This window comes from Xiphias gladius, chromosome 21, assembly GCF_016859285.1.
Source record: "Xiphias gladius isolate SHS-SW01 ecotype Sanya breed wild chromosome 21, ASM1685928v1, whole genome shotgun sequence".
Taxonomy (NCBI): Eukaryota; Metazoa; Chordata; class Actinopteri; order Istiophoriformes; family Xiphiidae; genus Xiphias; species Xiphias gladius.
Genome location: NC_053420.1, coordinates 16,542,993 through 16,681,553, shown reverse-complemented (window position 1 = coordinate 16,681,553; position 138,561 = coordinate 16,542,993). Strand labels below are relative to the sequence as shown.

Genomic DNA, 138,561 nt, shown 5'->3' with positions numbered 1-138,561 from the left:
AAACTAGTGCGCTCATAGTGCTGTACAGTGCTTTGAATTGAACTGAATATTACTGGTGAACAGGTTCTTAAGTCAACCAATAAGAAGAATAAACTTTAATAACCAGAAGAGGAAAGTCGGCAGCATCATGTTTACAGAAACATTTTTCTACTTACCCAAACCCTGTTGAATCATTGTTTTTTACCATGTTCTTACCATCTGATAATATGACACCAGAGAGAGCACATTCTCATAGTGGTTGGCCTTGCACATCCTCTTACACACCTCTGGATCTGCATCAGTCTTAGGAAAAAAAAAAACCAACCCTGTTTTTAGTTGTAACAGCAGCGGTATAATAACATCTGAGCTATGTAACAACATAATCTGTTTGAGAGTCGCGGTTCCTGGACACACCAGAGGATTATCATCTGAACATCCCGACCCTGATCTGAGTTTTGTTCGGGACAAACTGCCAACAAAGAATATTTGGCAGCCTGGAGGGTTTACAGAGTCAGTCTTTAACCACACTGTTGGATTTGTAGAGTCGTCTGAGCCACTCTGATCCTATCAAACATGTCTGGTGTTTACAGCACGACATCTGGAAGGGTCCTGTGGTCACATCAGATTCATCCCAACAAAAAACGTTTTCGAAATATAATGATGAGGACACAGCAGCTAAATCAACCCGGAAACTCTTGTCCTACCTATAATATATGTTGAATTAGTGGTCTAGTATTTTTCTATCTCTCTGCTGGCACAGCTTTATCTGAATCTTCTTTTTGTAGGTCCAGTGCATTTAAATACGCCACATTACTGTGCACATTGAGCCATAACAACTCATGTTGCGTTCAATGCTTTTATTGTGAGGCACTTTGCAACTTTTGTTTTGAAAAGTGCTATATGAATAAATCTTTACTTGGTTATGACTGACATACCAAACCATCTGTGAAATCCATCTTTACATGTGCAAACACAGTTAGTCGGGATGTTTCGCACCCGCTGACTGTTGGAAACACGAATTGTTACAGGAGAAAGAGGACGACGGCTCCCTGCGACATACCAGAATCTTCAGCAGCTCCTCCAGGTAGCAGGCGATGAGAGCGTGGTCTTCGTGAAGCGCCCAGCTACGCTGCTGTGAATCGTCCCGGTGACGGGCGAGGTCGCTGAAGATCACCTCCAGCCGCTGTTCGTCATGACACACCTGGCCCTGTGGCAGCGCTGCACTTGAATCCTACAGAGACATAAAACATCAGGACACACACACGCACTTTTGTTATGACTTGAAATACCAGTACAAAGGAACTTTGACTTTACTTATGCTGCAGAAAGAATAGACAATATTTTATAATATTTTTAAAAAATCTTCTGAGCTGCAACCGTTGGGTTAAACTCTTTTCTTTATCAATATTTTGTTAAGCCCAAGTTGAGGGTTTCATATCTAAAAGCAAACTGAAGAGGCCTCTATTAGATCACACAGTGTTTCAGGCTTTACAGCGGGATGAGGAGGAGAATACAGGATGGAGGCAAAAGCTTTCGCCAATTGCTGTTTGGCGTTACATTACACAGTGGCCACTATAACCACCTAAAACCAAGAGGAAGAAACAGAAATGCCTGCCAGCAAAACAATCAGCAGTTCTTTCACGCTCGATTTGACACTGCGAAGCGTGCATTTTAAAACGGGAAATGAGTGAAAGGTACTGTCCTGCATGTTTCGAAAAAGAGTCTGACAAATGTCAGCTAAATGCAGACTGAGCTGTAACTTTAAATGTCTCCTTTCAGTTGGCAAGGCTCCAGGATGCAGAGTCCACATGAGGTAAGCTAAAAAAAAACAAATCTGACCTTGCTCTCCACCAGCGACAGGAGAACTTGCTCCAAGTCGGAGGAGGCTTGAGGTAAAGCGGTCTGCAGGCGGCCGACCACCACGCCGACGGCGACCCGCGACAGCTCGTAACTCAAGCCCGTGTTCCTCCGTACCAGCTCGATCAGTTCAGCCCCAATAGTCATGGGAACCGGCTCGGAGGTAGTGGGGCTGCCAGGAGGGCTTTCAGCAACTGACGGGGGGGCAAGGGGCCATTCACTCTCTGGCTGGTTCTCCACAGCCGGCTGTAAAGGGGGGGTGGGCTGGGGAGGCTGTGGCGCCTGGCTTTTCTTTGCAGGAGCTGGCTGAGGAGGAGAGTCAGAGGAAAAAATGTCCAGAGGCGGCAGAGAGGGCTTGACACGGGATGGCACAGGAGGGGGGGGGGTGCTGGAAACACTTGGCAAACTGACATCAGAGGAGACCAGAGAGTGGGAGGAGCCTGACTCCAAAGAGGGGGTGCTGATTGAGAGGGAGGGAGCAGGGGACGGAGGAAGAGAGGACACTCTGGAGGGGACCTCCGGCTCTGCTGACAGAGAGAGAGAGCAAGAGCGAGAGCGAGAGAGAGAGAGAGAGAGAGCTCCAGTTACAGAGAGTACAGAGTGAACAAGATTGACCTGACTAAGAATAGAGCATGTTTGTGAAGTAGCGAGCTGAAGCAGGTAACATCAGCTTAAAGCAGCAGCAAAGACACTGCTGTAACGTCTAACACTGCAATGTGTTTGTAAGTAATGAGCGGAGGAGTTGAACCCCACGTCGCCGCTGCTGCTCACTAACCTGGACGGCGGCTGTTTCTCTGTTTCTCAGGGGGAGGAGGGGTGATCGGAGCCGCACGTCGAGGCTGAGGAGGCACCTGCGGGAGGGGACAAAAAGGCAAGGCTGGATTACCAACTGGGCAGAGCGGGCAACTGACACAGGGGCCCAGACCCCTAGGGGCCCCAGGAGATCCAGTTCCATTGTTGTGTCCCTTGAGTTTTGTTGATTTGACTTATTGCAAATTAGTAACTGAATCTGCACCACAGAAAGACGATATAAGCTTAGACCAGTCCAGCATTATTACTGTACAGAACTGCAACTAGCGATCATTCTCGTTATCAGTTCATTAAGATTAAATTGATTAATTGTTTTGTCTATAAAATGACAGAAAATACTGAAAAATGTCCATCACGTTTTCCCAGAGTCCTAGGTGACGTACAGAAATGCCTTTTTTTGCCCAATCAACAGTCCAAAAACCAAATACTGCATATTCAGTTTACAAGGATATGAAACAGAGAAAAGTGGCAAATCCTCACATCGGAGAAGCTGGAAACATGGAACGTTTGTCATTACTTACACGATTAATTAATCTTCAAAAAAGAGCTGCCTGTTATTTTTCTGGGAATCAAATAATTGAGGAATCCACTCGACATTACTACTTAAAACAAGACTAATCTTAAGAGTGCTAGTCTTTATAGAGCACACACGGTGTATATTCTTACATACAATTGTGGAGGTTTTTAATAATTTTTGGAGAGAGATGACAGGAAACAAGGGGGAAAGATGCAAAAAAAAAAAGAAAAAAAAAGAATGATCCTCGAGCAGATTCGAACTGCTATGCCATGGTGGTGCCTCATAAAAGTGTTTTTAATCAAAATTTCCACAAACTAACTGAGACACAGAACACCTGGGGCGGGGTAGTACTATTACAGCATAGGAGTACTTGTAGGTTTCTGGGAGTCTCTTTAAATAGTGAAGCTGTCATGAACAGATACGATTCCCAACCAAAGATATACATGGAAATATTGCGGGAGTAGAAAAAAACATAAGCTATGGTTTTGTAAACCCACATATTTGTGGTTTTTAGGAGGAAAATAAGTGGGATTGCAACTTGTTGTGAGGCTGATCTTGAATATGTTTATTAACAGATTCATCTGGCCATGAAGGCATGAGTTGCAAATAGGAAATTAAACACATTTAGGGCAGTTTGACTGCATATTGTGTGCTGTGTATGAGTGCACTACCTGGTAAAAGCCCTGTTCTGCTTGCATATTGTCCATGCTTCCTGATAACGGCACGCTTCCCTGTCGTCCGTAGTCTCGGTTAAGGCCATTGGGTGGAGGGGGAGTTTGACTGAGAGATATTTCACTGCTGGAAGAAGGGAGGCCTTGTTTATGACCGGAGGAGGAGGAACTTCGCCGTGCAAGGGTCTCCTTTCTGTGATGGATCAACTTTCTGTGACAGAGGAGAATAATGACTCATCTGCAGGACAAAAACAGGATGATATCATACTATTTGACATTTTTTTCATGTGCGTTTTCGACTCACTGCAGAACATCTCGCTGTTCCAGGTTGTATTTGCCTCCATTTTTTAAGGCCACGTTGTGTATGCCTTCGATTGCTCTGTCAATAGACTGCAACACGTCATCCTGCTCTGGAGCCTGGCAGATAAAAAGAGAAAATATGGAGGGAGTAGACCAACAAATGAAATATTCATTAACATGGCAGCAGGCGTAACTATTAAACTTTAAACAAAGCAGAACAAAGTTGTGGCTCGGGGACATGTGTGACTCCAGGCAAAAACAAAACTAGGGCAGTTATCTAACAAAAACAGCATTTTAAGCAGCGTCACACGTGCTCAGTGAGGCCTCACATTCAGGCTCATTAAACCTCCACAGCCAATGTGAGTAACAACAGGAGAGAGCATTCCTGTCCTGCCAGTGTGTGAGCCCATGATTTGACAAAGTACATGCTCTGACTAGTTCACTGTGAGCTGGTTACCGTGGAGCACATCAGGGTGTGACTGAGAGAAAACCAAAGGCCATGTGGAAGGAAGTAGCTACTTATTAGACCATGAGAAGGTCGGCTGAGAGTGATTCTTGATAATAAATTGCAGACAGGGTCACAGGATGAGATGATTTTAATTTGAGCAGTAACAATGGCTTTCTGTTTTGGTGGCCTTGCCGGTCCTGTCCTTGGAGCTGTCCTGGACTGTGTCATTCTGTCCTGTCGTAGCCCATCCTTTCCGGACTCATACCCTGTGTCTCCTCTGCGTCGCAGTCAGCGGCTGCGGAGCAGAGGGCCATGTCTCTACACAATGCAACCCCTTCCAATTATTTATGGGTTCTTGGGCGAACGTGCAAGAATCAGCAGTCAGCTCCAACATGGCCTGCACTGCAGCACACGCGCGCGCACACACACACGCGCGCGCACACACACACACACACACACACACACACACACACACACACACCGCACTGCGCGGTTACATTGGGTCTCTCTCTGTCGATGCCATCAACCCTTAGCGCTCGCTGGATTCGTCTCCACCTCAGGATGCGACTTTGTCACGTCTCACAGATAAAAAAAACAACCAGCGACAACCAGCAGCTCTGACAGTGTTGTTTACCTGTATTTTTTCGATGTATGAGGCGGGGATGTAGCCGGTTTCCCCCGAGCTGCAGCGGGACCCCAGCCACCAGTGTTTGTTGCTCCTCTCCAGAATTAGGAAGCTTTCCCCGGCCGCGAAGTGCAGCGAGTTGGGCTCCGCGGATCGGAAGGCGTACAGAGACCGGTACATACTTTTACCGACGGCTCAACGCGCCGAAATGACCCGGGGAAGCTGGAGGAGCGGTGTCGCAAGATAACGGGCGAGCGAGCGGCAGGATCTGCTCTGGCGGAGGGGATTTAAAGCGTCTGCGAAGGCATGGCCACGGCGGATCGCTGCTGTCTATTTACAACGTAGCTCGATCATCTGACCTGTGCTCGTTGCCAGTGAACACCGCAGGGGGGCGCTGCCACGCCCTGGACACGCCCCCCAGGCATTTTAATCAAAGGCAGAGCAAAGTGCCTGGTTAATGAGCCCTCTCCTTAAAAACGTAATTTTTGAAAGGCACCCTTGATTTACATGTTGTGACAATTATTTTCTTTATATAGTTATTACGATTTAATTAACAATCCCTCAGACATCTATTGTATTCATATCTCAGCCGCTGTATACACTCAATTCATATTTGATCATATTCAGTATTGCACCCATCCGATGTACGTAAGCCATTATAATGACATAAGATTATATAATAAAAACCAAATGCAGCTTTATTAGACTGTATATATGCAGTGCGTGAGGCGAACGCATTACAAAAAGGTTTATGCATATTCCGTTCCACACGTTTAAGATTTTTAAAGTACAATAAAAATTCATTTGAATGTGTAATTATAGACGGTGAACATTCAAGGAAACTATACAATCCTGAATGTCTTTCAATGTTATATTGTATTAAATAGAAACGTTTTAGTATGAGTTCACTGCAAGGATCCAGACTCTTAAAATGCCCTTTTTTGAGTTTGATCAGGGAAATAAAAGACTTAAGACTGTATAACTTCTTCTTCTTTGACTCAATATGTGGAGGGTCACAGTTTTCCTCTCATTTCAGTCACAGGAATAGGATGACGCATTTTATTATGTGTATTGTATTAGTTAGCGCAGCGGTTACTTTAGTAGCATTAAACTGGTGTCATCAGATACAATTTTAAAAAATAATAATATTTTTCTTTGCTTTAACGAAAACCACCTGCTGTTCAAATGTGAGCTTTTTGTTTAACACGAGACAACACAAACGTCTGTTAGAAATACAAATGTAATCATTTCTAACATAGTGCCGTGATAGTTTCAGATAAACCGCCCGGTTTGAAAACATCTGTTAGACTTGAAATGAAAATTGTTCGATTTTGCGTTATACAACACCGGAAACGGCCGGCTGGTGTCACACAGAACTCTGTCCCCCTTGTGTGTCACCGGGTGGTTTGGCTCCTTCAACATGTCTGGTGCGGTGTCCGGCAGAGTCCTCCTTCAGAGAGCGAGTCAGGGGTTTCTCTTCTCCTCCAGGGCTGTACCCGCCTTCTCAAGGTATGGTGGCGTTTTATTCAGGGCCTGTGATTATTTTAGGCTCAGGAGAAAAAAAACAAAACAAAGCTCAGAGTGGTCGGTTAAATAACTGTCCCATAATTGGACTTCCCTCCTCTCACACTGTCCTCCTGGGAGACGAGGACATTAAAAAGGCATGTTTTCGGTATCAGAGGTACTATTGTTTTTTTGTTTTTTTTTTAAGACATATTATTTGTTGCAATATTCCCATAATAAACACACTATCACAAAAACTCACAGTCATGTTGTGTGTGGGTTTTAGACTGTGGGTTCAGTTAGAACTGCGTGAGGACTAATGCTGCAACCAACCATCATTTTCACGAACACCTATAACTCGATTATTGTTTTTTTTCATTAACTGACCAGTCATCAGGGCTAGAAGATGTCAGAGCACAGTGAAGCCGTTGGCTGTAGCCCAGGTATCTTCAGACTACACTAGAGGAATCACAGCTGTCAACAACTGGAATGTAAAACTGTATGATAACAGACAACTAAATAAAAAATATGTAAAAGTTTGTTATTTTCTCTTTGGGGTTCTCTCTGGCAGTTTATCATATTGTTTTCCATTTATAAAGTTGATGCCTGTCAGGGATGATAACTGAACTGTGTTCTGAAGACACATATCTGGTTGCCTTAGACTACAGCCAGTGGCTCCTCAGGTTGGTCACCCGTTGCAGATTGTATATACATATCATTTTGAGATATGTACATGTAACGCGATGTTCGTTGGTGCTCTTTTGTGCCTGATGAATATTTGATTGATCGACACGTTGCTCAGCAACAGTGAATAAAGAAACAGTGTGGTAGAAAAGAACAGTCCTCGCCTGGTCCAGCACCCGTTGAAGAGCGCTTTTGTTATTTTTTTGATTGTGCACACTGGTTTTTCCTCCATTACAATTCCAAGATTCCCATTAGGAACAAGCCCTAATCCTGACTGCCCATCAGACAGACTCCATCTGCTGGAGTCAGTCATGACATTCACACTTTCTTCGGGCCAGGCCACCTCTTGAGCCCTGTGCTGTGCTGCTTTAAAAACCTAGAAAATGCAGTGCGTCACATCTCAGAAACAAAGGATTGCTGAAATTGCTCAAGGAAAGCGTCATAGAGAAAGACTGTGAGAACAGGATAACATTTTCTGCAGTTCCTTAGACTAGCAGAAATGTTTGTTTCTTGGCTGCATCTTTTCTGCAGAAGCAGGCCTAAAGCTTTTGGTTGGCAGCCCTGTCAGTAGGTGGGCATTAGATTCCTGGCTGTGAAACCGGGCCATATGGCAGCAGTTCTGCAGTGCAGCCTTTTTTGTGAAATTTAAAGTGATGGAGAATACAGAGATAAGTCCTGTGCAATAATACATAATTACTTAGACTGTTTCATGCCTACAGTTTTTTGGGCCACAAACAGTCTTCGTAGTAATAGTACTGACAATAAATAATATAAAAATCAGACTTGTGCACTTAATATGTTATTGGCTCTAACTGGGTTTCCCTGTCTTTTTTTTCCAGCCCGTTTCTGTCTCGTGCTCACAGATTGGGACCCAGCGATGATGAGATGTACCAGCGTACCACAGTGTCCGTCATGCAGAAGGAGCCCGGCAGTGGGGTCATGATCCAGAGCTACAGTCCCAGAGGATTCAACATCGATGGCAATAAGGTGTTTGGACCCTGCGCTGTGCTGCCTCCTGCCATCCTGCAGTGGAATGTGAGAGAAAAATCCAAACTGGCCTGGCACAATATAGTTTGTTGCGTCTTTGTATTTAATTTCAACAAATGTTTATGGTTTTAAATCTTTCTTTCTGCAGGTTGGCAGTTGTAAAGACATCACAGAGGAAAGTGTCTCGCTCTTCCACATGCTTGAACCAAGAATAGGTAAAAAAAATAAAAATAAAAGCACACCAACCTATGATGGTGGTGGGGAGCACTGTTTAAAATCTGGGTGTGTAACTGGGTTGAGAACTAGTGATTGGAGAGGCCTTAGAACAAGTTTTACATCATTTTCATACTCATCAAACCATTTAGTGAGCCCTCATGTCCTGTATGGAAGCATCTCCAAGCAGTTATTCAAGTCTTTCCTTGATTTGGTCAAACATCTAAGTTCATATAGGGTGTATATAACTGGAAAAAAAACTTGAATTTTCCTGTTGTTTGTGCAGAGATTCTTGTGCTGGGCACAGGTGCACGGCTTGAACGAATTAACCCCTCAGTCCTCGCTCTACTCAAGACTAAAGGCATCGCTGTGGAGGTGCAAGACACGGTAAAGTACACTCAGTAAACAAGAAGTAGACGGGAAGACTATCTGACTGTCCCACCAGCAACACCTCAAACATTAATTGAGCTGCCCTATTTTTCCTCATTCTTTCATCTCTGATATTTTTCAGCCAAATGCATGTGCAACCTTCAACTTCCTGACCAGTGAGCGAAGAATGGCAGCTGCTGGTCTGATCCCTCCACCCGTCAGCACAGCCCTGGAAGTCACACAGGAATAAGTGCTGTGATGCACCGTAAGATGGTGCAGGGCTGTAAGATGGTTATTTTTCTTATGCACAAAGCTCCCAAAGGAACAAAAACAGTGATCTCCATCTTCCATATTTGGTTGCAACAGTTATGTTATAGATTAATATGTTAAGAGCAGCCGTTGTCATCCATTGATCTGGGGCAGGCTGGACATTGCGCTGACAACGATATGAGATTTTTCTCAAAAGTACAAACAAAAGTTTGATAATAGTTTCATGTACTGATTTGTACAAACAGTTGTACTGCTTGTAGATCTAATTGTAGACGTGTGTGTGTGTGTGTGTGTGTGTGTGTGTGTGTGTGTGTGTGTGTGTGTGTGTGCGTGTGCGCGCGCATGCAAGTTTTCAGGTGAATGTAGTCAAGTGAGGACACCAATGACGGAGAATTAAACCATATTAAAGTGCAGCTGTATTCTTTCATAAAAATACTGTGTGTATAAAATATATATTTAAATGCTTTACATGTTACAAACAATAATTCACGTATCGTGCATTTACTGTGTTTTCATGCATAGCATAAATGTATAATAAGACCAACCAAGTAAACTGTATTTTTTTATTTTAAAAAGACACAGTGAAGATAAAAGGGATCTGTATGCAAAAAAAGTAACGCATTATATGTGTGAATATGTCCCAGCCCTCTGCCCAAGGTGTTGGTGGCGACCGTCCTTCATCAGGATAAGCCTCTTATGCCTGTGCGTCTGTGCGTCTTCTGCCTCCAGCAGCGCTGCCACCGATAAGCTGCCTGTGTGCAGCAAACGACATAATTCAGTGGCTTTGTCCTTCTCTCACATAAGCTCCATAGATAAGAGAATCCACAAATCCTCTACACATCACTGTGATTCATCTCTAATCATCTGCCTCAGTGCCACATGCCCAGTGCCAGTCTGAACGCCTAACTCTCTGTAGTTCACACGCAGGGTGCTGCTTGATTCAATCATCTGCTGCCGCTGAAAAAATAGTCGCACTGATTGGGGCTCAAAGGATTAAAAAAAAGATATTTCCAGTTAAACTAATGCCTGTTAGGTCACCTTGGTCCATATGAAGAAATAATGTGTTCTGCGTAATTAAGAGTTATACCCTTTCAGGACCCGTGTTGGGGGTCAGTTAAACATATTGTCAAGTAAATACTCAAAATGGAAATATGTGAGGGACTATTTTTTATTTAAGGGGAATTTTGACTGTCACAAAAGCCACTGTGCTCAGGATTTTACTTTGGTGTTGTAAACAAGAAAACCTAAGAACTGTGTAGCAAAAAAGTTGCATTGACGGTTACTGAGTATTACCTTAACCAAACAAATACCAAAACAATGCAAATGCAGAAGAATGGAGCTTAAAAGCATTGACAAAAGAAAACAAATGTCTTCCAAACTGTTGCTCAACATTTTATAGAAGTTCACACAAGGGAGAAATCATACCAAACAAATTAGAGTGAAAAAAAGACGTCCAACATTTACATAGTACACTCATAATCCAGTCTACATGCTACCTAACACCCTCAGTCCTGTTATTTGGTCCTGATGTTGAAAGTCTTTGTCAGTCGTCATCAGAGTTGTTGGAGTGGTGTCTCTGTGATCCTCCGAAGCAGAGCTCTGCTCCTGTGATCCGGTGGTACAGGTCTTTGATGTCCTCACATTCAGTCACAAAGTGGTTTGTTGCATCACATGAGCGGGACACAAATATCTTGTGAAGAAAGAGGACAGAGAAGAAATTTGTTACCAACACTGCTCCCGCCACACTCCATCCTATTCTAAAAAAAATCTTGTATTCATCTCTTTTCTTTTGGAGGAATCCCATCATTACCTGACTCTTTTTTCCATCGTCGTTAGGAACTAGCAGGTTGCTGACCGAAACAAATCTAGATTCAAGGTGGTGACAGAAAATATCATCAATTAAATATTTTTTAAAATGTAATTTAACTGACACAACCAAAAAAAAAAAAAAAAACTGTAAAATGAAAAGCTTAAAAATGTCACAAACTTTTGCACGATAGGCTCGAGAAGCTCCAGCCCAGGCTGCACCTCCTTCTCAGGGTTGTTGGTTTCTGCCGTTGTGCTCACTGTGGCGATGTACATCCCATCTGAGGCCACGTTGTGGGCGTAGGACACTACGGATATGTAAATGTCTGAATGGGAAAACAGTGTAGGAATAGTCCATGCGTTATAAGTCAGCATGATCGTCTTTTCAAAGATTAAATTCAACCAAAATCCTTTATTTACAAAGATTCCAAGAAGTGGTTGACAGCAAACACACATTTCTAATGACATGTCAAAGTAAAATGACAGGAAGACAAAAAACCTTCACTTAATTTTCTGGCTTTAACAGACACAACACCTGATTTCCTGTTGAGTTGAGCCTGAGGGATGATGATTTGGCAGGAGTTGGTCTCGTGGGTGTTTTTAACTGGATGATTTAATAAACAGATGACCCTTATGACACGCCCCACTTTCCTCACACGACTGGGAACATAGCTGGGATCGCAGATTAGCTGTTTACAGTGGAACAGCTGTGACAGAGGGACAAAAGACAGAATCACTGAGTGCACAATTGTGCCCCTGGATATTTTATTCAGTGCATCCACCGCTTTTTTTTTTGCCTCTAACTTACCTTCCCCTCAGATTTCACAGCTTTTACTTTGCCGTTGTCCATCACAATCTCATCCACTACTCTGTTCAGCAGGAAAGTTCCTCCGTACTCTGCACTCAGTCTGAAACACACAGAGGCAGGATAGGTAACGTAAAGGAAACACACTGACCGCATTTTTGGTAGCCAGTGTGAATCCCTGAATGTTTCCATAAACGTTTGTGATCATGAACATCTAGAAGGCCATCTTCTGAAAAACAGCGTCACTGTCAGGTTGCTAGTAGCTGCACCGAATGTAATGAGGAGTCAGACTGGAACCGTTTTTCAAGAAAATATTCAAGGAGAACTCTTGAGTAGTTGCTTTGCTCTGAAAAAAAAAAATCTTCAAAAAGAACTAGTGTGAATGTAACCTGGCAAATCCCTGCGGTAGTTCTCCCAGCCCGTACACAGGGTAGATGTATGGACTGGTGTTGTGGCGGGACAAAGACTCAGAGTACAGCCGGATCCGTCTGATGGTTTCCACACAGGGCTTGTCCAGGTAGCTGAAGGGACACAAGGTGACAGTAAATGAGATCAGGCATTTTTTTTTTTTTTTACATAAAGGATCATCTTTCAGCATCTAGTTTTAAAAGCTTCTGTGACTGACCTCTCACTGCTGTGTAAGGCTATGGCGTGACCTGTGAACTCCATAACATCTAATCCCAGGTCGAATTGGCGGAAGAGGTCACGCGTGGTCGTTTTGTTAGGATCCACATCCTGGTAGGTCCGAGGGTTTCTCGCGTCAAAGTTCAGGACGAAGAGCAGCAGCTTCCTGAACCGTCTCTTGTCAAACATGCCCATCAGATCTGAAACGATACGTTTTTAAAAAAAAAACATTATTTGGAACAAAAATTTGCATGGGAAATAATCTAAAAACAGGGCAACAAAAGAGCGACACCTGAAGCATGGGCATCTTCCTCTGTGGCGGGGACTTTGTGCACCTTTCCTGCTTTGTATACGTAGCTCCCCTCAACGGCTTTGAAGTCCAGATACCGAGTAACATCAGTGTGCACTAAGATTCTCACCAGCTCACCTAATGCAAACAGACACCACTCATGTACACTCATTTATACTAAAGTGATGCAAACAGAATGCACTGCACAAGTCACACTACAGAGGAAGTAACACTGAGCTCTCACCACCGGCAAGAAAAAATTTGGGGATGAGGTCGATGTTCCACTCTTTCCCACGGCCCACAGATTTAGAACGACCTGGAACCTTAAACTTCTTGTACAGCTGTAAATGTAGACACATACTGGGTAATGAACACCAAAAAATCAGCAATGTAGCACACCTTCTGAAAAGGAGGGGGCACGCATGCCTGCTTATATGTTGCTGTTTGTGTGAACACACCTCCTCAAGGGGGGAAATGGATGCGCTCTCTCCTCCATAGTAGGGATTTCTGTCAATGTGGAGAACCTTTTTTCCACTTTGGGACATTAAACCAGAGAGGATGCATTCCTGAGAGAGACAGGGGAGCAGTTAGTGAGTGGGTCAAATGCTGTCAGAATCATGTAAAGTGCAGGAAAGCAGTTGGCAGTGTGCATCCACAGATCAGGACGAGCACAATCATGTTAATTATTTGCTATAAATCCCTTTGACAGTAAACAGGCGCTTAGAGGGTCTGCATGTGGATAAGCAGTAAAACTGTGAAAAATGTGACAAGATTTTATAGACAAACATTACTATCGCTCATACTATCAAGAGTAAATACAGTTACGGGGAGAAATTAAGAACTGTCAATTCAGTATATTTTTAAGCACCAAGTACAAAATGTAAATGCGTGTCTCTGCGTCTGAGCTTGAAGAACAGTTTGATGACGGTAATGGAAATGAGATCAATTATTGTGAGGGATAATCACTTTTTTTTTTTTTTTTTTAGCAAATTCCAATAAAAGATAAGTCTGCCTCAAGGCACCACTTGACCCTGCAGAAAAATTGAATTTCCATTATACTTTTTTGCATTTGAAAGTAAGACTAAATATACCCTAAATATAACTACCCTTCATACTTTATTCATACACTAAAGACTAGACAACAAAAGACTAATGAACTAAATAGCAGCCGGTTACTGTGCTGTTAAGAGGGTACGTGAGTGGATATACGGTGTTCTCCCCGAGAACTGACAGACGCTTGTTTTCCCCTCATGTGACTCATACAGTAAGATACGTATGTTACTTTAAATGCAAGCTTTCTTACCTTAAGTCCAGTTCCAAGCACTATAATATCATATTCCTGCATCCTAACACTCTCTCCACCTGTTTCTCACTGCCTCTCTGAGTCCAAATGCTTTTCCTCAGTCTGTTGCAGTGTTTGCGTGTGTGTGTGTGTGTGTGTGCCTGTGCATGTATACAGAGAGAGACACAGGAATGATGATGATAGGTACTTTGTGTTCCCCTTCGCAATAATCCTCTTAAGACTGGCACATCTATACATCTATACAATTCTCTGTGTGTGCGCGTACGTGTGTGTGTGTGTGTGTGTGTGTGTGAGAGAGAGAGGGAGAGAAAGAGAGAGATTGGCTATAAGAGGTGTGGTTTCCCAGTCACTGCAGATTGAGGTATTAGATGAAGATCATGCCATCAGTGGTGAAAGTAGTATTCAGATCCCTGACTAGTGAAAGTATTAATACAACAATCTAAAATTACTCTGTTACGAGTAAAACTCTTTCATTCAAAATCTTCCTTAGGTAAAAGTGAAGAAGTATTGGCAGCAAAATGTACTAAAGCATCAAGTACTAATTATGTCATATGGCTCATTCAGAGTGCTATGTTTAACATGTTATTGGAATATTGCTGTTTCAGTGAAGTGTGTACATGCATATCTTATAAAATGATCACGTGTTTTATGTATAAAACCTTGAACTGAAGACTGACTGCTGCCAGACAAATGTAATAAAATAACAATGTGTAAACTACAATAAAATGTTACAGTATTTGAGTAAATGTACTAGGTTACATCCCAACACTGGATACCTTAATTCTCAACAACGAAAAAACAAAACAAAACAAAACAAAACAGCATAATTTCAACATTACATAGCATCAAACTACAGTCAGTAACAACCCCCCGTTCTGACTGACCTGCTACAAAACGCCATTCCCCATAATACCTTGAGCAGACGACGTTGCGCTCCTTATTGACACCGGAACATTCGAGCGGCGTAGGTAGCATGCAAACTTGCGCCGTCTAGCGCCGACTCCGCCTACCCGGGCCGGTTCCGGCATACGCCGCGCCGAAACGAGGACGGACCTTTGTGTCAAGTAGCCGTTGGCGTTAAAGCTTCCAGTCGCTGGCATCCCCGTCCTCTCCAACTCGACTGTGGAGCCGAGCAAGTCGGAGAAATGTCCTCCGCACAGACGGTAAGTGGTTCAGTTAAACTGCTTTGCTCTGAATTCATAACCAGTCACTCCGCCGCGGATGTCGTTGTGCAGTAAACGTTACCCGTTAGCATCTTAACTACCGCCTTTTTCAGCTTCAGTTTACAGTATAACGTATAGCTACTAATATCCTTACGGCGACGTAACTAGTAACCCCGTTTGTTGAGTTCCTTGTTACATGTTTCATGTTAACTTTTCATGATAACTTTTTATCCGTTGAAACATTGAAATGAGGCGAGGAAGTAACAAAAGAGGCGTGTCACGTCTCAGTGTGGGACTCGTTGCAGAGTTGTTGACTAACCTTAGATTAACATGGTACTTTCACTTGCCTAGCTACTTGTAATAAATCTATCAACTATCTGATGAAATGAGTCTTTCTCAAATGCGTATAAACAAAGAAGTCGACCTCACTCATTGCAAATCTGTCTGGGGATTTTAAAATCTTTATTTGTGGGTAAAATAGCGTGAATATATGAACAAAACAAACACTATCAGAAAAGGTTTAATTAGGCGCATTTAGTTTGGTTTCACCATACACAGTGACTGAGTTATTCATTGTTTTAGGTCAGAAAAGCTGTTCTCTGACAGTTTGTGTTTGGTTAATAGTCAGTGAACTCAGTTACCTGGAAATGTATCTTGGCATTTCTCAAATATTATGAATTGCTGTCTTAGTGAATCATATAATAATGAAGCAGTTATTCAAATTCATCATGACACATGACACTGGGTTATCGCTGGAGAAAGGTTTCACTTGTTCCTTTGATGGAGTCAAATCTGAATCCTCGATCCAGAATAAACAGAAGTTTTCATTTATTAGAGATGAACATATCCTAATTCACTGAGTCTTTGGGTTAATGTCACACAAGTCATTCATGTTTGATTTTGATGTGGAGCTGTGATTATTGCTGACATTCGGCATCGATTGTTTATGCATGTTTGTCTCAGTTTTCAGGTAAAGACCGAACAAACCAACACAAGCGTGTGTCTGTTAAGTCTAACCCTGGATTCCTAGAGCGATTAAGTGAAACTGCAGGTGGAACAGTTGTTGGTGTCGGACTGTTTTTCCTCTCAATTTATGTTCTCTTTACCAATGAGGTAAGAACCACTGATTCTGTCAAATACAGTTGAAGTTAAGTGCATCACATCAGAATGCACGCTATCATACTCAGGGTTAAATTGTTGTGTTATGTTGCATGTTAATGTCACATCAGGCTAAAACAGTGCAAGTTCTCTGTGACTGTTTCTCTCTTCAGGGACGAGCTCTGAAAACAGCATCTTCCCTGGATGAAGGTCTCTCTCAGGTTGTGTCATTGGGGCCTTACTTCAGCCTTGAGCTGCAGAACAACAACCGTTTAGTTCACCTGTCTGCACAGCTGCACACTTCACAGGTAGGTTGTGCTTGACTATTCGCTGCAGTTTTAATTTTCAGTTGTGTCAAACTGCTCCCCCCATTTACACATCGATCATAATAAATTTACAAAGGGAATAACTGGGATTAGATTTAACAAAAGTTTATTATTTAACTACATATTATCCTCCCACAATTTCATGTCTATTTAACGCTATATCCTCCTTCAATCCAAGTCTTAGTTTCTGTTTTGTTTTGTTTTTATATTAAAGCTAACATTTGTATGTATTTCTTAAAATATAGCAATTCTATGTCTTTTGCTTGGTGGAGTGTTGTTATTCAATAAGACTGTCTGCCTTTGGAATGAGACGACCAGTCAGACCCCACATGTATGGGGATTTAATAAATCTTTATATGGACCCAAGTATCTGTGGACACGAGATCATGCGATACATACAAACAAAACAGCAGAGGGAATGGGAAAGGGATCCTGTGTAAATGCAAAATTGGTGTTGACAGACTCTCTTATGGACATATAAAATATATTACAAGTATTTCAGTTAATATTATTACTGAAATACTGAACTAAAAGCCGGTATATGTTGAAACTTAAAAAAAGAAAAAGAATGTGTTCACAAATTAACTGAAGCTCCTTTTTCTTTTATTTGGAGGTCATATCAGACCCTAGTTGGTCTTTGGGATTCACAGTGTAAATGAACACAATTTAAAGAAAATCAGCCAATATACTGCAAACAAATTATTTAAACTCTCAATTATCGATATCCATATTAGCCTAAAAATCCAGTATTCGTCATGGTAGATTATGTATTTTTTCCACTCATATAAGCTGATACTGAAGTACTTCTTTGTAAGACGCTTAGTCCGGGTTGGGGTGTAAGCAGGTTGTCATTTTCAGACATCTGAAGATGATGTTCTTGATGATGTTTGTTTTATCCTGTTGCTGATTTAACAGCTGCATTAAGTGACATGATACAACAACAACAATAAAAAAAGTTCCAAAACCACCTAAGTTTGAGCCGTAAGCGATACTCGTGTGATGACTTAAGGTGATTAATCCTCTGCTTGTGTTTCTGTAGCCCCTGCATGACCCAAACTACAGAGTGGTGGTGCAGACAGTGAAGCTGAAGAGGCAGGTGGAGATGTATCAGTGGGTGGAGTACCAGGAGAGCAAGTGAGTCTGTGGTCTGCATGTCAACACTAAAGGCGCGGTCAGGTGTAAAAATGTTGGCTGGAATACAGAATATTATACAATTGATTTCAGGGACTACCAAGAGGATGGTGAAACCAAAACTGAGACGACGTACAGCTACAGTGAGTTTTTTTTTCTCTCTCTCTTCTTTTTTCTTTTTATCAAGGCTGTAACCTGGTGGTCTTTTGTAACAACATGGCCTGCTTGGCTGTGGTTGAAACTGTAAATGTTTTGATGTCTGACGTGAAGCACTGTTATTCTTTTTCTTCAGACACTGAGTGGAAATCAGAGTTAGTCAACAGTCGTAATTTTGATAAGGAAATTGGTCACCAGAACCCAAGGTACTCCAGGACTAGTAAGATTATTCTTTTGTGTTCTGTGGCATCCGAAATAATTTTCTGTGCTTTTGTGTACACTTCGTCTTTAATTTAATCTTTATTACAGTGCCATGGCGGTTGAGAGTGTGACAGTAGTGGCTCCTGAAGTCAGAGTTGGGCCTTTCGTTCTGTCTAAAGGTATCTGCAGTATCTGAACATCTGACGTAAACACACTACATGCAGAAATTATACAGCTATTGTTTGTCAAACTGTTGAGATTCACCACTTGGTCATCCTCAGGCCTGGTGGAGCAGATAAATAACTTCCAGACACTGAGTTTGAAGGATTTTTCTGCTTTTGACTTGGACCCTTTTCTCACCATTGATGATGATTATTTCTATCATACTCAAAACCCGCGGAGGCCGGAGGTGAGTATCAAGATGTGAACTTCTCCCAGATACATAAAGTGCAGGCCTCTTTTGTGTTATGTATTCCGTATTGGCGCTCTCACCGAGCTGTTGTCATTTGTTTGGTTTTATTCTCAAGGTTGGGGATGTGCGTGTGAGATTCTCCTACGCTGGACTGAGCAGTGATATGTCTCGACTCGGCCCGGCTCAAACTGTGAGTACTGCAGATGACCTTGTCAATATTCATCTCCATTAGTATGAAGTATCAGTGAATATTTCACTATTTGCATTTTCTACATGCATTTCGACTGTGTCCTTACCCATATAATACTTGTATGTTGGTATTTAAAACTCGACAATTAAATATTTTGATCCTTCATAAGATGCAACAAAATCTATCCATGACAAATGAACTGAACTGTTTAAACTAGTGCTGGAACAATTAGTTTGATTGACTACTTGATCAACAGATAGTTAAACAAGAACCGTTTGGATCATCAGTTAATTGTTGTCATTTCACAGACATTCACAAGTTCCAGCCACTCAAACGAGAGGATTTGTTGCATTTAGCTGTTTTACATCATTGTAAACTGAGTGTCTTTGTGTTTTGGCCTGCTGACTGGATAAGACTTTTTGAGACCTGTAAAAGTCATTTTCCAAATTTATTAGAGTAAATGATCATTAGTTGCTGCCCTTTGCCCGAGTTTTAATAAAAGTAGTACTATTTTTTTTGGGGGGGGTATTGAAACTAGGACTGCAACTAATGACTATTTTAATTATTGATTAATCAGCTATTTATTATCACAAGTAACTGTTTTGGTCTATAAAATGTCAAGACAGTAAAACAGTGTATGATAACGATTATTGGTATATAGTATATATACATTTAGTATGTAGCATAAATTGAATTGGGTAAGATCTCATAAAATAGTGGAAAATCACAGTTTCCTTCCTCCCAGTGAAAAACTTTGAAATGTCATGTCCAGTTGACAGTACCAAGCCCGAAATGTTCACTTCACTATCACATAAGATCAAGAAAAGCAGTAAGTTCTCTCATTTGAAAGGCTGGGACCGGCAAATGTTTGGAATTTTACCAGGAAAATTACTTTAAAAATGAATCAATGATTAAAATATTTGGTTTGTCTGATGATTGAGTGATTGACTAATCGGCTAATTGCTCCTAGACGAAATGATTGGTTTCTACATTGCACATAAAGTTTTTGCCTAAACTGTGGTCTTCTTCAGTCACTTGAGAAACAATAACTGTTTTTCAGGCCAGTATTGTGGCCATGCAGAGAGGGGAGCAGCTGATGCCTTTTAAAACCAAGTCAGGAGACACTCTGGAGATCCTGTACCTGGAGGAGCTCTCTGCAGAGGTCACTCTGAATTTCATTTCTCTTTTGGGAAGCTGTTGTTCTGGGAAAAGTGAAATATGTTATTGTTTCCATACAGGTGAACTGTGTGGTTCATGTTTTCTGTGGGGTCTGTGTCCTGGTTTTTGATGCAGTTGTATTGTTGTCTGTAGGAAGTTTTTGCTAGGGAACACCAGCACAACAGTATGAAGACATGGGGACTGAGAGCTGTGGGATGGGCCCTCATGTTCCTTAGTATTCAGCTGACCATGCGCATCATCTATACACTGGGTAAACACTCACTCACTGCCAAACCATCCATGGATTTCATTCATCCTTGCCTCTGTCATCCATATTCCCTGTCTATTTTGTGCCTGCAGTGGACTGGGTTCCTATTCTCAGAGAGCTGGTGTCCGTGGGGCTGAGGATCTTCGCCTTGTGCGTCTCCTGCTCTCTGTCTCTTCTCATCATCGGAGTAGGTTGGCTTTTTTACCGACCATTAGTGGCGGTGGCTTTGGGTGCACTAGCTCTGCTTCCGGTTCTTCTCGCCCGCTCAGGGCTTCCAGCAAAGAAGAACGAGTGACTATTGAACTGATGATTATCACAACAGTATGTAATGCCTGGCTGTAGCCATCCATCAAAGGTGTGAGACAGTATTGTGCAGCTGGTTGTTCCACAACATGGTTGCAAACTGCATAGGACTTGCTTTTTTGGGTTAAACAGACATTCTAGGATATTAAATGTGTTTTGCTGTAATAAGTACAATAATGGGTTTAATCCATCAGTTTTTAAATGTATTTGGACATTTGAAAAATATTTTACAGTGCTCACCAATGTTTCACTCTGATAATATATTTAAGTACAAAAAGAAATCACCTCAACCACACTGCTGATGTCCTGTCAGATGCAAGTGGAAGCTGTTTGTTTTTGCCTTAAGATCTGCTGTTATCAGGTGTGGCCTTTCAAAACTTCACCTACCCATGCAAATCCTCACTGTGTTTTCACTTGATATACTGCTGCTCAGTGAGCAACATAAAATCAATGTTGTGGCGTTCTTACTGTAAATATAACTCACCATAGACTTGTTGCTCCCTCTACAAAACTGAGACACAGTTGTCAGTTTATTGGGAACACCTATCTAAAACTAACGCTTACCTACAGAAAAGCCCTGCAATAAGTCCTACCTCCATGAAGGTTATAGTGTTCAGGTTTGGACACTATAACCTGAACATTATACATTTCATTTAGGTAGGATTTGTTGCAGGGCTGTTGTGGTAGACTGCATTTATTTTATCCAGGTGTACCTAATAAACAGCCTAGCTAAGTTCCTTATGTAAAATATGTCAAAATAAAACATTGTGTATCATCTGGGAATTGTTTTGAACTTGAAAAACTAATGATTTGAGGTAAATTATGAATAAAAGTCACATACTTCACATACAGAGAAAAGATGAATGTCAGTGCTTTTTCAAACCAAACTGTGTTGACCAAAAAAAAAAAAATCCACCTTGGTCAGTTCCAAAGTGGGGATTTGCAATTTTTTCTATTGTTTTTAACAGTGTATGTTAAATAAAGCACTTTTTGTGTCTGTCAACTTCAGACCTAAACGACTTTTGGCTCATTTTTTCAGTCCTGGTGCAAATCAAGTTTGTTTGGAAGTAGAGAGGCCAACAAGTTGAGCCTGAACAATACTAACTTATCACAGAAATGTCAGTAGCGGCATACATACCAGCCAATACCTAAAAGCTGAAGTATAGAAATGTCAAAGACTACAGTAATTTAGAAACCGTCTACAGCTTGTCCACCAGAGAGCACTGACAAGTTTATTTTTTTACTTTAAAATGTCTCACTCAATACATATCCTGGTCTTAATTTTTTATTAACCAATTTAAGGGATCTTATTAAAAACGGCTCTGGACAACAGGTCGATCAAATATTTTAACTTTCAAATACGATATGAGATCAGCCTCAAAAATCCTGGGTGAGATAACCAAAGATTGGCTTGTATTTATCTACAATGCCCGGCCTATTTACTAGGTGCCCTTGAACCTGCTCTGTGGCTCACTCAGGACCCTGACCCCAACTCTGAAAGAGAGAAGAAGTTTTATTCCTTGTGAATTTTTTGCCTGAACCTTGCTTAAAATCTTTATTCTGTTTCTAAACTGGACTATAATTCACTGGGTTAAGGGACACTCAGTGATTGACAATCAAGTGATGCAAATTATCAAGATTCTTACAAAGTAATTTATTACACAAAACACTAAGTTTCCATTTGCGTTTTAACAAAATGAATTTCCAGTCTCATATTGTGCATGTGATCATAATGCACATAGGATTTGTATATGAAGCGCACAAACAAATTTTCGACTTCATGTGTGCATCAGTTTGTTGAAATAATTAAAGGACTACGGGTCACAGTGTACAGGTACTTCACCCTAGTTGGCTGTGGAAACATTCCTCAGATCAGCAGGCAGGGCTTAAGCACTTAACTGTAGTTGGCAGGTACGACACAACAGGTCCCCTGGCTGACCTCTTAGATTACATGTTGATAAAGGAGGTATCATTATGGCAAATTTACTCATGTTATAGTACAAAAATGTATTTTTCCATAACCTCAAAATTGAATACTGACAGAACCTGACTACTTTTGCTTAAGACAAAAAAAAGTAAAAGCATTACACCTTTAGTAAAAACTGGGGAGAACAGTCTTTTGTGTGGGTGCGTTTGGGGGTAGGTTTGACCTAATGCTCCTTCTTCTTTCCCCCTGTAGGGAGCAGTCCCCGTGCCCCCATTTACAGTAGGACACATTTATTGCTCTTCTTTCCCCGTCTGGCCTGTAGTGCAGCCCTGGTGGCCATCTCGAAGACTTCCCTCACACCATCCTTTGTTTTTGCAGAGCACTCCATGTATCCAAAGGCACCGATCCTGTTAGCCATGTCCCGTCCATCCTCTGGTTTCACAGGTTCCTAAAGAAAAAGGTCGAGGAGTTTTAGGAAACATACATTCATCAGCAGGAGAATGTAAATGTGTTTATGTATATTCTAAATTTTTACCTGCTTCATTTTGGCAAGCTCCCTCCGGGTGTGCTCATCGTTGCGCAGGTCCTTTTTATTTCCCACCAGTATAATGGGAACATTAGGGCAGAAGTGTTTCACCTCAGGGGTCCACTTCTCAGGGATGTTCTCTGAATGTGGGGACGAAACAAACCACCAGTCAGAGCAGAGACGACTGTAAGAGGGCTGCAACTAATGGTTTTGATGATCAATTAATCTGTGGATTATTTTCTCAATGAATCTATTAATTTAGTTTGTAAAACTTCAGAAAAGAGTGAAAAATATCTATTTCAATTTCTTCCAGGCGAAAGTCATATCATCAAATGTCTTCTTTTTTAGACCTAAAGCAAAAAATCCAAAGAGTATCATTTTATCAGGAGTTAAGACAGTGCAAATTAGAAAACTCCTACAGTTGAGAGTCTGGAACCATCAAATCTTTAGCATTTTTGTTTGAAATAAAAAAAAAAAAAAAAACGAGTTAAACAATAAAGCAATTATCAAAGTAGTTGCAGATTAATTTTCTGTCCATTGACTAATTGATTAATCTATGCAGATCTAGACCGTTCATTACATGAAATTATTAGTCAGAGCCACTTGAAACCTCCAACTGGTCTTGTCTGTTGGAGAGATACCAGTTAATTGAAAAAACAGTGTCGCTAGGCTTCCTAGTTTTTTTTTTTCTCATAAATCCCTGGATGGCGTTTAGATGGAATTTACATGAAGAAAAGAATAATGTACCATTATCATTAACATAAATATCAGAGCTCTCTGTTATCACTCACCAAGACTGTCAGGACTGTCGATGGAGAAGCACATGAGAATGACATCAGTGTCTGGATAAGAGAGTGGACGCAGCCTGTCATAGTCCTCTTGACCTGCTGTATCCCAGAGTGCTAACTCGACCTGCACAAGAGTTAGCAAGTTATCAACCACACAAAGCCAAACGATGTTCAGGATGCTTTCTGTCTATAGGTTTGTTATTATGCGGACCTAATGAGTGCATCCACACTACTATCCTGTATTCTGAAATATTCATGGGGCACATAAAAACGACATCCCATTTGCAGTAACTCTGATAAAACATCACCTTATGATAGATAAAATTACTTTAGCCAAGACCCCACAGTCTCTTGGTGCTGCACTTAGCTGTCAATGCCTGCCAAACCTTTTTTTTTTAAATTTTAATTAAAAGGCGGGGATACATACATCTGGTTGAACAGTTTCATAGATGAAATTGATATTGTGGTAAAATCCAAGCAAAATTATCAATTTGAATGTTGTTCTGGATTGATGTTAAATGATAATACTAGCATTGAGAGAAATATAATATACTTCATGTATAATATCTACTCAAAAGTATACTGTACAGCGACCAGTAAATTGAGATTTTGGATATTTTAGCCATAAAACGTTATCATCTCTGACAGGTGTAGTGTTGCAGAACTATAATTTTTCCCATCTATATAATTCAATTCATTGCATTCTGGGATTGTTAACGGAAAGTAATGCACATGCCATGGATGCTACTTTTCTGTTCCATTGTGGGCATTTTAAGGGCACTCTAAAAGACACTCAGAATCCAGACACATGAATAAAATGCACTTTATTATAAGTATGGAGTGAAATTGTACACAGTCAGATTCAAACTTATTTTGATTATCGTGAAACACGAGGAACCATATTAAATAATTTATCAAAAGTAAAACTAACTTGAGTGTTATTAAGACTAATATGTGTTTTGTTAAATATCCATCCTCCACAAGCCTTTCAACAATCCAAACCCTCAAGATGAGTAATCTTTATTCATATTAATCAACACATCAAATCACATATATTTGTACCACTGTGGGTGAGAGGTAGGGAAAAGTTTACAGCCAGCACTCAGCTGTTGTTTTAATCATAATAAGGTGCCAAGTTACATAATTCTGATTCTGGTCTGGAATATGAGAAGAGAAAAATAATTCATACCTGTTTACTATCAACTTCAATGTCAGCAACATAGTTCTCGAAGACTGTGGGCACATAGACCTCTGGAAACTGGTCCTTACTGAACACAATGAGCAGACAGGTCTTCCCACATGCTCCATCTCCCACTATGACCAGCTTTTTCCTGATTGCTGCCATAGCTGCAGACAAGACACAGAAAACAGCAAAGGTTACGACGTGAGCACACCTTATCTCTAACAACAGGTAGGGCCGTTTTATTGCATTCATGCAATGTGCAGCCATTACCACCACTGCCACAGTAAAAACGATGAGCAGCAGTAACCTTCAGCTGTGTTGACACAACGCCAGACCCATCTGAAACCAACACCAGAGGCTAACTATTTAGCCTCCAACACCCGGGCTGTTTATGCTCAGCCAATCAGCTATACAGTAGGTTGTATACAAGAAAGGACACATGAATAGCATAAAAAGGCAGAGAGCCCACATTTTTTTTGGTTGACTTTAAATGTTAAGCGACAGTAGGAACCTTCTTCCACGATGATACATTTCCGCTCCTCTGTTTCTGACCCACCCCGGCATCAAACTCGACTAATTTTCCCGTTGAACGTTAGAGCCGCATTACCATTACTGCAGTGACCAAACTAACCTGAAAGATAACATGTTGACAGCTGGTACCGACATAAAAATGTGAATCACTGCAGTGCTGGCTGATGTTCTGTTTACAAAGACTTGACGCTAGCTAGTGTCGCTAACCAGCTAGCGTTAGCCGGATATGCGGCTAGTGCGCTAAGTTTACATCTTTATGATTTTATTCAAAGGTGTTGTAGGATACATATAGGATAATTATGATACGCTTCACCCAATTAAGTGTTTTCAGCTCATTTCGAACCACTCAGCCAAACCTTGCTTTTTCCTTTGACTCACAAACCGGTACGGTTAGCTAACCGGACTTAGCTTAGCATAACGGAAGTCAGTGCGACTTTATCGGTTCGTTCGCTAGCTGGCTAGCGTAGGCACAATATCGGAAGAAAATATAGGTTTATTAAATATATTTAACGATATTAATGCCAGTAGAACAAATTGACAAGGAACTGAAACTCCACTCTTCGTGTTAATATTATATTCGTACCTACTTATTGGTTTAAAATGTGTCCAAATAGTCTCCAAGTAGCGCTTTGTTGGCCTCCGTCGCTGCTCCCCGACTGCGCCGCTGCTGCTGGAGGATTAACAGGAGGGAAGTGACCGTGGGGCGGGGACAGGATAACAATACCCCGCTGTACAAACATTATAAGTTATACTTTTTGCATATAATGTATTATTTTTATTATTATTGTTATTAGTAGCTTTGGTTCATATGTTGCATATGTTAACATTCTTACTTCTAAATATGAATGTGTGTGTATTTTGTATCACAGGATAATATAACGTGTATACTGTAGGACCCGCCGTAAATTAGATTGTCCCATGTGCAGTAGTGGAGGAAGTATTCAGGTAAAAGTACAAATACCACAGTGTAAAAATACTCTGTTACAACTAAAACTTATGCATTTAAGTGTATTCAATGTAAGTGTATTTATTGTTTATTAATTTGCTGATTTTATTCCCGATTAATCGATTGATTGTATGGTTTGTAAAACGTCGGAAAACAGTGAGAAATGCACATCACAGTTACCCAGAGCCGTGACACATTCACAATGCTTGTTTTTTCCCACCCAAATATCCAAACTTCAAAATTATATATAAAAAAAAAAAAAAGGAAACACGGAAAAAAACATAAAACATTTTTTGCATGAAAAATGTTTAAAATAGTTGCCACTAAATATTTTACTGACAACTTAGATTAACCACCTAATCATTTCAGCTCTACTCAAATATACTGTTGGGTAGTTTAATCTATAACAAATCACATCATATAAACATATTTTATAAGCACATCATATGTTTTCCATGGAAAAATCTTAATTTGTAAAGTAACTAGTAACTAAATCTGTCAAATAATTGTAGTGTAGTACAGTATTGAGTAAATTCGGAATGTACATTTACTCAAGTACTGTACTTAAGTAAAATTTTGAGAGACCATGGCTGATGTTTACCTGTTTGGTGGCCTCTCAGCTCCAGGACAAAAATGAGCAGCTGGGCCCCTATTAATCCCCTGTTACTCCCCCTCTTTGTGCTCTGTGTATATTATTTCTAGAATGATACACGGGCTCAGATTTGCTGTTTGGTATTCGATCACTGATTGGTAATTTGATGAATGTTTCATCAGCACGAATGATAGATAAAACATAAAATGAAACTGAATCAGTTAAATGGAATTCAGTCATCATTAATTTTATTATTCACACCTGTGCTTCCCCTGCTTTGATATATCAAAATGTTGGCTCTGAAAGAGGCTTATATAAGCTAAATTAACAAAAGTCTTGACACAGGGCCTCATCTAGGCAGGACCAACCTTATCAAATCAGCGGATATTGGGCTTTAGTAGTGTGTGCTCTCACACTTCAAAGACAGGACCCTCCTTGTTCAATATTGTATTTTAATTTGTAGCTAATGACCACAAACCAGTTTACATGCAGTGAACCTGGGGCTTTTATAAGTGAACCACTTTGTCACTTTGTCACTTGAATATTTCCATTTTATGGTTATTCTTTATGGTATACTTTTACTCCAAAACATTTCAGAGGGAAATTGTAAGTTTTACTCCACTACATTTACTTGAGTGCTTTAATTACTAGTTACTTCGCAGACTATGATTTCACAAAAAATATGACCAGTAAATAATATATGATGCATTGTTACAGATGAAACTACACAGCAGCATATACTGTAGATATATATAGCTTCACCTCAACCAGCTACATTAAAATGCTTCCTACACATTAATGAGTCCAGATTTACAATCAAATAATATGTATAATAATATAGCACCCTGAAAAGAGCTATTCTTCAGTATACATTCACATTTGATACTTCAGTAGCAATTTGCAAATAAAAACTGTACTTTTGCTGAAATAGAATTTTGAATTACAGACTTGTAATGGAGTATTTATACACTTTGACATTGCTACTTTTACTCTGATCTGACTAAATGTCATACATAGTACTGGTAAACATCAGCTACAGAGTCTTATCTTCTGTCAGTGCTGTTCAGTTAAATGTGGTACAAAGATGTTGCTGATTACAGATTGAAACATTTAGTATTTTACAATTGAGAAAGTTGTTGTAACGAGAAGTGTTTTGATGATGTTGATCATTTAATTGTTGACTGAGAAATTATTTAAATGTTTCAGACTAATAGGTTTAAGTAGAGACAGACAGAGAGAGACAATCTGTTCTCAGTTGGTGCTGCAGTGTATTAATAACTACAGCTCTTACTCAATTCCAGATAAGAGGCTTTCTCAGCCCTGCTCAGTTCCATCTCGCAGAAACCAACTCAGGCGTGTTTCCATGAAAGCAATAACACTAATACCTCACATTCATTTGTATGTTCAAGTGGCCAGTCATTCAACGGTAAAAAGAAAAAACACTTTGGGAAAAAAGAGAAAACATTCCTGAGGCTTATTTTTCCACAGGTATGTATGATTCTCTTCTGAGATTAAAACCAGTTTGTAAACAGGTGACATTTAATAGTTAACAACAGTTTTCTACGATCAGACTTTGATCTACATTCTGGTAATGATTTTGTAAGAGTGTGTTTTACTTCTTCAAATGGATAATATCTGTCATGACTGGTGGTAGGCGCACAGGCAGGGAGGACCCAAGTGAAGACACACAGGCAGGCTGGTGCAGCAAAGGAACTTAATAGATTAAGTGATAAGGACCAGGCTTACAGGCAGGCAGGCATGCAGGCAGGTACAGACAACAGGTAACTACACACGTGACAAATTAAGAAAGGAAAATCCTGAAAAATGAGTGGAGAGAACAGCATGACAGTGCCCCCATCCATAGGGCAGGAGGTGTCACTGAATGGTTTGATGAGTATGAAAATGATGTGAATCATACGCTATGGCCTTCGCAGTCACCAGATCTCAACCCAACTGAGCAGCTAGGGGAGCTTTTGGACGGACGTGTTAGATAGCGCTCTCATCCATCAACATCAAAACATAAAATGAGGGAATATAGTTTGGAGGAATGTTGTTCATCCCTCCAGTAGAATTCCAGAGACTTGTCGAATCTATGCCAAGGTGCACTGAAGCTGTTCTGGTGGCACGTACTCACCCAACACCTTAATAAGACACTTTATTTAGGTTTTCCTTCAATGTGTCACCCGTCTGTACATACAGGTAGCAGGACCAGGAGTCCACAGTATGAGCAGTACAAAGAGAAACATAAAGAGACATTAGTAAATTATCTGGTAACTGAGAGGGAAAAAAGGGCTGGTACCAGGGAGATGATGAGGAGAATGAGGAACTGGTGTGTAGGTACGCTGGTGAGTTCCAGTGATTGGAAATGGGAGGTGGATCTGGGAACAGAAAGAAAGTCGTGGAATGGCTCCAAGAAAAACCTCAAAAAAATTTCAAGCTAGCAGGGCGGGTGGAAGAAGTCGGGAGGTGGGATTCAGCTGGGACCTCTGACTGAGGAACAGGTGAGACATTGACTGTGTTCCCCGCCTGAGGAACAGATGAGACGTTGGCTGGGATCACCAACTCAGGAACAGACGAGACGTTGAAGAGGACGGCTAACACAGGGGTCCAGCTTGGGGTCCAGCTGTGCATCAGTCATAATGCTGGGCCGCAGAGACTCTGGGTCGCTGGGCAGCTTATGGGACTGACATCTTCGGCTTCCTTCTAGAGGCTCCGACCCCTAGATAACTCCTTGAAATAAAAAGGCAAGGTGACTGCTGAAGGTCTTCATGGGTAGGATCAGGCCCAGAGGCTAGCTAAATTGGAAGAAAACTGGAGGCTAGAAGGCTGATGGATAGCTGACTGGGCTGCATGAAGGTGGCTGGCAGGCCCGGAACTAGCCGGTGCAGAAGCAGGCTGAAGTCCGGCAGGTCTAATGCTAGCTGACTGGGAAACTGACTTGAGCCCGGCAGGGTATGAAGATTCCAGAGCTGGCAGCAGGTGAACAAACCTGACTCTAACCATCTGTTGTGTAGGACAGGGTTCAGTCCACTGGCAATCAGGCAGGTGGCTAGCATGTCCAGTGCTAGTCGACCTTGACACAGGCTGGACGGTAGCCGACCGAAATGCAGGCTAGAGGCTAGCCAAAAAGAGAAAACATTCTTGAAGTTTATTTCTCCAGGGCACATGTGATTCTCTTTTGAGAGTAACACCAGTTTGTAAACAGATGTCCTTTAATAGCTAACAACAGTTTTCTACAAAAACACTTGGATCTTCATTCTGGTAATGAGTTTGAAGAAGGGTACTTTTTCAAATGGAAGATATCTGATTGTAGAAAAGGATTCTGCACATAAAAGACATTTAAAAAAATACACACTGTACCCAGTGTTTTATCTTTTTAAATGACTTGTCAGCACCTCCAGTCTGCATGTCATGTAGTGTCAGCCTGACCTCAATCTATCCACACTCATAATATTGGTTACAACATGTCTAATCAGTGTAGCCTCAAATATTCTAATTCTTAATTACATTTTAATTGGAAGAGAGTCATTACATTGAGACTCAGCAGGGAACAGACAACTAATGCTCCCCCTCCAAACTCTGTTGGATTTTGTGCTAGGAAATGATCAGAACCCTTGTTCTATCAGGATATCCATAACAGGAAAACAATTAGGATGTGAGGACATATTTAAAAGCTTTTGTCTGACTTTTGTGATGGCCATAATGGTGCCCAGAAATTGCAAGTGTTACAGGAGATCACTTTTAGCTCAACCATGGTTCATCAGGTTTATTGATATCATGTACAGTGAAATAAAAAATTCTCTTTGCAAATGTAAGCCCCCCCCCCCAAAAAAAGTTGTTTACTCCAAGGCAGAGAAAACAATTCTCTGTTATTACTGGTGGTAAATGGGACAAATAAAGAGAAAAAACCGAGAACTTACATATTGGCATTGTAGAAATACATGGATTTAGAGTAACTGAAACATATCAAAATATTAAAAATATTCTGGAGAACAACAATAACACTGTAGCAGGACTGAGCTTGTTCATAGAGGTCGCACTGAGGTTTACTGTACTTGAACCATTACGATATTCTCCCTCTGGGCCAGTCTCTGTTGCCTGGGTGTCAAACTGTCCCCGAGTCACAGTGTGTGGTCATGGAGTGTGACCCTTATCCATGTTCCAGTCTCTGTGTCCTGTGTCTGAGGGACAGAGACCCTCATATGTGGAAAGGGTAGTCCTGCAGGTAGCGCAGCAGAAGCTTTGGGAGTGGCAGCTGGTCTGGGCAGTTTGTGTGTCTGTTGACGGTGAGGCGCGTCAGGTGTTGCAAAGAAGGGAATGCCTCTGATTTGTGTAAAGGGTGCATCAGCTTTAGAGGGACTCCCGTGTCTTTGGCTGTGTGCGCGGCAGGGCCAAGCTTTGTTTTGGGGTGAATGTCATTAGATGTCTGGTCCTGTGGCGTCTGGCCTGAACTCTTGTAGTGCTGTATGAGGCTGTGAACATCTGGGAAGGACTGCAGGTGAGGCAGACCAGGGGAGATGGAGTCCAGCCAGAAACAGCCCCTGCTGTACTCTATTCGCACACTTGTAGGTCCACAGCGGGTCTTCACTGACAGGGCCAACATGTACTGAGGGTGACTGCTGTCCCGCACCAGGAACGTACCTTCAGACATTGTCAGGAGAGCTTCCCGAGCTTGACTCGCTGAGATGGAACCCCAGTACCAGCCTGGAAACAGATAGGTGGTTTGGATTTTTTTTTTTTTAGGTTTTTATTTTCATTTTCTACATTTAGATCTGATGGATATAGCCAAGTATGCATTGTGGTTGCCTTTTAAATAGCTAACACACAGATGATTCCCCTCAAGGTAATTAGCATTGCACCTGGCAAGACAGTCAAAAACATGACAAAGAGCAACCAGCACTGGAACAAGAAAAAAGGAAAATTTAGGATTTGTTCAGTGGATCTACCATCCACTTCTTTACACATCAAATGTCAACAGGCATTCTAACAATTACTAAACAGCTTGAACAACATCTCCACATGTTTGCATTACAACTTAAAGGCACAGAGGACCTGTGTAATATCTCCAACCCTATAGAGGAGGTTTTTTTGGATCTAAGTGCACACTGTATACACCATATTACCCCCAATAATCAGAGTAGAATAACTTTATTGCCCATCAAAAAGTAATGGAATTTTGTAGTTTATGTGGCCCACACGATACACGCAGGGTAAAATTATAGAAATAATTTTAAGACAACAAACATACACACGGAGTTAAGAACAGTATGGCTGTATAGGAGGTGCAAATATGTGCATGTGTTAGAACAGTTAGTCATTTATTGCTTGCCGTGTTGGAGTAAATGAATAAAAGTCTAACAAATCTAATACATAATGCTTATATGAGATGGACTCGTTGCAAACAGCTGGATGTCATATTTTAATAGAGTAAAATGTGAAGTCAAAATCAGTGAAGTGCTGACGTACCCGAGGTCTGTAGATACTGGAAGGTGGTGGTGATGCAGCGGAGGTCTTCTGCTGGGTCCCAGGGTGGAGGAGAGGGATGTGGGCAACATGAACCTCCTCGCTCCTCATGATGGAAAATGGTCACTGCCCGGGCAACCATTTCAGACTGACAGCAGACCTGTCAAGATAATGTTCATGTTGGAGCATTAACAAAATACATGTGAGGTATCAAACAAGATTCTTGTGCAGGTTTATCCTGTATTCTGCTCCAAAATCTCTCTTAAGTAAAGTACGTTATAAGAAATTCCATGTCAGTAGTTAAACTGATGTTTTGGTTGCACAATTTTATCTGAGATGTCGTCACAGTTATTGTGAACAAAAGGAGCAAACAAGCATCAAACCAAACAGATAAACAAACTAAGACAAAAAACAAATTAATGGTAAAAAAACCCATAACAAACAAACAAAAAACTACACAACACGAAATAATAATATCAAAAAAATCTAACATAACTCATTAATAGGTCTGTATAGCTAAAAGCCCAAGGCTGGCAGTCTTAAAATTACACTATATTTCCTTAAGAAAATGTTAGAATAAAACAGATTTTGAAATTCCAAATAAACTATTTTCTGTCATTCTGTCGTTTGTTTATTTGTATATTTATTTGGATCGACAGTAGCTGTGAAAAGCGCAACAGGTACTCCCGAGGAAAAGAAGATAGTACAACCTCATGTAATTATGTAGGTAAAAGTTAAGTGAAAGTTATATTACAAACATATGCCTATACACAATCCAAGTACTTAAAAACAGGCAATAATAATAATAAATAATAATAATAAAACTAGGTACAGCACCGGTTTATGATACAGTAAGCACTGCAATCTTACCTTAAATCAAGCAAAATCATCAGAATTGCGACCAGCCCGAAAAACAGTCCAGGGTATAAACCATCAGATTCTCACGGTAAGTAAATTAAATATCGTGAGTGAATAGTCCCCTGATGACGGCGAAAAGAAACATTCCTCGTAACTATCTGTTGTGGTCACAAAAAACGAGCGAGAGGAGCGGAGCGTGTGTGCTCTTTATTCAGTGAACTGCGGGACAGAAAACTGCTCGGTTCACTTTGGGCTGACGGGGGTTCCAGGAATCTGTTTCCAAGAAGCGCTTTGTGTTTCGGCGTCCGCAGTGTCAAGAGAGGCTGCAGCCAGCAGCTCCACTGGGCTCCTAGTGCGCGCACGCACACACACACACACACACACACACACACACACACACACACACACACACACACACACACACACACACACAAACACGCGCGCGCGCGCAACTTCCTTTAGGGATTTCAAAATAAAAGGCACTGCTGTGAAGAAGAGCTCAAACTCCGTGCTTCACAAAACAGGATGACTAAAAATATTGTTGAAAAAATGTAATAAAGGTGTTACAGACAAGCTCATCCTAAACCCATTGTGACCAATAATCCAACCACCCCTAAAATTTTGTAGTTATTTTGATTTTGACAGGTTTATTTCATAACGACGCTGTCATTGTGAAATAAAACGGTCACTGGAATAATTGCATGGTGAAATGAAAACAGATGCTGAGAGGGGACATTTCGAAGGAACCTGCAAAAATCTCTGCTTCTGTCAAAAGAAGCAGGATGAAACACAATAATAAGCTGAGTTAAAAAAAAAAAAAAGATTATTTCACAATTGTATTGTTATATTGTACATTATGTCCATATTTGTTCATATGACAGTGTTTTGTTACCCACTGTGTGTATATATCCATTCAATATTTATTCCAGCACTCTTTGCACTAACACCCACCCTTCTACTATTAGTAGACTTTTTTACAGTTTACAGAAGCAGTTCTGACTTGTATGTAGAATACATATGTTATTGTCCATTTTTGTTTTGATGTATGCATCTGTTTACTTCACTTACTTATAATACATCAACATACTTGGCCAGTAAAGCTGATTTTGATTCTAACTTATTTGTCTACTGCCTAGGGGTCTGCAGATCTGATTTGCAGTGTTTCTGTGTAATGTTACTGTTTGAAAACTGCCGATGTAGGAGGAACAACAGGTGACGGTAGAAACAACCTTTTATGTCGAAGGCAGATCGCAGGACTTCCGGTAATGTTGGGGTTACCGCTGTCTGTCTTGATGCAGCTGCCGACAGTAATGTGTTTAATGCTGTGTTCTCGTTCAGTGGAATGGAAGAACAGTTTCCCAACCATTATACTGTATATGTCTATTATTTTATGTTGCATGTATGAGTCCTGACTTTATTTCTATATGTCTTCTTTCAGCACACATGCAATTGCCTTATATCATACAGTGAGACAAAAACTCTAATGTATGCTATGTTATCATCCAGTCACTCTCTCCAGGCTCCACAGCACGCTCTGAACAAAAACCCTTCAGCCAGTGATTATGTCTTGTTATATTATCATGAAGAAAATAACCTCTGTGGTGCAAATGATTGTTTTTTTTTTCCCCCCAGGAAATTAACTGAACTGTGTCATGTCAGAAGTCAGTATGCCTTCAAAAAGTAAAGGTACATCATCACCCACTCCACAGTTCCCATGTACAGAGATAACGACCACCTGAAAACTGCCTTTCAGCCCTGCACCGCATTTCCAAGAAAAAACGGTTCACATCAACCGTCTTTCCCGTAAGGTATGAAGGCAGCACAATGCACAGCTGAAGGCTTCTGAGTAGAGAGCCTTCCTGGAAAAACACACACAACAAATTGACCTCTGCTACTGAGCCATGACCCCGGCTGCTGCTGGCCTGCGTGACTATAGGATATCTCACACACACAAACACACACACACACACACACACACACACACACACACACACACACACACACACAAAGTCAGAGTGAGAGAGAGAAATGAGGTCGCAAACACAAGAAAATAAAGAAAATATTTTATTGTAGGTCCATGTATAACAACAGCCTTCATCTGAATGTAGTCAAACCATGACTGTGTGCCTGAAGAAAGCAACTGTAAAAGTGATGTGGATGAATTTACACGTGGTAAAGAGTGAACCACATGCAATTTAAAGGATAATCCACCCTAAAACAGAAATTTCATATTCAATGAGCTTGAATAGAATTATAGATATTGTGTATCAGCTCGTTCTAGTTCGTTATTGAAGCTTTATTTATGTTTACAGACTGACATTTTGAAATCTAAGACTCCTTTTTTTTTTTTTATGGGCGCACCATTCTTTCAAATGGACATGTCCTAGATGCCAAGTGCATCCTTTTATACACATTTCCCTAAAATTCAGCCTGACATATTCAGTATCTTTGGAAACATTTGAATCTCAACCACATTTTAAAATAAAGTTTTGTGGATTTGAACAAAGTTTGGCTGCACAGCAGGAGTTTGAAATGACTCAATCAGTTGTGGAAAGTAGGGTTTAAGAAGATAAACAAGACTGTAAATTTTTATCTGCAAGCTGGTGCACTTCCCTCAAAGTACTGACACTACAACACTATTTTCAGTGTTGACAAAGCAGCTCCCGGGCTGCATTTTGATGAGGATGTAGTATCTTGGCTATCACTTTCACAAAAATGTGCACATTATCAACTTTATTTCAAAACAGGAAAACATATGAATGAGTTCTGCTTCATGGTGGATCTATTTTTTTTTATGTTCTGTATGAAATGTACGTCCTCCAGAATAAATAAAGAAGTAATGGCTGGAAGCTAAACAGTCAAATGACAGGTCAATTCATAGATATCAGGTCGGTTTGCTTGTGTAGTTGTATAGGTGTGTGTATAGTGTCTAACTTTCTTCCCCGTTCTCCCCAGTACCCTTGATGAGGCGTTTGTTGCCCCTCTTGCCCCCTGGTCCACGGGGCTTGGCAAAGGCCTGCTTTAAGGTGTGCTCAATTGGGTGGACCTCCTCGTACAGGAAGTCTTCTGTCAGGCCATCGCCACTGTCTATCTCCATCTATGCACACACACACACACACAAACACACACAAAAAGAATAACACATACATATAAAGTATGAACTTGTACACAGATGAATCACTACTTTTTTCAATATCATGGTTCATAATGGTCACAATCTATGATCTTCAACAGTTTACAGATAAATTACGATGACTTTGGCAACCAAGAAACACCTGATTGATTATGTTGGTCATTTCATAAATGGGTAATTTGGTGATCTGTACCTTTTTGGTGACCTCCAGCTGGTAATCTCTCTCCACCTCATCCAGTAGCCTGTTCTTACAGCTGGAGTACAACATCCTTTCCTTAATACTACAGGTGTACCCTGGCATCGAATATATGAACACTGGAAGAGGCATGAAGTTGTCAGTTGATCAGTTGTAACTGCCAAATCATTGCTGCCGTTAAAGCTCTTTAGACAAGGACACAGAAACAGAAACCTGGCTTACATGGTGCAGCCTACAGCACTTGAGGTCAATTAAATAGGTGTAAGCAAGCGTGTGTTGAAAACTGAAACTAGTCCGAGAGATACTACATATGGCCACTGGTACTGGACAGATTAACATTGTGTCTGAAAGCTGTATTTGAAAGCTGCAAAATGTTCACCAGCTAGTCGCCAACTTTGTCTCTCTATGGTTTTGTGTTGAGCAGGTAGTGAACAGTAGATTTTTTACAGATTTTCTCTGAAAACAGCTGTTTGCTGTTGTTGGAAATGAGGTTGATAGGAGCCATGAGAGTGAACCAAAAGAGTAAAAACAGTAAAAACAATGAGCTGAAAGATGCTAAAGTACTCTTTAGAAATGAGGGGAGCAGCAGAGTCTCAGGGTTGGTCACTACGTCACTACGAGTGAACTCCTTTCTTGGGGTTGGGACCCTACACGGTGTCACTTGACAAGGAGGTGAAGGTTATTGGAGATCATAAGGCAGCTTTTGGGAAATATGGGCATTGCGGATTTTTTAGACACAGCACCTGAATTAAGTTCATTACTGTATTGCTGCATTTAATCAAGAAAGGACCTCACTGAGATTAAAATCTCTCTTTACTGAGAAATGTTTTAATAAAAATGAGTTAAATAGACTTTCGATATGATCATTTACAATAATAATTCCTATAAAATTCACATGGCCCTCCCTCCAGTCTCTTGAAAATACAGAGCAAAATGACAGAACTTGATATCTCCACGTGATACTTGTTAGGCAGAGAATTTGAAGTTACTTTGCATCTCTGCATTATCCCCACAACTGCACTCACACCTACAGTGAGACTGTGTACTGACCCAGTGCCTCCTGCCGCTGGCCCTGGTGGGAGTGTCTGAAGATGAAGAAGTGGTATCTGGGTGAATCTGTGGGAATCCTGTAGGGAAGCTCGTGGGTCTCTGTAGGTTTGGTGTGAACCAGTTCAATGGTCTCTTTCTCTACATCCAGCCTCTGCGACACAACATACATCTTTCAAACAGATCTTTGCAGCTTGGTTTTGTTTACAGGGGGAACGTTACATGTTGCAGGATGTGTAATTAGTAAAAACTGTTTTCACCAGCTGTATGTAGTTGATGCGTTTCTGCTTGAGTTGCTGCAGAGCTCGTTTGGCCTCTTCTTGTAATGGGAATGCAAGACCCTGAAGAGTCTGTGCCCTTTTGTCTAAGCCAAACTCCATTGTAACCTGCAGGATTGAAAAAATACAGCAAACTCTTTACTGACTTCTCTTAACACACAAAATAACATAATTACTTGAACAGAAAATCAACATCTGCACACAAGACTGAACAAACCTTTGCTCGTGCTGTTGGAGTCCCAATTCGTCTACGTTCATCCTGTGGATATAACAGACAGTTTTGAAATCTGTCCTCTCTGTTCTTCATGCACAGACACTTGGATTTGTATTAGGGGGAAAATCTACATACCCAAACAACTTTATCCTGCGGCAAAAAATGTTGAAGCATACAGTTGAGTACACATGATATACATAGCACATTAAGCGTGCATATTCAGACAGTTGATATTTCTTAAACTCTACCTCTGTGACTTTAATTCGTTGCAATTCCTGCTCGGCTGCTGTGAGAGGAGCAGGAGAGGAGCAGGAGGACATGTGTCGCAGGTATCCCTGGAAGCACAGGTCCTCCTGCAAACAGAGAGACACCAACGGGAGGGTACTTAGTCATCAAAAGACGATTCACGGATCAATTTTCACAAGGGAGGGATTTTACTGACCTCGACTGTGCCAAACATTTCGTCTTTGATATGACCTCCTCCAAACTCTTTCTTCAGTGTGGCACGGGTTGCTGCGTACATCATCTTTTGCCTCACCTAGAGTATGGCACAACAGACAGGGGGTCATAATGAGCTTCAAACATGGTTATAATGGGATGTTCATTATGTTGGATTTCTATAGTCATAAGTGTGGGTGTGGTAGTTCATAAATGATTGACTGACTGTACACTCTTATATTCAGTGGCTTTTTCTATTGTACATGCTTTCTTGTTGAGTAGTTTCTATTTAATTTCTGATCTGGCTATTGTATATTTAGTAGTGATTATAATTTAAAGCAGGTGCTGTGTAACACCATATAAACAATATGTTAATTTCCCCAAAACAAAGTCAGGAAAAATGGCGGGGCTCCACTTCAGTGCATCCGTTTTCTCATGTGGACCATACACAGAATATATCATAAATTAATTTATTTTCAAATTTCTGCTCAGTAATAATAACCCCAGTCTTTGCATGAACCTGTGTTTGGTTCATTTTTGCCTGCACATTAAAAAATAACTTTAAAATGTTACCTTAAAATGTTATTTTTAAATTGTGTAGTATTTTCATTAACAGACAAAACAAATTAAGTTCATTTTATGTTATTTAATTCAGTCCTGTTTATAATGTTATTTCAGTTAATAATGTTTTTGAACATCTAGGTTTAATCTTATTCTTAGTTTGCAATAACTCCGTGGTGCTTTGAATGACTACATTTGAAACTGGCTGATCAGTCAGCACATGTGGATCAGCGTCTCCAGACATACTGGGGATTGGTCAGGTGACCAGGCGATGAAGATCCACTGATATCCCTGCGCATTCCGGGAGTCCAGACGATAGAGGATGTAGCACGGCTCCTGAGGCGTGAGCAGAGGAAGCAGGGACTGATCATAGTCCTTGTCCCAGCTGTGTGCAGGCTCTCTGTATGAATCTAGCACCAACTCCTCTGCAGAACAAAAATGAGCATCAGCAAACTCATTTCGGGATTTGGAACGAGTCAGCGTGACGGTTTAATGATGTCAAGTCCTTTTGAATATAAGAAACATCTCATGTTTACCATTTCTGATGACAATCTTCATTACTCTGATGGCACCTCCCCTCGCTTGGGCCAGAAACTCTTTCAGCTCAGATGTTGCTAAAGTAACCAGATATAAGCAAACAAGTCAAAGCTGAGGCTGGGGGGTTGGAAGAAAGTGAGACAGAGTTGGGTAAATAAGAACCTGAGACTCCACTTCAGGGAGAAAATTGATCCGCTGCCAGATCGTCACGCTATCACCTAAAGTGACTCAGACAGGGGACGAATGAATCAAATAATCCCTGAGAAATTTGAGTGGTACGGATAAAACACCCTCATCATTCCCCAGTTTTTAAACCCCTGAAGGGTAGTTTGGTAGTGAAAACTAGATGTAGCTATTTGTTGAACCCCCTCCTCCTCTCTCACCATTGTTACCAAACACAGCGGTCTCATAAATGATGTAAGATAAGGTGAGAAAGGTGAGAGAGGCATGCTTCCGCCAACCTGTCCCCCTCTGCTCCAATTACCAAATGCCATAACACATATATATAAGTAGCTCTTAAACTATCCATAAATGCCCATAGGTGCTATATATCACAGTTACAGGTATCACAACATGGACCACAGACATCTTAACTGTGAATCAGTTGTGTACAGGCTAATAATGTCTTAGATTTGTGGCTTTTCCTGGCCACAATTATTTATAGTCAAAGCAGGTTTATGAAGAGGGCGCAGTTAAGTGACCACTTCAGGATGATCTTAAAATTCTTCTTCCCTAAAGGAAAGCATTAAAACACCAGAGAATATCACAAGTGAGACTGTAAGGATCTATTATTTGCTATAGCACATCTCAAAGGCTAAAACAAACATTTAAAATAAAGCACCTAAACTGAATTTGGAGCTAGTATGGAGAGAACTAGACTAGTACAGTTTTTTGCTCTAAGAATATGTAGTTTCCCTTTAGAAAAATTGAACTAACCGTTAATTCCAGTTTGGTGTGACATCTTTTGGCAGTCAGTTTTCCCCGCTTCACACTCCTCTCATGCAAGAAGGACCAGGTCCAGGTTCTCTGTGCCCTCGCTGTTCTTGCTCAGCAGGTAGGGTGCCTCTCCACTGATGGCAGACAGATGGACCCACGCGTAGCAGTGACATAAACGCCTCGAGGGAGATTCCTGACACTTGAAATACAATCTGCTGAACTGTGGCTGATGAGTAATAACGAACCTGTCAGTGGATATGCCACCGTAACCGCTGATCTAAAACTCTGCGTATCGATGACAACTTTAAAAAGCCTCGGTGGGGGTGCCTCTCCCGGGTCACGCACTGTACTGTACTGTGTGTGAAGGGCGCACCAGGCTGTGGAGAAATCCACTGCTCATGACAACAGTACAGTGTTTTCAGATGCCGTCGGTGTACCACATGTAATGACATTTTATCACTCGTTCACATAGAGTGGCCGCAGCGGGACGCAACTGCATGGTCTCAAATTCCAGGCACCTGGTCACAGAAATATGACACCGAGCAAGAATCCGGCTGCTACATTTCAACATTGTTACCTGGACCAAGAGTGGCAGGATTTCAGGTAATAGTGTTCGGTACGTTGTGGGCATTTTAACAGACAGGGTTACCACTCAAAGCTGCTGAAAGCATGAGAATGTGGCAGATGGCTGAGGCAACTACGCACACTGGTCAAATATGAGAATGTGAAGGTTCTTATGCAAACACTGTTCCTCCAAAAGTGTAAGGTGAAGAGCTCCAAACGTCAGGTGTGTACACTGGAAGGGTTCGCTCCTAAGTGCTCAGTACAAACAGATCCATCAGAGACCGCAGACAAAAACACTAACATAGTCACTGAGAAAGCACGCACACGCACACGCACACGCACACACGCACACACACACACACACACACACACACAGACACATACACACAGGATAATATATGGGAGTGAATGAGAGTGAAAAGCTGTTTGTAAGAATCTGAGCAACAAATGCTTAAACGATCAGAATGTCTTTGTCCGTCTCTCCCTCCACACACACAGACACACACTCGGAGGTTTCTAAAAGAGAGATAAGTGTGTACCTGTGAGGTTACCTGTGATGGGATCATCCATTATTCACTCAGTGGTGAGTACACAACCCAAGCATCTATACATTATTTAAAAGAGCCCCAACCCCCCCTCGTAAGTGATGTGTTATTGTTAATATACTGACCTTACACTTATCTAAATACAGATCAGTTTATAAAGACTCTCTAATCTTAACTGTGTTTAAAGTTGTGATTATTCATATACAAAGAGCAGCTTGTGGAATCGTATTCATATCAGTCTTTTTTTGTATTGGAGAAATTGAGAAAAAAACTAAATTTTTCCCATTCATCAGTACTGTCTAAAGCTGAAACAACAACAATCGATTAACTGGTCAATAGATTATTCATTGGCAAATATTTTGAAAATTGATGAATTGTTAATAGAAATTTCATAACATTTCCTTGCTTCAGCTTCTTAGTTGTGAGAGAACTTCTTTTCTTTTTCTTACGTGACAATAAACTGAATATCTTTGGACTGTTGGTCAGACGAAGCATCAACTGGATGAGGACACCTTTGCTTGGGCTTTCACATTTTTTTTACTGTTCTCATTTACTGTATCACATTTTATTAACCAAACAATTTACCGATTAATTGAAAAAAATAAAATAAAATCGTTAGCTGCAGCTGTATTACTGTATATCAATATTTAGCTGATGGATTATAAAAGTAAGGATGGCAAAACAGGGACAAAAACAGCAACTCTTATTTTTTTTTTAATTTGAAACAGTTATCATCATTATCACAATAAAAACACTGATGATTAATCAGTTAAATTATACGTTAAATGTCAAGATATACGGTTAAAATATCACACTGAACTGTGTAAAAAAAAAACAAACTTTTTATAAGGAGGTATTTTGTTCAGTCACAGATGCATCAATCCTTTCAAAAGTTTAAAAATACCGTTGGTAAAAGTTTAACATCTTACAGGAGGAGACACCCAAAAAAAAACACATATTTTTCTCCAACATACTATTAGGTCATGAGGTTCTTATCGTGCAAAAAAAGGCAGTCCAACACATCAAGGTATCACTGCATAGTGTCAACGTGTTATACGAGGGCTCACTCCTTCTATAAGTCATCGACACACGGGAGCCAAAAGGTCTGTTAGGAGAACAGGAGAAGAAAGTAAAACATGAAATGAGCCCTCTGTTCATAGCAGCAGTGGATTTGAGTGGGGTTGATCATCTCACCATGTTAGTGCAGGCGCTGGCAAACGTCATGTATCTGGGATTGAACTGCAGAGTGTTGATGGGTCCTGGATGTTTCCCGTCCAGCACAGCCACCTTCATCCCGCTCTCAGTGCTCCAAACATGGACCCTCCCATCCTCTGAGCCTGCACAGCGGGACACAGTTAAGCACAGTCAGAACAGAGATCTTACAGGGGGAGACATCCAAATATAAAGTTGTGGTATTTTGGCTTACCAATCATGACAAACTGTGAGTCGGGAGTGAAGCAGGCCTCCAAGGAGATGCCTCTGCTGTTGTTGTAGCCCTTAAAATAAGCAAAGACAGGGACACCTTCAGCCACTTAAAAGTGATTGTAACAATATACGAACAAAATTCATTCAGTAGGTTTTATGGCAATGTGATTGAAATACTGTATGTCTCTTACAGAAAAAGTGTGCAGCACAGATCCATTGAAAGCATTAAGGACACGGATCATCCCTCCATTTGTAGAGATGAGAATCTGTGTCCCATCGTTACTGAATTTGAGTCCAGTCCAGTCACAGACACGATTAAACCTTGTCTCAAAGGAGGCAAACGGACCCTTTTAATTGGAAGATAAAATACGTCATAAATACAATATTGAAGAGAAAACTATACAGCAGCAGTACAAAAGACTCCCACACAGTCACACACAGAAGCAAAAACACAACCCGTTAACACACTGAGTTTACATTTCACCTTGTCAAAAGCACGAAGGTCATACAGTTTAATGGCCTGTGACTCCACCCCTGCGGCAAATATCAGCCCATCAGGGTCAAAGGAACATACAGGTTTCCCCAGTGGATTAGTCAAACCCTGAAACACAAACACACAAATAATAATAAAGAAAGAGTGAGAAGTTACTACATGAAATATTGGATTTTGAAAGATATGCAAATATATTAGCATCATATTTCAGCCTTTTTAAATAATGACTTGTGTTTGTGTTGTACACTGTCTTTTATTAATGTCTCCCCCTCCATTTAGTCTTTTTTTATAGCATAATATTGTAAAACATTCTGCTTTATCGACGGCGTGTTGGTCCGGTTTTACATCTGAAAGAGCAGCTCCAAATGGTTCCTAAGGCAGGTCTGGGGACACCCAGCGGTCACAGGACAAATGCTTACTAAAAGGGGATTTGCAGGCTATTGATAGATAGTACCTTGATGTGCAATAGTTTGGGTAGTCCTGCTCTAAAGTACTAACAGCTCCAGCAGGAGGTGTGATTACGCATTTAAGTGACTGCCTACAGAGAGCACGGGAAGTGTCATTTTCCTGCTGGGTCACAGACTACTCACTTGACAGTTTGGAGAGCGCAGGTCCCAGATCCGGATCGTCTTGTCCAACGACCCTGAGATAAAAGTGTCATCCACTGGTGACATGGAGAGAGCAATAACCCTGAAACCAGGAGGTGATAAACAATGATTTTAGATGAGGTAAATACAACAACAAAAGACCAGATCAAATGAAGTGAAACTAAATGACACCTGTGGAGATCTGGGTAAATAGCTGCTATGACAGAGGTAAATATGCTAATATTCTGTGTTTACGCTGATCAGGAATATATTTCAAGACTACAACTTTGTGTCTTTGTAAAACATTTGAGTGTAACCTATTTTTATCAGCATGGACGGATTAGAACACAAAGCTAACTTCAAAGATGTAGAAATAAATAGAAAAATGTCTGTTTTGTGATCATTTTGACAGAATTCCCCTTATTAAAACACAAGTTGTAGCCTCTTGGTTTGATCTGATTAGGGGGCCAATAGGCCTAAAATGCTCTCCAGTACACATCTGCTTGAGAACAAAAATCTTACCCAGCACATGATAAGGGTCGTGCATACTTTGCTCTCGTTATAGCTTCTTGTGTGGAAATAAACTATGTTTTTTTCCTCCTTCTTCTTTCCTTCACACCTGTGTATATAACACTACATGTCTGTTCTTCCTTTGGATTCAGAGTGGTCCAGGTGGTTACACGTACTCACCTTGCAGTGTGACCAGGGAAATAGCGGATGTACTTGTTGTCAGTCAGAGACAGGTATCGTATGGTATCTACAAGACACATAACCATCTTACTCTCCAGAACTAAAACACCTGTATTTTTAAGTCCGTTTCCCGTCTTGTTATATATGGCGCCTGGTGCCAGCCGCTGGCTGTCAGCACTGAGTTCTCACCATCTAGTTTGTTGGAGCTGTAGACCACCGTCTGTGTGTCTCCATGCGTGTAGCGGATGAGGTCCACTCCATACTTCTTGCTGAACAGAGTCCGCTTGGGTCTGAGAGGGGACAAACGATTCACGTCTGTCATACATGTGATCACCTTGGCAGCACGGGTAACATGCTGCACACTCCCATTTATTACCAGTGCAGTTTCTAAAAAAAAACACACTTTCACATAGACCTTCATCTGCTATGGAAATGTAGTATTATTTGCATATATGTAGGTTGTAAACGCCTTCCTATTACAGTTTAGTCATGAAGTTAATTACACAGTAGCCACTTGTTTTTTGTTTTTGTTTTTGAATATGTTGGCCACTTACTTTCCCTCCCGCATGTCATATAGCACAATACAGTCGTCGTCGCTGCTTGATATTGCATTTTCCCCGTTCGGGCTGTAGTCCACACAGTTGACTTTCTGTGAGTTCTCTCTGTACGTCCGGGCGACCCTGAAACTCCGCAACACGCTGTCTGTGATCTTCATGCCTGGCATCTATTGGGACCAAACAAACCGCGTAAAAACAAGGCGCGGTGCTCTGTTTCTGCTTTAACGAAGCCTGCGAGTCATTTCTGTCGTCTGTCTGGTCGAGCAATGACTGAGGACCGTCCTCTCAGAGCCTTGGAGGTAATTCAGTCCTTACATTTTCATTAAAAACAAGAGCGACAAAAAAACAAACCAAAAAAACAAAACAAACCCTAAAATTTACAACATGCAACGATAACCCAGCCTGGACCAACAACGATACATTCGGTTTGTTTCTCGTTATGTACCAGGCGGGCGGTGTTTTACTACCACCACCTTTACATTCAATGGCTTCAATGGGCCGAGCGGTGGCGGCGTAAGAAACGAGCATGCCCGCGGTCAGAGAAAAGGAAATTACGCACCGCAGGAAATTGTTGTATTTACAGTCAACTATTTCAGAGGTACAATAAGACCCCGGGATTTATTTATATATTTTTCAATTAAGACGCGAGAAATTATCCTGTTAATTCAGTTATTGTAAAATGCAGGTTAAATGTTGATCCTCTCTGCTCCTACTGTCACAACACAGATGAAACTAAAACTGATCTTTTATTTTGGGACAATCCCAGTTTAGTCAAACTTTTTGGTACGGCCTTAATCACTTTTTAAACAGAAAATTAGATACTCAACTCAGATTTAAATTTGAGTTTATTTTATCTGGTATTTTAACTGAAATCTCTGTCAAGAAATGTGTGTTATTAATTTGATTTCTTAATCAGTAAAATCCTATATACCCCCATTTCCCATATACACTTTGTTATGCAAATTTTCAATAGCAAATTTGCATATTTAATAGCCAACTATTCTCTTATTGCTATTATATTTCTTTACTGATTTATTGTTATTTGTATACTACCTCGATGACTCAGTATACTGTTAGTGTTTTTGAAATGATAAACCTGTTCTAAGTTTAATTTTGTAAATAAAGTTAAAAAGATACATGTACAAGGAGATTTAAAGGTCAGATATAATTTGTCTGTGGCCGCTTGTCTTTTATTTGTCTTTATTGCTAATCTTTATGTTTATTAAAACGCAATTTTTAGTTGCGTTTCACAACAATTTGAAGTCGTTTAATATCTGTATAAACCATGGATTTTAAAAAAATTGGGTTAGAGTACTGAGCAAAAGTAATGGTTTAATAAAAGCCCCTACTAAAACTACCATAATGTATTTTTTATTTTGTTGCTATTTTATTGTGTGGAAAAGAAAATTCGTACGCTTTTATACTGAAAGGTGCGACTCGGAAGAGATTTAACGGCGAGCAGCGCACGTTTCCTCTGGAGTTTGTGGTCGTTTCTCCAGCTTAATGTCAAATACCTCCACTCTGTGCCACAATGAACAGCTGCAGTAGAGTCGCCTGTAAGGGTGACTGGCCCTCCGGCCTTAACACCCTCTTCTCTCGGATCAAACCACGGACGAACTGCCGCCGGGGCCCGGGGGCAGCGCCGTGCCACAGCCGGGGCCGGGCCACCGCCGCGGGAGAGAAACACCGCCGGACAGCGATCGACCTGGCCCGGAAGGTCCGGCAGGAGAGGGCGGCGCCGACGGCTGCCGAGGCTCCGGTGTCCGGCCAGCAGAGGAGGGTGATGGAACTGAAACGGTTCAGTCTGCAGCTTCAAAATGTCCATCCTAACGTGCTGGCCAAACACCTCCACAGAAGCGTGCTGTACCAGGGTAAAGATGTGGTGGTCATCAATAAACCCCATGGTGTCCCTGTCCGAGGTAAACCAACCTAAAGGGCTGTCTAAGTGAATATTTACAGTGCTCTAATTTTGACCAGAGTCGAAGAGTTTGAGCTACGATTTTGAAGGGGATATGTGTGGGATTTGGTTAGAAAAAAAAATAATATTTTCCTTGGAGCTGAAAAGGTGCTGAATCGATCGGTTGATTGACAGAAAATCAATCAATTTGAGCCATTTTTCAAGTAACAATGCCACAAATTCTCCTATTCCGGCTTCATAAAATGCCAGGATTTCTTGCTTTTCTCTATTTTAGGGCTGCGATTTGAGGATTCATTTCAGTGTTGAATATTATTTTCAGTTTATCGATTGTTTTATCTAGGAAATGTAAAAAAAGCCCCAAACAATATCTTTAAATTCCTTGTTTTGTCCAACTGACAGTTTAAAACATTAAAGATATTCAATTAAAAATAGATATACAAATCAAAAAAGCAGCAAACGCACTTTGATAAACTGGAACCAGAAAATATTTGAGATTATTATTTTATTAAATGACTTCAGTGACTTGTTTGATTATTAAAATTGTTGCTGAATAACATTGTGGCGATTGTTTAATTGTCACTGTAAAGTAAATACCTTTTGTTTTGGAAGTTGGTTGGACAAAACAAGAAATCTGAGGACACCGCCTTGGAGGACCCTCTGCGACTCTTCAGATTAATTGATGATGATAAACTGATACGTTTCAGTTGCAGCTCCGATTTCCTTTTTGCATATCTGAGATAAGTCAATATTGGCTGCTAACATCAGCTTGCTGATATTTTGGTAGGGCTATAGTCCTATTGCAGTATCAGCACTGGAGGTGTCTGTAAATAAAGTTTCAGTTGTTTGATATCGGCAGAAAAAAATGGAATCCCAAACTGAAGCTGGAGTACCTGGACCTGAATTCATGTGCATTTGTTGCCGTCTCTCAGATGACTCCAAGGTCACATCCATCTCCTCTGTGCTTCCTGTCCTTTCCAAAATGATGGACGGGATGAAGATCAAGTCTGATTCTCAGCTGCTCCCCTGTCTGGGACTGGAGAAAGAGACAACAGGAGTTCTCCTGCTGGCCAGGAGTGAAGAGGCAGTGGAGCACATACTCAACCTGCACAGAAGTAACCAAGTGGAGAGAAAATACTGGTAAAATAAAGGATGGTGATATAGGGTCTCACTTTATTGTTACACGTTTCACGGTTCACACCCAGGTGTCTGTGGGTCATTCTCCTGTTCACTCTTCTTCCACAGGGTCATCACAGTGGGTGTACCTGTGCCATCTGAAGGAGTGATTGACATTCCCATTATAGAGAGAGAGGTCACGGGCCCTCGGCCACACTACAAGGTGTCTCTTCTTTTGTGGTTTTGATGCTTTACCAATTACCTGTCTTTAAATCAAATGGCAGAAAATGAACTCTACTAATTGCTGTAGTAAATGATTAAAACAACAATTAATTTTGGTGTTATTGCAGAACTATTCATTTTCAGGTGCAGGGATTCTCCAGTCTCATTACTTCTTGTTTAAATTTCAGATGGCGTTAAGTCCTCTTTTCAGAATGAATGCTGCAGGTGATGGGGTAACCAAAGTCCGTGGTCATCGGCAGGCTCATCCTGCTGTGACCAAGTACAGAGTCCTGGACAGCAGCAGTGGTTGCAGCCTTGTTGAACTTCAGCCTTTTACCGGTAAGAAGACCGAGCTTTTGGGAAACATATCAAAATAAATTACTGACAAATTACTTTGGTAAATCTTTTTTTTCCTCTTTTTTTTTTTTTAGCACGAATGGTCACTTTTTTTAAAACTTTTGTTCTTTCTTGTGTCCACAGGAGTGAAGCACCAGATGAGGGTTCACATGGCTTTTGCTCTGGCATGTCCCATTCTAGGTGACCATAAATATTCCCACTGGAGCAAACTGGCACCCCAGGTAAAATTTGTCTTCAGTGTACCACAAAGAACAGAGTGACCTCAAATGAGTCCATGAGTATTAAACAGTGGTACATAAAGAAGGTAGCGGCGCCACCATCGTCGAGTGACCAACGGTATGCCACCCTTGCTTTAGTGGCAATGCCGATTTTAAGTGGTATTTCACAGTTTTTGGTATGTGCCACTTATCAACGGCATGTCACTTGTGTTCCACTGATGGACACAATTCTCCAACTGCATATACTATGCTTTTTTTAATACTTTAACTTTATTTACACAATTCAACTTACAACAGTGTCATCATTTCAAATCACTAACAGTGTATTGAGTTCTCTAGGCCAGTCTTGTTTTATTGTCATAAGCCGATTGTTAGTGGTATGTCTACTGGCATATGGCAATAAATGGCATGTCACATGTGTTTCACTTGCTTAGCAACCAAAATAGTGGGCCATTTAACAGTTGCAGCTGCTTACAAAGAGTGGTTGTCTTCAAATATGACATAAGCTAACAGTCTTCCATTAAACCTGAACAGTTAGCAGTGGCATATGCCAGAGAGAATCAGTAAATGCAGGTGGGGACTGGTATCCACCCTTGGAACCACTAACATTGAGCAAATGCCTCTAAAGCAAGAGTGGTATATCATGAGTCACTTTTTGATCATAGGACAAACCAAGGCATAGCTGGCCTTAAAGGAGTACTTTGATAGGTTGGCTGGTCCTTTTTACAGATGCTGTGTTTGTGTTCAGTCATATTTGATCAACTCCTGAATGATTTTTGCCTAATGACAAGCAGAATTGTCTTATAAGCATACTGCTGATATTTATGGTCCCAGTATATGCCTGTTAAATATGTGTGCAGTTATATATGCAAGATGGGTCCATCGCCTCAGGTTGTTCAAGTCACACTGATCCTGCAGTTAAGGTTGTGCAGTTGAAACCAAGATTCATCAGACCAGATATTCTTTTATTAGCTGCCGACATCTTCGTGTGTTTTATTCTGCTGTAGACGCCTTTGGCAACTAAAACTGAACGTGAGGTAGCCTGTGCGGTTGTCTGCTTTATACCTCAAATCAACAGGCAACAAAGAGCTGCACTGTGTTGTAGATATGTACCATTGTACCCTGCAACTGTACTATAATGTAAACTTTCACACTGACTTGGGCATTACTTGCAAGTGTCTTGCACTTTAGTCTCCCTCTCACATGGCAAACATTTTGATTAGGTGTCTTGGAAAACCAACAACTTTTACCGTCTCACTGATCCTCAAACTGACCCTAAAGGGAGCAATAAAAACCCCTTTTTAAATATGCTTGACCACGTTTCAAGTTAATTAATTCGCATGTCAAGCTAAGTGTGGAAATTGAGTTTTTGTTGCCTGCATTTGGGTACATTATGACACATATACAAATATTTGTGCAAGGGCTTGGTTTCCGTTTTGTCTCCAGTAACTTCTGAATAACTAAACTTTATGTTTTGGCCCACAGAAATTACCGGAACGTGTGTTGGGAAAGCTCGGACTGGAACAGAGCAACATCCGGTATCTTCCTCTCCATTTGCATGCTCGACAGCTGACACTGCCAGAAGCCAGTCAAATAGACATCAACGTGTCCTGTCCGCTGCCTAAATACTTCACACACACACTGAAACGACTGCATTTAAACCCTCCTGATGAAAAAGATGACAAATGATGACACCCTTGCTTTTTGTTAAATTCTTTGCATTCCAATGGATGAAAGAAAGTGTGTTACCATTTAAATTAAATGAAAAATTAAAGGTTTTTTTTTTGTATCCCTGTTGTGTAGAAAATGACTGTACAGTGCTATACAACTCATTTTAGTAATAAAGAAATGAAACATAACTATTACAACTATCTTTGTCCTTGTAGTTAATCCATATTGTAACACATGTCATTTCCTTGCCGGTACCACTAAGATATGGATGCTGATGATTTAAGAAGTCATTTTTAAAAAGGCCCACAACTAATTCTTATTTCAAACGTCAGAGCTGCATTTCCACAGACAACAAAGTGCTAAATACTTTTCATTGTTGAACTGCTTGGCATGACTCTTGATACAAGGATTAATACTGCATTAACTAAACAAAGATGTATCCATCTGCATATCCTGTTTAATAACCTACTATACATACATACAGGACTAAGTTGGCAAAAATCCTTGACAAGTGTTTCAATTGACCTGAGAAAAATGTTTCCAACCTCCTGCATGACTACAATATAGCACTTGACCTTGCGAATATCTGAGGTTCAATTTACTCAGTGATCCACAAGCATAAATTACGACGACATTTTTGAAAAAAAAAAAAAAAGCAGGCACAAGTTCTTCAGTTTAGAACATATCAATAGATAATCCAAAATGCAGTCAGATTACAAAAAAAAAAGTCATGAGCAATGGTCCTTGTAATTGTCCATTTAGGAGTAATGTATCATAGGGGGACCTTGAGGAGAAGTAAGACGTGGTTAACAGTCTGTGAGGTTAGGAAGTGAAGGGTTAAATGTCCTCATATATTGAGAAGACTGACTTTTACAGAAAAATGTACCAACTCTGCTCAGTTGAGAGAGCCACAGCCCAAGAGATTGATCATGATTCAGCACTGGTGAGGCCTCACTTCATCGCCAGTTAAAAAGGTTACAGAGGCGATGGCTTACATAGGGAGTCAAGAGAAAGAACAGTCCACCCAATCAGCTGAAAACAAAATGTAAGAAGAGAAATTCTTATGAGTGCAATCATGATACACTCCTCAGAAGAACATAATGATTGTTTCAGAAGTTGATCCATTTTATTTGAGATGGCCAGTCGTGTTTATAGAGTCAGGATAGGTACTGCATAGTCAACAATCTGTGATGGGAGAACTAGTTCCCATCAGTCCAGTCAGTCCGCGCAGTTTAGCTCATGTTCTCTGGACCAGTGCCAATAATCTCCTGGATCTCTCGGACCACAATGATCCGAGCCAGCATGTGCTCCACTTGCTGACTCGTGAGGGGTTGCGATGAGTACCACATCGGGCTGTTGGGTGCAACTACAGGCTCTGGAGTCATGTAGTATGCATCGTTGCGTCCTTTGACGCTTTGAGGACTGCAAAAGGAAAAAGGGAGTTTTTTTGTGTGCATACCGAAGAATAATCCATTTAAGCAGGATTTTTGCGATCAAGCGTCACTCACCATTTGAAGAGGTAAAAGTCGTAAAGTTTAATGGGACAACGAAGAGGGTTCTCTGGATCCTCGACCTGTTCTTCATACATGTCATCAGTTCCTGAAAGAGACGTCACAAAACAAGTCAGCAGCAGCAATATTTTGTACTGTCAAAGGCTGTGATTCATAGCAAGTCTTCAACGTGAAGCTAACTGCATCGAGCACCTTTTTGTCCGGCACTGTGTGGACCTTGTCCTTTGAGAAGCCGGATACTGGTTGCTTTGTCCTTGGCATTAGTGGGGTTCTTCCTTGTGTGCCTTAGGACCTTAGAGAAAGCTACTTTCATGTGCTGTTCAGGTGTTATCAGGCGGAAATACCTGTGACAAAGATACATTTTTAAATGTACACTGTATTTACACCTTAAATACATGTCTGTGTCATTAGGGAGAGCAGATTCGGGTCATTTGGTGCCGAGTGGTGCTTACTCACTTAGTATTGAAGTACATTAGAGTTGTAAGCAGTGTGGCTGGTGAATGTGCACCAAGTTGTTTACACTCCCACAGCATCTCCTCTGTCACATGACTTGGAATGATGTAACCTAAGATGAAAATACAAAATTAGTAATTCTTTTTATTTAAAAAAAAAAAAAAAAAAAGAAAAAAAAAAAGTAGATGTTGATTGGGTCTTACCTAACGGATGGACACTGGGTTTCCAACCCTCCAGGATGTTGTGTAAAGACCCACAAAAACGTGTGTAGTATGGATCAGAGAAAATATCATCCACTCGTCCATTTTCAGAGAGATACTACAGAAGGAAACACACTTAAGTACCTTCAGATAGCCTTTTGGCATGGTACACGATCTTCATGTTCGAGCAGGCACGGTACCAACCTTTTGTATACACAAGAAGACATAATACAGAACATCGGGTGCAAATTGTTCTTCTTCTGATCCGCGTGCTTCCTGTGTCATCAGGGAAAGACCCAAGTTTAGCTCAGCTACTGCACTGGACACCAAGTCTTCTTGAAAACGCAGGGGCTGACGACCTGGACACAGCCACAGAGAGATGAGCACAGGCAAAGTTATTCTATTAGTGCTATAAAATGTACTTGCTTATTTCTCAGTTTCAAGCAGAATAGAAGTATTTAATAAGTACTACATGAACAACACATCAGCAATTAAAAAAGTAAATAAATGGAATTTTAGTTTTAGCAAGTACATGAAATGATAGATATTAGTGTTGTTTGGCAAATGTCAAATATATGAATATGTATAATGTAAATATGTATGATAAAATGATTACAGGTTGACTTACGTCCTATGGGTGCCAGCTTTGTCTTTTCCTGCTTGCTTAGCTCTGCGTTTTTTCGCTTCACCCAAAGGCGCCAGACCTCCAGGCCCTCCTCTGGCTTTAGACAGACAGGGACCAGAATTTCGGTAGGCTGTTCAGCATGAACATCCGTCTGTACTTGACCCTGCATAAGCCCAAATGAAAAAAAAGTTAAAAGTTAATGCCTCGTAGGAAAGAGTGCCGCAAGAATGAAACACATCTCAATAATCACATGATGACAACCAGCTAGATAATAGTAAAATTTTGTAGTAATAATTCACATGATTTTTCAAGAAGTCTGTCTGAAAACGGACAGAAAAAACAAACATATTTAAAGGTGATAGTTCCAAAACAGCAAATAACACCAGGACTACCCCCAAGATGTATTTGCAAGGTTTCAGTCACTATCAGCAGCTTTGAAAGGGTAGATTTCAGGTATTCTTCTAAGTATTCCCTGACTATAAGGATACATGTCAAATGAATAGTTTTTCCTTTGTATGCACTGAGCTACGGAAAAAAACATAGCATAGGACAAATTCAGTTCCAGCTATACAGATGTCTACAGTATGGCTGTTAGGAAAGGAGTCTGTTTCTAACCTGCAGATGGAGCTGGTGTTCTTGTCCCTCCTCTCCTTGGCTCTGCTGTTGATTTGGGTCCCATATGTGTACCGACTGTGTGGTGTTGTAAGTCCCTCCTACAGTCTGCACTGCCACAGGGATGTGAATGTTCCCGTTCATGAACTGTGCTGGGAACAGGGTCTGTACTATTTCTTCCTGTGTCCCCGTGGAGGCCAACTGCACATCTGCAGACCTTGATGATGAACTGGGGGACATTTTGTCCTTACCGTTGGTGGTGGTAACTTGCACTGTGCTGTATGTCTCCTGTGGTATGGCAATATGAGTTACACCCTGCTGTTGTGGAGTGGAGTACACAGGGATCGTCCAGGTCTCACCTGTGGGACCTGTGATTGTTCCGGTGGTGCTGTACAGTTGAGCGCTGTCAACAGTGAGCAAATCTGGTCGTAAGGACACGTAGCTTTGCTGCTGCCCTTGAGGGATGGCCAGAACTGTAGCCACCTGCTGACCCTGTGGAACAGCATAGGAAACAGCTAGAGGGACATCCACCTTACGCTTCTTGGCAGGTTGGAGAACAGCTGAGACAGTGCCGGACCTCCTCTCTGCCTCCCTGGAAGAGTCCTGTAGCTGGGAAGGAGACATGGCCTCTATGGTTTGGATCTGGATCTGCTGGCCACCTTGCAGCTGAATTTGTTGTCCACCTTGTAGCTGAATTTGCTGGCCACCCTGTAATTGAATCTGTTGGCCAGCCTGAAGTTGAATTTGCTGGCCGCCTGGCAGCTGAATATGCTGCGTTCCTTGTAAGTGGATTTGTTGTCCTCCAGCTACAGCTGCAACCAACTGTGCCTGAATCTGTAAATACAGTCAGAATTGTGAAAAAAAAAACCCTGCAGAAATTCATCACACAGATACACTTGATACGGGTGACTGAAATTAATACTGTACCTGCTGTTGCTGCTCCTCTGTGAGCTCTCCCTGCTGGACAAGTTGGGCTGTGGAGATTCCCTGAAGGTCCTGCTGAGAGGGGGAGGCCACCTGCAAAACCTGGCCAACTGTCTGGCCCTGCTGTTCCTGGATCTGAACCTGGCACAGAGGGGGAGCATGAAAAATAAAAAGGCCCATCAACAAGAAATAACACACTTTACTGTTGATTGACAAATTGTGAAGTACTCTTTTTTATGAAGTAAGTAAATGAATTACGCTGATAAAATCAGTTTATCTCCAAATGAATTATGACATTACTGATAATAAAATGTCAAGCTACACTGATATAAAAACAATCAATACTGAGCAGGTCAGGCAGTCACAGTGCATCGGGGTATTTTGCCAAAGAAACAATCTCATCACTAGAGAGAAAATCACATTTATTACAGAATTGTATCTTATAGTGATATTTATACATTTAAGGACAGACAGTAAAAGACACAAGTGCAGTATTAAATATAAGGTGTATGACTGATCCCACTTTAATGTGTAGCCATAGATATTTCTCCTGACAATCAGTAGGGAGCAGGCAGGCTAACCCTGAGTAAATGAATAAAGGATTTGAGTGAATGTGTTACTTCATGCACTATGAACATATTAGAGTGGAATGGGAACTGTGCTCTCAAAGGGAAAAAATAAAAACTGATTCGCAGAATGTAATATATTAGTTTTGAATCGGAATCATCGAATCCTTGCTCTCATCTTTTCTCAACAGCAACTGGATTCAGGTGTCAGAGCTGGGAGGGCAAAGCTATCCAACTCCAGCTACAAACAATTTAACTAATGGAATCAAACACCATACTGGTATCTCATTTATTTTCCTCTTGACAGTGAGCAATGACTGTGTTTCTGGACCCCTCTAGCCCCATCTGTCTTGTGAAGTTTAAACATTGTATGAAAAACTGATACTAGCGTAAAAAACTGACCTGCACTTGAAGCTGCTGTTCAGACCCTTGGTGCACAGACAATTGAGGTGAAATCTCCGCTGAGGTCACCTGTACCTGTCATAAAACATGTCATATTGTATATTATATTATATAAGAAGTGCAGCAGATTGAGCAACACTGAGGATTAGTATCATTCAACAACAATAACCATTTTTAAAAAGGATCTTACCGGGCAAGCCAGCTCTAAGAGAGATCCAGCCACCTCTGTGCTGTCTGTGTAGACACAATTTGTACCCTGCTGCTGGTACACCATGGCTGCAGTGGTGGCTGCCCCTTCCTGCTGGCTGAACTCCTGCAGCACCTCTGGGCCCTTGGCAAGACACTCAAGGAACTCCTTCATCCTGTGCTGTGGCACAGTGCGGGCCTTCTGCCGCACATATTCATCAAAGGAAACCACCCCACTCTCCTGCTCATTCATCGTCACTGGACCTACAAAAGACGAGAAAGGATCTTTTAACATCTGAGACAATAATCAAGTCCCAAACAGCTTACATTTATATTGGGGTGCACTGAAAGCCATAATGGAGAATACCTTAATGAGGAGGAGGCAGTGGTTTACTTTTGGATATACAATTATATTAGCACGACATAATAAGCTAAAGAGTATGATTTAAATACTCGCTAATTAAATAGGGAACATCAGAACAACACAAAGGGACAAAGTTCATTTAGACTTGTAATACAATGCCTGCTACGCTTCAATCAACTTTCTCTAGTAATTTAAACATTACAGTCACAGATATATCTTGTAACTAAGATAAATTTTCGTTAAATGTTTGTAGAGCCACTGATCAAGGCACCAACACTATGATTTCCAGACCTTGTGAACTGACTGTCTAATAATAGTGTCTACGTTGTAGCTAGTGGTTAGCACGCTAGCTTCACAGTGTTAGCAAGGCACTGTTTTGTCACAGTCCATATGGATATTCAGCTGGCTGAATGTATTTAACAACCGCCAAATACCAATGTGAAGTCTAAAGTATATATCTTGTGTATATATCATAGGATAGGAGAACAAACATTAAAAGCAACCGCCCATTCATTGTAGTAACATGACGCTAACTAAACTAGCTGATCATTGTGCTAATGTTAGCTAGCTAGCTTGATGGCTCCGGATCCTGTCATGCTACCTTAAATAAAACGAAATCCTCTCCTTTCCGCCAAGGCACGGTGTTTAAAACTAAAAAGCCGATAAACGTCTAACAGCGACCAACAGCATGTCATTCACTTCGCTACATAGTGCATGTGGCAGCGGTGTAACCCCGCAAACAATGCTGTGATTTGGTCAAATTAAGCGGCAGCGAGCAGGCGAGGTCTCTGACGTCTGCTTGTTTCAGGGCGAGATCCAGGCTGCTGTCCGTACAAAACAAGTGTCCCGAGCTCCTGCAGAGCACAGATTGATTTATCCGGCAGAATCACGAGTGCTGTTACCACAGCCCGCACCACACCGCCGCACACGCAGAAAACGGGTCCACCGTGCTCATCCAGTGGGGTATAAAATGACGGAAGTATAGGCCCCGAGAAAAAACCGGACTCCTCTTCAGAATGCTCCGCCAGACGACGGCCCGCCGCGCTGCCCTGATAACAAGAGTCCCATCCCATGGCATGGCCGAGACCTGCGACAATGTGTGGCGCTCTGCAAATGTCAAGCGAAAACTGAAATTACACTCGCACCGGCCATTTGCAGCCCCGACGTGCACAAATCAGGTGTCACAAGCCGTAATGATGCTTCATCAGATTTCGTAGTTAGTCTGTTTAAATGGGCAAGAATCATCACCAAAAATCTCTCAGATGAATACTGGGTTATATGGAGACATGCCACATTATCCGTTACCTGTTATTGTTTTCATTATCTGGCGCTGAAAAGCTGAAGGAAAATAGAAGTGAAATTATACACTCATATATATGCGGATAGATAGATACACTTTAAATCTGAATGAAAAGCATTCATTGCAGACTATTCTCAATATTTACACCTCTCGTGGTGGCGATAGGTCACATTACCTATGAGGTGTGGATGAAAGCTCTGGAAAAACAAACTGGTAATTGGGCCTCACTTTTGTCAGACTGTCTCCTCTTTATGTTACTATATCACTACACTTTACTCATTTTCTGGCAAAAAAAGTTCTGGGCTGAAACGTTTTAAATGGACACCTATGCATATATAAACTGAATCAGTGTTAAAATGCTTTTCCAGGATGGTTCTGGTAAAGCTTGGTAAACATTTGAATGCATGTACCTTTAACAAAATCTAACTTCCCCAGTCTGCCTTAAAGAGCCAGGCATGTGCCACCGAGTGCCTCCCCGTTTGCTCCACAACAAACTGCCTCTAGCCCTTCTTAAGGTGGACCAAGACAGATGTGCTGTGTGCATAAGCTATGCCCTTTACATACTGGATAGGAAAGAGTTAATTCCCACACTCACTGGACTATCTGAGATTCTGCAAGAACTCTCTGGTGGAAATGGTGGTGGTGGCTATGCATGTATATTAATATTTTTTCTTTAATAAAAAGGTTTACACCCCAATGATAGAGAAACATCATTTCTCACAATCTCTTAAACATTTTATCATACGGTATGCACAAGATCAACTGTTGACGTGCAATGCCGTGTTTGGCATAAGGCCTCTACAAATGCATAGTTTTCAAACTAATAAGCCTGTAAGTTGGCATGAAGCGATACTAGAGTACTCGTGTCTAGTTGGCTTCACATTATCACTTCATGTGACTTTGTGCCACTGTAAGAATCTTAATGTAATCCTTTCCAGAAGGGATTTGACTTAACACAACTGTTGAAGAAAGAGTCAGGTGAGACATGTGGACTTTTATTGATAGTCAGTTCCTTTTATAAATCTCCATACATGAAGACAATAACCAGACAGATATTTATGCAAGCATTTTTTTCGGAAGTGACCCCTGGCATTTAGGTCCCACTCTTTGTCTTCGCAGGTGACATATTGATGGGAGGCTGCCAAGTAGCCAGCCGGTGCAGTAATAGGAATAAGACGTCAGCTTGAGGGCTAGATGGCTGTGAGCGTGTCTGTAAATCCAACTGTGTCCAGCCCTCACTGTGATGCTCCTCATGTTCCACATCAGAAATCAGATGTTACACACGCCTGTGCTACAGCAAGAGATGGAGTGCAAACCATGATGCATTGAAAGGAAGCAGTGCACAAGGAATCACAGGTATGTCTGAGTTATCTGGTTTACTGAGTGTTTTAATTTTGGGTGTTGGGGGGGGTCAGTTGATAGGAGATTTTGAAATGGGTAATGTGCTTTGGTAATGCTGTGAAATAACTGTAATAGTTGGAAAATCCACTAAAAATAACCTTGTTTTATCAATGCTCCTATATGTTTTTTGACAGAGTGCACTTTTTTTTTTAATCAAATGTTAAAATTTTGCAAAAGTATGTCGCTACAGAAGGCATTTCTTAACCTCGTGGTTTATGTTTTGAGCAGTGTTAAAAATAAACAGAAACAGAAATAACGTTCATTCATCATATGAACTCACCTGAGGTTGCATTTGGAAAATCTGGTCACCTGCAAGAAACGTTTATGTCATGCTGAAAAGAAGATTATTAAACATGATTCTGGGTTCTGTCGCTTATTTTAATAATTTGAGTCATTTATGATTTTTTATTATCATGTCTGATTTGAAATCACTAAAGCAGCTTGACATTTGTGACCCAAATGGCACAGACAGATCAGGCAGGCTAATGCTGTGTTTCTGCCAAGCTGTGTTGTATTTTTGTTGAAATAAACCATTCGCAGATGTTGTTGAGTGTGAAGTCCCTCTGGATTACACAGGGGAATTATTGTCCTTTATAGGATTAAAACTCAAGATTAATTATCTGTGAATCTGTGTGACTCTTTAGCTCTACATAACCTCTAAACTCTTTCACAATTATGTAAAATAGTATACTGTAAAGAAAACAAATCCTGTTGATACACTTTTTTTAAACTTTTGAAGTTTAATAGTTATACAAAAAGTCAACAGCAATCGGAATAGCTGCTGTCAATCCAATTAGTGTGTGTAGCTCAAAATATTTTCATATAGATGTGGAACTACATGTCAACTCTTCCTCTTATTTGTTGTTCTACAGGTCTTGGGATTTTGAGTTTGGTGACGAAAAATGGGGCATTCATCTTTCCTCCTCATTACACTAACCGTGTCTTTCTTTTCACTTGGAAGTCTTGTTCAAACGTCACATTCACACGACAACTCCGGTTCAGTCCGAATAACCCGAGGCACAGGCAGGAACAACACTGCTACGGACAGCTTGGCCAGTGAAGTGCTCTTCCATTCAGTAAGCAGCAGTGACTCTGTGGAAGGCATTGGACATAATGTCGACAGTGAACCATCACAGAAACTCATCAGTAAGACTGTCAGTCCGAAGGGGCGTAAGCGACCCAGCACTGAAAACCGTTCTGGGTCTGGAATCACTTTGACTACAACACCGGCACTTACTTTACACCACTTACGGGCTCATGACCAAGGAGCTGACACAGCTAATACTTCAGTCACAGCACACACCCACTCCAGTGTACTCATATCAGAGGTGGCTCTCTTGGAAGGCAGCCACATAACAACTGAGGAACAATTAAAAGAGAGTCATATATCCGTAGTAAATGATGATTCTCTGGATGGTAAGTGAACATGTGATAGTTAATTGAAGTCAAACATACAGTGTGTCCTTGTTCAGATTCGTCTTCTTTAAATACATAGAATATGGTTAGCATTATCACAATTGGATGAATATAAAAATCCCCTCTTTTAACCATATATTATAATACACAGCTGATTCATGAGATATGTTCACAAATTGAACAAAAGTGATTAACACCTCAGGATTTTTCCGGTTACTTTCATAGTCTAGAGTAGAGTTTTTGATCCTGTGCTCTTGTCTCCAAGGACTTTACATTGTTACAAATTCCCAATTGAATTCCCTTGTATCAAAAATAAAACACTTCTCCTTTCTTTCTCTTTCAGGTAGGGACAGCCCTGAACTCCCTGTCCAAACAAATGTGTTTACTTCTGTGACAAACCAGAACCTGTCAGTACCTAGAGGTCCCTGTGTGCTTGGTCTTAGACCCTGTGTTGTTCTTAAAAACTTTAATGGAACCAATCTGCTCTGGGATGACATGAGCCGCACACTGGCATTTGCCTGGGAACTACATGTCTTTGGCTCTGCCAGCCTTTTCATAATGATGGCAGTCTTGGCGGTTTTGGGAATAGCTGGTGCATGCACTCTTCCTCATCCCCTCTGTGCTGCCATGACCCTGGCGAACAGTCTCCTACTTACGGGTGGTACTTTGCGTGGTGTCCTCCTTCTACTTGATCCTTATGGTACCCGTCAGATCCTGTCTCGTGCTACTCTGGCAGCTCTCCATAACGTTCCTCTGCAGCTTCTTCTGTGGGCACAGGTTGCCCTCGCTCTGGTCACACTCAGAGGGTTGAAATTATTACTTTTTCCACTAAAGCTGCAGTGCCCATGGGTGGTTGGAGGGCTGGCTATATTGCATTGCACTTCGTTACTTGTAGCAGACCTATACTCCTCAACCTTATCCCCTGCTGTCCCTCTGTTGCTACAGACCTTCTCCCTCTGCTTGGGCCTCCCATTCTGCATGGGAATCCTCATCAAGTCTCTTTCTCACCTACAGCCTTTTCTCAGGTCCTCTGTACCTCAGTGGGTTCCTTCACAGTGGATCGAGAAGCGAGCAAAGCGGGTGACAGCAGTGTGCGCTTTCCTCGGGGTGCTCTGCTGCAGCCTTCAGATGTATAGTCTCCTCTGGCTTTATGGGTTACTGGGGAACTGGAGGCGCTTTGGCTGGGGCTGGTGGCTCAGTCAGTTTTGGGCAAGAATCCTTGAGTTGGCCTGGGGATTTTCTTTGATTGTCCTAGGATCATGGATCTTCTGGATGCCCTCAAGGTGTGATTCAAATGGCGATCATGGGCAGGGCAGAAGTGAGGTGTCTAAAGGGGTGGAGGAGAAAAGCTTGTGGGGTAGGGTCTTGGCCATTGTACGAAAAGGGCCACTAAAAAAATCAGAGAAAAACTGGGGAGAAAACCTGATGCCAAATAACTGGGCAAATTATAAGATGACTAGAGCAGGTATCAGCAACGATGTCATGTACCCGTATGATGATCAGCCATCTACCATTACACAAGAATACAATCTTGTTAGCAATAGCAGCTCTGACTCTCAGGCTGCACTACTGTGGCAAAAAGTTGGGGAACGTGAATGTATTCTTTCACTTATAGAATTCGATATGCGGCCCCCGTCTCCTATTAACCTCAGGCGCAGCATTGACAAAGCCCTTTATCATGGACAGCTTGTAAAAGGAGGTCTGTTCACACCTCCACCTCCCTCTTGGACTCACACTGCGGTGACAGACACCAGTGATGGAGATGGTGGCACAACAACATTCCCTCCAGCTTATGTCGGCTATGGGTGGATGTTGGATACAGAGTCTATTTCTGCGTCTCTTGACCATTTCCAAGCCAAAGAGCCAATACAGTCACCCAGTGCTACAGCTGAATATAATGGTAGCATTGGGTCTCCAACCACTGTACATAAGGGAGGAGATTTGAATTCAGCGCTCTCAGCAGTGATGCATCAGCACGACTGGTCTGATGATGATATCACAGACCTCTAAGCTTAAGTCACTTATGTCAGGAGCAGCAGTACATCCTATTTTAAATCATCTAACCTTGATGAAAAGGCATAATCAAATATTGTGGACAGTGATGCTCTTGTAAGACGTGGTCTCATCGAAGTAAAAACTACTTTACTTGTGTTGGTCTAATATTGTCTTTAAAGAAATTATACTTTAAATATTCAGCACAGTAGAGTATCACACAGATATCCTCCTTGATTTTATGAGATGTGTATGTTTTGGAAAAGATAAGGCTTTGACTTTCATTGGATCTTCTGATATATTTTCATTTTTATTTGTTAAACATTCATGATGAGAGTTTTATAATGTTTATTTCTATATGCAAATGTGATGCAGGACAGACCAGTTTTCAATCAGCATGTTTAAAATTCTTATCATCTGAGTCAACATCTCTCTTGTTTGCCTCACATTAGTGCAGTAACTCCACTGGTTAAAAGTCGGGTGAGCATTCACGATTTGTTATCTTTGGTAACATGCGAAGCCACACCATTTACCTCTGCAAAAATTAATATGATTGGATGTTTTCACTTTGTTGCTTGTAAATAAAGGGACTTTATATGAATCATCTATAACTTTTTTTATAAATCTAGAAATGTGTGTGTATTTTTTTTTAAATAAGGCTATCATAACTGCCTTTTTAGTTGACCTGATCACAGCAAGCATCCTTGCACTTTTGTTTCACTCCCATCAGAACCGCTATGGGTTCGCATAGACATCATCTAGTCTTGGTCAAAATTAGCAAAGCTGATTTTGGGCTCCAACTCTTTTTGTGAGGAATATATCTGAGAAACAACTACAGTATTTGTTTGTCTCAACCTGATATCCGTCACTTAGCCTATGTCTTATTTTCTCAAATTTAATATGCACTTCCTCTATTTGTAGCTTCATTAATTATAAGTTGAGATTGCTCACAGATAAAGACAGGCATAAAAGAGGGGTTTGAAGAAGACAGACTTCTAAGCGATGTTCAATTACGAAAATAGGTCTTGGGAGAGGATACCGACAACGGTCTACATACTTTTCACAGAACGAGTTGATGCAGAGCTGCTCCTCGGCTCCCCCCCCCATGACCACTTCTCTTTCAGGCGTCGCAGAGTCGCGATGCATCATCACCTGGCTGTGCCACAGCAGGTGCTCTCCCCAGCGCGGCAGTGATTGGCCCGTCAATTAATCAGCATGGAAGCGTATATGTATGTGCGACTCGACACGGCGACGGTCTTTGCGATTAGCCGATCAACAATTTTACAACGGCACATGCGTGAAGGGGGGGCTAATCATCAGAGGTGTGATGCCGCGGAAGAATCCCGTGTTGTACTTTGTGGCGGCGGCGGCGGCGGCGGCTCTAACGTCTTTAAAAGGTTTTAACGGACAAGCCGCCGACACAGGAGCGCTCGTGCAAAGGCCTGCCTCACAGGGCAGGCTTCGTTTCAGAAGTGTGGTGTCTGATGGGAAACCCCAATCTGCGCTCCCAGCTCGACACGGATCCCTCGCCTTCGGGTCTGACGAAGCGGGGGAGCAAAGATCGGTTCCTGGTAACTCACACACCCTCTCCTATCTCTTACAGTAATGTAACTTGACGAAGAAGGTCGTTATGACCTGCATGACTCAGGCAATAGTGCCTGATTTCGTTTAAAATTAGGGCCGAAACATTCATCCCTTCTTAAATATTTTGATTTTTGAGATATTAAATCGGTATCTTAAAAGACACGGTTTGGTAAATATCTTAACATCTAAATATTTTTGATTCTATATTGTAGTGCATCTTTAGCAACATCTCAGGAAACACAATCGGGGGTTAAAAAAAAAAAAAACCCTCCTACCTCATAAACAAGGTAGCAGCATGAAGACTGCCAGATTCCGTCTTGAATGTGTACATTACAAATGAACACTTGATGCTGTATTGCCTTCATAGTGGGTATGGGCAAGATACACCAAGCTACTAGCTCCAACCCACAGCTGTGATTAAAATTGGGCAACTGAAACCTGAATGCCAAAAGTACATAGTATGAACCAGCATTGCTGTCAAATCAGTTTTTGCATTTTATTATTGAGAAGTCAGATTAATCAAGGAAAGTAGCCTAACTACTTCACCACTCCTACCCATATTTGGCCCCAAAGCAGGAGAGGGCCAGGATCCAATGCTTTCTTGTTTTTTTAATACCAACAGGCCTGCTAGGCAACTATGAATGCAGTTTTTTTTTTTTTTTTTTTTTCATAAAAAAACCCCCCTGCAAGACTTGGTGATCTAATTTCTCATAAACAGCCTCATATGATGATACATGAATATTTTTGGCATGTGATTCACTGGCATGCACATGTGGACACACACATGCACACCACAAACACGTGGGTAGTATAATACACATTCAAGTCCCCAGGGTACATTTAGACTTGGTGTATATGGCCCTCTACAGTGGGCAGAAAGGTACAATGTGTCACCAACATGCTGATAGCCCACATGTGTGCTGGCTGAGGAGAAACAATAAGGGGACATGCGTATCAAAATATTTCTCTAGTCAAAAATTCCTGGGTGGGCACTTTATTTGTTTATTTTTTTTAAAGCATTATAAAAAAATACCAGTTTTGAGTGAGTAGATGAATGCAGTTGAATAGTTTATCACAGCAGGGCTGTCTGGTATGTGTGATTTTTCTCAATCAACAAATTGAATGTGTGCTTGTGTTTCCAGTGGTGCACAGTTTGATGGATGCAAAACTCAAGCGCCTGGATCCATTAGTACAATGTAGTGACAATGTGATGACTCTGAAGGTCAAAGGGGTCAGAGCTCCTCATATTCTCGTGAATAGTGGTAAGTTCCACATTAAAAGTTTGGCGCTTTGGCAAATCACTATTTTATTGGCCCCATTTGAATCTGTTTTTTTATGTATATAAATTTTTTTTTTTTTTACATTTTTCTCTAATCTCAAACAGGTGTAGGACCTCTTACTCCTCTGTCTCAAATTCCCTCCAGCTGTGGCTTCTCTGTGAAGAGGTCCCGCAGAGATTTGCTTTTTGCTGCACCTTACCAGGGCTGCCATGTTACCCAACAGGTTAGGTTCATTTCCCATGTCAATATTTACACTCTCATGGATGTCCTTTTTTAAATCAGTTGCAAAGCTTAACAAATTAGTCTTAACACTGGTCCCAATACCTCAGTAAATGTTTGTTTTTGATGAAGGTGGATTTGCTGCCTCCATCCTTACGTTCTGAGCTTTACCCTTTTCTCACTCAATTTTTCTTAAACTATAGGGTGGCGATTACGTACTACCACTGCGTTTATGGGGGGCACCAATAACAATGTCTTGCCCTGCTATGTTACCACCACCCTCTGTTTCCTGCTTCCCATCTGGAATGGTGGTGAAGATTGGGGGCATTACAGCAAATGAACTCAAAGTAAAGGGTAGGTGACTTAACATACTAATGTTTAATTGGTTTTAAAAAACGACTGCAGTCTATTTTCTCATCTGATATTAAAACTGGTGCAGTGTCTGGAACGTGGGAGTCTCTTTCATCGGTCTGTGGCAGTTGTGGATTTGCTGTTGAAGTGTTTTCTGGAGGACTGACACTCACTGCACCCTACAACAGAGGCTTGTGCATAGAGATCAAGGTGTGGTGGACCCTCTTGTGGTTAAAAAGGTGAAATGTGCACATGCTTTTGATTTACTCAGCTTGTTTCCTTGCAGGATAAGGAGTATTTTCTCTCTCTTCTGTTGGTGGATGTTGAGCTCTTGGTCACATGCCCTTCATTACCAGACATTAAGCCTACCACAGCAACAACTACGCCTCCCAGTGACAGTGGTCAGGTCCTGCAGTATCCTCAGTTCCCCCACTTTCCAATGTTTCCACAATACCCGGTGCGTCCCGAGCCCAACCCTGCTCCCACCGCAAGTACAATGGCACCACTGCCCCAACAACCACAGTTCCCCTCAGGTTATGCTGCAGAATCCAGTTCTAACGAAAACCAAGAAGCACCTGTAGCGCAGTACCCTTCATTCCCATTTATGCCACAGTATCCACAGTTCCCTCAGTATGTCTTTTATCCCAGACCTGTACCACCAACACAGTCTGCTACTAATAAAAACACAGCTGCTCCCCTGGCCCAGTTACCTCAGATGCTAGACACTAGGCATGAAGGGAAGCCTGTTCCCCAGCAGCCATTCTTTCCATTGCCACCTCAGTATCATTTCCTGCAATTCCCTAAACTCCCACCGCCTCCAGAAGGCAAACCCCAAGCTGTTCAAAATCCCAAACCTGTAGTCCAGCAGCCCAAACCACAACATGTGTATCCTCAGACCTACCACATCCCTGTGTTGTATCCCCCTCAAGGACAAAATATTCAATCTCCAACTGCTGCTACTACCACTGCCTCAACAAGTGCAGCCGCTACTCTGAAGCCTGCTGCTCAAAAGCCATTTTATTATCCACACCCTTATATGCCAGTATATTACCCTCCTCAGCAGGCTGCCATGCCTATATTTTCTGATCCTCCTCCCACGCCTCTTAACAACCCAGCTCCATTTGATCAGCACGAACATCAGCCTATCTACCACGGCATGCCTCGATTTTGACCCTTTTCCTTCTAATCAGATGCCAAAATCGGTTGCAAGAAACTGGTAGAGGCACTGCTGACGACCCCCAGGAGCATCACACACTCTCCTTCACACAGTTTGATGAATGTCGCAGATTTGGCAAGCAAAGCTGTAACAAACTCTCTGGGGATCCTTTCCTACTGAGCAGAAATCGATCCTAAATTGCTTCAGGGCAAACAACTGAGTTCCTTGTCATGCATTTAGCAAGAGGGATTCAAAATGTAAACTTTCTGTTGTGAGGGGGGGGAATAAAGGGCAAAGTTAGCTACACAATCCCTGTCTGCATTTGTTTTCTTGATGTTTGATGTATTGGTAGTTAAGGACATCCAGGGCTATAGCCCAAGAAAACTCCCAATAATCTCCCAGTAATTTTTTTTTTGTGTTTAACTAATAATTAGATAATAGTGAAAAGTGCTTGAAAAGTTATTAAATTGTCAAAATAGTAGCTTTTTTTTTTTTTTGCATTAACAGTCACCTTTAAATGTATTGCATGTAAAATACTAAATCTGTTAGTGGGTTTTTTATTTTTAACTGTAGACTTTAACTCCCCTAAAAAAAAAACCCCGAATCCCCTGCTATGACTGAGGGCTTGTCCTCCAGTTGCAGCCGCAGGACAAAGACGGTGACTTTCAGTTTATGAAGGCGGTCATAAATGAACACCCTGGTCATAAACGCGCTGACCGGGGCCCGCATGCATCGTGTGGGACGGCGAGCTGTCTGCCGCTCAGCTGTTCTGACGTCGAGCACGCTATTTGACGTCACCGTGGGAGTGTTCCGCCGTCGGGAGAAATGAACGGTCATCAACACAATCCTCTCAGCGCCCACGTAAGTTGAGGCCAGCAAAACACTCATTTTGCGGACTGCTTTGTGAATGAAGTGCGTTTCCATATGCTGCTATCCGGGCAGCACAAGGGTGACGGTTGGTTAACGGGGTTTATCCTTTTGTCGCTGTCGCCTGGCGCTGTGCCCTGTTTGTCTCTAGCTAGCCATGGCTGAAGCGTCTTTTTTTTTTTTTTTTTTTTTTAATTTTTTATAAAAGCTATGGAGCCTAGCCAACCTGCTAACTGACAGGCTGAGTGGACGGGCGGCGAGTAAGCGCCTGTTTTGCTACCTTGGATAGTCGGGATGGGCGATGTTAAGTGTATTTACATGTGAGTGATTTTTACCAAAAGCGATTTAATGCCTATGCTGTATAGACAAGATTTGCAAACGTTTAACTTTAGAGACAACACCCAGGCCTTGTTTTTTTTTTTTTTTTTTAAAACAGCTGTCAGAGCAGGATATGCAAAATTAACTGCACTAGCGTTACACTGAACAGTTTTGACTTTGTTCTCAATAAATACTGGATGTTACCTATACAAAGAGGGGACTCTTAGCTAATGCAAACCCACACTGGAGAATCTGTAGCACAACGCCGCCGTGACATACAAGACTCCCAAGGTGTGATTAAGAGCCTGGTAGGAGTATGTGACAGATGGTAAGCCAATACCTCCAATCTAGACTCACCCTGTGTGCAGGAGGCTTTCACACCTGAGGGCCGTTTTATGCCTGGCGCTGTCATCTGGACGCGATTCTGCTGCATTGCTGGGAAAACAATGGGGCTGAATTTGCAATGGTTAAATTCCATATTTGTAGTAAAGCTGGTTACGTCGAAAATGGATACCACCATATTTGACTATCAATAATTTTGGCATTTTGTTATGACAGTTGGTATAATATTCAGTTCACGATACCAGGGTTTGATGGCCAAACAGGTAGAGGGATTCAGAGCCATCTTTCGCCATGTGGGGATAGTACAACAACCAAAATCCCAATCATTACCCTCATGATTCTGGTGGAGTGTTTTTTTTGTATTCTTAGTTTTCTTTTATTAAAACACTTGAGTAGACACCAAAAAATTACAATGCATTAATCTCCTGGATTTTACTTGAAAGCTTGTCAGATGTATATCACACTGCATGGTGGTCATCATGTGATTTTATGCATCCAAATCAGTAATGTTGGGGTTGGCCATCGAACTTGAATGTAAAAGCACATGAGCAGAGCAGAGAGTGTTTATCAGCAGCTACAGAAATGAGAATCAGATGCAGGTCTACCCTCTGTCCCTTTAGCCTAGTAGCAGGCTGGATTTGTGAAAATATGGCCGGCCATTTATCAAAACCTGTTGTTCATCCCATTGGGGAAAAAATATTGAGCAAGGGAAATAAACACACACACAAACTGCTCAGAATTTAAAAGTTAAATGTTCAGGTTGTATAACTTTTAAAAAGCCATTGGATCGAGGTACACAGGGGAAGCTAAAGCTGGAGTGTGAATTGTCTAGAAATGTTTTTACCAGCTTGGCATTTTCAGGTCTTCAGGCGAGCTCACATCACCTGGAGGGCGAATAATCAAACCGTACACTTTAAGTTTGAGTCTAGGGTGATAAGCGCAGTCGATAAACATGGCAGGCGTTTAGTGCCAAATATTCAGTATACGGACCGTGTGTGTGTGCGTGTGTGTGCGTGTACGTAAGCTGAGACAACGCTATGACCTCGCCCCGCACAGCAGCACCGGTGTGCACCCTAAAGTTAAATGAACGCCCACCGATGTACCACGTTAGCTTGTGCTACTAGCTGCTAGATGAGCAGAGAACCAATCAAAACGGGGGAAGGGATGTTTTCAGACTTTATATAACGCAACGGTTTGCAATACCCTACAATAAAACGATGAACTACATTGACGTTTTCAGCAAATATGTCTTTTTTGATGTATATACCTAAGGCCGGGCCTACGAACGTTGGCTAGCGAACTGCTAATGGTCAACCTCTTATCTCTAGCTAACCTTAAACCGTTGGGCTCAGACTATTTGCGGTAACATAACAATACGCGTAAATACATCCTAGTGTTAGTGTAATTTATCACACCACCACCTTTGTAATTTTTTAAGAATTATTAGTTACAAAACGTGTGGCACCGAATGCACCTGTAACCCACCGAGTGAGCAACTAACCTAAACTGTATGCTGATAGTAAGCTCTGTAACGTATAGTGTTTTCGTGAAAGTTTTTTTATTTTGCGTTATAGTCTAATCAAAAGGAAACTTTACTGGTAATAACACTGGGTGTTATTACTGAGGATGGTATTTGTGATGAGATTGGAAGGCGCCTATGACTGTAACATGCAGGGAGGTATGTAATAATATACAAACGTTATAGTGTTTACCATTTGTTTTTTTGTTTTGTTTGTTTTTTTAATTGTCACACTGAATTATTTTATCTCAGTTGCGGCTCAGTAAGACAAGCAAATGGTTTATATCCTGCAGATATCCTCAAGGGGGCTATTCCGCCACTATTAACTAACATTACACAATTAATTAGGCTAAAAGGCCTTCGAGGCCTGTGCTGTACAGAATTAAAAGGCTTGCTTTCATTTTGCTATTTTAGTTATGAAGCTACAAAGTTGTATGAGCTGATTTGTTTATATTTAAAAAAAAAAAAAAAAAATGGCTGAATTGGTTTGCATACACTATAACATATTAGTGCTTTATAAAGTTTGTTAGGGAAATGTGTGGACAGTTGCCTAATTACACACTTAGTAGACAAATGCATTTATTTTGATAAATATTTCTGTGCACGTGATTAATGTAAGTCCAGTATTCACTCTTTCGCTCAGTTTTGGCCTCTAACTTGTTTATTATTATTATTATTTTTATTATGATGATTATTATTATGATTATTATTATTATAATATATCATCATCTAGTTTCTATGTCGTATTTAGTTTCCAAGATGCTTGTCTATGTTCACCCGCTAATGGCTGACTTTGTTTGGTGATGCTGAAATCAGCTACCTCCTGCTGTCGGAAACAGTTGTGGAGAGTGGAATTTGCAAGCTCTTGTAAAATGTCTCATTTGGCAAAATCTTTTTTTTTTTTAAGTTATTTGGGTCCGCATAAACTTTTACGTGTGCAACAGTAGTCTGCCCGGGATCCACAAACATTTCTCTACTGTGCCAATAGTGGGCAAAAGTCCTCAGGGTACCTTAAGCATTCGGCATCGGTAGCGCTTACTGTCTGTGCAGAACTACTGTTTTATTCTTTACGAAAAACTGTCAATGTCAAATGTCAGCATTCCTTTTATAAGTTTGTCATGCCTGTTTTTCTGTTTTTCTTTGCAGCATGAGATTTTTTTTTTTTCTCTAAATGTTCTTGGAAACAGCTGACTAAAGTTTGACAGCTATCTCACTAGATTTCATTTGGAAGAATTAGAGCGACGCTGTAAATTTGCTTGGATTATTAATCCTTTTCTTGTGTTATTAGACCCACAAATCCTCTGCCGATGACCACATCGGAAGGTATGTTTATCTGAAGTTAGACTCTTGCTGAGTTAAGTATCGCTCTATCATAATGAAAATTCATCATATTTGACTTGAACATAGTGAAGCTGAACAATATTGTTGCCATTACTATACTATTAAATTTATTAGTTTCAATTGTTTTTTTTTTTTTTGTTTTTTTTTTTGTTTGTTTTTTTTTTTTTTGCAACCCCCCCCCAAACAGTGCTACTCATTAATGATATAGTGATATAGGAATACTGGAATAATGCACGCAGGCCTATGCTTTAGCAATGTTTCTTTGACAAGTATAAACTTAAATGCTCCTAGACATGCACAACACTCTGTAGATGGTGTGACCTTGGAGCACTGCATGTACAGAGAGTGATGGGCGAATGTTGGCTGATCCACTTCAAAGAGAACACTTTGCCCTCAGCCTGAAGGAGTCAGACACCATTATATTTCATTGTAGATGAGAGTTGCACGTCTGTGTGGAACGTTTGTTCCCATGTCTTGTCTTGATCTTACAAAGCTAACATTGCATTGCACTGAATGTCAGTGTGGCCATGCCTCTTGATCAGTGATTCATGATTACGAAATGTGGTTGGAGAGCTACTGTTTCTCCTATAAGATGAGAGGCGCCCATAGCTGATGCTTAGTGATATAACCATATTTTCATTAAAATTTCATTATGGTTTACTCTGTCACAAAAAATGAACTAATTTTCGAGAATGTGGTTTAGAGTTACCAGTGGTCTGTTTATACTTACCTCATTGACCTTAGAGGGATGGATGCTTCATGCAAATTATTGATATTTTCCTTTGTTTTGAGTAATGAGTGACATGAGCGATTGCAGAAAATGAACAGTAATACAGTCTTTGAAAAATGAAACAGTCTTTGTTCAAGCATGTTGATCAAGGATTGGTAAGGATACTCTTTTCTTTATTGATCTTTCCTACCACCTACCCTTTAACAGAGTGCTTTCTTATCCAACACTGCAGATCTAACAGCAGCAAAAGCACTGAGTCACTATGTATCACTAATGGAGTATTTCATTGTGTTTTCGTGGAGAGTGTGCCGCTGGCTTGTTAAGCGATATTTAGTAGCTCTGCTGACTCGTGGAATAGTTTTTCCGTTTGTCTGCACAATAATCTATGTACTACATAGTCAGACCCATCACTTTAAGCTTTTGATATTTTCTCTAGGCTCAGTGAAACATGCAACACTATGCCTTTTTATAAACAGCCTGTGTGGGTGCTCAAAGACTAAAGGGAGGGTAAATCAGAACCTTAGTGCTGAAGAGAGAATTTTTATTCCAGTGGTAATGTACTATAAAATTCCATAGAAAGTCTGGTTTTCATTTGTAGTAATAGGTATAATTCAGGCTTAACAATGTGTTAATATGTAATTTTAAAAAAATCAAACGTTCCTATTTATGTTTTTGCTGCTGCTGAAACCCAGGACTGCCAATGTGTTTGGTTTTGAGTCCATGTGAGTGAAGCATGCAAAGACATACCAGAGCCAGTGGAGCTCTGCATTTTACTGTCATGAGAAATGGCTATGCTTGAATACTGAAGTTTAAAGTACTGAATTTCCAAAAATGAGCAATTAGCTTGGAGTTTCATTAGTGTAAATTTAATAGAAAAAAATGAATTCTTTCATAACATGCAAATTGGTACAAAATGATTACTTTTAGCCAAAAACAAATTGGTGTCTGCCATGTGGGTTGGTGAGGTTTTAGGAATGTTCTGGCCATAAACTAGATAGTGTGAATATTAACCACAGGTACTATTTATTTAAAAAAAAAAAAAAAAAAAAAAAAAAAAAAAAATTCCTTCATGCTGACGTCCATTTGGTCGTATGAGAATTCATCATAAATGGAAAAAGGACAGGGGATCTTTCTCAGGCTAACGTCCCCCACGCCCCCTTGTATGTGCTACAGATGAGTTATGCAGTGACTGCTTTTTAGAACAGTTTTCAACAGTGTTCATGCCATGTTTTGATGTAGTCAAAGTGTCAAATAAACGTTGCTGTATAATGTGTGCTGCAGTTTATAGCAGTTTCCAGGGCTCATCATGCATCGACTTACTTCTGGCTTTTAAACAATGGTCCACAAGTTGGTTGACAGTTTCTTATGGTCAGCAGAATCTTAACTCTCTCATTCCTTTACATATCCATTATTACCACTTACTAATGAATTAAAGGTTTGTGTGTTATTTCTGTATCATGCTACATAGTGCCAATTTTTGAACCTTTTCCTTTTGTATGGAGCGTATTTATGATTTTGTTTTTTTTGTTTCTGCTTCATTTAGCCCATCCTGAGTTGTGAGTCAGAAGAGGAGAGGCTGGGCTGATGGTAAGATCTCTGTCACACACTCTCACCTCCTCTTACTTTCTTTCTCACTGTTATATTACATGTTGGTAAACAAAGGATTTTATATAAGTTGTTATCTGAGAACCAAAGACTTGGAATGGACCTTTACACTACAGGATTTATCCTTGTTAGAAAATGAAATGCAAAGAGGAGACCCCTCTAGATCGTTGAACAGTTTTTAAACAGATAAGAACAGGTCACTAGTTTAGAATTTCAGTTACATTTTTCACAATCTGTAGTCTTTTTGTTAGCATCATCCAAGCACTCACAATTGTTTTTTTTTGTTTTTTTTCCGTAATGAATACTTTCTGAAATGTAGTTATTCAACTATCATGAGCTTTTGTACAGTTGGGCTTGAATGCCCAAAATAAAACGGTGGAACATGATTTCACAAACAGCCAAAGGCATCTACCTTAAACATGTGCAAACTTCAACATTTCAGAAACTGTTCTCAAAAGGTTGTCTTGTTTTTGTATACTTTATTTTTTTGCATTACTGGGTCGGCACTGTTGGACATGCCACATACGGTTTAGCTAAAAGTTCAGAGAAAATAAAGCTTTTTCAATCATGAATTGTTAGCAAAAAGATGATCTTTGAATAGAATTAACAAGAAACCTTCTTTTATTGAGCTGAAAAAAAGTTGGACATGTCTGTGTCAACCCAGTTTGTTTGTTGGTGTTGAATTAAATGCTGCTGCTGCTTATTTTGTTCATCACTCACTGCTGCATGTCATAATCCATTTTATTTTCCTTTTGTGGTAGACAAGCATGACATTGAGCCAAGCCACAGATGCATGCCCACTCAAAAGGCCCAACTGAGCGCCATCCCCTCTGCTTCCTGGCTTTCAACCAGCCTCTCAGAGGTGGGGGTGGGGGGTGGGGGGTGTTGACGGGGCATAGGTAGTCCCTGCACCCCCAAGTAGAACCTCACTGTGAAACTGGAGGTCTCTGATGGATCAGTGTAGTAGTGAACAGAGTCCAGAGGATCCGGACACAGGAGGCCGAGCGGAGCTGGAGGTCAGCAGGAGGGCGTCGGAGTCAGAGCATGGCTTGTCCAAAATCACCCATAATGCCCTTGAGAACATGGGAGCGTTGGGGCATGGCCTAAAGCAGTTCTTCCAGCCACAGCGCCGACGCTCCTCCGTTTCCCCACATGACTCCACCTTGTCCTGCACAGGTGCCCTTCCCTCCGAACCCACTGATGTAGGGTCAGAAGTAGGAGACGCTCCTGCCTCCTCGACCCTCCCTTTGGATTCTGACAACCCTGCTGCTTCCGCCCCTCCTGCAGCTCTGAGCCGTGTTCTGCAGCAGATCCGAGGTGCTCCACCAATTATGAAGCGAGGCACCAGCCTGCAGAGCCGCCGCAGCAAGGCGGGGGGCACTGGGGATCCCCCCCAGAAAGGTAGCCCCCAGATCCACAGGCGCAGCACCCATGAGGCCCTGCTGCAGGCTGGCCGCCCACGCTCCTCCTCGACCACAGACACACCAAGCAGCCCAGCCTTAGCTGACATGCTGCTGACCTCTGGTTACCACTCCACTGAAGAGCCTGACAAGGTGAGCGTCAGTTTCTGTCAGGTGGTCCGGGATGAGAAGTAAACCTTAGTCATGCAACAGTAAATTTTTTACCGAAAATAGAAAAAAATTCCAAACGCTTTGCTAGTTCTTCACTGGGAAATTAAAGTGTTACAAACAAGGCTACAACTATTATTTTCATTACTGATTAATCTTCAGATTATTTTTTTGATTAGTTGATTAATTGTTTTGGCTATAAAATGTCGGAAAATGTGTTTTTTAAAGCCTGTTTTATTCGACCAACATTCCAAAGCCCAAAGATACTCAATTTACTTGGATGACATGTTATGCATAAAAAAAGAATAGCTTCAAATCATAACTGTCATAACTTCAGAACTTGTCTCAAACTCATCATGTTTAGATATTTTCTTTAGTATCAGAAGTAATCCAGTAATTGTTGTCTGTACACCAAGGGTTCAGGAACTGCTGATAGCTAATGCAGTGTCAGTTTCCAAGATTCAAACTTTCCAAAGTCTAAAAAATAATAGGCCAAAAACGGGACTTAAGGTGTTTCTTACAGTTAACTGACTCAATTTTTTTTTTTCTTTTTTTTCTTTTTTTTTCTGTTTGCATCCCCGAAAGCACAAAGGGAAGTTTAGGTCCAAAAGTCAGAGCCTGTTTTGTCCAAATTAAAATTAAGATGATGTAAAACATAAGCAGTCACTAAATCAATGAAGATGAGGTGTTTTCTTAACCACCAACATTAACTGATACTTTCCTGTATTTGAAAAACTTAAATTTGTATTAGTGTTGTTTATTTATTTATTTTTTTGGTCATTGAATCTGTTCTAGAAAATTCATTGTACAACTTGCATAACAAAATGTGGCATTATTTTACTGAATTCCGTCCTAAAATTTTGTATGTGTACAAAGGTTGGCCTTAGGATATAAAACATTCAGATTCAAATTGTAATAGAACGAGACACTGTGCACTCATGAGGAAACAAATCCATTGTACATGATTGCAACCCAGTGACTTTCTGGCAGTAAAAAGAAAAGAACTAACTCGTGCACTAATATATTTGCAGGAATGTCTAAAGTAATTGGACTTACTTTAGGCAATGTGTTTAAAAGGCAGTTACTGGTTTAGATGTGCCTGGATGAACTGGTGAATTGGGGACATGAGCTGTCAGCGGTGGAAGGTCAGAGATTGCCTTTGAGTGGTTGGCCACTATGTGCTTTAAGCCTTTCTAAATTTAGCTTTTGCTGTCTGAGTGTACTTCAGGTCAGAGAAGGCTTGCAGGGCTAAACAAACTTAAACTTGTCACAAGTTTTATTTATATATAATTTTTTTTGGGGGGGGGGGGGGACTGAATGTTCATAAGAATCTGTAAACAATATCTTTGGTTTTTTTACCTGTGAAATAGTAAAAGACTAGATAGCCGCAGTGTGATGAGAGAATCTCTAAAGAAAAAAATGACAAAACATGAGAAATTGGACATCGTAAAACGGAGGCCATGCTAAAGCTCTGGCTACTCAGTGGTAGAATTAAGTTTATCAACAGGTGTCATAAGCAGGTCGGAAACACCCTACTGTTCATCTTGTGAAACCTGTTTAACCTGTTACCTGTAATTGACAGTTCTCAGCTAAAGTCAGTTAATGGCCACTCAACAGCTGATACCAAGGTAGACAGCTTTCACTCTGTAAAGAGAAGTCTCATTAAAACATTGTCTTTTAGTTGTTGTTGTTGTTGTTGTTTACTAGACCTGTCAGCAAATAGATATAAGTAAATTGCCAATTTGAATTAGCATTACCCTGTCTTGATACCTTGGACGGTCAGTAGTTTTTGACTTGGCTTCAATTTTCCCCTTTGTTAGGTAAAAATGGGGGCATTTATGCTGTTGTAAATAATCAAAAAGAAAACTGTTGAAATATTAGCATTATATATAGATCTGAAGACTAGACTAACCTGATCACAAGCAACAACTTGTTAGTTACTTGTTCACCAAGATGTTAGGAACCATAAATGTCCAGATTGTCGATTTTGCCATCTTTATGTGGTTGTCCTTCAATACAACCATTTTTGTTCCCAGTATTGCTTATCCTGTCACAGCTGTAGCTGGTACTAAAGCATATCTAACAGTTGAAATTTTAATTAAATCTTTTTTCTTTTTTACATTATCAGACAACATAAATAGTTATGGTTCACATCATTTAGGTGGCTCAAACATACAGTGCTTCCAGTTCAGAGTATAAGGAACTCGCAGCTTGCATGTTTACAATAGTGGCTGGTAGCTCTTATGATTGGGCCATTTCATTTTACATCTACCTCTCTTCTTGTCGCCTCAGTGCGAGCCCCTGGACATTGTAACAAAACTACCTCCTGAGGGGAGAAATTAAAATCAGTGTCATAACTCCATCTGAAGCCTGAGTAAACTTGGTCTATATTTGAATCTTTTTTTTTTTTCCTCAACAATTAGACACTGCATCTTTACATCTATATCTCTTTGAACTGGAACTATGAAGCGACTGTCACAATGGAACTTTTGCTTTGTAGGCACTGTCTGCTGTTAATGTGTAGTGACTTACACATCCAATATAAACTCATTTTAACTGTTTCAGTAAAAGTCTTGTTAGATACTGGAAGTTTTCATTAGACAAAACTTTTTTAAAACTAGAGGGGGGCAACAAAATGATAAACACCAAGATACAAAGTAAAATTAATTTGTTTTATTATCTTTAAATAAATGTAAGCATTTTTTTTTCACAATTGTGATATTCTGTTTATATATTTCAACAGCTGGATCGTTATGATGGATCGGGCCCTGCCGTGTCACCCAATGCCCTCCCCTATGGTGCAGATGGGTATGATGTAGTTGACAGTACACCAGACCCCCAGCGAACAAAGCAGGCCATCGCCCAGCTACAACAGAAGATCCTCAAGCTCACAGAGCAAATCAAGATCGAACAAACTGCACGTGACGACAATGTGGCTGAATACCTGAAACTCGCTAATAATGCAGACAAACAACAGAGTGCACGCATCAAACAGGTGTTTGAGAAGAAGAACCAAAAGTCAGCTCAGACTATCCAGCAATTGCAGAGGAAGCTGGAGCACTATCACCGTAAGCTTCGTGAGGTGGAACACAACGGCATCCCTCGCCAACCTAAAGATGTTTTCCGAGACATGCACCAGGGGCTGAAAGATGTTGGAGCCAAGGTTTGTGCTATATACTGATGCCTACAGTGTTCTTTGCTGCTAAAGTTCACTCTTTCAGCATTATTGAAAAGGATTTGTCATTTTAATGACGAAAGATTACAGGTTTAATATCCCTTTTCCAATACCGTATAGAATAGTGTCATCTAAATCAGTAGATTTAGTTAATATCAAGAGACCCATTTAGTAGTTAATAGACCATTCTCATGACAGACATTTTACTTGTCTAACACAGGTGTAACTATTAAAATTACTAATGGCCAATTTGCATCTAGATGTGGCAGTATGGCACATGCTGACTCACTGTGATGGGTTACTGGCACATGTAATTGGAACAATTACTGTGAAACAAGGTCTGTAATAATAGTTTGTAGCAGTATTGTTTCACCAGAGGTGGTGGTCTCATTTAAAGGCAGAAATTTGAATTAATTCTTGAGCTGTTCCAGTTAAAGGGCCAGTTCTTCTTGATTTAAAATATTTTATTTTCCCACTGGCTCTGGTAATATGTAGCCATGCAGTTAGCTTTGTTTTGATTTTGTGAGGGTATTGAGGCCTCCCCTGCTGAGACTTTTGCTGCATTTTTTTTTTTTTTTTTTTTTTTTTGAGACTTCTTTTCGAATAAGAGTGGTTACAGAAGTCTGGTTGTACTGTGTTACTACCACATTAACGTCATGGATGACCATATACCACTGCCAGCCACAAATTGTTTTTTTTTTTTTTTTAAACCTGACTAGTCTCCCCATACCGTGTTGTTTTTATATTTTTGTATTGAGCTTAGATATCTGCACGTCATTATGTTGGACATGTTGAGTTGTGTGGGTTTTCCAAGTACTAAACATATAAGCAATGATATCATTAATTTTTATCACAGCTTAATTATCATTAATTTAAATCAAAAAGTTTCCTTTCACCCAGCGGCTGATAGACACTACAGCTTCCAGAAATCAGATTTGAGGCATTGTGCTCACATCACACCTAATGCTAAGAAGTAAAAATGCCTGCACATAAATTACAATGGCTCCCACAGTAGGTTAATTTGTATAATAGTGTATCCTTCTGGTATCTATTACATTTTAACTTTCCCAATGTAGTCTGTGCTTTCTGTTCATAAGCTGTCCAAATAAAGGGAAAGTGATTTGTTTGCCAGTGGGCTGCCTGAGATGGGGTTGCATTTTCAGACCTGAATATTGATAGCACATCAACATTAGGATAGCCATAACCATTGGGGCAGAAAAGTGCAATGCCTATGGGACATTTCCGACTAAATGAAAATATTTTCCTGGGACATTTTCAGCGTTTTACACCCAGTTACCACATTTAAACCAGATGTCGTATAGAGTATTGAGCTGATCTCACTGATTACAGGTAACAGGTGGCTTCTCCAGCTTCTCTCAAGCCACTCATTCTGCAGCTGGAGCTGTGGTGTCCAAGCCAAGAGAATTCGCTTCCCTCATCCGCAACAAGTTTGGCAGCGCCGATAACATTGCAGCCCTGAAAGACTCTTTGGATGAAACCCAAGGAGATGAGGGTGTTGGCCCTGGGGCAACGAGGACCCTTGGGACAGGACAGTTGCTGTCCAGCCCGAAGTATGGCAGTGATGATGACTGTTCTAGTGCTACCTCTGGCTCTGCAGGAGCCAATAGCACTACCGGAGCCCCTGGAGGCCCCCCTAGCTCCAAGGGCAATACCCTTGATCATGCCCAGGCCTCAGGCTTTGATGCTGTTCTCCATGAGATCCAAGAGCTCCGGGAAAACCAAGGTCGACTTGAGGAGTCCTTTGAAAACTTAAAAGCCCACTATCAGCGGGACTACACAATGATCATGGAGGCCCTGCAAGAGGAACGATACAGGTAGCATATCACATCCTATATACTGTAGTATAGGATAATGATGTCCTGTTTGTGAAGTACTGTTGTTTTTCACTATTTTGCAGGTGTGAACGTTTAGAAGAACAACTCAATGACTTGACTGAACTGCACCAGAATGAAATTCTGAACTTGAAACAGGAACTAGCCAGCATGGAGGAGAAGATTGCTTACCAGTCCTATGAAAGAGCGAGGGACATTCAGGTAAGCCTCACCAGAATTAACAATGTTTCTGCTTTGTGATCAGAGCTATTTCACTGAGTTTTTTTTTTTGTTTTTTTTTTTTTTTGTTTTTTCTTTCGCCCACGCCATTTATATCAAAGAGCGTAGGCTAAGGAACAGAAACGCCCCTCAGAAAATGTAGTTTTATGGCCACAAGAGCGACCGCTAATTCATCAGCAGAATTAAATTGTCCCTCCGTGATGCATCATGTGGTGGGGATGCTTCTCTGCAGCAGCTCCTTCAGGGCCTGTGAAGGCAGAGTCCTTCATACCTTGGACAATTAGTGCTTTCGACTTAACCTTTTCAAACTTTTTTTTTTTTTTAAATTAAGTGAGGCACAGAACAATACACTGGATGTTTAATAAGCAACTTTACCAACAGGAAGGGTCAGGATATGTCCGTCAAGTCTGTACAGCCCACAGAGTCCTGAGAGGAGGTAATCGGGGACAATAAAAAAAAAAATCACCTCTGGGTTTACTATAGGTGTACAGGGCATTTTAACCCGGCTCAGTCTGACTCCATCCAGCTTTTCCCCTCTGTATATCTGATATGCAGTGGCTGCAGTTTCTGACTGACCACGTAGACTTTTACAACTACTGACAGATTATTAAAATTACTCTAGCATAAAAAGCGCATCGGTCACCAATATCAGGCTCCCAAAGCTTTCAGAGGAAAAATGTAAAAAAATCATGGACTGTATTCGCTGTTGCTAAGCAACATGAAACTTATCAGCGGTCGGTGCGACATTAGCCTGAAGTCCAGCCTGAAGTATGGCAGTGATGACTGTTCTAGTGCTATTTCTGCTTCTGCAGGAGCCCCTGTAGCTCCAGGGACAATAGGGAGGCCCTAAGAAGAGGTAGCATGAGCTTACCAGTGTTAAGTACTCATACTTGTCATTACAGTTTTGCAGGTGTGACCTTTTGAACTTGAAAGAGGAACTAGCCAGCATGGAGAAGATTGCCTACTAGTCTTGAGAAAGAGTAACAGATATTCATCTTTCACACCATACGTTTTGACATTTCATGGATATAACTACTTAAGAATATAGGTTGTGTTCTGTTTAGCTGGGGCTATTCTAGGGTCCTGGTATTGTGTACATTGGCTCACCAGATTGATGCAAGTATTGATTAAATACACACGTGCTTTCTCAGTCCATGACCAGTGCTGCCGGTAGCAACTGGGCAAAGGCAGCAGCTACCCCCCGTGCCACAAAAGACACGGGCTGCGAAGGGTCCATGCATATTGTGTCATCCGAGGCCGACTGCGTGGACCCACCTCTGTCTTGCTACAAATCTTGATGCCCTGTCTCAAGATAGGGGTGTCTGTCAAAATCTAGATTTTAGTTTTGAAATAATTTAGGTGTATTATAAAAAAACTACATACTGAAAATCTAAAATCTGGGGCCACATTTTGGCGGGAAAACAAAGGTACACGCTATGCTGGGGACTATCACTATCAGGATGTAGGTTAACGGGAGCCCAGCAGCTTATATTTGCCTTAGCTTTGAAGCAGGTTAATTTTGTCATAGCTATGACAAGTCCAAATATCTGACATGAAAAAAATAAAAGTATGACAAATGAGTGGTGCTGTTTACATGCAATTCCTCAGATTAGTCATTAGAGCACCTTCAGTGACAATTTGTTTTTAACCTGTAGGAGGAGCTGGAGGCACGTCGGACGTGAATCGCCAAGATGGAGCCGCAAAAGCAGCAGCAGCAGATGGTACAACTGGAGGGTTTAAAGAATGCCACAGCGCAGACTCTCGGACAACGAATCAGTTTAAGTAATTAACAGAAAATGGGTCAGCTACTTCCACATCATAGTCAACACTGCTGCCTCACTGTTTGAAAGCCAAAACAGAATTAACTGCCTGTATATTTCCATAAATAAGGTGCATGGCAGGCTACCTTACTAACCAACTGCAGCAGTTGGTGCTGCTGTAGTGGAAAACTTTGTCAAATTGAGCATCAGTTCTATTTTAAGGGCCAATTATAGCATTGGCTGACACGATAAGCAGAATAAAGACATATGCAGCATCATGCTCCAAATGCCAAGAGTTTAAAAAGCACACAAGAGCTCCAAAAGTTAAGATTTTATTGCAAGACAAAAAACAATATAAAACATCAGTTAAGAATTATAAATTTACTCTGCAGTCTTCTTCCCTCGCTTCCCAGGTGCTTTAGAGGCAGGGGCATCACTGCCTGCTTTAGCAGCCTTGCTTTGGGAGCCCTTTCCTGCCTTTGCCTCTGTTGAATCAGAAGCTCCCTTGCCAGCCCCTTTTTCCACAGCTTTTTTAGCTTTAGGCTTTTTTGCTGGAGCAACCTTTGAGGTTGCAGCCTCTTCATCTTTCTTTGACTTTTTGGGAGGCTTTGCGTTCTTTTAAAAAAGAAAAAAAACAAAAACAAAGTCACTTTAGTACTTTTCTGAATTGTTTTATTTTCCCTTTTAACTTAATTGTTTCTGTTGATCAACTGAACTTAACAGGAGGAAGGAGCAGGTATGCTCAGCAAACCCACTGGAGAAAATAAAAATAAAAAATCCAAAAATTGTCAAATTGAGTGAAAAGATATTGCCGTCCACCTTTTAAAAACAGTATGTGTAACTTTAAATTATAAAAATTTAAATTGCATTTCAGATGCCTGTGTCCCCAAATACAGAGGACATGACCTCTCGACGACCCCACAAGTCTCAGAGCATAAAAACAATGTCTCACCTCCTGTGACTTCGCCTTTTCATTGGCACTGTCTTTCTTCTTCGTTGCACCTTTAAGAATTTACAGGCAATTAAGGACAGATCTATAAGATCGGGCCACATTACAGGTTGTGGTCATTTTACCATTTTATTCTTACCTGCTTTGGGGGGCTTCTGGCCTCCATCCTTGGCTGGTTTTGGAGCTTTTTGCACATTAGGATCCACGTTCTCAGTTTTTGCCTTTGGCTCCTTGACTTTTGGTGCCAGCTAAAGACAGAGGACCAAAAATTAGTGACCGTACTTGACCCGCTTCGATGAAGCGGCAGACTCGACATCTTACCCTGAATTTTCCCGTCGCGCCTGTAGTGACATTGGAGTTGGCAGGCCGCACCAGCGTGCCATTCTCGATGCCTTTTTTCAGAGCCCTACGGACCAAGTGCTTCAACCTCACCAGATCCACCGAGGGGTATTTTTGTTTGATATAGTTCTGTATCGCTTGGGACGAAACCCCTTTGCGCGAGTCCAGCTCTTTCAGCGCCTCTTTCACCATAACGGCTGTGGACGGATGAGCTGCAAGTTTGCGCAGCGCCGCGGCATCTAGAGAACGAAGGATATTTACACATTTAGGGGGGGGTGCTTTTAACACTGATCCCACAACAGCTGTGGAAACTCGGCTAGTTTCACATCTTAGGCTCAACAGTCACTCCGCTCGGATTCTTCTCGGCGTTTGCGCACAGACCTGATTTCGACTCCGCTTTCGCTTCCACCGGGGCGTCGCTGGAGGACGGCACGGGCGGATCAGCAGAGCCCGCTGCAGGCTTTTTAGGAGGCATCACTGAGAACGCAGTATTAAAAGAAAACAGGACAGACGAAACAGAGTCCGTAAGTCTAAAAGTACGCGACAGGTGCCTCTGGTCCCAGTCTCCGTCTTTATGCAGTTGCTTCCGGTAAAATGAGACCAGGTGAATCACATCACTTCAGGTGCAATGCATTAGGGGTTGTAAATTAAAGCCATCAGTGATCGTTGCGAAAGACTTCACCCGACTTCTGCTGCCGCTTTGCTGACATTTATGTTTCATTGTGTCCTGCTACCTCGCCAAAGGCCGAGAAGCCTTTGCAGTATGTCTAGAAGAAAACTTCTCATTTGGAAACGTGTATGTGTTTTTCTCTCATGGGTGCAAGATCCTGCTCGCAATTACTGATGCTTGCAAACTCAAAAACATTGAAGCGGTGGGTTGAAAACAATGAAGCGGACGGTGCACAAACCAAACCACTGATAGATGGTCTTCTACTCTTATCAGATAAGGAAAGTAGCCGCACAGAAGTGGCCTCTTGGTATTTGTGTAGCCTTCACAGTGGCTCCAACGTTCTTGTGTGGCCAGTTATATAAATGGCTGAATTGAATGTAGATAAAATGGTGCACACACTGTGCAGCCTTGCAGCAACTGTCATACTGACTGTAAATTCAGTGTTAACCCAGTGGGGCTGACATGAAAGTCAAGGACTGACCTTGTACTTTCCTCTCATGAATACAGTCTGTAGGCTGTGTACCAAAGAAACTGCTGAAATCAATTATAAATAAATTAAATAATTGTAAAAACTTATAACATTAAAGTTTGTTTTTATTCTGTGAAAACTTTGGGATCATAAGTAGTAAAAATACAAACTAAAGTAAATTTGGAATGATTTTGAATGTAATTAATTCTGATAAGGGAATATAGTAGAAGAGCCACACTGGTGTGTAATTAATTTGCATGGGGTCTTTCTTAGTCATAAATGTGAATATAACATTGTCCAGAAATCTTGAGCTGACTATCAGTCATGAACTTTGACTTTTGTTCACATGATAAATCCTAAAACAAATAGAGAACAGTATTGGTGATTCAACAGGGCAAACAATTCTACAGTTTCTCCCTCTTCAAACTGCTTAGTTTGAATATTTGTTGATATCACAGAAACATCACCAGTGTTACAAATGGCAGGAAGATTGGTTTGGACGGACTGTTTATCAGAGCTATGTCACTGATCCGGTCGAGTATGGGACAAATGGCACAGACAGAAATGAGCAGACTCCATTAGCCACCTTTCTTCACCACTTAGCCCACAGTCTGCTATGTATATTAGATCTAAATATACAACGAGTACCGGGGCTTTACACACTATGTCAAGTACTGTAGGGGTTTCTATGGCCAGTCTAATAGTATTGTTCTATTCTGCCTGGTTTTTCTTAGAGCAGGTTCTGCAAAATAACACAGGTATATAAAAGTCAGATAGATTTAGTCTTGGGAGGATTTCTTTACAGTTGCAGTATTCAGCTTCCTCATGGCTGGACACCAACTGTTTGTCATCCTCATGTGTGAGTTAGACCTCCTCTTTTATAGATTCTTTTATACCAATACAGGTGCACTTCCTCTTGCAAGCATCAAATGAATATTAAATGTTAGTCCTCCTTATTACAGACTATAAATTGTTATCTGAATATCATGGCTTGTTTTAATCATTCTGCATTTTGTTGAAGTTACTGATGAGTCATTTTTTGCACTTATTTCCCCTGTTAACACATTGTTTCTCCAACGGACTCCTCTCAAGGGATCACAGCACAAGGTAAGTCTCTGAGTGCAATACGTACAAACTGTTTCAATGTACACATGGGCACCTGGATATTGTTTCAAGACAGGCACAAAAATTGTGAACCTACCATTTAAGGCATTGTAAGGCTTAGATTATGGTTAATAAAAAGGCAGAAAAAAGTTTAATTGTAGGTCTGTGACAAGAGATGAACTCCAGTCTCCTGCATGAAAGTCCATCATAGCAGTAGTGTGAAGTACTGTGCCCTACATATAGGATACACTGTTTCTTTCGCACTGGCACTGCATTAGGGCAGTGGGTATAAATCGAGAGGTGCAGAATCGTCCAATATGGATATAATTCTTAGAGATACTGGCTCTGCTCAGGGTCTTGAGCTCTGGAATTGGGAATTGGGAACCACTGATTTGCTATGACCTGAAACATCCCTCCCAGCGATTACATCTTTGTTTAAAAGCCACTATGTGTACAACTTGAAAATTTTAAACTTTGGTGCCCCCCCAAAAAGACACTGTGTCAAAAAAGACACTGGCAGATAGCCACCTCCCTCCTCTATGAAGACGACCTTGGGAAACTGAATGAAGGTCTGAAAGCAACATATAAACTGCACCAGTTTTCACAGTGATTCCCTCATTATGCTACAAATAAAAAATGATGCTCTCAGAACCATTTGAAGTGTGCTATGATTTGTACAGAAATCTACACATAGTGGATTGAATTAAGGTAAACAATTGTTATCTGCATCGTCTTGCAAATATTACTCAAAGCAAATCAAGCATGGCACATTCTTTCACAGCTCCTGCAGCCAATGTTGGGAGCCGAAAGCCAACACAACATGAAAATGTCTGGGGAACTTGAGAACACACGCTGGGACCAGGAAAAGAGGGAGTATCTGAGGCTGAAGAGGGAGCAGGTGCTAAAATGACACATACAATGCAGACACCTATGAAGATCACAGCTGCTAAATGCTTAATGAGCCGTCCACAGTCTTATGACAAATGCGTAGGTATTTAAATACATATATACATGCATATTTATTCCTGTTTCAAAAGGCTTTTGTGTCTGACTTTAGGTCTGACTGCAGTCCCAGTGCTTTCACTCCTGTACCTCCTGCAACACCAGTGTCACACAAGATGTTTAGATATGATTTTTTATATCTTTTATGTCTTGATTCATGTCTTAATGTGCGAGGTCTCCCTCCTCAAAAAAGGACAGATGAGAACTTCGGTAGGAGACGGTAGGAGGGAAGCAAACAGATGAAGGGCGGTCCAGCCACGTACTAGGTTTTTTGCAATAGTAAGATGACAATATAACAGTAGTTTTTATTAGTAAAGCTTTAAATAGTGACTAACATATCCAGTATCCCCATTTCACTATGCATTATTGCAGATTCACAATTTCAGTTATTATTTCATGATTATTATTTTTTGCACTTTCTAGGGAAATGTCTTCTACTGAGGTAAGTTTTTTTTTTTTCAAACATTTACATTCATAGTATGAAAGAAAGAGAGCTTGTTCACTTGCAGTCAGAGAACAATATGTAAGAGACACAGAGAGACTAAGTGTTTGAGCATTTATTGCTAATCGTTGTTTAGGTAGTTTTGAAGTAACTTTCAAAGTCTCAGAGCAGCAGTGATGGTTCAGATCAGAAAATAATCCCCCAGCACATTAAACTCACAAATTATGGCATTCAGAGTTCAGAAGTGGCAGTAAACACACATGAAGAATATAGTAAATCCTAGTAAAGACAACAAATCCAAAATGCAAGTGAGAGAGCTGCAGCAGTGAGTGGTGGTGACATTACAGTATCAGTAGATGGATAGTGAGAACTGCACAGGGCCACCCTGTGCACTTGTTACTGGATGTTACTAGTAAGGTGATAGCTAATGCTATGTTGTATTGATGAACCACTGAAGCATGAATAGAATGTAGTCAATCAACTGATGCAAACATAACTTGAGTGATCCATCTGTCTAAATACCATTTTCTATTCCATATTTTCTCATGTAGACTTATCATCCATATTACAGAGAGATGTTGGAGTAGAGTATAAAATTCTAGAAATTACAATCTTTGTCAGTATGTCCTTTGTATTTTGCTTTCATCTGAAGTAAAAATTTCCTCTCTCTCTCTATACATATATATATGTGTGTGTGTATATGTATATGTGTATATATATAGAGAGCATACTAACGTACTGTTCAGTATTTTTCAACTTGAAGCATTTTGCAGCACTTTGGCCTGTGTTGTACAAGCAGTTCACTTAATTGAAGGTATTTGAGTCATTTCATATCCTCCTGTGCAAAATGTGAAAATATCTCTGAAGCTGTATATTCTAAAATGCATATTGTCAGCTGTGAGAAATTCACCAGTAAGTCAGATAAGAAACAGTTGGATCAGAGAAAATAATATGATACTATGATAAAAGAAGATCACAAGTATTCTGTCTTCTGTTTGATTGCAGAAAATTTCAAAGTGACAGACTTGCATTATATCCTAGAAAACAACATCATCCAATAGGCCATTTATGGACAGCAGAGACCTTGTTTGTTTTTAATTTCCTGTGCTTAAATATAGGCTACACCTTACTTGAAATACTGTACTTGTTGCTTATACTGATTTGATATTTCATTGTACAATAAAAGAGGAATGAACAACACTTTAAATAAAACAAAATGATGGATATTCATTTACTTTTCATATCAAAAGGGAAAGGGAACAGGCCAAGGATTGTGGCATTTTACTGAATGGATACATGTAAAACTATCATATGTTACATTCACACGAGTGGTTAACCCTCCATAACAAGCCCAGCTAAATGACATGAGGGCCCTGGTGCAGTGGTAGATGGGCAACTATAAAGGACACTGGAAAAATTGAATACTGATCAGCCACTCAGTGGTGCAAGTGCTGCTAAAATGCTTTAAAAAAGCCAGTTTAAACAGGAACAACATGCCATTACAGGTCCAATGGTGAAAATGTGTACAATCTCAAATGTTAAAAAAAAAAAAAGTTATTGTTGAATGAAAAAAATATAAAATTAAACTTTTATGTCTTGATAAATGCATATTGCTGGCAAACATTTACACCTAACTGAGGGCAGTTAATTCATGTCTGTTTCTCTCTTTTCATAGAGTGACAACAGCTGCATCAACCCCGAGAGATACAGTGTACAGCGCCTTTTGAAATCCAAGTGCCGCTTGTCTTGATCTTTTCACTTTGCTTTCTGACATACAAATAAGCTTAAATTGTTGCCCAAAGAGAAGACTTTGTAGAATGGTCTGATGGGTTTATTGAACTTTATGAAATTGATAGAAACAGGAGAGAAAATAATATACATCATGTGTTGTGATGATTTAAATAATAAAAACATTTTACACAGCTATTGAAAAAAGTCTCACAAAAAATGTTGTACCAAAGTGCTTTACACAAGAGGAGTGATTTACACTTGTGCTTTATATGTACTCAATAAAATGTACATATACAGAACAAACAGTAACAACCGACTACAAAAAATATTTAACAATAACATGATGAATAGAGGAAGCTATCACAGAGACTAAATCAATTATGACTGGAAAGGAAATGATGTGTTTTAAAAAAACTAAAAAAATATTAATACAGGTAATGTGACATTTTTCCAACTACAGGGAAGAGCACACAGTTTGTGCAGCATAATCTGGGGATATGTAGTAAAATGGTCAAATGGTCAGGACAACAATGGGAAATAACTGCATGTGTAGGTAGAGCGCATAAAAAAACCATGAACATGCAAAGGGTGTGTGTGTGCAAGTGTGAATGGTTTTAAAGAAATAACTGGACTCTATAGACAGGTATGTTAAAGGCTAAAACGGAGCTGCTGTTTATCTGGGAAAACAACAACAAATCAACAGAAATGATGTGCAAACTGCCATCTTTCTTCAGAGATTTGCCTCTAGTGTGGTAGATTTGAGCTAAATAAAACACGTACTAGGTACTTTAAACAAGATGTGAAGTGTGTGTGTGTGTTTGTGTGATTCACTTCTGATGCTTGTTGTGGTTTTCTTCATCTGCAAAATGAAACGTATGTATTTCAACGTCCGTGTAGTCTGACACGCAGGTATCTTCTTTGGATGATACTGGAGAGTCTCAGTATTCAGCTTCATCATGGCTGGATGCTTGTTGTTTGTCATCCTCATGTGTGAGTTAAACCTCCTATACATTTTGTAATTATCAATGTGGGCTATTGCAAACAAGGGCAGGTTCCCATTTGTAAACAGTATGTAATGTCATCCATTATGTATCAGCATGCTAAACCACACAACACTTAAATTTGATCTTTTTTAATGGTTGGAGATTTTATGTTATGTGTGCACTGCCTGTGTTGTTTCTCTGTGCTGTTTATTTGTCAGTTTATGGTGGAAGTTTATTGTGGAATCTTGATCTTGATCTTGACTCCTATGTCTGATTGACAGAATTGACCTTTAGATGGAGTTTGAATCTTTCTACATTTTGTTCAAGTTATAAATGATTTATGTCTGTTTACATTGTTAACATATTGTATTTCCCATAGGTTCCTTGCATGAGATGCCGGTTCAAGGTCAGAGTCCGATCTATTATGTTTCATGTCATCACTGTACGGGAGGTTTATTGTAGTCTGTTATTAATTTGACTATTTTATACACATGGTTTGGTCCTACAGTATATTTTTCTTTACTTCCTCTATTTTAAAACATAATTTCTCATTAGAAATATTAAGACATCAACACTACTATTAAGTATTTGATATGACAAATACCTGAATTTTCAGGACATCCTCCACCTACACTGACAGTGAATCCACCAGTGATCACAGAGACAGACTCAGTCACACTGATCTGTCAGGCTCCATCAGCGGTTTCTGTGTATCAGTGTTATTTCTACGTCGTGGTGCGAGAAACTACGAAAGGCTTCTCCTGTCTACAGACACTGACAGGGACTGAGCTGCTGTTTTTGGCACATCAGAGTTCACCTGCCGAGGTTCAAGTGACATGTTTTTACACTGTAAAGCTTGGAGATGTAAATTCTCCATCTCAATACAGTGACATGTACTCCATTACCATACATAGTGAGTGATTGCTCTTCCCCTGCTTTTGATATTTTATCAGATTGTGCTAGTGCAAAATACAGTGTAAGTCACACTCACCTAAGATGACATGGAATTATCATTGTGAATTCTTTTGTAGGTCCAACACCAGAGATGACTCTTCAACATTTTAATTTTTACCTTCTCTTCACTTGCTTACTGCCTGGTTCTGCTAATAATGATACAGGATGTAACCTGTGCTTTGGAGAAACAAGTCGTCCAGTCAAAAATACAACCATTCAGAAGAAAAGGACCAAAACTAAACAGCGGTTCTGCCAGTTTACTCTCACAGTAGATGATCTCCAGAGACATCTATGTTTCGGTAAACAAAAGGATGCGAGCTGTGATTACAGTCTGGGACATGACCACAGCTCTTTGTCTGCTCGTAGCAAAGGATACAGCTTGAGTGGTGAGTCAAAGAAGACATGGATACACATACCAGAATGACTTTGCTGTATGTAGAGACTAACCATTAAAGCCACTGAGGGGCTGCACTGACTGGCTTGTAAATGATGCATCAACCATGACACAGCATACTGCGAGTCTGGCGGGACAAGTGCAGTCCAAATATTTTTTTCTTCTGGCTTTACGTGATGTGTTTATTGCTCAGGGATCTTCAGTTGTTCACACAAGATTCCATTACAGCAGTCCGCAAATGTCTCCATACAGCCAACATTTTCACTGTTACCTTCCTGTAGCGTTTACCTGGCATGACGGTCAAAAACCACTTGCCCCTTTCTGTCTAGCGGCACCTGCCACCTGATTGAAAGTTCCTACCTATATCCTGTATGAACCACAGCGTCCATGAAAGGTGACATCCTGTGCAGAAACTGTGAACTACACTATATTGACGTTACTGTATGTGACACAGCACAACATTTCCTTTAAAATTAATGAATATTAAAGTGAATTGCTACTTAATTTCATGGCAATCCACCAAATATTTTAGTCTGGACCAACGTGGTGGGTCGATTGATCTACTGACACTGTCATCACTAGAGTAAATGTTCTTTGGTTATTGGTCTGGAACTGTTGTGCTTATTTGATTTAAAAAATGAAATAGCAGAAATGTTAATTCAGTTGTACACACATAAAACTGGCAGGTGCAAATCCATCTCCCTTTCCTTTAGATATTGTGGAAATAGAACCGCCCATGGACTGCACTAAATCAGCATTCACTATGACCACAGGTAGGACATGTTATACAACTTAAAAGCAATTCAGACCACCACCGGAATATCATCAGAATATCACATATGCAAAACGTTTTTCAAATTTATTGTGCATTTATTCACTAGGTCTGACTGTTGGCAGCACTCGTGCTTCAACTCCTGTAACTCCTACAAAAGGTAACAAAATTACACACATTGTGTGAGGTTTTTTCCGAGGATTGTGACTATTTTGAAGTGTATTTTTCTTTATTCACTAGTTTTGACCACCAAGGAACATTTTATCTCTGCTGCCATAACAGCAGTGAAACCAGCATCAGGAAAAAACATCACTAAGTTTCTCAGTGACTAACAGACATTTTTAAAAGCTGCTTTTCGGGGCATTTTTTGCTTTTATTAGATAGTGACAGAGGAAAGATGAAAGGAAATGATGAGGCAATTTAGATAATATTGAAATATGTCTTTTTAATATTTATTTGATATTCATTTTTGTCTTCATGAAACAGTTACTGCTAATCTCAGCACTACAATTAGTGTGACCTCTGCTTACAAAACTCTGAATATGACATCAGGGGACAGTATTACAGGTGAGACACTTTTTTGTGCATCATAAATGGCAAGACGCTTTGCTGTGAATGTTTTTAATTTTTCTATTTTTTAAAATTACAGTAGGTCAGACACTTCATAAGGTCAGCGGTAAGGCCTGCCTCTTTCCAGTAACCCTACTAAACCCAACATCAAGCAAAAAGCCTGTAATTACTTACACTTACTGCATATTTTTAATATGAAAGATTTCATGCAATTCATTTTAGTAGTATTTCTCTTCTCTAGGCAATTTGACATATTTTGTTGAAAATTAGTTTGAGCTACACAGACGTGCTTAATTAATAACTATGATGCTTAAGATGTCCTTAACCTGAATTCAATGATTAATCATGTTCACAACTTCATTTGCTGATTGATTTTATATCAGTTGCAAAGCAGTACCAGGTTTCTGAGCCTTTGATATTTGGTGTGCCATGCACTGGAAGAAATATTGTAGGTACACACAGTCTTCCTGCTTTTGTGTTAGAAGTTCAACTGACACTTGTTTTTGGCCTCCAAAACAGAAACGATCTTATGGACGTTGCTAGTAGTTGTGACTGGTTGTGGAGTAACTGGGGGTGTCATCTCACTGGCACTGGCACTGGCACTTCTTTTCACCAAAAGAAGAAGTGGTGAGAACCATGTAAATTTGTGTCCCATAAAGCTTGAATGTACATTTTTATACGCGTGTATACTTTTCAAGTATATCACTGAAGTTTAGAATTTCATTAAAACCATCTAAAACAACCCCCATCAACAGAAATCAAATCTGGCTTGGACTGCAGTAACCAGGAAATGTTATCTCTGTTAATGTATGAAGGAACTGACTTTTTACAGGAAATGGTTATACAGTTGGATTTGGTGCAAAAGGCTCTGCTGTTTGAGGGATCTCTCAAAGAATCCAAGCACTTTTCGGCTTGTCGCTTTATAATGCCCGACAAACAGCTGATGCCAATCAGCCAATAAAAGCAGGGTGAAGTGCTCTACCTTAATACTTCCTTCTCTCTCTCTCTTTTTTTTCATTTTTAAGAAAAATGCTTACCTCACAAGAGGTAAGAAATCATTTTTATTTTACTTTTTAAGAAAGAAGCTTAGTGACTAGGTTTCTTCTATCACCAGGTAGCTGCCCAGTGCATTTTGTCCTGTTATTTAGCCACTCAACAGACCCACTGGAACAGTTGTAGCTTAAGTGCCTTGACTAAGGGCAGCAGGACAGTAGTTGTTGAATAAGTGAAGACTGCTCATAATGACGATACACTGTTTGTTAAAACTTCTTTTCCTTTATTTGTGTACAGGACACAAGCCAGCATCACTGGTAATGTACAGAAATCAGTGGTCAGGAAACATCACTCTGTTATTAATTCATACATATACATTTACTGAGCACTTTATTAGGAACACCTGTACACCTGCTTATTCATGCAATTATCCAATCAACCAATCTTGTGGCAGTAGTGCGATGCATAAAGTCATGCAGATGCAAGTCAGGAGCTTCAGTTAATGTTCACGTCAAACATCAGAATGGGGGAAAATGTGAACTCAGTGACTTTGACTGTGGCATGATTGTTGATGCCAGACGGGCTGATTTCAGTCTTTCTGAAACTGCTAATCTCCTGGGATTTTCATGCACAACAGTCACTAGAGTTTTTACTTAGAGTGCTGTGAAAAACAAAAAACATCCAGTGAGCCGCAGTTCTGTGGACGGAAACACCTTGTTGATGAGAGAGGTCAGAGGAGAATGACCAGACTGGTTGGAGCTGACAGAAAGACTACAGTAGCTCAGATGACCACTCTTTACAACTGTGGTGAGCAGAAAAACATCTCAGAAAGAACAACACGTCAAACGTGGTTGGGCTACAACAGCAGGAGACCACGTCAGGTTCCAGTCCTGTCACCCAAGAACAGAAATCTGAGGCTGCAGTGGGCACAGGTTCAACAAAACTGGACTATTGAAGACTGGAAAAACGTAGCCCGGTCTGATGAATCTGGATTTCTGCTGAGGCAGCAGATGGTAGGGTCAGAATTTGGTGTCAACAGCATGAGGCTGGTGGTGGTGGTGTAATGGTGTGGGGGATGTTTTCTTTACACACTTTGGGCCCCTTAATACCAGTAAGTCATGGTTTGAATGCCACAGCATATCTCACTATTGTTGCTGACCATGTGCATCCCTTTATGGCCACAATTTACCATCTCCTAATGGTTAGCACCAGCTTGATAAAGCACCAAGTCACAAAGAGAAAGTCGTCTCAAACTGGTTTCATGAACAGGACAGTGAGTTCAGTGTACTTCAGTGGCCACCCCAGTCACCAGATCTGAATCCAGTAGAACACCTTTGGGATGAGGTAGAACAGAAGACTAGCAGCATGAATGTGCAGCTGAAAAATCTGCAGAAATTATGTGATTCAATCATTTCAACAAGGAGCAGAATCTCAAAAGGAAAGTTTTCAACATCTAGTGGAATCCAGGTCACGAAGAACTGAGGCTATTTTGAGAGCAAAGGGAGGCCCTGCCAGTATTAGTGAGGTGCTCTTAATAAGGTGCTCAGTGAGTTTGCAGAATGTGTTGCATTTATATTTTGTCATTTAGTATATTGAGATGTGTTGTGCCTTGTCTTTGCCTTGTTGCACATGACGTTATATGCATGAGAAATCTTGACCATGGAGGACAGGTAATTAAAAACCCCTTTTCTGTTAGATAAAACCTTCACATCATCTAAAGCAATCAAACATTTGAATTGCAAGGCCACTCAAGGCAATGCTGTCTCTTAGAGATTACGTTAACATACAGTTAAACAGCGACTGTAAAATAGGTTTTGTGGGAAATGTAATTGTGACTTAAATATGTTTTCTATCAATATCATGAGGGTATGTTGTTAATTAACGTATTTGGCAAGTCGCTAATATGTTTTTACTGAAACGTATCAGGAAAATGTTCACAGACAGCCTATTTGTTTTCTGCCAAAATGGCTGATCTTGCAGTACAGTATCCACTCGACTGACTGCTTAAGTGACTACAACATTATTAATCTTTTTTACGATTATGTTTAGGCACTCGCAGCACTTGGTTATGCTAAGGGAAGGATTATGGTCTGTTTTAATACAGAGTGACTTCAGACACAAAGTGTTTATTAACGTGACCAAAACCATTATCTTTCTCTAACCTTAAGCAAAGTGCTTTCGTTGCCTAAACCTAACCACAGACAAGACTCTAGATGCAAGCCTCGGTCTCTTACGTGACAGTTGTGCACTTTGTACGTCCGCCAGCCACTTCAACCACTTCCTGGTGAGTCCACTGCTATTAATCCATATAGCACTGAACGTAATCCAGCCAGCGATTACGCTTCCTACAAAATGTATTTTCGGTTGCAGTTTAGTTGTATATAAATCTCTGGGAGACAGGGTTGCTCAAGGTGAATTAATGTTTAAAGTTATTCATGAATTCTTCTCACTTTCTTTCCCCTCTTACCTGTTATTTCAAGTCACCTGCTGGTAATGATGAAGCCAACAATGTGATCACTTCAGTGCCGGGTGCTGACGGTCCTATCGGTGAGCTGCTTTTCGCTTTCCACCTACCTTAAGGTTTATACTATAGTATGGCTAACATTGTTAATTTTATACGCTTTTATAGCTATGTAATTGAAAAAGCACCACAACAACATCATTTTAGTGTATTAACACTAGCACTTGTCCCAAAAGGGGGCAGTTGTTTCCCAAATATTTTTACTGGCTTGTGATACAGGTAGATATTTAATCACTGAGGACTTATTACAGATGTCTAAATTCAGAGTAACACAATGACTGTCAAATTCTCGACAAAGATCAGGTTGAGTATACTGTAGGCCTTTTTTAATTTCCATAAAGCCTACACATCTAACTTCTTTCTCTTTATTTTATACAGGTGCAATTTATACAGATACAGGTGCAATAAAATGCCAAATTTGACTGAAAACAATCATCTTAGTCTGTGGTTCTTTCTTACTGACTTTCTCTCTTAGGTTCTGAGAAACTTAATGGTCGGGATCCTCAAAATGAGAACGTAAGTGAGACACGATGGACAGTATTGAATATGCAATTTAGGTTTATAAACACTATATTTAAAGAGTTTTCACAATTGGTGTCTTTCTTTTCTAGTCTGACACACACCATGTGTACTCCACCATCTCTGAGGAGCCATCTGCATCAGCCCTGAAGGATTTGGTGTACAGCACCCTGCAAGCACATTGAAACCTGTATAGGGGAACAGAAAGCAGAATGCCTAGAGAACTGTTTTTAAACGATGTGTATTTTTTAACCTTGTCTTTTATATTGTATTTTATTATCTACTAGGGAGGTAAATTGACGTAGGTAATATTTTTGTTCTGATGTTGACCTGCAAGAAGCCTTTGATCAGGCAACCGTGGAGTCCTTTCCAAACTAAGGACAGTTGGCATGATTGATACAGTTCTTAGCTGTGTGGCTTTTTATCTGTCAGGAAGGGACCAGCAGGTTGATGTTGGGGAGTATCTTTCTGAGCCTATAGCTGTCACTTGTGGAGTGCCACAGGGCAACATCCAGGGCACCCTCCTCTTTTTAATTTAAGTTAATGACATGAAAACAGCAGCTTTTATATTTAGGTAAGTCCTAGTCTATCTTGTTTAAATTGATTAGGCTAAGGAATAACTCTGACCAGGATATTACAGTAAGATTGTTGTTAGTTTGTGGTATGAAGCCCTTTCTCAAACTTGGAAACACGAACTCCAAGAAGCCCAAAAGAAACTAGAGAGAATCATCCTCGGACGTAGTTCGAGGAGTCAGTTTGACAGTGTTTACTTTGACATGAGTATCCTGCTTATTCGGGAGATGACGTTTACATGGAACACAAAACATAGAAATCTGGTTACGCATATTCCTATATACATGATAATTACTAGTATCCTGGCAGTTACTGATTACTACATGCTATTTGCGCAGGTGCCTGTGATGTGTATAAACACAAACTGCAAATTTTGAAATCATTAATCTGACATTCCTGCAACTGCTAATTTTAAATAAATTTGACTGTGGTTATTGAGAAGCCACTTTGGCTTCTATCAGCCTTAACACGACACGTAGTATAGTGTTTACTTATATACTTAGCAACATTTCTTTAGTATTTTCCACCGTGACCTGACTTGTTTCACTGTATGTGTTGGGAAACCGGCCGCATGTAACCTGTTTGCTACAGAATTGAAAAGGTCAGCATTCTGATGCTTTCTCCCACCTAAATGACCAAGTACATTTAAGTCTTTCATTACAGAAAGATAAAAAAATTCTGTGTCTTCATTGCTCCAAAAGTGAGAGGCTTTCACTGCTGCTACTGTTTGTGTTTTTGTTATATCACTTGGCAGTATTCTGAAACCTCAATAAGATGTATATATACAAAATTGTACCGATTTCTTTTGATATCCACATATCCACAAAGTGTTTATTGCCAATGCAAAATGTTCATACTAAATCTATCTGCAAAATGTTATTTAGAAAAATGTTTCATTGGATATCCTAAAATATCTGTTGAAACTAAACCCTGAGTAATGTTTTTAAGGTTATGTTAAGGCAGCTCCAAGCACATAATTACTGAAAGCGAAAGATTGGGATTTTGGTTATATAAAAAAATAAAAAATACTTGTAGACAAAAATTACTTGACTTGAATAAACCTTTTCTGTCTGTCGTTCCCCAACCTTAACCAATAGTTTAGTATTTTAAACCAAACCAAATGTAGTAGCCTACTGAAAACACAAGCCGTGGTTTTCTGGTGTCAAAGCCCTGAGCTTTGAACACTCAATCATCCACCTGGATCTCCTCTCTATGAATTCTGTGGATGCAACATTTCCTGGACTGAAAACAAATGTTGCCAGTAAGTGTGAAACAGCCAGACCTTAAGTTTCCTGCAAGATGTATTCTGTAGGAGATCGAGTTGGAAGGCAAAAGTCAATTTTCTATCCAGACCTTTATGTTTTATTTGCCAGTATTTTTTTATGTCTAATTATTTGTAATTGAGTATATTTTGTTCAAAGTTTGGTCCGATAGACTTCTATAACTGTGCAGTATAGATAAACTTACACACTTACATCACAAATGCATGCCACAGAGGTTATCCATATAGCCCATGTTCACAGAGGGAGGACAGTGAGGTAATACACTTCAATATGGGATTTCATGGTTGTGAGACCAACCTCAAATACCTCTCTCAAAACGTCTATAATGGCCAATGATGCTGTGAGAGCAGAGGAAGCTGTACCTTCCCCTAGGGCTACAAAAGACAAAAATCTTTCTTTTTTCTCTCTCTTAACTGCACTTCACCCAGCCAAAAATAAGATGAGGGGCTGTGTTATATGTAATTTCCCTCCCTCAGAGAACCCTGGACATGGCATATGCTTTACCTGCAGTCTATTATAGTCAACACAGTTGTCACAGCATGTCCCAAGATGCCCCAGCGGACACCAGCAATAAAATGGTAGATGTCGTCAATAAAACTTAATGGATTAATGTGGAGAAGCCATGCTCGCAACAGAGCAGACATTCTCCACCAAAACACCTTTAAAGTTAGCGCGCTAACATATAACTGTTAGCAAGCTAAACAGGTGGAAAGAGCGATTTTGTTATGAGGCTAAACAAACATACTTTAGCTAGGCAAAATGGCTGCTTGTTAGCAAGCTAGCTCACGTCCTTTCCGACTGTTCAATAGCTAGCAAAGGTCTTTCAAGAGTCAGATGAAGCGAGATGAAGTGCAGGTAGACTGAGAAGAGACCGCGCAGCATGTAGATTAATTAATCAAATAGTAAAACATTGTTTGTATTTGAACCCAACTTCAAAAAAAAGAAAAAGTCCAAACTGAGTCTAAATAAAAGCTGTATCACTTTTAACACTTTGGAAATTAAAAGGGAGGTTAGTCACAACTGCATTGGGTAATTATGCATGACTTGCATTGAGAACGGGGTTGTGTATATAATCTCAGGAGTCTCAGATGCATGTAAATTTGTTCTGAAGTGCCTAAGATGAAAAATGAGAAAGTTATTGACAAGAAATGGACATAGTAGCTATAGGGCCCTATTATTTTTCTCCCAAAAAGGATACTGTGCATGCAATGCAAGAATAACCAGATGAAAATAAAGTTGTTTTTTTTAAATCTCAAGAAAAAAAGCTATGGACAAAAATCTGAAAAGCTCCCTTGGCCCATTTGCATGTCTTTGGTCCCCTAACTTCAGCAGAGCAACATATATCATGGACAAAGTTTATTTTTTTTTACCCATTTAACCAACAGTGTGGTAGATTTGATCTAGTCATACAGTACCACAAATATTGGGGTTTTATAAATGATACTGTGCACACTGTGTGTGTTTTTCTTGTCTGTGTATTTGTGTGATTCACTTCTGATGCTTGCTGTGGTTTTCCTGAGAGCAAGTTGTGCAAAATGATATGTCTGTAGGTAAAAGTCAAAGTGGTCAGACAGACTAGAGTAGCATTTCTAGAAATCTTTTACATCCGCATCACTCAGCTTCATCAGTGGCTAACACCTGCCGTTAGTCGTCCTCGTGCAACTTTAAAGTCTTCTCAGATTCTTTCATTTCTAATGTAGGCTGTTACGCACCAGGTGTATTTTATTTCCAAACATATGATTGATATGTAATGTCATCCCATTATATATTGGTGTCAGTATGTTTTATTACACTCGTAAATCTGGTTGACAGAAGTACAACACTAGTTGGAGTGTAAATCTTAGGTTATTGATGAGTTATTATTGCAGCTGTTTCCCTTTTAACATGTTTCTTCAAAGATTCATTTTCTGAGTTCAAAGCACAAGGTCAGTTTCTGAGTTTAATGTTGGACACCTCATTGTAGTTGGCTATTATCTTGACTTATTTTTCAATTGTATATTTTTCTCTCTATCTTCTCTAAATAAACAAAATCTTAGAGTCCATTCTTGTTTGCAGACGCTGACAGGGACAGAGCTGCTGAATATGGCGGATCAGAGTGCACCTGCTGAGGTTAAAATGAAACGTTATTACAATGTAAAGCTTAGAGGTGTAAATTCTCCATCTCCACACAGTGACATGTCCTCTATCCCCATAAACTGTGAGTAGAACGTTACTGCCATGGACCTTTTATTCTGATCATTATTATTATATACATTTAAACTAGGCATTAAATGATGGAAGATAGTTCTCTGCATTTACAGCATTCATCATCTGTGTCTCATTGGTATGTACTATATCTCTGTATATGTTTACTGTCTGCAGACTTATCTTTTAAGTTAAATTTTAGTCAAATCAACCAACAATTTATCACATAAAGTGGATATTGTGGTGGTAGAGGGAGCTGCAGCAGCATGCAACATGCGTTTACTGCTCACTGCTTCTCTACATACGCTGTATGTTTAAGCCAACTATCTTATAGTAATACCGTACTTTGAATTGCCTTTTATTATGCTTCATATTCTGTATCTATACATTTTTATTATTCAGTTAGTTCAGTTAGTCCGTGTCAGATACTATACAAACTAGAATCACACACACACACACACACACACACACACACACACACACACACACACACACACACACACACACACACACACACACACACACACACACACTCTTTAGAAAATAACACAAGGTGTAAATGAAGTAAAATATTGCTTTGTATTTATTCATCAGCTTTCTCAAACATGGTTAAGAGCATGTGGTCAACTTGAGAAATTATGGCTGGATGTATGAATGTAACATTCTTAAACACACTGTTGAATCTTCATCATGCATCTTTAGCTTATCTGAAATGTCTTCTGCTTTAAAACAAGGAGAGCTGACAGAATAACGTTCAAATTGTCTGTTCTCTCTGATATTTTACATGATCCATATTATCATCAACATGAAAAACAACTTAGTTACAAAATAAACTTAAAATATTTGAGGAAGAAAAGTATGACGGCACTGTCAATTGTTTTTAGCAATTTTATGCCAAAAATATAGACGGCTCTGCATTATTTTCACATATAATAAAAGTGCATTTTACATTCTGCAGACTTTTACATGAACTCCCAGGTATTTGTTTTGACTGTAGACATATTACTTTCTCTTATTTAAGTTTAGCAAACATTCAGGACTATATGGCAAACTGTCAGGGACATGATCTGCAATGCTCTGAGCAGAGTCACCAAGCTCTCCCATTAATCTCATTTTTTTTCCTGCACCACATCGTTTATGTTTTCTGCATTAATGAATGTGAGTCTCAGTGCTACAGATAAAGATTTTTTTCTTAGTAGAGCGCTGCCTGTGGCAGAGGTATGAGCAAATTCATTTCTGGTTGGCCATGTTCTTTATGTGTATCTAAGCATCTTCTTGTTGAGTTAGTCCTTCCTGATGTCCAGTCCTGCTGCTCATGGTCACCTGCTGATGCTCGCTGCTATCAGAGGGAGCAGAGCTGCCGTTAGAGGACTGGAGAGGCGTGATGCTGAACCACACTCCATGGCATTTTCCTGTGGAAGATACAATCGTTTGTGATACATATGGAGCAGTACCTGGGTATGATATTAAAAATTGACAGGCTTTTATCTGTGAAAGACATTAGTGGGTGCGAATAGACGTGAATGATGAAGAAACAACCTCATGTCCTGTTATTACATCTGCTTTATTACAAGTATTCTTATTTTTATCGTTTCTATTGATCATGATAGCACAGTACTTACAAAAGTGACGTCAGTGGTCACTTTTGGGACTCTGTTATAATATCTTTAGAACAGCGTCCGAAGGGACAAAAAACCCGAGCAGTTAAACGATCAGACAGATTGTAAACAAGCCAACAGTTTAACCATATTCTCTAAACAACCTTATTTCAAGGTAAAACTGGAAGGAAACCTACATGAAATACTGTTAACAATCCCTCACTGCACAGCAAAACTCTGCACAACTGAGGTAAGTTGAAGCAGTAAGTTGGTCTGTAGACTGACAGTTTGGGAGCTAATTTACCCTTTACCTTTGTTTTAAATTCCAAACAGATTTTGGCTAACTTGGCTAGCCTCGTTGGACTTCTTTTAGCAATATCGCTGCGTTCCTAGATCTCATAAATTAACTTGGTGAGCACAATCATATTATTAGCAATAAGAATGATGGACAAAACGACAAAAATGTCTTTCATTCCATGGAGCTGAGTATCTCAGTGTGAGTGAGAGTTCACTTAAATATTCAACTTGCTTCATGAAAGATATGAGTCTGATAGATCGATCTGCAGCACACACACATGCATCGACACAAGTACGGTATGCAGGCAAAGACATGTTCCCATACCTCAGGGTGGAAAGGATGACATGATTCAGGTTTCTTCCTGTCCTTCTGAAACTTCAGTCTGTCACATTTTAGGGACTCGTTGTGTTCAAAGGTGTCAAGGGTAATAATGGACGGAACATGTTCCTAAATTCAGAGCTTCACTAACCATCTTAATGACTCATTAAACTTGATATGAAACTGAACGATTGAGTGGTGCAACACATAAATTAACCCTGAAGAAGAAATACGATTTTTCTCACAGTCAGCGACTTATATGTAACATAATGATTAAACCAGCCATGTACTCAAATGAAAATGCTGACAGAAAAGGGTTCCACATATCAAACATCAGTGTTTCATTTAGAAAGGATATACATGATCTCGATGGGATTCATGGTTACTGGAGGAGCACTGCTGCAGTCACACTTATTGTCCACAACAACCATGAAGAGGTTGCTGCTGGGAATCTGCTGTATGACAAAAGATCTGCAGCCCAAACACAGACAGGAGTTAAAGTATTATAATATGTCTAGTGGCGGACAGAAAGTGTACTATTTAATATGGATAGATATTGTGAGCAAGGGAATCAATGATTGATATTTGATTGTTCATTGAGTAATTAAGTTCAGATGGCCTAAAGCAGTACCTGATGCAGCCCTCACAGTCGATGTTGCCTGTTGTTTCTTTGATGGTGCGTTCAGAGACAAAAGCAGGGTATTCTGTGTCACATGGAACCATCATGGTTTTACCCCGAGACCTTTGAGCTGAATGTGAGACAGAGCAAGTTTAACTGAACCACAGAAGCTTGACAAAACCACAGACGAGAGAATTTCCACCTCTCATTCTCATACTCTCTCACGCATACAAGCCTATAATGATCATCAGCTATAGTTACCTTTGACTGAAAGGTCGATATTCCACCAGCTATACAGGTTAAATTCGAGCAGAAAACTAAACAGAAAAACACAAACCACGTTTAAACCAACGTTGGGGACAGTTATGAGAATATTAATTAAAATTAGTCAACACAAGTATAAGCATTAGTTAAAAGTTAACTAATATCTTTGGAAAAGGGTATCAATAGGTAATGCCGACATTCATTGATATTTATTACCATTTAAGCACATATTAAGTAACCCATAACCAGTGCATCTCGTTATTGGTTGACATGTTGAGTTATGAAATAAACAAAGTTTATTAAAGGGTGATGATTGTCCACTTATGTCTTTGTCATTCAACTTCTTTTGTGCTTTTTAACATATAATAAAAATGAAGTGTTATATGTTATGTATGTCACACTATGTAATTTATGTTCCAATTCTAAAAAAATTTTTTTTTTTTTTTATATAGTTCTTACATGACAAGTTCAGTCAGGAGCCACTTAACCACAGAGAAAGGCTAAGAAAGAGAGAAAGAGAAAAGCACTGAATGTTAGAATCTGTAGTTTAAATGTCACAGTTCATTTTGCACAGCTCTATACTGATCTTTCACTAGTGTCCACAAACTCTGAGACATGTCTATGCTTACGGTCTTAAATCAGGCCGTACAAATGTAGATGTTCTGTATCACAGATGATAAAATTACTTCCTCTAATGTCTTCATCTCTAAATTTACCAGCTGATGTTCTGTCTTGCGCACTTACATCTGATAAAGTGCGCACTGTCACTGCTCCCAGCGTAGTCTTTGCAAAGGGCCTGGTAGTCATACAGCGTGATCCTGCAACAAAAACAGTCAGAAGAAAATGACAACCACATGCTTTCAAGGTCAGGTTTGCTGGATCAGTGGTTTTAGGAAGTGTTCAATTGTGGCTCAGACCTTTTGAAGGAGCCCATTTGGAGAAGTTTGCTCATAACAGCACCCTCCACCTCTCCAAAGAAGAGCCCTGTCTGAGAGAGAGAAGTTATGTTAAAGCACACAGGCACACACTTTAAAACATATTGTAGATTGGGCTGTACAAAATAATAGAAACACCTGGTTAAAAGATCATTTAACCTGCTATAACTGTTTTGTTTTTTTATATAGTTCTTACATGACAAGTTCAGTCAGGAGCCACTTAACCACAGAGAAAGGCTAAGAAAGAGAGAAAGAGAAAAGCACTGAATGTTAGAATCTGTAGTTTAAATGTCACAGTTCATTTTGCACAGCTCTATACTGATCTTTCACTAGTGTCCACAAACTCTGAGACATGTCTATGCTTACGGTCTTAAATCAGGCCGTACAAATGTAGATGTTCTGTATCACAGATGATAAAATTACTTCCTCTAATGTCTTCATCTCTAAATTTACCAGCTGATGTTCTGTCTTGCGCACTTACATCTGATAAAGTGCGCGCACTGTCACTGCTCCCAGCGTAGTCTTTGCAAAGGGCCTGGTAGTCATACAGCGTGATCCTGCAACAAAAACAGTCAGAAGAAAATGACAACCACATGCTTTCAAGGTCAGGTTTGCTGGATCAGTGGTTTTAGGAAGTGTTCAATTGTGGCTCAGACCTTTTGAAGGAGCCCATTTGGAGAAGTTTGCTCATAACAGCACCCTCCACCTCTCCAAAGAAGAGCCCTGTCTGAGAGAGAAGTTATGTTAAAGCACACAGGCACACACTTTAAAACATATTGTAGATTGGGCTGTACAAAATAATAGAAACACCTGGTTAAAAGATCATTTAACCTGCTATAACTGTTTTTTTTTTTTATCACTTGGGGTCTGTAGAAACACAATGTGAACACAACACTGACATATGTTGAAGTTGTTAGCAAACAGTTGCTTATTTTCACATCCAGTAGTTACTGAGCAACATTATGATTCATTATCAGAGTTGTGTCTCTGGCCACCCGGTGAATGCAAGTCTATTTTCACTCTGATTTTGGTTGCTATGAACTCTTGAGAGAAACATCCGGCTCTTTAGCTGTTAACGCTTCACTATGTTCACCAGCTACTTGCCAACTGTGTCCGTCTGCCGTTTGGTGCAGCTGCCTGCTGTGGCCAAAAAACGCTGCTATCAGCGCAGCGGGAGTGAACCAGAGCAAGCACGTTGCAGCTGGACAGCTAACAATGACCTGTAAAACTCCAGGACATCTGCAGATTCAGGTGACAATTCTCTGTCGTATCATCAGATTTTTCTAACTTATAATAAATACAGACAAATTACACCAGCAAAGCGAAAGAGCACTTACAAGCTGAAGCACAGTGACAAAACGCTACAAAATATATCCAGTGACACACTTTCCCCAAACAATAAAGCACACAATAAATAAATAAAAAAATGTGTTTTTCAAACCAAAGCTACGTAATATGGTATAAGAAGCACAGAAGTTAAACTTGGTGAATCTGTAGGAAGCCATCTTGTGGGACTTTTGATGTTGATGTTAGACTGCATATAGACATACAACAATCATTTTACCAGGCTGGTGTACGCTATGATGCAAAGTTTTTGCTCATGATTTGTCTTTATTCAAACATGAAAATGTTTCTATTAACACAGTTTAACACTGTGACACCAAAGTGAAGAGTCATGAACCTGTGTGAAGTTGGGCATCTTTCATTATTCTTCTGCCTTCAAGATCTTTAAAGTTTGTTTTTGTAAGAATGGTCCAGTGTTTCTCCAGACACTTTTTCGAGACTTGTGGGAAACACTTTAAGGAAGATTTAAGCAGTTAAACTTAAGGGGGCTTGTGTTTAGGTGTTTCCATTTTTTCAACTTTTGTTCATAGATGTAAATATGTATACAAAGACATGCAAACTGTACCTGAGACTGCTCCTCTGTGACAAGAATGAAGCCATTGTTGTCAATGAGATAACAGTTAATGTCCTGTCAGAGAAGGAATAAAAAGGTCTTGTAAACAAAACAACCAGAGAAAAAAAAATCAGAAGCCAGAGTTAAGTGACTGTTCTTACCTCATTGTCACAGCTAATGCTACATTTTCCATCCAGAGCTGTACACTGAGCATAAAATATAAGAAGTTTAGATTCACAACTAATCAGGAGGCTCGGTCTTTGCAAACCATGTCACAGTAGTTGTTGTGTAGTTACCTGTCTACAGGCAGTCCAGAACTTCCTCTGAAAGAACTCGAGCTTCATCTGGATCCCTACAGCTGAGCACAAGACCAAGCACATAAGAGACTGTACAATATCCAGAACTGAGCATTAACATGGTGATGATAATAATAATAGCTTTATTTATATAGCAGTTTTCTAAACAGAGTTACAAAGTGTTTAAAACAGTAAAAATGTTAAAATAATTTGTTACGAGATGCTTTTAAAAGTATAACAGAATAAAACCGTGAAACATGGTTAAACTTTTAAGAAAAGATTTTCAGACAACGGTCAGTTTTAAGAAATGATTTAAAAGACCCTAAAGAGTTGTCAAAATGATATGAAAGATGGTTTAGAGGTTGTTACCTGCAACAATTGGAGACTTTCTTTCATCGAGGAGCTGAATTGCTGTGCTGGCCAAAACCACGCTCTTATTTTCTAAAGCTAGAGAGGAAGAGCAGCATTTGTTCACTTTACACTTCGTGTTCAGTAGATGGCGCTCTGTATTCAGCAGCCCGTAGTCAGCTGGCTCACAAGAAACCGCAGCACCAGTCCAGTACTTTACAGTAATGGAGTTCAGTTGGAGCTCTTCTACAGCCAGATGACTCTAATATTTCTGAAATGAGCGCTGTGATAGTACATTTCAGTTTATGATGGCAAACCCTGAGTAGATGCAAGCATCATTAACAGAGGAAATGTGGTAAATGTCCTGGAGAGCGAAGCTGAATTTTCTTTCCTCCGGCTAGCGGACAGAACATGGGACATATTCACTGCAGAAAAAGCTGTGATGGAGGTGAGCATGTGCTGCACATCCTATCAGTGGAAACCAGTAAAAACCACAGACCGTAACAGAGATAGGCGTGTAGAGAAAGACTGATTTAGATGTTAGAACGCTGAATGACTAAGGCAACCAGATGAATTTCCAAGAAGTACTTTATATAATGCTGAAATGGAAAGTGAAAAGTATATTGAGATGAAGTTGTGTAATGCAAGATGCAGCAATGGGCAGATAAACTCAAATTTGTGTAGTTGTGTCTCGATATGTTATGCTGCACAGTGCCAACATTAAATGCTGTGTGAACGGTTTTCTTCTGTATACCTGTGCTGAAGGGGATGGAGTAGATAAATGTGCCGGGGACCTGCTCTGCTGCTCTCTTGTACCACAGAGGGAAGTGATCAGCATTAAACACACCCTCCTTGTCCTCCGCTGTCAGGAAATCTCTGTGGACACACAGAATGAATCTGAAGTGAGGAGCACATTATTATTGTCATCAGGCACAATCACGGCCTGGCCTCGTGCTTTAAGTAATGATTCGAGAAGTGTTGAGCAGCGGCACTCACTGATTGGAGAGCTGATCGGCGGGCAAAAACAGGTTGGTTCTCGACAAGCCAGTGCGTGTTCCCAGGAAGGCAATCTCCACTCCTTTGTCTGAGTTCCTGTTGGTGTAATGCAGAGCAGTCCCGCACAAAAACATTTGTGCATCCTTTTTGAGCGCTGTCTCTCAACATTTCTTACCGCTGATTACTCAGTTACACAACCACGTGTAATTTAGGTTTTCCTTTTAGATTAATAAATTAGGAAACTAGGACTTTTTAGAAGTAGTTATGCAGTGTGACTCGGTTGTTTCTCAGAGAAAACTCAGATTGCTGTTGATTTAACTAAGTTGTATTAAATAAGCTCTTAAAACAGCTGATCTACTGTAAGGAGGCATACTGTAAAAAGACCATATTGAAATAGTGAGACTGTATGATGTTGCAGTATATCTTCTCAAACTTGCTTGCTTTTTATGTGTAAAATCATATTATTCATTTGGGGTTTTTATCAGTTTGTTGGACAAAATAAGCAATTTGAAGCCATAGAAATTTGAGATGAGCCCCTGTCTTTATGTTTGACATTATACGGGATAAATTCTTTGAAAAGTAATCATAAGATTAATCCATAATGAAAATAATCATTAGGTGCAACGTCCTATATGACACATGCACAAACACGCAATTTAGAGTAGATCCTATACGACAACATACACGACAGAATAGGATTCAGAATGTCAATGATAAACATATATGGTTTAAGTGTTTCTCTTTAAAATGTGCCAGTTTCTCAAAAGGCATATTTTCTAAAAGTTTTTTAAGTTTTCACTAATGACTTTGTTAATGGTTAACAATTCCTTATAATTTTGGGTTTGCTAGGTTTTCAAGGATCCCTGGTGTTTGTCCTCCTTCAGCATGACAACTTATTAATATACATCTTCAAATGTGAGGGGTTATTGTACGAACCAATTAAACAGTTCAAGATTTTGTAAATAATAATTATTCGCTTTCTTGCCCAGAGTTAGTTGAAAAGATCGATACGACTACCACAATTGCCAGAAGATATTAGTTTAGCTAAAATGGAACAAGACTGGCTCTGTCGAAAAGTTCAAAAATCCCCTCACCAGCACCTCTAAAGCTCATTAATAATGTGAAATAATAAGAGTAGGAATGACCATTTGTGGTAGTACGGGGAGTCGTGTGCCGTAACTATTTCCTGCCAGATCAACCACTTTGGGACATGGGATCTTGTGATGGGCACATGTCATTATTTTTGACATTTTTCAAAAAAAAAAAAAAAAAAATATATAAATCAATAATTGATATTGAAAATTGTAATTGGTTTGCAGCAGCTGCAGCTCTACACAGTGAACGGGCATTTCAGGGCCCTCAAAAATACACAGACCTTTAGACATGACCATTTAATAGGATTAAGAGTGTTTTAGTGTTTCCTTTTAAAATGTTGGTAGAACTCTCTTATAAGGAATACTGTACTTTGTAAAGGGTTAAAAAGTTGTAGCTAATGGCTTTATTTATGGTTAATAAATGATATATTCATTTTTTATTATAGATCAGTAATAAGCCATTGAAATTTCTGAAAAATCCCTTTGACTGGTGTTTATCCTACCTCAACATGAAAAATTATTAATGATTAGAACTTGATGGCTTACTATAAAAACCTTTCATTAATGATTTACTATCGTTTATAATTGCAGACGACTCAGACATTTACTGATGGCTTATGAGCCTTTATTAAGAGCTTACGGTGCTTACTCTGACTTGTTGAGGGCCAGTCCAGTCCAGTAAGCCTCCAGCGGAGCAGTCACCACAGCATCAAATAAGACCTCCTGGATCAGCTCTCTGTCACCTGCAGGATGTAACACCATGACCTCATCAACAAACACAGACCTTTTTTATCCAAAACGTCCCTCTCTTTTGTAACATCCCATTTTTGGCTTACCGTCCTTACAGTACATGTGATAATTAACTTGCCCCACAGATAATAGACTCTGTGTAGTACAATTGATGTAAGTCTGACTCAGATGTCTCTTACATTTGAGGTGTGGTCTGCGGCCCGTCATGAAGAGCTTGATGGCTTGAATCTGGGTCAGGTGACGATGCTCATGCTGCTCCTCTGTGTTGCAGTAGGTCCTGTGGTCCAAACAGAGCCACACTGTTACATCACAGGCCTCAACATCCCTGATGAACACAGAGGGATAACCTACATAACGCATGAATGCCCTTTTCCATAACCCCAGCGTTACCATTCATCTGCCAGGGCGACATCTGGCTGTTCCAGATCACGGAGCCCTGAAAAACACAAGTCAGTAACGCTTCAGCAATGCCAGCGTGGGTAGACTGATACAATCAGCCCCCCCAAACAGGCAGGTCAGAGTGACATGCATCTTAACTGCGTTCAGGCTATTGTTAATAGAGTAAATGACAGAGTTGGAGTGACATACCTGCTTCAACTGATACATTTCCTCTGAAGAAGTACTTTCCATGGCCTCTGGAAAGAGCCACTCCGACACTAGAAGCACCAACAGAGGAGAGAGTCAACTTGAGTCAGTCAGTGTTTAACTGGAACTGAGACATATACTGACACAAAGTCATTTAGGAATGTACTAAAACTTTTCCTCCACCTGAATGGAGTTCCTTTGATGTCAGTGTAGTAATAGTCATTGTGCATCTTCAGGACGCGCCTCTAAAACAACAGAGGAACGGCTCAGTTGAGATTTACTCCTTTAGTCCAGAGACAACAGAGAGAACGGCTCTCATCTGATAGGGAGACATTAAACATCTTTATCTGCAGCCTCACCCCTCTATCCACTGTCTTCTTCACCTCCATAGAGAAAGTCCCTGTCCTCCTGTTCACCATAGCATTGCGTAGCTGAAAGATAAAGCACACAAAGAGGCACATAGAGCAGAAAAGTCGAGGCTGGGTCATCGATCCAGCAGACTGTCGGTGCCTGCGATGTTACTGGGATACTGAAAACTGAGCAATAATACCGTGATAGTTCGTAGGGTTCATAGAATCCAATAGAAAGCCGCGCTATTATTGGACAAACTTATGAACATGTAAGTTGTACAGTTGCAGTGTGAACTCAAGTCACCTCATCACAAAATGTTGTATTTAGATTCAAGCACATTCAGTATTATATTATTATAATATTTCTTTCTACATAATTTTTTTCGTCACGTACAATGTCATCTTTGTCCTCCCACTCCACCTCTGAGAGATCCACGCTGCTGTAGTTGGGCTTCCTCCTCTTCTGACCCTCCTGATACTACACAGAGGAACACAATGTACACAATTTAATGATCCCCTTGTGTAACAGGGTTTTGTTTTGACTAAAGGTTAACCAGTGCTCAAACATGTCAGCTAATCTACCTTAACACAACTGTAAAATCTGCACATGACACATAATTTGCAAATATATGAGCTTGATATTAAAGAAATAAATCTATATCTAAATGTTTCACTGTAATTTGTCTTTTTGGTGTCTCCCTGTTAAAATGAAGAATTGTATGCTCTTATTTATCAAGCCCTGCTATGGAAGTTTTGCTGAGTAATTATTTAACACATCAGCTGTGAAATTAACACTGTCAGGTAAGTTAAAAATAATTAATTTGATTGATAGGAAATTCACGCTCGAACAAGCCTACATCAGTGCATTACATTGTACATGTCAAATGCCGCTACTGTATGTAGTCCGGTCCACAAAAAACAATAAGTCAATGACTACGACCACAGCACAGTTTTAGCCACAAAGAGACACCCACAAAAAAGAACAACACAGACCAACACACACACACACACACACACACACACACACACACACACACACACACACACACACACACACACACACACACACACACAGCTGCACAGAGAGGAATAGCACTAACACTGGCACACACAGATCCACTAGCACAGCCATAGCTCCTAAGGAACCAGCGGTCCCAGGGTGAGCGGCTGTGGTCTCTCTGCCAGCGAGTGTTAAGTTACCTCTGGGAAATCTCAGGCCAGCCAGCCCTATGAGTGGCCTTTATCCCTGCATGCATACATCAAAGGAAAAGGTGGGGATTACAGACTATACGAGCCCATGTAGCCTCCTGACCAGATAACATATTTGTCTCTGCGTGCCCTCGTCAAGGGAGGTGTCCAGTTCATCATTTCGGTTATGAATACAATTGCATGGACAAAACGAAAAGGAAAAACAGGGTCAAGTCAGGGAATGCTATGAGACTGTTCAGGTGTAAAGGTGAAGTTCAGAAAAATGAGTTACCAGAGGCCTGAGGTCCGGATGTGTCAGGATGTAGCCATTGTTTGTGATGGCAAATGCATACCCATGGATCCCTAACTAGAGACACAAAATGAGATACAGAATGTGAAAGATATTTTACGAAATGCATATTAATACGTTCATTTATTAAAACAAAAGTACAAGAACAGCTGATCGCACCATATGTTTGGGGATGAGCTTCATCAGCTCCTGCAGAGGGATGTCTGTTCCTACGACCCCCAACAGAATACCCTGGTTCTTCTGCATGAAAAGATTCAAAACACACAGACACACAACCTAAGATGAAAACTGCACAAATACTCGCTTAGTTTCACACGTAGTCGCTCACTCACCGTTTCATTCTTCGTGCTGAAGACAGGCATGGCTACTGTAGTCATCAGACTTGGGCCCGCTTTGTCGTTCAACTGAAGAAATAAGAGTCAGGACTTTGTTACTGATAAATGCTGCTATTTTGGCTGAGTAATACCATTGAGAGTGGGGTCAACAAGCTCTCTGCTCAGGTTTTCAACCATCAGTCAAAACTGCACAGAAAAAAAATAAACAAAACATTGAAACCATATCTGCCCTTGTCTGATAATCAGAATAATCTGAATCAGCATTTTGCGTGATACAGATGTCTGGAAGCAGACTATATTTGCACACCTTTTACAGGACATGTTTAAAACATCTCACTGAATTCTAAACAATACACAGTAACACATTACACTGTGTGTATATTTGCTTTTTACAAAAACTGAGATTCAGAAGACAAAGTGTATTGTCAATCAATTGCCACCGCAATTACTCCAGCAATCATTATCAGTGGTGGAAGACGTACTCAGTTTTTTTAACTTAAAAAAAAGTAGCAATGCCACTCAGTAAAAATACTTTGTTATAAGTAAAAGTCCTGCAATCAAAATTTTACTTAAGTAAAACTACAAAAGTATTACTAACAATATGTACTTAAAGGATCAAAAGTAAAAAAGTGGTCAATTAGAAGTATAAAGTAGCATAAAATTGAATTACTCGAGTAAAGCACAATTACCTCAAAACTATACTTAAACACAGTGCTTGACTAAAGCACTAAATTACTTTCCACCACTGTATATTAATGATGTTATTGATGATGTAAAAACAATCATCAATATCAATCAATCAATCAATTTTTTTAATAAATGAAAACTAAAGCTCAACAAAAACAAACAAACAGCAGCCATGGAAATGTTGATAAATACTTAGAGATACATTTCTGTTTCTTCAACCACCACAACACATAACTACTGAAGAGAGGGTATAATGCACAAAAAATTCTACTAAAATTTCCACATATAAAAAAAAGGAGCAGTATGAGTTATCAGTGGGGATCAGCAGCTTAAGGAGCAACAACAATAACTAAACCAAAAGTAGCTACAAAATTAGTTAGAGAACACATTAGAAAAGGTCTCGCTGGAAACGAGAAACACCAGACTGATCTGAAACAGGGAGACAGCATCTATTTATTGCACAAAATGTTTAAATGTAGAATCAGAATGAAGTCCTGTAGAATTACATGCGTACAGTATATGATCCTGGTCACAGCCTTCCTGTTGTCAAACCTGAACCATGTCAGGCTCAGAGGAGTAGACGGGGTCAGTCGAGGAAGATGAAGGCTGACATAATTAAGCACATGAGTTCTGTTAAAGTAGGTCTGCTATTCCCTCACCTCTTGAGTCAACGCAGCTGAGTGTGCCTGTGTGCATGTTAGTGTGTTCGCGCGCGGCATTTGTCTACGTGCATGCGTATGAATGTGTGTGTACTAGTTAGCTTGACAAAATGAAGAATGGTGGGTCCTTAAATTCATCACAACACACAATGGAAGAGAAAACTGGACTGTTTTAGTCTACACACACACACACACACACACACACGCCCACAAACACACACACACACACACACACACACACACACACACACACACACGCCCACAAACACACACACACACACACACACACCCAGGTAAATCCACAGACGCCTAACCACCTCCACCTCCATCTCCCTCTCCCTCTCCCTCTCTCTTTCTTGGTCTCCCCTCCAATGTCAGTTTTATTATGGGCTTTAGGAGATAAAATGCAATGATCCACACAATGATGAATGGTGTGTCTGAGGCTGAGATACAACAGCACACACTCCAGAGGACAATCTCCCAACCCTTCTCTCGCTTTCTCCCTCTCTCTCTCTCTCTCTCTCTGTGATTTTTGTTTGCATGCTCATCGTTTCCATACTGGAGAGAAGTGCAATAAATGCTTCTCTACTGCTTCCGTTCCTCAGAGGGAAGAGCCTCCCTCACTTCTGACTTCTTAGGAAATATTAAAGCATAATGTTGAAAGGCAGGGACAATAAGCAGCTATTTTACCTCTCAAGTCACTTCTACTTTAAACAATATCACTCAAATTTTCTGAGTCCCACTCGAAACCCTCTGTTCCCTGCCAACGGGCTCCTTTCTGATCGTAGTTCAGAACTACTCCTTAGAGCATACAGCCAATTCTTTTACAATAAAACAACAAATCAATTATTTTTTCTATTCATTTGACTCTACCACAGAGATCTGATCATATGTGGATACTTACCTTATGAGCCTGGGAAAGCTGAAATGAAAGAAGAGACACATAAAAATTTAGTCGTTCAGTGAATTAAGGTCTGCACATTTGTCACTGACTTTGTGGACACAGATGAACATCGGGGGGAAGATCCATGCAGATTAATGAAGCTCATAAAGAGGACTCATTCCAGCAGCATGAAGAGTAATGATGAGAGAGAAGACACACACATGTGCACACACACTGTTCAATACAGGGATGGACAACATAATATGAACCCCTTACAACATAGTGTAATGCAGGATACTACCATCATAAGCTACAGTCTCGAAAAGTACCTGATAGTGGAATCAACATCTCTCCGATACAACCTCAGTGTTTGTTAATGTACTGGATCGCATTATACTGAAAGAGGTTTCTGTTATTTTGTCCAATCTGTAGAAAGCAGGTTATTGCGCTGTACATACACAGAATAAGGACTAATAATTATGACGCCCATACAGAAGGTCCTTACACAGCTTTAGACCACATACTTACAGCACTGTCCACGTAAGCTTCAGTCCACACTGTGTCGTGCTCGTGATCGATAACCTTCGGGCGGCTCATGACGTGAAGATACCTCATCACGTTCTCCTGAACATCTGCTAATGTGGAGATCTGACTGAAATATCCTGCAATAAAACACACACAAATTAACACAAAACGAGGCACAGTACACACATCTTCCAAAATGTGTAGTTCTACCTGTGTTTGGACCATTTAAAGCTACACACCAAAATATTACAATCAATGTCCATTGGTGGAAGACGTATCAGATCAGCAATGTTTAGTCCTGCATCTAAAGCTTAAATAAAAGAACTGTCAGCAAACAGGGCCTAGCAGGATTTCTGAAATGCTGAAGATATCTACGTCCCCCAATGCAACCCCTTGTAGAAAACTTGGACCAGACACCAAAAAAGAAGGTCTCTACATTTGTTCTTATTATCAGTATTTTTCACATTTAATTAGTGAAAATCTAAATCTTTTATTTTTTTATTGGCATAAAAGTAATCAAATTTCAATATGTTTCGTGTCGAGGCACTGGAATCAGACTAAAAGATGGCAAGTTTTTAGCAGTAAAGCCAACCTCCTGTCAAGTTATTAAACCCTCCAAATTTCCATAAATTTACCAAGGACATGACTCAGTGTCCTTGATGGTAGAAAAGAGCTGTCATGAAAAATAAATGTTAAAGGACTCATCATACAGAATGGGCTCTTCAGAGTGTTACTGTATGTACTGGATGTTTTGTATTATTTGACTGTTATTAGTGATACATTTACATGTACGCAACATTTTAAAGTTGTAGCTAGGAGGGAGGGAGGGAGCTCCCACCCACAGATTTGACCCAGGGCTACTGAGAACGAATGGGTGAAAGCAAAACATAAAGTTTGCATCAGTTTCACCAGGATTGGTTCTTTTTTTTTTTTTTTTAAACAAACAAAAGTGTATAGCAGGAGACTATTTCGAAAATGCTATAATTGCATAAAAACACATCACACGTGGGCTTGAAATGGTTACATATTGTTGGGTAGTTAAGTCTATTATATCCTATTTTATCAGCTGTGTTCTGTGTGTAAAATCTTAACTTACAAAGTTACTAGTAACTAAAGCTGTCAAATAATTGTAGTAGAATAAAAAGTACAATATTTCCCTCTGAAATGTGGTGGAGTAGAAGTATGAAGCAGTAGCCTATAAAATGGAAATACTCAACTACAAGTAGCTCAAAACTCTCTAAAATACTGAGGTGCAGTATCTTGGTAAATGTAAATATTTATATATATGTATTTTCTAGCACTGCTGGTGTCCCTGACATTACTGGACTGTGCTGAACCACTCCGGAGAAGGTTTTTAATGGTTTAGCTTGGAGCGACACAAGAGTCATTTGACTCGTTGTCAGCTCCTGCTGTTGCTGACAGTGCTCCATATTGGACATGCACGGCTATTTCACAGTAGGGGGCTGTATTGGGAAGGGGGTTTGGGGCTTGTCTCCCCACAGTCCCCCCGTGATCTGTTTTCCTGGCTGTGACTTTCCCTTCCAGAGGGCACTCATCCAGAGCGTTGACACGTGGGAGCCATCAGCAGCGAGCAGCCGAGGGGGAGACACTCTGACAGGAAGAGGGATTAGAGCAGATTGACCTCTGACCCCCAAAGTGCCACTTCATTGCCTTTTGGCAGAAAAAAATCTGAGCCACCACACACCCATGCTTGCACGCACAGAAAACACACATAACATACACACACACATACCACACCTTGCGGACACCTATCATATTAGTGCACAGAAACACCACGTCAGGCTGTATTCGACACTCTGATACTGAGCTATCTTGGAAAGTGTTTATCAAAAAGTCTGAAACCTTTGTTGGCACAAGCCATCCATTTGAGGTTGTCAGCAAATGCAGACTCTCGTCCAATCAGGTAAGGGAATATCCGCACCTGTGCAGGGGACACATAGATGTCGACAGTTTCAAAGAGGGAAGGATTAAAAAAACATGCAAAGTGATGGGTCTCCTCAGTAATGTATCTTCCTGTCCTGATTCTATCTGGGCTGCGTGCAGGAAGTGGCTGCATGTTTTTACATCCTTATGAGGAAACAGAGAGTTTAGCTGCTTTCCCACCTCGTCCTTTTCTTTATCTTTTCTATAGCCTTTCTTTGTCAGTTTTTTGACAGTTCAACAGTTGTGGATTTTTTTTTTTTTTTTTCAGTTTTCAGTTTATGCAGTTAAATTCAATTTTGTTGGGGGTTGGGCACGAGGGCATGTTCCACTGTCCTTTTAAAGAACACTGTGTGACACACCAAACCTGTATGGCTCATTGGCTCCAGATGCTTTGCTAAGCATAATGCATATAGGAAACACTGAATGGCTGCCATATAGCGCCCCTGAGGGTGTATGAGGGGGGGATGGGATACCCTGCCAAACACTGCCCTGTACCCTGCCAACACACATATGCTTGATAGGACTGAACAAAAGCCCCTGAGCTGTTGTTTTTTTTTTTGCTCTGTGAATAGCACAGCAGTCCATTTCATTTGCTTTTAGGTCTTAAAAAGGAAGCTTGACAAAAGATTTTAAATCCAATGTTAAGTCCAGGAATAAGTGTGGAGAGAGAACCGCAGAGGGGGGACAAGGACTAGGGCCTTTGAGACTGAGCTGCTTGTACATACTCTGCCCTTGAAAGCGGTTAATTTCACGTTTTATTCCTCGTGGGGGGCAAATGTTGCACTGTAATGTGCCAAAACATTATATTGACATGGATTTCAAAATACAGAGTTATGAGTGGTAATGAAGTAAGAAACCAATTCGTCAAAATGTCAAGACAGAGCTCCAGCTGGCATATAGTTTTAAAATGTACATCTATCCCTGAAGCAAGAAAAGTGCGGTGTAAGCAGAAAATTCAAAAAAAGTACATGTCTAACATTGAGAGAGAGAAAGAAAGATAAGCCAGAGAGAGAAACTCACCTTTCTTTCTGGCCAATTGTGCCTCTCAAAAACGTCATCGTACATTTCAGTTGCCCCGTCGGTCACAAGCATTATGGCCTGGCTGCACACACTGCCACGACCAGTTTGGTTGAACTGCAGAAAGAAAGAAAGCACATGTGGATACACATAAAAAAAAACAAAAGAAATCATGCCTGTGTTGTTATTTAACATTAAACAAACAGAGACAAACAATGTCTATTTCCACTGTGTTTGATGAAGATGTCTGATATGGCAGCTGTAAAGCCATGAGTTAATAAAATGCCAATAATGTCTTTGTAAATAAACTGTTACACTTTATTATGATGCCAGAAGATGCATCGTAGTAATTATGTGGTTTATTGACCTGTAACATGACAGTGACATGATCAAAAGCTGAAACCTGCTGAGCGCTGCTGCTCTCAAATCATACAAGCCAAGTATCAGAAGGACTCCAGAAGTCTCTCCTCTCACACACACACACACACACACACACACACACACACACACACACACACACACACACACACACACACACACACACACACAAAAGCAGCCAATTTCTGCCCGACATGCTGCCGTCTGAGGGCAGATTTCTCCGCAGTGACTGTGAGGTTGTGACATTACAAGACTGCAAACAGGGAGACCTATGTGAAGCAGTCAGTAAGGCTGTACTTCAATAAAGAAAACAACAGGAAAAGGATGAAACACTTACTCCAGATAAGCCAGATCACATTGTGCTGGTAATTGCGCAGCACAATTACCAGTAGAATGACTAGGAAACAGGAAATCAACTCTAAAGTAATATGTTCATCCACAAGATTTGAATGTAATAAAATGTTAACTGTTTTGCTCATAATATACTTTTTTCACAGCAGATATTTTGAGCTGGTTGTTGTTGGAAAAAGTACAGGTAGAATTAATAACATTAACAATGGCTCTGTTCTATTCAAGTGCCCCAGTAAGCCATGACAGTGAGCCAGCATGCACAATACCAGGAAAATGAAACTGAAACAGCTAGATGGGATTCAGGCATTATTAAAATTTTACTACTTTCACCTGTGTTCTCCTACTGTGACATATCAAAATGTAAAGGAGATGTGAAGAGGCCTTTGAAAAACTCAGGTCTGTGACAGTCTATGAAAAAGTCAGTCCATTGCGTACTAACCCTCCAGCCATTCTTATCAAGCTCAGAAGATAGTTTGCTGACAATCGCCAGCTCATGTACTTCACCTGAGCTCTTGGGCTATAAAAGGTAGCACACGTGCTTACCCTCTTTTCTCTCTTCCTTCAGCTGGCAACTGCCCTCCATCTGTTTCTTTTCATCTTGTACCATTCAACACCTCCATAGCCCATACCCTACACAACCCTGCGATGCTTTCATTGCCAATTTTAAGATCCAATTGTTTTTTTGTTACATTTAGTTTAATGAATTGTGTCGTTTCAAATGATCTCTTACATGGACTCATTACATTTCGTAATTTTCAGTCATTACTGAGAAAGGTCATGCACTGTCTTCTGCCGAGTCTTCCTCCTTTAGCTAAGCCTTTGTTTAAATGTATATTATACTATTTTTGTTTAGTATTGTCTGGTATAATAAGAATTTGTAAATATAAATGTTAAAGATAAAGCACATGATCAATGACAGGGATCATTAGGGACTTGATTTTGATCAAGTCTTATCAATCCCAAGCCCTTGTTGCTTGAGAGCCAATGTTCTTCTTCTAAAATTATCCAACAAGAGGATGGATTACATATTCAGTAATGGCAAACTATGGTAAAATATTTTATCGTATGCCGGCTGTTTTGTGAGTCTTTCATATCATAATCCTGTGAGGAAAATGTTGTATCACAACACTGCTCTCATTGACTCACTGACCAGGACTATCCGTTAAAATGCTGCAGTGCTCTGCAAGAGAACTGAGTTTCTTTTTGATCTGGTCTATGATAGGCTGTACTCTGACTTCATTCACCGGGCAGCAGGGTAGCAATGAAATTCAGCAGTAGGCTACTGGCTACCCAATTACCATATTCATTGCAGGGCTTTAATTAATCTGACAAATGCAGAGGTAAAAGCTGCGCTCCCTCAGCTTCAGCGGCGCAGCCAAAGCTCGTCTGAAAACAGGGAGATAAAAGGAGTGAGGCGTAGCTCCTGGCCTTATCTGCTTTGTGTTCCAATCAGCCACGTTATTAATCACTGACATTAATTAGAGCCATTAATCACGCCTCAGAATAGATGTGTCTATGTTTGGAGGGCGGAATGGGGATAGCAGTGGAGCGTTTCGATAGGAGACACACCTCCCAAATGCTCGAATATATTTGACCAGAGTGTTCTACTTCTTATGGTTAGCAGACAACACGCAGAACGTGCATTAACACTCACTGTCAGTGAAAACAAATGTGGCTTGTAAAAAATGCACATTTTCCTAATGTTCTGGTCAAGTGGAGCCCTTGAATTAAAAGAGAACAGAGTTTATTTATGATATCTGTGCACATGCACAAATTCATTACTTTATGACAAATAAATCAATTCATAAATTAATCATCTTGTGAGATCTCATGAATACTCAACAGCAATGTCACATAATCAGTAAAGAGTAAATAAGAATTTAGTTGATCTTCTTTTTGATTAATTATTTCAGTGGAATATAGACTGGGAAGATTTATGTTTGGACAGCATCTCCGTTAAACTGAAAGTCACAGTTAACTGTATGGAACTTACATCATTCAGGATTGTGAATGCTTCGGACAGAGCTTCACCCAGCAGCCCAATCCCTTTGGCAAACAACTTGTCCAGATGTTCACGGAAATGCTGACAGATAACGACGAAAGCAGGAAAAAAAAAAAGGTTTTAATTACACAAATTCAACCTGATATGATCCACGTATATTCATTAGGTGTCAGTTTGAATCGAGACTCACGTCTTTATTGGTTCTGTCGGCTCTGACCAGCGTGCCATTCAAACAAGGCTCCACATAGTGAATCTCCTGGTTATACTGGGGCAATATAAACAGCATTTAGATAAAAGAGAATTAAATAAGCACTCTTTGTTTGTCATGGAAGACTCAGCTCCAGTTATCTAAAGAAATGTCACACAGAGAAATGCGACTGATATGCGCAAACATATATATGAACAAAGACACAAATATGTTAAGACAACCTGTAAAAAGGTGACAGTCTGGATTCATTAAAACTTACTGCAATGATGTTAAAGAAGTCGTCATCTCCTAGTGTGTCTAATATGGAGGAGACGGTCTGTCTGGCGATGGTCAGCCTCAGTCCTTTCATGCTTCCACTAACATCGACTAAGATAACTACATCCTTAGGAGACGTTGCTGCCTGGATGTACCTGTGATATGAGGTTAAATTACACACTTTGAAAATAAGGCCATTAGAATAATGATGGAATAATAGAAAAAATAAAAACTATCCTTCTAAACTATAAGATGATTATCTCAGGTATGTGGAGGCTTACCACTTCCGATTTCTACAGTCAAAGCCAATGACACCATGTTCATCTGGATGCCACTTCACTCCTGGGGAATAGATCGGGAAGTCAATGGAGAGAAAGAGTAGGAGGCAGAAAAAGTGTTACAGTGAAAAAACACACTACCACAGCATATCTGATATGTAAGAGTAAGGCGTCCAAATCAAGGTGTCATTTCTTTATCTCTCAGTGGGGCCCATCAGTTGTAGACTACATGAGACAGTATGGCATGTAGTATTACTGTATGTTTGAAAGCCTGTGGGCAAACATGACATTTTAATTTTGGACCTTACAGAATATATATATATATATTGAGTCCAAATTGTATACATTTCAAGCACAAGGCTGGTGATATTCCATAATTTTTTTCTTGCCATCGATTTTTTTCATGCCAAAATTTCTCCTACTAACAGGTATTGTCTCTGTATCTAAAGCCTGACACAGCTTATTCCTCTGAGCCATGGACCTCCACTGTTGTCCAAAAACGATTAAAAAGACATCAGTGAGCCACACTCTTTCACTGGGAAACTGGTTCCTTCATAGTGATGAATACACACAGTGTTGTTTATCTTGAGTCAGTCCCACATCCACTTTCCTGCTGCAGTAAATACACACGAGTGCAACACATGTGGATTAACACAGTGCCTAAAATCATGGCCCATTCATAAAGATGTATGTCTTCCGTACCAATGAGCAGAGTAGGGAAGTGTTGAGAGACGGACATAAGTGTTGTTGGTTTTGGTCTTTTCACGTCATTTGTTGACATAAAAGAATAATATACAATAACATGTTACTGTTTCCTGTTAACTGACAGAAAAATTATTACTAAAGCTGAGAACATAGAAACATATAACATATATATATATATAAATATACGCACACACAGACACACACACATATAGGTAAATATAAATATATAACTGTCTATCTATATTACCATGTTCGGTCTTTCATAGAATATGGCTAAAAACAAAAAGCAAAAAGAGTTGAGTAGTGTGGGATTTCAACATTTAAGTGATGGATACATTAGTAAAAGAGTGTCGTCAAACACTTCTGAAACACATCTCTTCATTATGAATTTCTTTTTATACATTAAACATACAGAGTCTATATCTGTACGACAATATCATCAGTTGTATCTCATGTCTGTGGCTTCGCTCCAGCACTGCAGAGAGACGAGCGGCTGTTTCACATCACTGTAACAGTCTGATAACTTCTGTTGGATCCAGCAGCCATGCACTGTTCCTCACTACAGCTGTAGGTCCACTCTGGCAAATGCTGATTAATTACACTCTGTATATATGCATCCTCTCTGATGGTCTGTAAAATTACAACATTAGCCAAATTACCCTTTTAGTAATTCTAAATCATTTGTTCTGATCTTTTTTTTCCCCCTGCACCGATGGCTGATGGCTCCCATGGGACAACCCTTTCTTTTCTCTCTCTCTCTCTATCTCTCACACACACACACACACACACACACACACACACACACACACACACACACACACACACTGGAACATGAAGAGAGACTGACAGAATGACAGCACTCACCAGGGTACTGCCTGAAGAAACCCTTGGCGCTCCCAAAGTACTGCCAGATGAGTGTGGGGTCTCTCTCAAAATTATCTACAAATACTCTGTTCAAGGCCTCGGACCAGTAAACTCCATTCACTATGTCAGGATCTGAGGAGGTCACAGGATGTGGGAAAAGACGCAGAGAAGGAATAGAGAGAGAGACAAGCAAATTAAACTCTCAGTAATGGTAACTAGGATGGTCGTTCACCATCCGAAAAGGCACGGTTGACCTTTGTCTCTTATTGACCCCCCCCCCGAAGGAGATACAATGCCTGTGACTAAATCATCCCCTCCCCTCCTCTTGCTGGATGAGCCTCCCTTTGTGCAGTGAACAGAGACTTATGGGGAGTCCATTACAGCCAAACAAAAGCAGCCCAGGCGATACACAAGGAGAGGTGACACAGTCCGTTGTACAACTAGAAGCGACTGAACAGCTACCGCATGAGCAACATCTTTCACCCCCCCCGCACTCTTTCTGATGTCATTGAGGGGTCTGCATTTGTTTTCTCTGTATGCTGGACTGCTCCCAGCCTGTGACACTGATGCAGCTTTAACTACCATCTCTCACTTTCACCTCCAACTTTCCTTCCCTCCTTCTCTCCTCCCTGTTCATCAGCCCACAGTAGGTAAATAACCCTCACATAATCCTGTCTTCTGGCTGGCCGCAGGCTGTTCCCTCACCTTTATTGTACATGTTGGTGGGCACCTGCACCACACTGAGGCTCAGGTTGACTGACAGGTTATTAAAATGATCGTTGGGCTCCAGGATGAACTCTCCACCCAGCTCCACGTTATTGCCCTCCCCGTCCACTTCATTGATCAGCACGGCATTGAAGTACTCATACTGAAGAGAAGAGTGAATATGGAATATGTTAAAGACACTGCAGGTACGGCAAATGTGAACTGAAACCCACAGAGATGGAAAGACAGTAGTCTTAACATGCATTATTCTTTTAGCTCAAACTCAAAACAATAATTACAGTATTCGTTTCATTCCTCCTGTCAATATATTCCATTATGAGTTCCCTTCCTAATATGATTTCAGTGTAAGTGATAGGGAACAAAATCCACACACAAAGAAAAAGCATTCTGAAATTCAGTCGAAGCTAAGTCTAAGCAGTCTGAATTAGTCAAATCAAGTGGGTATCGTCCAAATATTAGGAAAGAATATCTTCCTAGTCAGTATGGACGGGAGGAACAATTACAGCAGCCAAGGCCTGTTTCAATGTACATAAAGGCATGTGACTTTAAGACAGAGTTGAAAAAACTGTGAACCTGTTCTTTAAGAGCTTAGACAAATTTCCCTGAGGCAGGTTATGCCTTTTACTCAGAAGTGTTACATCTTAATCAAAAAAAGAGGTTATTTATCAGATGCACAGTAATTTGTGCATACTCTGCATCTGCCATCTGACAATTAAAAACTATCAGATCAGAAATAATAAAATCAGACAACAGAAACGTAAAAAAAAAGAAAAGAGTGGAGTAGAACCAAATTAAGCAAATGGCATAATAAAATCAGAACATTTCCAGAAATTCTCTATAGGCTGGAAATGGTTAGATTTGCTTCTCACAGTGTATAATTACAGTAATATAACATTACATTTCTTTTTCATGACATTCATTTATCCAAAGCAAGTTGGAAGTAATTTGGGTTTCAGTATCTTGCTCCGGGACATTTCAACACGTGGACATAAGGAGCATAGTGATCACTTAATGGCTGGTTTGCTCTACAGCCTGAGCTACAGCAACTCATAATAAATAGGCAGTAAGTATATGACTGTGTTTAAATTTTATGTGAAACTATGTTTAGTCAGAGCAGTTTTTGGAATTTCTCCATTTGTCAGAATGTACATAAAAGACAGCAGTTTTCACTAATATCTAAGAAGCCCCTGGATGTGCAAAGAGAACTTCATGAGTGCCAGTGAGAAGTCTGGCCCCACTCAAGCGAAGCCCAACAGTTTGTCTGTCTTGTCCTTCACTGCCTGCTGCTGCAGAATCAAAAGACTACCTCATCCTGCCTGAGCGGCCGCTCTGTGGCCTCTGGTCCTTATTGTCTGCACTGAGAGAGAAAGAGAAAAAGAGGTGAGAGATGGAGGGAGGGAGGGTGGGAGAGATGGGTGATGGACTCTACAGCATCAAACTCGGGGGAGGCCGCACGGGCATCGCCATCAAGCAGCCCCTGACAGCTCATACCACGCCTGAGCAGCTCTCTGACGAGCTCTTGCGGGGCGGAGGGGGAAGAGAGCTGCAGAGGGGGAGCGGCCGGGGAGAGAAACGTGCAGGCTCAGCAGAACTCGTAGTGCTGTAGAGAGGCACGTTAACCACCGCGGTTATTACTGTAAAGCAGGACATGGGACGCTGCAGCTCTCCGAGACGCCCCGCTGACTCTTACACCACTGCAGTTAGTTGTAGGCCGGACTGCGGAGATCTGCCCTCCATTACAGACTGCTGGGCCTTACTGTATATGCAGGCTCCAATATCTGGAGATGGTGGGTCTCACCAAGCTTTACCCTGTACGCTCTAGGTTTAACAGGCCCCGCACTCGTCGTATCTAACGGCTCAATGGACACTAATCTGTTCTGAAGCCAGCCCTCCTTCGCGGATGTTATGGATCGGAATGTTCAAGGGGAAGAGTTTTTTAAGTTGTTGTTTAAGTAAATAATGCTCAACAAGAGGATTCAACTTACAGTATGAACAAAATACACTTAACTTTGAGAAAAAACATCTACAATTTTACTTAAAATACTTTTACTCAATAGCATAATTTTGTAAGAATGTTAACGGTGCACTCAAATTTTTATTATGTTCAGGAACTAGCATGATAGCAGCGGGCAATTCAAAAATAAAAACTGTAAACACCCTGCTTTCCTATTCATTCTTATTTTCTCTTATACGAAATATGAAATACAAAGTAGACAAGGATTCCTAAATTACTAAAAACTTTGCTAAGTTAAAATTTTTTTACTAATGCTGCAAACAATTTTCCAGGAACACTCATAAAAGCAGAAATTTAAGCCCTTAATTTAAAGATTAAGGTTTAAAACTGCACAAAGAGAATTTAAATTCACACTGTGTTAATTCTATTGGTGTGCCTTCCTATTTATTTGAAATACTAATTTATTTTTTTTATGTCACATTTCTAAAAGAATTACCTGTAAATGTTCCTGATTTTTAAAGTCTGAAAGAGGCTTTTTCTAGGCCCACGTAAATGTTGACTAAACCTCTGTTCTCAAACACTTGATCAAAGGAACATTACAACAGAAACATTTCTGAAGTAAGCGCCAAGTTTCTGTTGCTCCATCAGACCTGACCTGCGCACCCTTGAACCGCGGACTACGCTCGGGGCCCCTGCCAAACACCCGACTGTCCTGACACGAAGCAGCTGAGATAAGAGCAGCCGGCTTATCTCTTTGTGGTCAGTGAAATGGTGCATGAAAAATGTGTGGTGTCAGAGGAGGCGCGGTTGGCTAAATGATGCCACAAGGAGTAATATCAGGACATCACATCATTACCGCAGGTGGATATTGAATTTTCCTTATTATTTTTTATAGCTTAATTTCAAATGAAATGTCTGTATGGTAGGGCTGTGCTGTATACCAATAACTGTCAACTGCTTGAATAACAATGTTAAAACAGCTTTCATTTATCAACAGTGTGCAACAATTTTACTGTTGAAATTTAATTCATTTTTTTTCATATCATTTATAAAAATACATTAACGGTTGTAAGACAGATATTTGCCAATGGCAAAAAAATAAAAAAGAACGCAATGCAACTAAACTATGTCAAGTTTACAGAGATATTATTGAAATATACAAACCATGTTTATGAAAATTATATTATAAAGAATTAAATTAATACTGGTGTATTTCATATTTGTGAAGTCCACATATGCACTATTTGGTCTGAGAATTGTCCATAAAATGATGTTATCTTGAGAAGATGAAAACCTTGTTTTCTTAATAACAACTCAAATATAATGTAATAAAATTATGCAAAGAAAAAAAGTACAACAATTGCATTCATTGAAATGTTGTGGTCTTTTTTTTGTTTAAAAAAAAAAAAAAGATCTGCTTTAGAAGGACAAAGCCAAAGTATCAAAATCCAAGCAAAGTATTTTCAAGGATCATGGTCGGAAATATTTCCTTTAAAAAATAGCAGTCGTATTTTATGTTTGAGGGGTTTAAAGATATCCTGTCTTGTCATAGATGTGTGAACAGCAGAGGAACGGGCAGCGAACAAGGTGACTGAAATGTATTCATCTGATGTAAATGCTTCTATTAACTGTAAAATGCTGCCGTTGTTTCAGTGTTTTGTTGCTCCAGTGGGTTTCCAATCTAGAGCCATGAAAGTGAAACAATGCGCCGCGCAAGAGTTTCATTTGTCTTTGTCCACTGGACAGAGAGAGAGAGAGAGAGAGAGAGAGCACTAACAAACGACAGAAATACTGCATTCCCTCTGCAGAGACCGGGGGAGCGCGGTGCACCCTGGAAATCGGGAATGAGTCGCTAAATAATGTCCTGAACGCATTCGGAGGACATGAGCATATCCTGTGAAATATAATTAAAATGAGAAGCAATGCAGGCCGACTTCTGTGTCCCATTATTCTCTCCGTTCTGGCCTATATGACGGCAAAGACTTAGGCCAACAATACGGCATCCCCTGAAAAATGCTAATATTTCACTCCAATCATTTCATCGCGCATCACACGATGCAGCGCAGCCTTTAATTCTGCAATTCGGAGATTTTTATCGCCACTTGTGCTTTAAGCCCAATGTTCCTTACTACTGTGCTGTCGGCTGAAGGCGCAGACCCGCCTTTCAGCCATGGTTCCCACACTTAGAAAAAACACTCAAGTCTGGGTTGTGGCCGTACGGCGCTGCAGCCTTCAATGTGTGCGGCGCTGCTTATCAACGAAGCGTTACGCATTACGCATCGAGCCGCTGACAGGGCGTCGGCGTGAGGGACGATGCCAACGCAGTGTAAAGACCTTTTGGGGCCTGTTACCCTTCTCTCCTCCCCAGCCCGCCTCAAAATGATTCATCCCGGTCTAACACAATGACCCATCGCATTCTTAATGGGCTAATTATGTCCCTCGTTTCTTTTCTTTTCTTTTCTTTTCATTTGTTTTGTCCGGGACTAATCTCACCTGCAGGTCGGGATTATCCTCATGCTGGTGGTGCGCTTCTTCCGCTGCCTCCACCAGCCGCTGAGAGGAGGGAAAGGGTTGGTTAATAGGAGCAGAGCTGTTACACGCACATGCTTAAAACTGTAGGAACGACCCTTTTCCTAGTCGATGCATATAAACTGCTAATTCTACTCGGGCAGTGTAGCCCACTGCACCTGCCAGGGCTATACATAACGCTTCTTTAAGCCCTCCACAAACTCCCCCGGAGGCCTCCAGGGAGTCCATGCCCAGAAGTTTTTTTTTTCTACTCTGCTGCTCTTTGAATTTCTCAGACTTGCTGTTTGCACATTGGTCTGACGCTCTACATTTCCACATCCCAACAAATGTCACCCCGTCGGAGAGGAACACAATCGAGGACCATAGCCAGGCTTTCGATTCATTTTTGGATGAAATCGAGAGCATGTCCAGCTTTCGGTTTAAGTTAAACTCGATGAAAGGGTGTGTTGCCGAGAGTGTTCGGGCTGTCCCTCCTTGGCAGTCCTTATCGCGTGTCTGAGGGCAGAAATATGCATAAAACACAGGGCCCTACGGTGGAGCGCAGCTGAGAAATGATTGATGGGGGTAGGTTTGGCTGATTTCGCGCCCTGCACCAAAGCAGCGATGGCCTCTGTAATAACTCGATCCTGGCAAATGTGCTCGGCTCCGTGTTTCCGGGGGAAATGCGACCCGAGAGTCAGAGTCACTCGAGCCCCCGGAGCCGAGCAGGTAATTAACATCTGTCACTCGTGTCACAATAACTGCGATGTAAACGCAACGGAGGCATTTCGAGTTCACTTGACCCCACGGTGAATTCTCATGTCGTCAGCGGCTGGCAAATAAAAAACACACCGCACCTCCACTTTACTGAGGTCGGTGCATAATTTTTAATCTGTTTTTTTTTTTTTTTTTTTTTTTTAAATGAGGAGCAAAGTGATGACGTCATCGGCCCAGGATTTGCCCACACCTGTGCCGGTGTGGTCTTAAACATAAGGCTGGATTTTATTTTTTACTTTTTAAAAGAGCCAAATGTGTTCCCTGTGTTGCCTACACGGCATTTCTAAGACACACTCTGACATGAATCGAATCAGGTTTATTAAGTGAAGCGCCTTCCGACTCGCTCCGCGTAATTTATAGGCTGAATTGCTGTGAAGCGCGGCGCACGTGGTATCGGGAAGGGAGCGATAAACGTTATCATTTCCCAGCAGTCCCTGCGGGGTGCAGCATTAAAACGGTTACAAGCTCCTCTGCGCTTGAGGTCGCGGGCGGCAGGCTGCTGCTGTGGGTCTGACCACAGCTCGAACCTGGACTGAAAGAAATGGCCCAGGTGAGCAGATTTGATCTTTGAACACTGGACAACAGTCTGCTTTTCAAGCTGCTCAATTTAGGGACTGTAGGAACATGAGACCTATCAGGCCTAAATCTTTGACTACTTTAAAGGACCTTTCCATACTTCCATACATAGATATTTAGACTGGACCGTTTAAGAAACATTGCAACGCCCTCCCCTCCTAATATCTCAATATAATATTTAAACCTTAATATTTTAACAAAAACAATCATTTTCACAGAGCCACATTAAAAGTAGAATTAGTGACTGCAAAAATGACTGTTGACAAAAGGTTGAGTCCTCCTTATCAAATATTCCAGCCACTCTCTGAGAGTTACAACAACCATTCTATAAGAGCTGTTACCACAGTCACTGAATGAGCGAAATAGGCACAGATGCCCCCCTCTGTGGGAGCTGCAGTTTTTCGTCACCCCCGCCCCTGATTGAAAATAATAAAATAAAGATGAACTAGATCCGAGGACGTTAGCGTGGTATGATCAGACGTCAGACGCAATCCCAATCCCGTGACGCCCGAGTCATATAACCAGACGTGTTGGAGACTCAGAGGGCTTGATACCTTCAGGCAGGTGCGCCAAAAGTGCACCATTACATATCAAAACACAAACTGAGTGGTATTAGCTACTACTTCGTTTTAATGTGGGGGTAAGCAAAACTTAATTTGGCAATCTCTAAGATTTTCATTTTAAATAAATGTCTGTTAAGTCACTATCTATCGCTGAATGAGGTAACACAATGGTGATTGAGCCTATGACCCACTGATGGGAAGTATTACGAACTGGGTGTCTGTGGCGACATTCTCAGAAAAAAATGCCGTATTAAGTTACTGCTAATGCAAACCCAACATTTCCTGCTGCTGCAGCTTCACATTACCGCTTACCCGCTGGCATTGATCAAAAATGCGTCTACAAACTAAGACGACAGTCATTTTGGGCATTACTGGACGGCGGATCGGTTTGAAATGTTGCAGGCAATAATGGAACAAGAGGGAGCAGCCACAGTGAGCTGTTAGACGAAGAACTGCCAGGTAACCATTTCTTGTCACTGTGCCCTGCTGTTCACAGACTGATGCCGTGTTCAGCAGAAAATCAGATCACATTTGTTCCCAGAAAGATGGAATAAGGCCTGAGTTATTGCCTGACTTCTTTATTAAAATGACAATAGTATGTTTTGCTGCCACGGAAGTCTGTGACCTGTAGCATTAAACCGCATTTGCTGTCACCACCAGTAACTACAGGTGACGCAAAAACCAACTACGACTGAAATCTTCCGGATCAACACTTTAACGACCTCCATTAAGCGAAAAGAAAACACTGTACACCCCCTTCTCTGAAGCTCTCCCCGTACCACCCTAATAATTTACATACTGTCCCTCCTCCCCTAAAATGGAATAAAATGAATGAAAAAAACGAATAAATGCGGCATAAAATAATTTTTGAGACACATTTTACTCACCCTGGTGGCCTCCGCTTTTTTCCGGAACATTTCTTCCATCTTCAAAGCCAGATTTTTGACCAGTTTCACACCATCGATTTCTTCCACTCTGACTGACTTTTCAAATTCTTTATATTTCTGAAAACAACCAGAAACAAGAGTGTGTCATTGACAGAGAGGACAACTGTGAATGTTATGACACTGGCTGTAGAAAAACATACTGGAAGCTTATAGCCACTGAGCTCACATGATCGATTAACCACGTTAGCAATTTAGTCACTAGAGGGTGTCTTAAAATGTTCACCTAACATTGGTAAGACAAGAAAAACAACCATTTTGATAATTATTCTTTTTGCCACGTGTGTGTTCTCCAACATTTCAGAGGACTATTGTTTCCCGGCGTCCCACTCCAGAGAGATTGGGAATTGTTAAACAAGGCTTATAAGCCTTCACATGCTGGCTGACAAGCTGCATGCAGCCAGTCTCAGATGAACGACTGATAAAACCCCCGCTGCAGCACACAGTGATTGATAGTTTTTATCTGGTCTCAGTCATTGGCTGCAAATGCTGCTTCTTTCTCTCTGATTGGCTGGAGATGGCCAAGTTGGGTGGCCAGGGGGGCGGGGCTGGCTCTGAAGGCTATGCATGGTAAGAGGGTAATTGAAATGGAGTGAAAGCACAGGAGAAAGATAATAACGTGTCAAGCTTGGCCGATTCTGGGTAATGAACTACACCTCACATAATGCTGATTCTGCTGGATGCACAGGACCTCCAGTGATACAGAACAAAGCCCGCCACAGCTCAGAGGAATATAACATTACATAATCCCACACCTGCCTGCTGGCGCGCACACACACACACACACACACACACACGCACATATACATACATATGACAAATAAAAACAAGAGCCTGATCCTCTAGCGCTGTCCAGTCAGCCACATCACACACACTTCCAACAACCTTATCTAAAAATAAACATAAGCCACGACAGGCTCGTAGCACACAAAGACATTACACACTGTGTGGATAGGACCTACACAAAAAACACACACACATCAGTACATGGGGCGACAAATTACCTACTGAAAGGAAGAGTGTGGACTCGCAGTGGAGCAGAACAGTTCATTTCACGCCTGTCCTCCTCGCCTCAGCACCCCGAGTCCCAAGTCCCCCCTCCTCCTCCTGACTCACACTCCTCCAGTCATCAAGTGGACGTTAAGCCCCATCCATCAAAAGCACTGATCAGGATTATTGATTAGAGTAATGACCAATGCAGGAATGAGGTCTGCCTGCCAGGAAGCCTGAGGAGCCTCAGCTTCCACCTTTTGCAGAAATCCTAGTGATACTGGATAACTCAGCCTAAAAGTGTCTAATGATCAGCTTTAATGACCGGCCCCTAACAACCCGTCAGTTCCCTCACAGCTCAATGCTTTGTGCTGACTGGCTCAGCACAGCTCTCTCCAGACATGCCTCTGTGAACAGGAACTCGAGCAAAGTGCTTACATACACACAAAAAAGTAACAAAACTGCAGGGCATATTGCAAAATGTTTTGGGACAGCGATGAAATGCATATTTGGTAACAAATGGGAGGAAATGACGCATAGTTCCAGCACATGTTTGAATTTAAATCTTAGATTACTGCAAGGAACGGTCACCTCGGAGCAAGGAGGTCCTAGGTTTGGACCCTGGAGCCGCTTTCTAAATGCAGTTTGAATGCTCTCCCCACGTTTGCGTGGATTTCCTCTGGGTGCTCCGCTTTCCTCCCACGCTCCAAGACAGGCGGCAGAGCTTTTAGGATTAATCCTGCTGTTGCCCTTGACCGAGGCACCGGCCTCAGAACTGGAGTTGGTCCCCGGACGCGGCGCTGTGATCGCCCAGAGCTCCTAGAATAGTGAGGATGGGTCAGATGCAGAGGATTAATACGTATAACGGGTATTAATGTAGTAACTTAACCTACAGGAGGGAAGGAAAGAGTTGTTACAGACAGAGGGTCTCAGTTGAAACCGATCCATACAGGATTTTTCAGCCCGCACTACTATTACTATGCAATTACAGTTGCACTGTAACGCAGTGCAATTGTAATAAATACAACTCTGACAATTACAATCAGCTGTCAAGTATTGATCCAATACTGTGGTCATTTTTGAGGCTGTAGTTTGTCCTGTTCTTGCTTTTTCCTTCCTGTATATGTAAGACACATTGACACAATACTGTGAAACAGCTTTCAGTATAATGCAGTTCAGTTTGACACCACAAAGTACATCTTCGCAGCATACATACCATAGAACTGAGTCCACCTGCAAACAGCTGGATCAGAAAAAACTCAAACTGGACATTAAGGTGATGTATTTATTGCAGGGTTAATTTAAGAAATTACATTACATCATACAGGAGTTTTTATTGTTCTGAACAGTCAGTGTACACTATAAAACCCATGACTTAATCTCAGTGGTGGTCTTTTTACTGAACATGCTCTGAAGACAAAACAAAGGCAAACATTATTTTCAACCTGACAAGGAAAAAAGAGTTCTTACTGCTGAGCAGACAGAAATGAGACCTAACACACTTGAGTCTATAATCTTTTTAAAAAGCTGTTTGGAAGCCTACATTTGTTTATGTTGCATGAGCATGCACCTTTTCGTGGATCCATTGTTACAAACTCATGTTGCATGGCCAAGATTTTTCAGATACCGGTTCTTTGTTTTCTAATTCTAGTGCAGATACAGTATTTTCAAAATATACTGAATGTCACACTGCATTTGGGGGAAATATTGTATTAAATAATGCACAAGATTTCCCGATCATTTGTGTTTGACGAAATGATGCAGCCACAAAAACATGGTTTGTTCGGTTTGAATAGTTCACTTAGTGTAAGTATCGCATTGTCCGTTGAAATAAGAACACTCATGTAAAACTATCACAGAGAGTGGATTTTCCTTTTTTTAAATGTAGGGCCTCTTAAATGTTATAATAACTTTACATGATAACTTTATACTGTTATGGCTTGTGCAGTTTGTTTGTTTTTATCGCCTTGTCTGCCTCCTCAATTTTTCCTCTTTCTATTCTCTCTTTCTGTAATTTTTCTTTCTATAATGTAACCTAATGGCATCATTAGGCTTTAATGCCCTTTAAAATGCTAAAGGGCATGAATGTAATGTGTGTCCAACTAGTAACCTTTATGCATCTATATAGAAATTAAACATGGACAAAAGAGACTCAAACCGCATCAGACACATGCTGTTTATCTCCTATATTTTTACTGTAACATAATTTCTTGAGGCACATGAACTTCACACACAGTGTGTGCTGTAGGTACTGTAACCCTGGACACACACTCCTCACTGCAGTGTAGTTCTCAGCATTCACATAGTGGAGCTTCACCTCCAGCTCTTTACTTCACAGTATCTGGTCTGGTCCTATTTAAGTGAAGTGGACAGTTCACCATTCATCCACCTGAGTCGACTCTGACCACCTTTTTAAACTGGATGCTTGTGAAAACAGAGCACACCTCTGCCATCAAGTGGTCAGAAAGTTAACTCTACTGAACTGGATCATTGCTCATTCTTTGTAGTTTTCACTTGTTCATCATTATCACCACCCCTCCCTCTATGTCGCACCCAACCACAGACTTATTCAATTTGTTACCTTGTCGCATTCATATCTAGAGGTTGAAACTCTTGACTCCAGAGAGTTAACTGGAGAGACGAGATGAAAGAGGAATCTGAGCCGTGGTTAATGGGCCGTATCAAGTACAAACAGACACACACACACACACACACACACACACACACACACACACACACACACACACACACACACACACACACACACACAGAGCTCTGTCTCTGTCAAACACACCTGAGTCTCCTCCAAAATAACGCATCAGCATTCAGCTGAGACACCAAAATGTCTCTGCAGCCATTAGAGAGGGAATACAGCATTACACTGTACAATGTGTGTAACTACATGACCATCAGACAAAGGGAAAGAACCTTTGTGTTCACACAAGACTGGGAAATAAGAAGACTACCTTTTGCAGTAGTTGGGATCCAGAATATTTTGCAGAAATGGATTTAATTTCTCCACCAAATGCTGAGGCCCAGAGCTTTACGCTGAAAAAAAAGACAAATGCCACGTTAGCCAGTAGTCTCCGTAATATCATTGACAAAAGCAGATTAAAAAAAAAAACATAGTTAGAGACTGAATTCAATTTTAAAAAAGAGAAATTTATGTTTTTTTGCCCAAATATAAATATGGTATTTATGGAATACTCTATATCCTTACCCAATCTGCTTTTAAATGCATTTTATCTCTCCTCATCTGTCGTTTTTTCTGACATGATCAATCAAAAGAAAGTTGTCAAGGCCCAGTGGTCCTGACCTTCACTCTCCTGACAGATGATTGCTTGTAATTTTGATGATCTATACTGTAGTTACTGGAGCCTCTGCTATTAAATTGTAAATGACTCTGGCTAAATGTGGCAGTGATGTACTGTACCTAAAACATAAAACGAAGGTGAATGTAACCATCCTACGGGAAACATGGATGATGTTTCAAGAAAGTCACCTGATTTATGGATTCGGAAAGAAACACAAAAATGTGTTTAATCATGTCTGAAAAATAAAGGATTTGTAGTTGTGTCTAGATGAACTGTCCTCTTCAACAGATCCAACTTTACAATCCGAAAGAGCTAAGTAGAAGCTTTTTCAAAACAGTTTCTGAAAGATTTCGCAAAAAGAACCAATTTCATCTCAATTGATATTCTGTTTTCTGTTCGTTTGCAAAATCTTATGGGTTTCTCATGTAACATTGTGGCTTTTAATCTAAACTAACTGTTTATAGACCTTGCAGGAAATTTGAACTCTTTTAAAGGTGTGCAATAGATCTTTTTTGACTCATTTTAGGAAATTAGTTTCCACATGGACTTTAAAAAAAATGTAATACTGGCATCAGCGTTATACAGGGCAAGATTCAGTATCGGAGTTTGAAGTTATGTCTTAGATTTTTATTTTGGATTTTTCATAGTTTTGTTAATTGTTGTAGGCAAAACAAGGAAACAAAAACCTGCAAAAATGTTCTCCTAGTAAAAGGCTGCAGTTCCCCAAGCCTCCCAGTTTGCTAAAGATACAATGTGACTTAAAAAAAAAGAAGATGGGATTCAGAACATTCACACATTCAGAAATGTATGATCAGTTCATTATTTTACGTAAACAGTTTATGTAGACAGTAAAACTAATCAACAAATCACCTGCTCTTTAACTATTTTAATTATTATGTGTTTTGAAAAAAAAAATTATGATAAAAGGTGCCTCTAAAAAAAAAACAACAACCACACAAGTCCAAGAACATGAAGATGTTTATCTTGTTTTAGACAGAACTAACTACAGTGGAATTTAACTGCCGAACATGCATAACACTTATTATTATTTCTGACTTATTAACAACACATGAAATTGCCCTTGTTAATTTGACTGTATATAATGCAACCATATAACAAAATAAAACAAAAAAGATAAACAGAGTTTTGATGTAGCAGTTTTGTCAACGTGCTCTACTTTGAAAATCTCCACCTCCTGTGATTTTTTTCAATCCTCCTGCTTATTTGCTAAAATAACCTCTGTAATTTCTAGTATTATCACTCTCTACCAGTAACTGGTGGGTTAAACCAGTAATAGGGCCTGTGTGGGGGAATACAAGCAGATGTCTGGTTAAATCAAACTCCACACGCTGTCGGTCACAAGGAAAACTTCTAATACAAACAAGAAACAACAGAGCTCTTCATTTACAAAATTCCAAATCTCAGTGTTAGTTACTTTAACCTGTTTAAAAAACCTCAGATGAATTTAACTCTAAAAAAAAATGTCAGTTTTTGAAAAATACTGCACTTTTGATGTCTACATCTCCTGCCAGTAAGAGGTCAGTTTTTCTTATTTCCATGTGATAACAAAAGTTGCAGAGCAGCTTCTCACTCACACTGACAGAGGGATCCCTTGCTGGGACCCCGCCACCTCCCCCACTTTCAAGCCGACGAAGATCCAGAGCAGAAGGAAGCTGGTGCTGCACATGTGCGAGAAAAGGATCCTCCAGTTTCCCTGCATCTTCAACTCTGCATATAAAAACGAGATACACAGTGAAATCCCGTCCCAGCACCTTGCCGGACTGCTGGACCCCGGTGCACCTTTACCAGCCTCGTTCTGCCCGCACGTACCCTACTGTATCTGATCGCAGAGGGAAAGAGAGAGAGAGAGAGAGAGAGAGAGAGAGAGAGAGAGAGAGCATCATCCTCCAGCATCCATCCTCTGCTCTCTGTCTCCCTCTGAAAAGGGAAAAACCCCTCAGTCGGCTCTCTGCTGCAACAATCACACACCATCGTTCCTGG

General features: G+C 40.6%; 15 protein-coding genes and 2 long non-coding RNA genes across 28 annotated transcripts in view; 8 read left to right on the top strand and 9 right to left on the bottom strand.

Moving 5' to 3' along the window:
- LOC120783267 (NCK-interacting protein with SH3 domain-like) overlaps positions 1-5,614 on the bottom strand; it is an 8,859-nt gene extending 3,245 nt beyond the window's left edge. Inside the window, exons 1-7 of one of the 2 annotated variants that reach the window (XM_040116134.1) lie at positions 5,217-5,614; positions 4,139-4,251; positions 3,835-4,045; positions 2,612-2,687; positions 1,819-2,363; positions 1,040-1,210; positions 196-282 (exon numbers count right to left, since the gene is read on the bottom strand). In XM_040116134.1, coding sequence (XP_039972068.1) covers positions 196-282; positions 1,040-1,210; positions 1,819-2,363; positions 2,612-2,687; positions 3,835-4,045; positions 4,139-4,251; positions 5,217-5,387 — 1,374 coding nt within the window. In that variant the 5' untranslated portion in view covers positions 5,388-5,614. The remainder of the gene's footprint in view (positions 1-195; positions 283-1,039; positions 1,211-1,818; positions 2,364-2,611; positions 2,688-3,834; positions 4,046-4,138; positions 4,252-5,216) is intronic. The other variant, XM_040116135.1, reaches the window with a different exon arrangement.
- A 952-nt stretch (positions 5,615-6,566) lies between these two features.
- On the top strand, positions 6,567-9,823 carry ndufaf3 (NADH:ubiquinone oxidoreductase complex assembly factor). Its single transcript, XM_040115622.1, has 5 exons — positions 6,567-6,716; positions 8,234-8,429; positions 8,530-8,596; positions 8,881-8,981; positions 9,106-9,823. Exons 1-5 carry the CDS (start codon positions 6,628-6,630, stop codon positions 9,211-9,213), a joined length of 561 nt encoding a protein of 186 aa, XP_039971556.1. The 5' UTR covers positions 6,567-6,627; the 3' UTR covers positions 9,214-9,823.
- An 829-nt stretch (positions 9,824-10,652) lies between these two features.
- Positions 10,653-14,102, bottom strand: zgc:112334 (uncharacterized protein LOC619199 homolog). The gene is made up of 11 exons (XM_040115472.1): positions 14,061-14,102; positions 13,216-13,323; positions 13,002-13,098; positions 12,761-12,895; positions 12,470-12,668; positions 12,234-12,365; positions 11,848-11,947; positions 11,575-11,746; positions 11,221-11,365; positions 11,044-11,098; positions 10,653-10,923 (listed from the first exon to the last, which is right to left on the bottom strand). The coding sequence occupies exons 1-11, from the start codon at positions 14,100-14,102 to the stop codon at positions 10,777-10,779; spliced, it is 1,332 nt and encodes a 443-aa protein (XP_039971406.1). The 3' UTR covers positions 10,653-10,776.
- Positions 14,103-15,057: 955 nt separating this feature from the next.
- Positions 15,058-21,485, top strand: LOC120807288 (transmembrane protein 43). The gene is made up of 12 exons (XM_040159074.1): positions 15,058-15,223; positions 16,187-16,336; positions 16,495-16,629; positions 17,687-17,781; positions 17,872-17,921; positions 18,071-18,140; positions 18,244-18,314; positions 18,417-18,544; positions 18,663-18,737; positions 19,798-19,899; positions 20,049-20,166; positions 20,256-21,485. The coding sequence occupies exons 1-12, from the start codon at positions 15,206-15,208 to the stop codon at positions 20,456-20,458; spliced, it is 1,215 nt and encodes a 404-aa protein (XP_040015008.1). The 5' UTR covers positions 15,058-15,205; the 3' UTR covers positions 20,459-21,485.
- Positions 21,486-22,099: 614 nt separating this feature from the next.
- Positions 22,100-26,141, bottom strand: LOC120807293 (rho-related GTP-binding protein RhoA-B). Of its 2 annotated transcripts, none has more exons than XM_040159079.1 (5): positions 26,009-26,141; positions 24,897-25,054; positions 23,711-23,831; positions 22,929-23,059; positions 22,100-22,841 (listed from the first exon to the last, which is right to left on the bottom strand). In XM_040159079.1, the coding sequence occupies exons 2-5, from the start codon at positions 25,050-25,052 to the stop codon at positions 22,668-22,670; spliced, it is 582 nt and encodes a 193-aa protein (XP_040015013.1). In that variant the 5' UTR covers positions 25,053-25,054; positions 26,009-26,141; the 3' UTR covers positions 22,100-22,667. The 2 variants fall into 2 exon arrangements, with proteins under 2 accessions (XP_040015013.1, XP_040015014.1); XM_040159080.1 differs by having other exon boundaries at positions 26,005-26,136.
- Positions 26,142-30,233: 4,092 nt separating this feature from the next.
- Positions 30,234-33,565, bottom strand: LOC120807292 (cytokine-inducible SH2-containing protein-like). Its single transcript, XM_040159078.1, has 3 exons — positions 33,293-33,565; positions 32,426-32,582; positions 30,234-31,663 (listed from the first exon to the last, which is right to left on the bottom strand). The coding sequence occupies exons 2-3, from the start codon at positions 32,562-32,564 to the stop codon at positions 31,158-31,160; spliced, it is 645 nt and encodes a 214-aa protein (XP_040015012.1). The 5' UTR covers positions 32,565-32,582; positions 33,293-33,565; the 3' UTR covers positions 30,234-31,157.
- Positions 33,566-35,589: 2,024 nt separating this feature from the next.
- Positions 35,590-40,645, bottom strand: LOC120807291 (twinfilin-2-like). Its single transcript, XM_040159077.1, has 9 exons — positions 40,621-40,645; positions 39,684-39,761; positions 39,394-39,572; positions 38,591-38,686; positions 38,397-38,501; positions 37,917-38,042; positions 37,660-37,810; positions 36,607-36,728; positions 35,590-36,377 (listed from the first exon to the last, which is right to left on the bottom strand). Exons 1-9 carry the CDS (start codon positions 40,643-40,645, stop codon positions 36,210-36,212), a joined length of 1,050 nt encoding a protein of 349 aa, XP_040015011.1. The 3' UTR covers positions 35,590-36,209.
- Positions 40,646-42,676: 2,031 nt separating this feature from the next.
- LOC120807290 (WD repeat-containing protein 82-like) lies at positions 42,677-48,310 on the bottom strand. The gene is made up of 10 exons (XM_040159076.1): positions 48,290-48,310; positions 45,479-45,648; positions 45,114-45,214; positions 44,925-44,991; positions 44,238-44,337; positions 43,639-43,755; positions 43,346-43,501; positions 43,156-43,225; positions 42,924-43,066; positions 42,677-42,834 (listed from the first exon to the last, which is right to left on the bottom strand). The coding sequence occupies exons 2-10, from the start codon at positions 45,646-45,648 to the stop codon at positions 42,802-42,804; spliced, it is 957 nt and encodes a 318-aa protein (XP_040015010.1). The 5' UTR covers positions 48,290-48,310; the 3' UTR covers positions 42,677-42,801.
- On the top strand, positions 46,911-51,168 carry rpusd4 (RNA pseudouridine synthase D4). The gene is made up of 6 exons (XM_040159075.1): positions 46,911-47,400; positions 48,329-48,536; positions 48,642-48,735; positions 48,923-49,073; positions 49,215-49,312; positions 50,795-51,168. Exons 1-6 carry the CDS (start codon positions 47,013-47,015, stop codon positions 50,996-50,998), a joined length of 1,143 nt encoding a protein of 380 aa, XP_040015009.1. The 5' UTR covers positions 46,911-47,012; the 3' UTR covers positions 50,999-51,168.
- A 919-nt stretch (positions 51,169-52,087) lies between these two features.
- Positions 52,088-58,473, bottom strand: LOC120807287 (glutamine-rich protein 1-like). 3 transcript variants are annotated; one of them, XM_040159070.1, is made up of 13 exons: positions 58,299-58,305; positions 58,129-58,161; positions 56,464-56,723; positions 56,274-56,348; positions 55,309-55,446; positions 54,385-55,215; positions 53,773-53,932; positions 53,349-53,503; positions 53,148-53,262; positions 52,948-53,056; positions 52,684-52,835; positions 52,489-52,579; positions 52,088-52,402 (listed from the first exon to the last, which is right to left on the bottom strand). In XM_040159070.1, exons 2-13 carry the CDS (start codon positions 58,142-58,144, stop codon positions 52,213-52,215), a joined length of 2,292 nt encoding a protein of 763 aa, XP_040015004.1. In that variant the 5' UTR covers positions 58,145-58,161; positions 58,299-58,305; the 3' UTR covers positions 52,088-52,212. The 3 variants fall into 3 exon arrangements, with proteins under 3 accessions (XP_040015004.1, XP_040015007.1, XP_040015005.1); XM_040159073.1 differs by lacking the exon at positions 58,129-58,161 and having other exon boundaries at positions 58,299-58,473; XM_040159071.1 differs by lacking the exons at positions 58,129-58,161; positions 58,299-58,305 and adding an exon at positions 57,425-58,005.
- Positions 58,474-64,152: 5,679 nt separating this feature from the next.
- Positions 64,153-67,831, top strand: LOC120807529. The gene is made up of 6 exons (XM_040159698.1): positions 64,153-64,503; positions 65,659-65,778; positions 65,901-66,019; positions 66,219-66,369; positions 66,455-66,576; positions 66,653-67,831. Exons 1-6 carry the CDS (start codon positions 64,164-64,166, stop codon positions 67,535-67,537), a joined length of 1,737 nt encoding a protein of 578 aa, XP_040015632.1. The 5' UTR covers positions 64,153-64,163; the 3' UTR covers positions 67,538-67,831.
- A 1,097-nt stretch (positions 67,832-68,928) lies between these two features.
- Positions 68,929-82,357, top strand: LOC120807251 (transmembrane and coiled-coil domains protein 1-like). The gene is made up of 7 exons (XM_040159029.1): positions 68,929-69,035; positions 74,183-74,226; positions 75,006-75,797; positions 78,556-78,975; positions 80,338-80,822; positions 80,906-81,041; positions 82,211-82,357. The coding sequence occupies exons 3-7, from the start codon at positions 75,195-75,197 to the stop codon at positions 82,355-82,357; spliced, it is 1,791 nt and encodes a 596-aa protein (XP_040014963.1). The 5' UTR covers positions 68,929-69,035; positions 74,183-74,226; positions 75,006-75,194.
- A 778-nt stretch (positions 82,358-83,135) lies between these two features.
- Positions 83,136-84,697, bottom strand: LOC120806994 (protein B4). The gene is made up of 5 exons (XM_040158590.1): positions 84,489-84,697; positions 84,090-84,346; positions 83,908-84,016; positions 83,772-83,821; positions 83,136-83,434 (listed from the first exon to the last, which is right to left on the bottom strand). The coding sequence occupies exons 1-5, from the start codon at positions 84,580-84,582 to the stop codon at positions 83,201-83,203; spliced, it is 744 nt and encodes a 247-aa protein (XP_040014524.1). The 5' UTR covers positions 84,583-84,697; the 3' UTR covers positions 83,136-83,200.
- A 37-nt stretch (positions 84,698-84,734) lies between these two features.
- LOC120806996 lies at positions 84,735-87,173 on the top strand. The gene is made up of 3 exons (XR_005709772.1): positions 84,735-84,868; positions 86,339-86,353; positions 87,132-87,173. It is a non-coding gene; the product is annotated as an uncharacterized LOC120806996 (long non-coding RNA).
- Positions 87,174-87,178: 5 nt separating this feature from the next.
- LOC120806995 lies at positions 87,179-89,840 on the top strand. 2 transcript variants are annotated; one of them, XR_005709771.1, is made up of 4 exons: positions 87,179-87,337; positions 87,546-87,631; positions 87,776-87,794; positions 89,470-89,840. It is a non-coding gene; the product is annotated as an uncharacterized LOC120806995 (long non-coding RNA). The 2 variants fall into 2 exon arrangements; XR_005709770.1 differs by having other exon boundaries at positions 87,551-87,631; positions 89,470-89,839.
- Positions 89,841-90,437: 597 nt separating this feature from the next.
- On the top strand, positions 90,438-98,786 carry LOC120783151. 2 transcript variants are annotated; one of them, XM_040115911.1, is made up of 6 exons: positions 90,438-90,515; positions 90,888-90,914; positions 91,125-91,421; positions 96,360-96,475; positions 97,188-97,228; positions 97,324-98,786. In XM_040115911.1, the coding sequence occupies exons 1-6, from the start codon at positions 90,482-90,484 to the stop codon at positions 97,379-97,381; spliced, it is 573 nt and encodes a 190-aa protein (XP_039971845.1). In that variant the 5' UTR covers positions 90,438-90,481; the 3' UTR covers positions 97,382-98,786. The 2 variants fall into 2 exon arrangements, with proteins under 2 accessions (XP_039971845.1, XP_039971846.1); XM_040115912.1 differs by lacking the exon at positions 91,125-91,421.
- A 3,068-nt stretch (positions 98,787-101,854) lies between these two features.
- cacna2d3 (calcium channel, voltage dependent, alpha2/delta subunit 3) lies at positions 101,855-138,280 on the bottom strand. Of its 6 annotated transcripts, XM_040116414.1 has the most exons (39): positions 138,156-138,280; positions 136,213-136,294; positions 133,838-134,065; positions 132,200-132,316; positions 129,382-129,441; positions 124,914-125,076; positions 124,209-124,340; positions 122,643-122,703; positions 122,366-122,516; positions 122,089-122,163; positions 121,890-121,979; positions 119,171-119,284; positions 118,070-118,148; positions 116,210-116,343; positions 115,703-115,720; positions 113,450-113,521; positions 113,277-113,357; positions 113,100-113,174; positions 112,014-112,097; positions 111,629-111,700; positions 111,453-111,514; positions 111,273-111,340; positions 111,075-111,120; positions 110,864-110,961; positions 110,584-110,677; positions 108,841-108,936; positions 108,599-108,720; positions 107,866-107,943; positions 107,497-107,558; positions 107,362-107,406; positions 107,213-107,275; positions 105,960-106,030; positions 105,785-105,860; positions 105,500-105,540; positions 104,366-104,421; positions 104,117-104,234; positions 103,844-103,956; positions 103,492-103,574; positions 101,855-102,683 (listed from the first exon to the last, which is right to left on the bottom strand). In XM_040116414.1, the coding sequence occupies exons 1-39, from the start codon at positions 138,278-138,280 to the stop codon at positions 102,591-102,593; spliced, it is 3,498 nt and encodes a 1,165-aa protein (XP_039972348.1). In that variant the 3' UTR covers positions 101,855-102,590. The 6 variants fall into 6 exon arrangements, with proteins under 6 accessions (XP_039972348.1, XP_039972343.1, XP_039972344.1 ...); XM_040116409.1 differs by lacking the exons at positions 133,838-134,065; positions 136,213-136,294; positions 138,156-138,280 and adding an exon at positions 132,511-132,667; XM_040116410.1 differs by lacking the exons at positions 105,500-105,540; positions 133,838-134,065; positions 136,213-136,294; positions 138,156-138,280 and adding exons at positions 104,828-104,868; positions 132,511-132,667.
- Positions 138,281-138,561: the final 281 nt, after the last annotated feature.

Coding starts and splice junctions, on each gene's coding strand:
- ndufaf3 (XM_040115622.1), top strand. CDS start 6,628: ATGTCTGGTGCGGTGTCCGGCAGAGTCCTCCTTCAGAGAGCGAGTCAG. Junction 6,717..8,233: donor GCTGTACCCGCCTTCTCAAG/GTATGGTGGCGT, acceptor TTTTTTTTCCAG/CCCGTTTCTGTCTCGTGCTC. Junction 8,982..9,105: donor CTGTGGAGGTGCAAGACACG/GTAAAGTACACT, acceptor GATATTTTTCAG/CCAAATGCATGTGCAACCTT.
- zgc:112334 (XM_040115472.1), bottom strand. CDS start 14,102: ATGCAGGAATATGATATTATAGTGCTTGGAACTGGACTTAAG. Junction 11,948..12,233: donor CTACCGCAGGGATTTGCCAG/GTTACATTCACA, acceptor TGTGTGTTTCAG/ACTGAGTGCAGAGTACGGAG. Junction 11,747..11,847: donor CTGTGAAATCTGAGGGGAAG/GTAAGTTAGAGG, acceptor CCTCTGTCACAG/CTGTTCCACTGTAAACAGCT.
- LOC120807288 (XM_040159074.1), top strand. Junction 19,900..20,048: donor TGGAGGAGCTCTCTGCAGAG/GTCACTCTGAAT, acceptor TGTTGTCTGTAG/GAAGTTTTTGCTAGGGAACA. Junction 20,167..20,255: donor GCGCATCATCTATACACTGG/GTAAACACTCAC, acceptor TTGTGCCTGCAG/TGGACTGGGTTCCTATTCTC.
- LOC120807293 (XM_040159079.1), bottom strand. CDS start 25,052: ATGGCAGCAATCAGGAAAAAGCTGGTCATAGTGGGAGATGGAGCATGT. Junction 23,060..23,710: donor CGACAGTCCTGACAGTCTTG/GTGAGTGATAAC, acceptor CCCCACATTCAG/AGAACATCCCTGAGAAGTGG. Junction 22,842..22,928: donor AGCTTGCCAAAATGAAGCAG/GTAAAAATTTAG, acceptor CTTTTTCTTTAG/GAACCTGTGAAACCAGAGGA.
- LOC120807292 (XM_040159078.1), bottom strand. CDS start 32,564: ATGGTTGCCCGGGCAGTGACCATTTTCCATCATGAGGAGCGAGGAGGT. Junction 31,664..32,425: donor CCAGTATCTACAGACCTCGG/GTACGTCAGCAC, acceptor ATCTGTTTCCAG/GCTGGTACTGGGGTTCCATC.
- LOC120807291 (XM_040159077.1), bottom strand. CDS start 40,645: ATGTCACACCAAACTGGAATTAACG. Junction 38,502..38,590: donor AAATGTTTGGCACAGTCGAG/GTCAGTAAAATC, acceptor CTCTGTTTGCAG/GAGGACCTGTGCTTCCAGGG. Junction 37,811..37,916: donor GCATCAACTACATACAGCTG/GTGAAAACAGTT, acceptor GTTGTGTCGCAG/AGGCTGGATGTAGAGAAAGA.
- LOC120807290 (XM_040159076.1), bottom strand. CDS start 45,648: ATGCCAGGCATGAAGATCACAGACAGCGTGTTGCGGAGTTTCAGGGTC. Junction 44,992..45,113: donor CAGCTCCAACAAACTAGATG/GTGAGAACTCAG, acceptor TGTGTCTTGTAG/ATACCATACGATACCTGTCT. Junction 44,338..44,924: donor TTCCCTGGTCACACTGCAAG/GTGAGTACGTGT, acceptor TCCTGGTTTCAG/GGTTATTGCTCTCTCCATGT.
- rpusd4 (XM_040159075.1), top strand. CDS start 47,013: ATGAACAGCTGCAGTAGAGTCGCCTGTAAGGGTGACTGGCCCTCCGGC. Junction 48,736..48,922: donor GCCCTCGGCCACACTACAAG/GTGTCTCTTCTT, acceptor TTTAAATTTCAG/ATGGCGTTAAGTCCTCTTTT. Junction 49,074..49,214: donor TGAACTTCAGCCTTTTACCG/GTAAGAAGACCG, acceptor TTGTGTCCACAG/GAGTGAAGCACCAGATGAGG.
- LOC120807287 (XM_040159070.1), bottom strand. Junction 55,216..55,308: donor CAGAGGAGCAGCAACAGCAG/GTACAGTATTAA, acceptor CTGTATTTACAG/ATTCAGGCACAGTTGGTTGC. Junction 53,263..53,348: donor TCTTCTTGTGTATACAAAAG/GTTGGTACCGTG, acceptor TTCCTTCTGTAG/TATCTCTCTGAAAATGGACG.
- LOC120807529 (XM_040159698.1), top strand. CDS start 64,164: ATGTGCGACTCGACACGGCGACGGTCTTTGCGATTAGCCGATCAACAA. Junction 66,020..66,218: donor GCTGCCATGTTACCCAACAG/GTTAGGTTCATT, acceptor CTTAAACTATAG/GGTGGCGATTACGTACTACC. Junction 66,370..66,454: donor AAATGAACTCAAAGTAAAGG/GTAGGTGACTTA, acceptor AAACTGGTGCAG/TGTCTGGAACGTGGGAGTCT.
- LOC120807251 (XM_040159029.1), top strand. CDS start 75,195: ATGGATCAGTGTAGTAGTGAACAGAGTCCAGAGGATCCGGACACAGGA. Junction 78,976..80,337: donor TGAAAGATGTTGGAGCCAAG/GTTTGTGCTATA, acceptor CACTGATTACAG/GTAACAGGTGGCTTCTCCAG. Junction 80,823..80,905: donor CTGCAAGAGGAACGATACAG/GTAGCATATCAC, acceptor ACTATTTTGCAG/GTGTGAACGTTTAGAAGAAC.
- LOC120806994 (XM_040158590.1), bottom strand. CDS start 84,582: ATGCCTCCTAAAAAGCCTGCAGCGGGCTCTGCTGATCCGCCCGTGCCG. Junction 84,347..84,488: donor GAAAGCGGAGTCGAAATCAG/GTCTGTGCGCAA, acceptor TTCGTTCTCTAG/ATGCCGCGGCGCTGCGCAAA. Junction 83,822..83,907: donor CCAGAAGCCCCCCAAAGCAG/GTAAGAATAAAA, acceptor AAATTCTTAAAG/GTGCAACGAAGAAGAAAGAC.
- LOC120783151 (XM_040115911.1), top strand. CDS start 90,482: ATGGCTGGATGCTTGTTGTTTGTCATCCTCATGT. Junction 90,516..90,887: donor GTTGTTTGTCATCCTCATGT/GTGAGTTAAACC, acceptor TATTTCCCATAG/GTTCCTTGCATGAGATGCCG. Junction 96,476..97,187: donor GCCACTTCAACCACTTCCTG/GTGAGTCCACTG, acceptor TTTCTCTCTTAG/GTTCTGAGAAACTTAATGGT.
- cacna2d3 (XM_040116414.1), bottom strand. CDS start 138,280: ATGCAGGGAAACTGGAGGATCCTTTTCTCGCACATGTGCAGCACCAGC. Junction 111,121..111,272: donor AAATGTATCAGTTGAAGCAG/GTATGTCACTCC, acceptor TGTGTTTTTCAG/GGCTCCGTGATCTGGAACAG. Junction 102,684..103,491: donor GTCATCCTTTCCACCCTGAG/GTATGGGAACAT, acceptor TATCTTCCACAG/GAAAATGCCATGGAGTGTGG.